The 144,179-nt window shown below is 36.9% G+C and overlaps 4 protein-coding genes and 3 pseudogenes across 4 annotated transcripts; 4 read left to right on the top strand and 3 right to left on the bottom strand.

Annotated features, from left to right (window-relative positions):
* The first annotated feature begins 8,937 nt into the window (after positions 1 to 8,937).
* LOC116129539 lies at positions 8,938 to 10,772 on the top strand (annotated as a pseudogene).
* A 2,136-nt stretch (positions 10,773 to 12,908) lies between these two features.
* Positions 12,909 to 13,388, bottom strand: LOC116129540 (probable glutathione S-transferase). Its single transcript, XM_031415261.1, has 2 exons — positions 13,353 to 13,388; positions 12,909 to 13,241 (listed from the first exon to the last, which is right to left on the bottom strand). The coding sequence occupies exons 1-2, from the start codon at positions 13,386 to 13,388 to the stop codon at positions 12,909 to 12,911; spliced, it is 369 nt and encodes a 122-aa protein (XP_031271121.1).
* Positions 13,389 to 23,327: 9,939 nt separating this feature from the next.
* LOC116129542 (legumin B-like) lies at positions 23,328 to 38,449 on the top strand. Its single transcript, XM_031415262.1, has 3 exons — positions 23,328 to 23,531; positions 37,527 to 37,901; positions 38,015 to 38,449. Exons 1-3 carry the CDS (start codon positions 23,328 to 23,330, stop codon positions 38,447 to 38,449), a joined length of 1,014 nt encoding a protein of 337 aa, XP_031271122.1.
* Positions 38,450 to 39,613: 1,164 nt separating this feature from the next.
* Positions 39,614 to 88,292, bottom strand: LOC116129543 (annotated as a pseudogene).
* Positions 88,293 to 90,957: 2,665 nt separating this feature from the next.
* On the bottom strand, positions 90,958 to 92,511 carry LOC116129568 (probable glutathione S-transferase). Its single transcript, XM_031415284.1, has 2 exons — positions 92,150 to 92,511; positions 90,958 to 91,472 (listed from the first exon to the last, which is right to left on the bottom strand). Exons 1-2 carry the CDS (start codon positions 92,459 to 92,461, stop codon positions 91,098 to 91,100), a joined length of 687 nt encoding a protein of 228 aa, XP_031271144.1. The 5' UTR covers positions 92,462 to 92,511; the 3' UTR covers positions 90,958 to 91,097.
* A 13,497-nt stretch (positions 92,512 to 106,008) lies between these two features.
* Positions 106,009 to 106,946, top strand: LOC116129544 (uncharacterized mitochondrial protein AtMg00810-like). The gene is made up of 3 exons (XM_031415263.1): positions 106,009 to 106,471; positions 106,690 to 106,748; positions 106,917 to 106,946. The coding sequence occupies exons 1-3, from the start codon at positions 106,009 to 106,011 to the stop codon at positions 106,944 to 106,946; spliced, it is 552 nt and encodes a 183-aa protein (XP_031271123.1).
* A 2,080-nt stretch (positions 106,947 to 109,026) lies between these two features.
* LOC116129545 lies at positions 109,027 to 117,186 on the top strand (annotated as a pseudogene).
* The last annotated feature ends 26,993 nt before the right edge of the window (positions 117,187 to 144,179 follow it).

The following is a 144,179-nucleotide window of genomic DNA, read 5'->3' on the forward strand; positions in this document are numbered from 1 at the left end:
ACGTTGCATTGAGACAAACCTTGTTTATAATTTTGAGAAGTGTCATATGGTAGAGCAAGGCATTGTCTTAGGTCATGTAATTTCATGTAGGGGTATTGAGGTAGACAAAGTTAAGATTGATTTAGTTGTAAACTTACCATATCCCACGAGTGTGCGAGAAGTGCGTTCTTTCCTTAGACATGTAGGTTTTTATCACATATTCATTAAGGATTTCTTGAAGATTACTTTGCCGTTGTCTAGGCTTTTGCACAAAGAGGTGTCCTTTGAGTTCAGCTCAGAGTGCAAGGATGCATTTGACAAGCTGAAATTTGCCTTGACCACAACCCCCATAATCCAACCCCCTGATTGGACTTTGCCATTTGAAATAATGTATGATGACAGTAATTATGCACTGGGAGCAGTTTTAGGGCAATGTCATGGCAAGCAAGCTCATGTGATTCATTATGCATCCAAAACATTGAATCTAGCTTGATGCAATTATTCTACGATCGAAAAAGAGCTTTTAGCCATAGTATTTGCATTAGACAAATTTTGGTTGTATGTGCTTGGCTCTAAGGTGATTGTATTCTCAGATCATGTAGCTTTGAAACATCTTTTAGCAAAGAAGGAGTCAAAGCCGAGATTGATTAGATGGATTTTACTCTTATAAGAATTCGATCTTGCGATCAAAGACAAGAAAGGAGCTGAGAATTTTGTTGCAAATCATTTGAGCCGATTGGTAAGAGAAGAAAAGCCTGAACTGTAGTAGTTGTTTGCTTTAAAAGGTATGGTTCCTTGGTATGTTGATTTATTAAATTATTTAGTTGGTAGGATCTTACCTGATGATTTGCTTAGGGCTAAAAAGGACAAACTTAAAAGTGAGGCTAAATACTATGTGTGGGATGATTCGTATTTATGGAGATATTGTTCAGGTCAGATTATTAAGAGATGTGTGCCTAATTCTGAAATTCAGTATGTTCTTATGTTTTGTCATACTTATGTTTGTGGAGGCCAATTTGGACCTAAGAGAATAGCTAGGAAAGTGTTAGATAGTTGATTTTATTGGCCTACATTATTTCATGATGCTTATGTATTTTGCAAAACTTGTGAACAATGTCAAAGGACTGGTAGTTTGACCTGTAGGAATGAGGTGGTACAAACCCCTATATTTGTCTGTGAAATCTTTGATGTGTGGGGTATTGATTTTATAGGTCCGTTTCCTTCATCTTTTGGTTTTGTTTATATATTGCTTGTAGTTGATTATGTTTCAAAATGGGTGGAAGCTAAAGCCACCAAAACTGACAATTCCAAAGCTGTTGTAGGTTTTATCAGGTCTAACATTTTTAGTAGTCTTGGAATTCCACGAGCAATGATTAGTGATCAAGGGACTCATTTTTGCAATTGAATAGTAGATGCTTTGATGAAAAAGTATGATGTTTTCCATAAAACTTCTACTTCTTATCACCCCCAGACAAATGGACAAGCTAAAGTATCTAATAGGGAAGTCAAATCCATCTTGGAGAAGACTGTGAAGCCGAACAGAAAAGATTGGAGCCTTAGACTTGATGATGCATTATGGGCTTACAGGATAGTATACAAAACACTTATTGGGATGTCCCCCTATCGATTGGTTTTTGGTTAGTCATGTCACCTTCCTATAGAGTTGGAGACAAGGCTTATTGGGCAGTGAAGAGTTGCAACATGGACCTTGGAAAAGTTGGTGAGCAAAGAAAATTGCAGTTGCAAGAGTTGGAGGAGATATGACTTGAAGCCTATGAGAACTCAAGAATTTACAAGGACAAGACCAAGGCAATTCATGACAAGATGATTGTTAGAAAGCACTTTGTGGTTGGAAGGAAAATCTTACTTTATAATTTAAGACTTAAATTAATGCCTAGTAAGTTACATTCTCGTTGGATTGGACCCTTTGAAGTTACTAATGTTTTTCCTTATGGTGCAGTTGAAGTGCGAAGTTTAGGAACTAATAAGGTGTTCAAGGTCAATCGGCATAGGCTTAAGCCATTTTATGAAGGCTTTCAAGAACATACGACAGAAGAAGTGCGACTGGGTGTTCCCGTTTATGCAGATTAAGGTGAGCTTCAGAGTTGGGCTAACGACGTTAAACACAGGCGCTGTTTGGGAGCAACCCAAGGGGAGTATTTACTTAATTTTTTTATTTTATTTTTACATTGAATAATAACTCTTCTTTACAATTGGATTTTACATTGGGGACAATGTAAGCTTTAAGTGTGGGGGAGAGGCTTAGGGAGGATTATTTTTTTTTTTTCAATAAATAGTGTGTCTTGTGTATGCTTTGAAGTTAATTGAAAAAAAAAATTAAATTTTTTTTTTTAGGCTTTAAGTCAGGTCCTTGAATACCCGATGATGCATGAGATCTTAACTTGACTTATGTAAATAAGTATACTCCTTAGTTTGGGATGTTAGCAATATTCTATAAACTAGAGTTAAGCACATTTGAATCTTGGTAGTCAATTGAAATGATACATGTCTTGAAAAGTTGGGTGAACCTGGTGACAAGGCATGATTGAGGAGTGTAAGCAACTCTCAAAATCGTTTTTTCTTAAGCTAGTCCTAAATTCGGGTTTAAGTAAATAGGATTAAAAAAAGAAAAAAAGGAAAAAAAAAATCAAATTGTTCTACTCCGCTGTCTAAGTTGTTAAATAACTAGGGTCTTGAGTAAAAATGTTAACCCTTATTTCAATCTGTGACTTAAGACATGAGTATGCAAAGCACCTTTCGTTTATTTCCTGTTGATTAAGTTATGGGCTACGACTGAAGGAAGAGTTATATTTATAAATAAATAAATAAACCCCTAGTTTGCTACCTAGTTTGTAGTAGTAAAGAGAAATGGTTGAAGGATTAGTTGTGCATGAGTTAGTTGTGTTAAGCTGCCTAGTTCACCTTGACTGATTGAGAGTAATTATGTACAGATGAAAAGAGAGATAAATGTATTTAGCTATGGTTTATTCTATGATTGCTACATTCTAAACTAGGTATGAGTATGCTTAATTTGCATACTTAATGATTAAACATAATTGCTGGTGCATCATGATGGTGTTCCTGGTGTGGTTTGAGTTAGTATAGTGTGTTCTTAGCGTTGAGTTATTTTGCCCGAGGACATGCAAAAGGAAACCAAGTGTGGGTTTATATTTTTATTATCCTTGCATTTAGTTTATTTGGCATGTTTAATATCTTATGGTGCCTATTTGAGATGATTTGTATGTATAAGGCATTTGTGGTTAAGAGTTAGTAAAATATACTTAAAATCAGAAGTTTCCAGCATTTTTACTTTTGGATGTTTTGGGCTGTTTGCAGATTTTTGATGGACTTGGAGTTACAGTTTGGTTTCTGGACCATCTATGAAGTTAAATTAGACATCTTAAGCTTTCCAAGTTGGGATGGCACGTCCAGAGATGACTTTGTTTGGGCCTTCAATTGTTGGTGTAAATTCAAAGCTAAAAACTGAAGTCGAATCCTAATTGGAGTAGGATTTCTGTCCGACCACTGGAGCTTTAAAAGGGCATAACTTGAGTTTTCGAACTCGAATGAGATGATTCAAAAGCCCAAATTGAGATGTGTACTACAATTCTTATGAAGGGGCCGAAGTCCAAAAAGCTCGTTGTCCTATCCAAAACTAGCCTAGAAGTTATGGCTTTAGCCCAAAAGCTTTAATCCTTAGCTGATTTGGATTTTTTTGTATGGTTCGTATAAAGACTTGGTCCAACTTCAAAAGGGAGTTCAATACAAGTCTGAAGGGCTGGAAATTCGTGTGTATGATCTGGAATTCACTTACACAAATTAACTACACTGCCATTGTCAACCATTACCCTGAGTACTCTGGCATTACCGATCCTTGCTGCGATTATGATCACATCATGGTGGTGGTGAGGAGATTGTTCACACTCTTCCTTGGTGAATCCTATCACCTCGCTTTCTTGCCTAGGCCACTTTGGTGGCTTTTGGTCACAGCTCATCACTCGAGGGACCAAGTATGTCCTGGCCTCCCACGTATATTGCTCGCGAGAGCGCCTAGTGCTCCCTACAATATCGGGTCCCTCGTAGATCATACCCACCAATACATCGTTGTTTGGCTGGGTCTGATGGATCTGATTACTTTGTTCGATTGGATTTTCACGAGCTTGCTCTCCTTGACAAATTCTTTCAAGTGGCTTTTTCTGATTAGATCCTCGATGGCGTCTTTCAATGCTTGACACTCATTAGTGTTGTGCCCGATGTCTCGGTGGTACTGGTAGTATTTTTGGTGATCTCTTATGCCTGGTGCCCCCTTATTCTTTCTGGTGCAGGCAGTCTCTTAGCCTTGCGAGAGACTTCATAAATGTGAGCTGCATCTTGAGACAAGGGGGTGTATTCTACATGACGCGGAAAAGCCTGCCTTTCTCCATGGTTATTTGTTTTTTGCCTTTTTTGAAACCTATTTTAGTCTCTATCACTGTGACCTTGGCCCCTCCATTTTTCTGTTGGGTGATCTTGTTGATTGTCAGAGGCTTTTCTGGGTGAGAACCTGGCTAAGCCCGCCAACAAACTTTCTAGTCGCTGATGCTTGGTGGCCATTTGATTGAACTTGACCAGGCTTACATGGTCTTCGCTTTGAAGCTCTTTCCACAGCTCCGTCTACAACCTTATTCCTGCTATTAGCAAAGTCTGGATTGATTCTTCAGGTGCATTATCGACCTTTGCTTGTTTGTTCTAGAACCTTGTTAAGTATGAGATCAGAGTTTCGTCTCTTTCTTGACGAATGTTGCTCAGATAGTTGAACGGTATTGCGAATTGTCTCCTCGCTTGGAATTGTTGCAAATATAGCGAGGAGAATTGTTGCCATGAATGTATTGTGTTCGCCTTAAGCCTTATGTACCACCTCTTGGCATCCCCTACTAAAGTGACCGCGGAACAATGACACTTTGCCAAGTTGGAGACCTAATGCAACTCCATCAGTTCGTTGAAAAAGTCTAGGTGATCTCTAAGATCCTATTTTCCATCGAACTTATTCTTTAGTGCCCTGAATCCTTAGGGAAGCGGGGCTTGGCAAACTTGCTCCGCTAATGGAGAACTCACTATCTCTTCTGTCAAATTATTTTGACAGGCTCTTAGATCGTTGAGCATTCTCTGCACTTGATCTAAGTCCTTATTATGAGGAGTGTTCTGGCTATGAGCTCTCTTCAGCCTTACCTCGAGCAGGTGAGTCCAAAGATCAATTGCTTGTGAGCCTGCTCTATCGTGCGCACTAGTGCGCAAGGTGGAGTCATGATGGCTTGGTTGATAAGTAGTATCATTCTCGTCCATGCACTGCTCGCGATGTTGGTTAAAATCGAAATGTCGGTCATTGCTAGATTGACACGTGACTCATGTTAGAGTAGGTGCCCTAGAGCCAATCAATTATTGTAAAATTGACTATTTGTAATAATGTTTATTTATCAATTATAGGTATATTCTTCTATATCATGTAAATCATAATTGTGTGCATTGATATATGTTCCTAGGATGATGGAACAATGACAAAGGTATCAAGTGTTTCAAATCTTGATAGTGAGAACCCTATGATCATATATAGTGGACATTCTAGAAATATCCGTAGCCCCAGTATTATTCTGACCAAGGACACAAATAATACGGTAAGACTATCATAGTGTTGAACGACTCTATCGAAAGACAGTCACTGATCTCACTTGTCAAGATTGTTTGCCAACAACCTGATGCAACACATAGGTGCTTGCTGTAGGAAAGTTCACTGGATAGACCCACAAGAGGATTCCATGTGGATAGTAACCCTAGTGTCTATGGAATAAATCCTCTAACGAATGGTGGTGCATGTGAACCTTAGACTTGAGATCATCAGAGCGCCTTGTGCACCAATTGGTGTAGTTTGACACTAGCCCAATATAGTTTTATTCAAAGCTATCAATGTAATAGTGATTGGCTGCATCAAGGAGTGTATTGAGACTATCGTAGATCGACAAAAGATTCATCACTCCCAAGTACGAGAGAAGTTATCTCATTGCGTAATTCAGTAAATGGCAATGACACCAAATCTGTGGCCACAGTGAGATTGAGTTATTGCTCAATCCAATTTATTATTCCGATCATTGGTCTCGTAACCAAATACAAAGATATCGAGGATATATGAGGTTGACACTATTTCTGTAACTCAGCCTCGATGAGATAACATATGACGAAAGAATTTGATTGCACGATAACCATATTTGTTGATAGGTAGCTATTTTGATGAATCCGAATCTATCAGGTGGCCATGATGCCTTTCTTGGGGCCAATCTTGGTTTGTGTGTAGTGAGACAATTACTTGGTATTAATCATAATACTATTCATTGCCGATAAGATAAGGAACCTACGGGTCACACACTTAGAAGATAATTTAAGAATCAATCTGTGAAAGGGGTATTTTCGTCTTTTAGGACAAAAGAATATTTTGGTAATCTCACAGTGCAATTAAATTTGCTGAGGTTGTTGCTTGTATTTAATTTTAATATTAAAATTAAAATTAGTGAGATTATATTTAAATATGTGTTTGCATATATTTAAATGAATTATTATTAATTAAATGTTAATATATATTTTAATATATATTAATTGATTTCAATTATAATAATAATTATATAAAATTAAAATACCATAAAAGGGTGTTTGGTTACAAGGGTGGATTAATATGTGAATCCATGGCTATTCCCAATGGGATTAGGGTTTTAATTAAGTGACACTATATAAGTAAAACTTAATTAAAACAAATAGAGAGATTTCATTCATTCAATTGAATTAAAAGAAAAACCCTAGCCACCATCACTCTCCCTCTCATGGTTTTGGTAGATTGAATCAAAGAATCATTCTTTGATTTTTACTTGATTCTTGAAGCCTACAAATTGTTCTAGCAAAACAATTGTCAATTCTTCGGATTGTCTTCATGTGGATCAACATTCGTGTGATTCTTAATTGAATCGGAAGCGAAATCAAATCAGAGACATTTGAAGGAGCCTACAAACGTACGTAAGTTTTCTAATCCTTCAATGGATTAATATTCTTTTATACAGATTTGTTTTTAACATGAAAAATATTGTAATCAATACTCGGATCTTGGCACAAAAGTAATTGATTTTTCTAATTTATTATTGTTTTTCTACTTTGTGCGGGAGATCAATTACTTACAGCTCATCTCGGGAGCTTGTGAGATTTGAGCTTGCCTTTGGCATGGGTTAAAATTGGCATGCTGGCGTTGGTTGTGTCACCGAGTTCGGTGAGCATCCTTTTGTCGACCATGGTTTTCATTCTCCCTTATAGGCTCTTTGCCTGGTCGCCTCCCAAGGTTTTCATTCTCCCTTATAGGCTCTTTGCCTGGTCGCCTCCCAAGGTTAATTTGCTCGTGGGATTCACGCTCATGAGCGGAATGCACCCTGTGGTGTCGAGGATTACGGTCGCTCTTTGGTGCCGAAGAGCCAGATTGATTGCCGGCCGAGCCATTGTGACCCGTTGGAGTAACCTCCGTGAAGCATGGCTAATTAAGGTCCTGGTGGGCCGGTTGTTGGTTCCTAAGCTCAGCCACGTTCTGTTGCACTGCTTGTGCAACCATCGTCCTTATCATCTCTATCAACTGGCCATTCTTGGGAGTCGAAGTCCTTACCCCTTACTGATTTCTGGCATGTTGCCCTGGCGGCATTGGCGATCGACCTAGAAGAGCAGTCTGCTACACCTCATGATTGGCGATTTCCACGTTGTTGTGGTTTTTGGTAGTGGTTTTTGATCTAATATGGGCCATTTGACACTTCAGGTGATCGGGTCACTGAAATTGCTTGCCGGAAAGTTTGAAAGTAGGCAGAGGCCTTCCTTTTAGCGCCAAAATGTTGATACAAAAATTACACCAACTAGAGTGATCCGATTGAACTTGGTGGAATTGGAACCGATGTGTGCGTGATTATGGATAATCAGCAATGTAATGAATGTTATGGAAATAATGTAAAGACAAAAAAGGATTTTTAAAGTAGTTTGACAAGTTGGAACATGAGCCTACGTCCACAATTCTTCTTATTTGCTTCGAGAGCTTAGCAAAAAATATTATAATGCCTATATCAATTTGCTAACCCCTTTTCCATTGTTGGAAGAGGTTTGTATACAAGTTTTTTACAAACGAAAGAGCGAAATTAAAGGAATTACAATTAACATTGAAATGTAACTCCAATATTCTCGTGATTGAGTGCTAAAATCATGCTATCATTGATGTTGATCTGATCTCTTTCAAAATTTTTGGGATCTAAGCTTATCTGAGATTTGCTTGAACAACTGTTGAGGTTGGTCTCGACTAGCTTATACTGGGTCGAGTTATGTCTCGACGAGTTTTTGTTGGGTCAAACAAGTGTTTGAGTCGAACTGATTTTGGGTCGATCTATAACCTTGTAAAACTCTGACTTCTCCAAGCTTGATGAAAAAAACACACACAAAACTTTATGTTACTAATTAAAATTTTATATTTTATACATAACATTATTAGTTTAAAAATTACCTTAAAGACTAATTTTCAAGTTGCCGCAACATGGAAATAGAGGCAAGATCAGGAAGAACTTACACAAATATCGAGGAAATGTAACACGTCATATCGAGCGATGCCTAATCTCTATTATTCGAAGATGTTCCGTTGCCCCCAGAGGCTCGAAATCCATCTACATTCATTCGAAAGAACATTCCCTATTGCATGAAATATTCTGAGCTCAACACCACCACGTACCCCTGAAGCATCTATTATGTGTTGACAAGCTAGGACTTAATGACACTTCTGCATGCATAAAAACCAAAAATACTTCAACATAACCATTCGCCACTACCTGAAACATCTACTAATTTTTTCACCTATAAATACCACTCTCTGTAGTCATCTTCTTCACAACAATCTCTAGTTCTATTCTCTCTACCTAGCTAATCATGGGTTACTCTTCTTTGCTCTCTCTTAGTCTTGGCTTTCTTCTTCTATTTCATTGCAGTTTCGCTCAGATAGAACAGGTTGTAAATTCACAGCAACGACAACAGCAGCAACGCTTCCAGACTCAATGCCAAATCCAGAATCTCAATGCTCTTGAGCCCAAGAGGAGGATTGAATCTGAGGCTGGTGTTACCGAGTTCTGGGACCAGAATGAGTAACAACTACAATGCGCTAATGTCGCTGTGTTTCGCCACACTATCCAGAGCAGAGGCCTCTTAGTCCCTTCATACAACAATGCTCCTGAGCTAGTCTACGTTGTTCAAGGCAAATTCAATGCTTATTTTTTCTAACATTAAGATGTGATATACATCTGTAATTACATTTTGATATTATCCTAACATATGAAAATAACATTTTTGCAATGGTCAATTCAGGTAGTGGCATTCATGGAGCTGTATTCCCAGGTTGTCCTGAGACATTCCAAGAAGAATCACAGTCACAGTCACGGTCACAGCGCTCAAGATCAGAAAGGAGTCAGCAATAAGGAGAACAGCACCAAAAGGTCAGGCCTATCCAGGAGGGTGATGTCATTGCATTGCCTGCAGGAGTAGCTCACTGGATTTATAACAATGGCCAGTCCAAGCTTGTTTTGGTCGCACTTGCGGACGTTGGCAATTCCGAGAACCAGCTCGACCAGTACCTTAGGGTAACAAAAGCAACATTAATTCTATCAATTTACTTAGTATATATAGCAATATTGTCTATAATTCTGTAAATTATTCATTTTGAAGAAATTCGTCCTGGGTGGAAGCCCACAACAAGAAATTCAAGGTGGTGGTCAGAGCTGGAGCCGAAGCCGAAGCCAAAGCCAAAGCAGCAGAAGAGGGAAAAAGGGACAGCAAAGCAACAATATCTTGAGCGCCTTCGACGAGGAGATACTTGCACAATCTTTCAACATAGACACTCAGCTAGCCAGAAGACTGCAGAAAGAGAAGAGGCAGAGGGGCATTATTGTCAGAGTTCAGGAGGACCTTGAGGTACTATCACCACACAGACAAGAACAAGAACAAGAATACGAAGAAGAAAGAGAGCGAAGACAGAGAAATGGTTTAGAGGAAACCTTCTGCACAATGACGCTGAAGTACAACATCAATGACCCAACACGCCCTGATGTCTATAACCCACGTGGTGGACGCGTCTCTAGCGTCAATGCCTTAAACCTTCCCATCCTTAGATTCCTGCAACTTAGTGCTAAGAAAGGAGTACATCACAGGGTAAGAAAATAATTTAATACATATTAGACTGTCACAGTGTGCATAATTATTTTAAAATTGAATTTTCTAACTAATAAAAACGCTTATTTACTTATATACTTGCATGTTTTCAGAATGCTATCCTGGCACCTCACTGGAACGTGAATGCTCATAGCATAGTGTACATCACAAGGGGCAATGGCAGGATTCAAATTGTCTCAGAGAATGGAGAATCTGTATTCGATGAGGAAATTCGTGAGGGTCAGCTTGTGGTTGTTCCACAGAACTTTGCAGTGGTGAAGAGGGCAAGCAGCGATAGATTCGAGTGGGTATCATTCAAGACCAATGGACTCAGCCAGACCAGCCAGCTAGCTGGACGTGTCTCAGTGTTTAGAGCGCTACCATTGGATGTAATCAGGAACTCGTTTGGTATATCCAGGGAAGATGCGTGGAGATTGAAAGAGAGTAGGTCTGAGACGACAATTTTCGCTCCAGGGTCGAGCTCACAGCGAGAGAGTCAAAGCGAGAGGGAGAGACAGAGGGAGAGGGAACAGAGGGAGAGGGAGGAGAGGCAGAGACACTGAGCTAAGCCCTAAGTGTATGATTGTAAACAAAATACGTCCGTATGGACGACTATGTATGTAGAGGTTAAGAAATAAAGCCCTTAGTACGAATGGGGTTGTTGTAGGACTAGACTGCCGGAGCGCGTTCCTAAGTTTTATTGCAACAATCAAAATAAATGTTTCATCTATGATGGTTTATCTAGTCTTGCCACCAGTTTGTTTTATAATTTTTACTTTTCATTTTAGAAAATATTCTCTTCATATAAAAAATCTTTCTTAACATGATACAATGCAACAAATTTATAAGAGAGCAAAAGTTTTCCGTACAATATGCTCATTACAAGTCAATGAGACAACAAGAGGCCCCAAGTAAACAGGCTGAGAATCAAGGCGCAACATTGCAACAATAAAACGTGGCCCAAAGAAAAAGCCACACCGCTAGAAGCCCTGTCATGAAGACATAAATTGGTTGTTAATAAGCTTTACCTTCGAAAAATGTTCTATCTAATCATCCTATAACTGTAATTTTAAAAATAAATATATATGGTATAACAAATTAGATTGATATACTAAATATTGAAGCTAAAGTTGATGCTAGATTACTTATGGGACATGAACCACAGGATACGATGAAAACAGTAGATATATAGCATCCATTTATTTCAATACCAATTCAATACTTTTAGCGTAAAAATAACACTTTAAAGAAAAAATTTATTTCATTCCAAGCTTGATTTGAACATTAATTATCCTCTGGCTTTGGTAGTTTGGTTTAGAGATCTTGGCTAATTTTTCTTCTAATCTAAAGAAAATTTCAACTGCAAGACCTAGTTAGTAAATTCGCGTTTTATACGCGAATTATACGGCTAGCCGTATAATTCCCGTATAAAACGCGAACTCACGTATTTTATTAGGGCTGCCGTATAATTCGCGAATTATATACCCTATCCGTATAATTCGCGAATTATACGCGAATTTTTGCCGAATTTTTGCCGAATTTTTGCAGACAAAAAAATAATTAAATGTTAAGGCAAAACGACGTCGTTTTGGTTGGGTTTGACTAAAATTAAAGAAAATCTCCTTCCTCTTCCTCGGTTCTCTCTTCCACAGTCTTCATCTCTTCTTCAAATCTTCAACAATTCAACTCTTTTTTCTTCATCTCTTGACTCTTTGAGTCTTGATCTCTTGTTCTCTTCTCTTTTTAACTCTCTTCTCCAAGCTTTAAGTCCAAGACTTCAACTCTTCAAGCCTCAAGCTACACACTTCTTCTCTTCTCTTTTTAACTCTCTTTGAATCTTGTATGTTGGTGATTTGTTTGTGTTTGTGCTGGTGTGTGAGTAGTAGTAATAGGGACTGGTGGATTGATGGATTTGTTATGTTGGTGGATTGATAGATTTGTTTAAAAAATGTTTGATAAAATGATTATGAGAGTTATATTTGGTATCTGTTTTAACATAATATTTCATTTAGTTCTGTTGTTTTGTGTTGTATGGGTCAAAATGAAAAGACTAAAGATCATCTATGAAAGCAAAAGGTAAAGGCAAAACTGCAAAAGAAAAGCATGAATTCATAAAAATAATATTGTCGGGCTTGGATTTGGAATTGGCAGATACTTAAAGAAGAAGAAAAAAAACAACAAACCATCAGCTTGCAACCAACGCCAACTGCAAATTGTAAACCCATGTGCACTCTATCATGTTTTTAGATTTCATAAAACTATTATTATTTGACCTTTGAATGCACTATCCAATTAAATTCAGAACATAAAATTCAGAAAATAAAACAACTATACTAATTGGAATCCAAATTTTGTATGCGTAGCTATAAAATTACGGATAAAAATACTAGTCTTAGTTATTGTTCAAATATACTTTAAATAAAAAGAAAAATAAATTGTAGGGTCGACCACAATGGATTATTTAAATTGGGATGTTTTGAAAAGTGCTAAAACCAAGATTATTATTGCCGTATTTTTCAAAACGTATTATTGACAATGTGTTGTATTAAACCCGTATATATCCGAATCGTATTTTTTCCGTATCCGAATTTTATGACCGAATTTTTACAAACGTATTTTTCACCATTTGCCGTATTATACCCGTAAAATTCCCGTACCGTTTTTTTGCCGTACCCGTATTTACTAACTAGGGTTGCCATTTATAATTTTGCTGCTTCTGTTAGTGAGTTGCCTAGTCCTATTTCCACACACTCGTCTTTCGGTGGTAACTTGTCTTTAATCGCTGGGTGGCTGAGAAACTTGCTGATCCAAGATGTAATGGCTGGAAATTTCTCTTCCTCCATGAGTTGCATAGACCCAACTTTTTCCCAAACGGGTAGCCAGTAAGCGATCCACCCAAATGCAAGATCCAAATACCCAATCCCCTCTCCTTCAAAGTACTTCTTTTCTTTGAGCTCTCCCTCGATCTTTTCCAAGGCTTCTATTGATTCTTCAATTGCCTTCGCTTTTTCCTCTCCTTTCGACCACATTGCCTTCCATGAAGCTTTCAATTCTCAAAAGCTACACCAACGCATGAAGTACAACAAAATAGTGAGCAAAAAGGCAATAAAACAGAGTGAAAACAGAGGAACAGGAATATTTACCTTTTCATCTCCATATTTGGCCCAGAAACGTGCCATGGCTTTTTGATGAGGATCTCTACGCAGCAGTGGATTTTGTTCCCAAGTCTCATCGATATACTTGAGAATAACATATGACTCCGGGGTTCCTTTTTGTCATGAACAAGCACAGTGTTGATACCAAAAAAGGCACCATCAAAGAGATCCAATTGACCATGATGGAATCGGAACGAATGTATGCCTGATTAATTAAAATTAGCAAAGAGTGTAATGTAAATGACAAAATAATGAAAATAACACAAAAAAGTTTTTAAAGTGGTTTGGAGAGTTGCTTCTCAAACCTACATCCACTGTGTTTATTGCTTTGCCTTTTACTGAATAATAATTGTTAACCCCTTCTACATCATTCTTTGGGGGTATTTATACATGAATTTCAAAATGGAAAATGAGTTAAATCTGGGATAGCAATCACACTTGATGTATATCCCATGATTTCTGCGATTGTGCGTCAAAGTCGAGCTAAAAGGATATTGGCAATATCCTCTTTGAAATATCAAGAGATATGGACTTATCCTTTGAGCCGTCGGATAGCTGTTAAGTAGGTTGCAACGAACTTTGCTTTGGTCGAGCTTTATCTTCTTGCGACCTTAAGATCGCAGCGAGCTCTATATGTCAGTGAGCTTCATGTTTCACGAGCTATTGACATTTCCGAGCTTACAGCAAAATTCACACACAACATATGCGCCCCAGTGTCGGAGGTCGTGTCGAGCTTCGAAAACTGAATCCTTGAGGTTTGTTGTTTGCACTCGAATCCTTTACTGACCTAACTCATGCAAACATGATTTGTTAGAATTTTGACGAGTTGTAATATGCAACCTCGGCTCACGGTGACGTGCTTAAAACTCTGAAGCTTTTCATTCAACGGTTCCAAAGTTGCAAAATAATAGGGCATTAAGGTAATCTTTCAAGCTGGCTTGTTATGCATAAAATGCTGTCGTACATGGTAGTTAATTTTTGTTGCACGTTTTACAACGATAGTTGGCCATGTGCGTAATTGAAGCGACGTGCAGCTACGATTATGATTACTGGGAATGGCGATTATGCGCCCTTCACGGATCGTTACCACATGTCCCGATTGAGTGGATCAGATTGCTCGACGATGGAGGGCTGAGATTCATCATCAAGTGAACGGCCAGATCACTTCCAGCCTAATTTTTGACACTATCAAACGGGCTCTGCAACCTAATTTTTCAAAAAATTTAACTCTTGACTTTTCAGCTTCTCTATTGCTTTCTCTCTCTCTCTCTCTCTCTCTCTCTCTCTCTCGACCAACATTCTCTTTAGTTCTTCTACTGCAATTTTCCAACGAAAATCATCATTTTCCATTTGCAAGTAAGTACTCTAACCTTGCTTTTCCGATTTCCTTTGTTTTAAGTGTTTCATTTTGTTGCTAGGAGGGTATCTGTGGTTACCTTGATCTAAACTCATTGAGTTAGGTTTTAGAAACACTAGATGAGTGACGGCTAGAATCCTCCGCTAGGATTCTGGGTTGGTTTCTAGAAGTCGTCGTAGGGTGTTCGCTTGCGAGCTTTCCAGATACCTGAACTAAATGTAAGTGTGGATATGTCGCTTATTGTCGACATAGGTAGTAACACTTGTTTCTTTTTGTTTCAGGTATCTGGAGTTAAGCTACTAGAAATGTCATCCAGTGACCAAAGTATAGAGAAATGTTTCGCAGAAGGCTACTTGGCAATTTTAACAGAGTCCGAGGAAAGAGTTATGTAAGAACTCATAATTGAGGTCTCATGGAGTACAAGTGAGGAACCTATTGAATTGAAACCCCTACGAACATTTAGGCCTAGGAAATGCAGGTTTACGGATCAGATTTACGCAGTGGAATACAAAAATATTTTGATCCATAAACCTTTGAACCCTAGGATCCTTATACTCGTTTTACGTTGTTTGCATATGAAATAAGCATTAAACAATAATTTCATATTTCATACCAGTGTTTGGAGGCTCCTTCAATGAATTTGGATTGCGCACTATTTAAAGTGCAATTAAAATCAAAACTAAATAATTCACTCACATCCTTGATCCATTTACGTCAATGCCATGAATTTGTTTGAAACCATTGGCAACTAGTCGTGCCTTGTAGGTATGCACGTTGCCATCCATGTCAGTCTTCTTCTTGAAGACCCATTTACACTCTATGGGTTTTATCCCTTCAAGTGGATCCACTAGAGGCCATATTTGGTTTTGGTACATGGAGTCCATTTTAAATTTTATGGCTTCAAGCCATTTAACGGAATTTGGATCCAATATAGCGTCATTATAGGTTCTGGGTTCCTTGTTTTGGTAGACTAGTTGTTGCCATGTTGAGTCACGAGAAGCCATATCTCTCGGGCTCATGACGTACTCTTCTAGACCTATGTAGCTCCTATGCTACTTGAGATGGTTCACTTTGATCCACAGATTGTGGAGTAACCTCCTCATGATGTTCAACCATTTCTTGTGGCACATCATCCCATCCTTTGTTTAATGTATCTTGTGGTACTAGAACTTCATCGAGTTTTACTTTTCTCCCGCTAGTACCTCTTAGAAGAAATTCCTACTCTAAGAAGACACCAGTATGAGCAACAAAAATTTTGTGCTCTTTTGGGTGGTAAAAATTGTATCATTTGGTCTCCTTAACCCCACAAATATACATTTATTAGATTTCGGGCCCATCTTGTTCGAAGTCAATTTTTCAACATAAGCTTCACAACCCCAAATCTTCATATAAGACAAGTTGGGCTTTCTCCCACTCCATAGTTCGTATGAAGTCTTATCCACAGACTTTGACAGCACACGGTTCAGTATGTGAGTCGGTGTCTCTAAGCGTAACCTGTAATACCCACATTCAAAAATATGGTAGGGATTATTTTATAGTCATAGTGAATATAGTTAACTATTTTTATAGAGGAATTCCATAAAAGTTTCAATAGGGGCAAAATGGTCATTTCACACAGAATCACGTGTTCAAGTGAAAAGTGAGTATGATAAATATAATGTATTAAGTATGCTAGCCATGAGAATAGAGTGGTAGAAAGATTATAGAAAATACACGTGGTGTGATGCCGAGATAAATACGTGTTTGTAAAGTAATAGAAAGAAATTAAAGAACAAGGGTAAAATGGTCTTTTTACTCACAACTAGATGAAAGAGTGGGGAGTAAAAATGACCAAGAACATGTGTTAAATCATTTGAAAGTGAGGGTATATCGGTAAATACACGTAGGGCATAATTGGAATCATAAAAGTACAAGGGCAAAATGGGAATATACATATATATATATATATAAGGTTTCAATAAACTAAACACTAGCATTCCCATCCCTGGTACACGCCACCCCTCATCCAATTTCTCTCAAACTTCTTCACCGAATTTCAAAGAGAATTCATAGGATTTGGCTTAAATTTTTGTAGATTTTCAATCCTAAAGCATCCAAAGGTAAGATTCTAGTACAAAGGTGTGTGATTAAACTTTAAAGTTTTAAATTCTTATGGTTTTATATGATTTAGGTCAAGAGGAAGAGAATTTTAGCAAAGCGAGGTTATATAATTAGTGTTGCACAAATTCAAGGTAAGTAAATCCAATTTTAGTTTTGATTTAAGCAATAATTGTGTAGATTGATTCTTGTATGTTTGTAAGTGATTGTATGGTGAGAATTATTGGCTGTTTTAATGTTGAATGATGTGTAAAATTCCAGCCATGAGAAGTAGTTCATATGTATGTGGTGATTTGGTAGAATTATGGATGAAATATGGAAGAATTGTTGATGAAATTTTGAAGTGTTGAATCCGGCCAGATTTGAAGTTAAATTTAGTGAGTTTTTGCTCCAATTTTGGTGGACTTGGAGAGACGTGGAAGTGTGGCCAACTAAGTATTTGCATGTGCATGTGAATTGTTTGATGAAAATTCAAAGAGAAATGCATGCATGAGTTTGTTAAATCTTATTGAAGAAATTGTTAGAGAAAGAAAAGAATTGGAGTTGAAAGGTTATGTTAGGCTTAACCAAGTGTAAATTTTAGTATTCAAGAGTGCATTTTGTTATGCCAAAAATTTAGAATATCACTTGGTCATGTTAGTTCAATGAGATAAATGGCTTTTAGTGCATGGTTCAAGTTACTTGAACCCTTAGTATTTCTTCAATAGCATATTTTATTTAGTTATTGAATTAGAAATTGTGAAACTTATGACTTTGGGAAAGTGTTAGAAGGGATTTACATGTTAAATTGTTACTTTGATATGACATTGTTGATAGTAGAGAATGGTAGATTATGTCATGACATATCAATATGCCATAATAAATTCTCAAGTTTGTGTACTTGAATTTAGAAAGATCATCCAAATAATGGCTTGGCCAAATAAGTATATTGTTGTTTCTTGTTTTGAGATTAATTACAAACAATATGTAATAAGTGATTTTATTGTATAAAGAATAGAAAAGCTTTCCCAAGTATAAATATCAAAGAAACGTCAAAGAAATAGAAGTTTAGTTTATGTATTAAATACATGACCATTTTAGAAATTGATTGGTATGAGTATAGTTTTCATGTCTTATTATATATTACAAGCCATAGAATTTGCTAGAAGATCTTGAGAATATTTTTGTATTGGCCAAAAGTTTAGTTAAGAATGTTAGAAAGAAATTAGAATTTAGCCAAAGTATATATGTTGTGCCATATGTTAGACTGACTTTTCAATGATTAATATGGCAACAAAGATTAATGTATAGAATGTAGCCAAAAGAAAAGAAGAAAGAAGGGCAGGTATAACAATTGAAGTTGATGATCATGTAAGAAAATGCAAATTTATGGCATTAAGATTTGTATTTAGAAAGTTGTACAAGACATGTTTGTTACATTAGAAAAATATTAGAGAGTTGTTTAATGACATGGTTAGGTGATATATAAGTTTGGGAAAATCTAGTTGCATAATTGGGCAAGTTAGTAGACTTAATACCTAAGTTGTGGCATAACTTTTTATAGAAGAAATTAGATTGCCCAAAATGTAGAATTCATTCCCTAGTTGAATTGTGCCATTTTAATATCTCACTAATAGAATTATAGAAGAGTAGAATTTGTGAGAGATAATGTACTTGTGTACGTGTACATTTTACATAGTGTTATAGAATTAAAGAATTATGTAGAAATTATAGAATCGCGTACGTACACACGATGTATAGAATTCAAAAATAAAGAATAAAATAAAAAATATTTAAGTTAAGCGTGTTACTAGAATAAAACTTTGGGCTTTCCAGAAAAGTATAGAAAAAAAAGCCTTAGAATTAATAGAATACATGCCAAAGTTAGACACGTATTTTGGGATCATGCATAGACAGCATATAAATGCATGACATAGCATAGCATATATTTCAGAAATTTTAAAATTATTGGAAAATGTCTAGCTAGTTATTTTGTAGATTTATAGAGCATGTTTTCAGAGGGCTGTTACGATGGGGAACCTGTGAGCATTCGCTGCGTTAGCTAGTGGCGACAGAGATGCAGAAGTTTCTCACATGCACGCTACCATCAATGAGCGGCCTCAGAATAGAAAACAGAATTGTACAGTCCGCTAAAAGTGCATATGGATGAGGACTATACCCAGAAAGAATTTTAGAATATGCTCACACGGCCAAGGTTCCAAATCCATGCCTCAGCCTAGTTCGATCGGCAAATTAGAACAGAATACAGAAAAAAATTCAGAAAAAGAAATAGAAAATAGAAATAATTTCAAAAAAGAAAAAAAGAAAATAGAATAAGAAATAGAAAACTAAAAGAATTCGAGAAAGAAAGAGAAATAATTTCAGAAAGAATTAGAAAAGAATTTTCAGAAAGAATACAAACATGATCATTTGCATATGCATTAGACATTTTATGTGCATTGCATCTCATGCATTTATGCATGATTAAACAATTTATTTTATTATTGCGTGTCTGACAAGAATAGAAAATAGAAGCCCACGAGAATAGAGAAGAAAAGAAAATAGAAGCCCATAAGAATATAGAAGAAAAGGAAATAGAAACCCATGAGAATAGAGAAGAAAAGAAAATAGAAGTGTACGAGAATAGAAAAGAAATTAGAGATATACAAGAAAAGAACAGAAATTAGATACATACTAGAAAAGAACAGAAATTAGAAACATGACAAATAGCAAGGAAACTTAGCGATTTGTTGAGTAGAGAAAGAAACAGAAAGTTATAATCTAGCAGAGAAGAGAAATAAAATAATAAAGAATAGCACAACACTAGAAGGATTTAGAAAGATTTGAGAAAAATATAAGATTGCTAAGTAGTACGCCTGAGAATAAGGAGAGAAAGCAAGTAGAAATTTAGAAGCAGTACAACAAAAATGGGGATAGCGGATTAAAAGCATAGTTAGATTTGGTTTACTTACTGAGGATTTATAGCTCACCCCGTTGCTTTCCTTATTTTTGCAGGTATTAGATTGTAGTGGTCGGGAGACGTCAAGCTGGCGAGAGGATTGCACACACTGTCTCAGTGAAGAAATTTAATGTGGATTTATATATGCGAGAAATAATCTTTGTGTAATAGTATTTATAACTGGATTAAGGATACAAATTTTAGACGAACACCCTTTTTAAACTAGCAATTCTCTGGATTCTCTCTATAGGATACTCAGTGAATACTTGCCTAGTGAGACATTTCATAACCCTAGAATGATGCGAGTAGATCACTTAAACTCATCATAGACCTAACCATATCAAGTAATTTAGGTCCCATTCCTCCTTTTTAACACACCATTGTATTGGGGTGTATAAAGAGGAGTGAGTTGTGATACTATCCCACACTCATTTAGGTATTCATAAAACCCAGAGCTCAAGTATTCACCTTCTCTATCTAACCGAAGAGCTTTAACACTCTTGCCCAACATATTCTGTACTTCATTCTTGAATTCTTTGAATTTATCAAAGGCTTCAGATTTTTGTCTCATAAGATAGACATAACCATATCTACTGAAGTCATCAGTAAATGTGATGAAGTATGAATATCCATCTCTGGCTTCAATTGTTAGTGGACCACATACATCACTATAGATGATGCTTAACAATTCAGTAGCCCTTTCACTTTGTCCTATGAAAGGAGATTTGGTCATCTTTCCTAAAAGGTATGACTCACATACCTTAAATGACAAGAAATCAAAAGGGTCCAAAACTCCATCTTTGTGAAGTTTTGCGATGTGGGTCTGATTAATATGACCCAGTCTACAATGCCAAAGGTATGTTTGGGTTTGTTCGTTATGCTTAGCTTTCTTTGTTTTAACATTGAGAATATCCTTATTGTTTAAATCAAGAACATATAATCCATTATATAACCTTACAGTTCCAAATAGGATACCATTCAAACTAAAGGAAAGCAATCTATTAGAAATTTTAAAATGATATCCCATATCATCCAAAGCATATACTAAAATAATATTTCTGGGAATTGAAGGTACGATATAATAGTTATTTAGTTCCAATAATAAGCTCGTAGGAAAAGTCAAACAATAAGATCCTACAGCTAATGCAGCCACATGTGCTCTATTTTCAACTCGTAGTTCCACCTCTCCCTTGGCGAGCAATCTACTCTGCCTTAGTTCCTACACATCAGTACAAATGTGAGTACCACATCAAGATGTTAAAGGGGAGAATTTAATCTCAATCATGTACATACTTGAATTTGAAGCGTTTGACTTTTTCTGGCTTGCGAGGAAAGCCTTGTAGTGTTTCCTCTAGTGGCCAAGCTTGCCACAATAGAAGCATACTATCTTCCCACTTTTCCAATTGCACCCTCAGGCTTAAGAGCATCCTATCCTTGGGTTTGGACTTGGGATAGACCTTGGCCTTTCCCTTACCCTTACCTTTGCCTTTACCAGTAGCAACCAGTAAAACATGTTTGGACTTTTTCAAGTCCCGCTCCACAATCCCCAGCATATTTAGGAGCTCTGATGGGGACTTTCTCATCATGTTAATATTGAAGTTCATTATGAATGGTAAATAAGAATTAGGTAGTGACTGCAGAATTAAGTCACATTGTAATTTTGCATCAACACCAAAACCCAAAGTCTCAAGCCTCTCCATGTGCCCAATCATCTTGAGCACATGAGGACCAAGTTGGGCTCCCTCAGCCATTCAGCTCTTAAACTATGCCTTTGACACCTTATACCTCTCATGTCGAGTATTCTTTTGATATAGCTCATTGAGGTGCAAAATTATGGCATGTGCATCCATATTCTCATGCTGTTTTTGTAGTTTAGATGTCATTGATGCTAGCATAATGCATTGAACATTATTAGCATCATCAAGGTACTTTTGATAAGTATCCTTAACTTCCTGAGTGGCATCGAGTGCAGGCTCAGTTGGATAAGATTCATCAAGGACATACAATTTCTTTTCGGACTTAAGTACAATCCAAAGATTTCAATACCAGTCCAAGAAATTGGATCCATCTAGCCTGTTGTCTTTCTTGATTATCGGTCGTAGTGATAGGTTAGTATTACTCATTTTAATGAATCTACAAGTGCAGAAAAACAAATGTTGTTATAATTTTTATTATTATTTAATAAGATCTTTTATTAAATAATTGCTCCCACTATTTTCCTCAAGGTAATAGCTTTCACTATTAACCCAACAAAGCCTATTAGCTTTCCTAGTGGATCGAGATCCTATCTAGCTTATTTCAAACCTTTGCATTAGTGAACAAGCCAAAATGGGTTGATTAGGTAGGTCAACAAACTTCATACACACCAGTGATAGCTCTTATTACCAACCTCAAATGCAAATTAAGCCGACAAACCAATCACACAATTCAATGGTCAAAACCATTGTCCTCAAGTGTGATTCTCAATATCAATAGAGAGGATACTACACGTCACCACGTACACATAACAAGTGTACTTCTCTACTATGCCTATGATGTGTTTATGAACCTTCGCTTTGGCGAACAAGCAAAACACATCATTTAAGTTAACCCATCACCATTAAGGAAAACTCCAATGATGTTTGACCTCCTACTGGTAGAAGTGTATCCTTCGCTTTAACAAACAAGGTTCTAACGAATAATGGTTTGATCAAACCCATGGTGATGGAAGGCGTTTAAATTAATTGACTTAATATACTTTTGTTGAGGGGTTTTTATTTTATATCTCACCAATTTTATCTTTATTAGCATCTTATAGTGATAACATACACCCTTAGCATGCATACTAAGCATTAAGGAAATGTGATGGTGCATAGCCTTAACTAAAACCAATTCCCTCGAGCCTAGAGGAATCGGTTGGTCAACCTAGGTTTAAATAAATAAATGGATTCTTCAAGTAATTTGCTTTCTTCTTTTAATTGCTTTTTCTTGAACATTACACAACTTTCAAAACAGAATTACATTTTACATAATTGAAAAGAAACCTCGAGTTACATTCGAGGGGAGTGAGATGAGAGAGAGAAGTTACATTAGAGAGTATACAGAGAAAGGCAGGGCACACAAACCCTATTTTAAAATTACATAATCCAAAAATTCTTAAACTAGGTTCATAGGCTTATGCACCAAACACCATGGATATTCATAAACAAGAAGATGCATAAACAATCAAAATTAAATTTTGATTAAGTTGGTAAATTACAAGTTACCCCCTTGATTTCGACAGTGTTACGTTTTAGTCCAACGAATTTTAAAATTTTCATTTTAGTTCCTTGTTATTGGGCCTCACTCAATTGGGCCTCCAGAATGTTTCTAACATGCAACATCATACAATAGAAAATTATGGATTTAAAACTATCGCATAACGATGTGATCATGGCCCAAAATTCAGCCCATTGCATCAATACGTGTGCTGTCCAAAAATTCCAGATTTGGTGTGCGTTTTAACGTGCACCATATCAAGTCCTTTGTTGAAAAACCAGGTGCTGGTCAAGGCCAAGTGTGGGGAGCACTTGGACACCATGAGGCACCTCACATGGCACAAATTAGGGAGGATAGCTGCAATGCACTCGCATGTACTGCTGCTCACGGCAACAACCTTTGTGTAGTCGCACAAGGCTATTGTTGTGCCGTTTGCAGAGGAAAAACCCAAGGCAACATGCCTGAGCATGCGGCCAACACTCCCCATGCACGACAGCGTGCAACAGCAATGCTGCTGCTCACATTCTGTCCACCAGTGGTGTGTGTTTGCACGTTGCTACTACTACTGTGCGCGACAGCACACAACAGCAACACATTGCCCTTCACAGTAGCGTACTCCAATGATTGAAATCAAGTGTTATTTAATTTCGATCAAACACGAACAAATGCAATATCACAAAAACAACACACATAAACCACTACAAATTTTTAATCAATTTTTCAGATTTTAAACATGTTAAAACCCTAATTGATACACATCCAAACGTTATATTAAAAAACATAATAAGGTATAAGAGGCTTTGATACCACAGTAGGTTTATGGATCAGATTTACGCAGCGGAATACAAAAATATTTTGATCCATAAACCTTTGAACCCTAAGATCCTTATACCCGTTTTACGTTGTTTGCATATGAAATAAGCAGTAAACAATAATTTCATATTTCATACCAGCGTTTAGAGGCTCCTTCAATGAATTTGGATTTGCTTCCACTCTAAGATAAGAGTAAACTCCTAGTATCCACACAAAGACATGATGTCAATCTCCAAAGGGCTTTATGTGCTAGCCAAACCTCAATGGATCAAGGATATGAGTGCAGAATTTTTCCTTTGGAAAAAAAAACTTCTCCTTCAACAATGGAGTCCATGGTTTTGGGAGAGTGAGAGAGAAAGAGAGAGAGAGAGAGAGAGAGAGGGCAGCTAGGGTTTTTTTTTTTTTTTTTTTTGAGTGAATTATTTAGTTTTGATTTTAATTGCACTTTAAATAGTGAACAAGCAAAAACCCTAATCTAATATGGAATTGTATTCAACTACTTCCATATTTATATTAGACATATTCCATTACCAAATGAAGGTAATTCCCACATGGTATTTAAATTTCAAATTTAAATTTGATTTTGTACTATCTTTATTAATATTAATATTAATTAATAATATAACATTTATATAAATACACACACACACACACACACACACACACACAATCTCACTTATTTTAATTTCCATATGAAATTAAATAAAGGCAACAACCTCCGTAAATTTAATTATACTATGAGATTACCAAATACCTTATTCATCTTAAAAGATGAAAATACCCTTCTCACTTATTTATTCTTAATCTGTCTTCTATGTCTGCAACACGAAGGCTCCTCATCATATTGACAGTGAGTAGTATTGCGATTGACACCGAATCAATCGTCTCACTAAGTATAGACCAAGATTGGCCTCTATCAAGGCATCATGGCCACCTGATAGATTCAGATTTAGCGAAACAACTTTCTAATCAACGATATTGTTATCGTGCAATCAAATCATTTCATCATACATGATCTCATCAAGGCTAAGGTACAAAAGTAGTATCAACCTCAGATATCCTTGACATCTCGGTATTCGGTTATTAGACCAACAACCGGAATAGATTGGATTGAGCTACAACTTAATCCCATTGTGGCCACAGATTTAGTCTTGTTGCCATTTACTGAATTGCTCAGTGAGATAATTTCTCTCATACCTGGGAGTGATGAATCCTTTGTTAATCCACCATAGTCTTGATACACTTTTTGATGTAACCAATCACTGCTATTCTAATAGCTCTAAATAGAACTACGTTGGATTAGAGTCAAACTAAACCAATTGGTGTATAAGGCGCTCCAGTGATCTGAAGTCTAAGGATCACATGCACCACCATCCATTAGAGGATTTATTCCACAAACACTGGGGTTACCATCTTTGTGAAATCCTTTGGCGGGTCTGCCTAGTGAACTTGCCTATGACAAGCATCCATGTGTTGCACTAGGTTGTTAGCAAACAACCTTAACAAGTGAGATCAATCACTACCTTTCGACATGGTCGTTCAACACTTTGATAGCATTATCGTATTATTTGTGTCTTTAGTCAGAATAATATAGGTCTACAGACATTTCTAGAATAGCCACCTTATGTGATCATAGGGTCCTCATTATCGAGATTTGAAATACTCGATACCCTTGGCACGGTTCTACCATTCTAAGGACATACATCACAACATATAATAAATATGAATTACATAATGTAGAAACAACCTTTTTATTGATCATAAACCATAATAGATTGACTCTAGGGCACCTATTATAACAGGAAAGAACAGATGTTGTCGATCACTATCAAGGATATTGAACGCATAAAAAAGGAGTATGTGATCGAGAGCCCCCTCTATCCACTTAAGGATTACTCAAGAAAGGATCCCCCCAATGGCTGGGTGGCGATCTTTGAGACCTTTTTGAGGTGTGGAGTGTCAATCCCATCTCACTCCTTTATTGCCAACATTTTAGCGTTGCCCTCCTTCAATTGTCGAGGAATTCATACATTATAATAGTAGGAATGTACATAGCTTTTATGTTAGTTGGTCTAGACGAGTTATCTGTCGAAGAGCTCGTTCAGCTATATAACCTAAAGAAAAGTCAGGATGATACATATTACTTCTTTAAGGCAAAGAGAAAATGCCTCAAAGGATTGGTCAGGGTCCCAAAGAAGACTGAGAACTGGGACTCCGAATATTTTTTCTTTCAGTACGGAGATATTGGTTTCTTCAGGAATGAATCATGTATGTGTTCTTTTATTTTCTTCGCAGTTAAGTGTCCAGTAGTCGGGCTATAGATAACGTATTGTTTTTTCTTTGCAGAGAACTGTGAGCGAAACTTTGCACTAGAAAGCTCGTTATGGCGATTGGAAGCTTTTAGTGCTCTACCTAAAGGATATCGCAATGTGATTGCACTAATCACTCTCTTGTGCTTGATTTCATTTACGTTTTGCTTTCCTTCTATGAGGTTCAACATTATCTTTGAGAAAGGTTAGTACCAATTTGCTCGCTTTTGGAGTTGTAATGCTTTTTAGTAGAAATCTGATGTGTCATCGTTTTCATAGACATGAAGGTTGCTAAGAGGCCTAAGAGCTTAAAAAAAAAGCCCACGATTGCTACTAAGATGAAGAAACAGGTCACATCTTCCTACCACCCGAGCAAAGTTGACCCTAAACCAAGGTTCTGAGCCAGTACTAAGAGATTCGGAGTCGAGCTTGTAGGAGCCTCGAGCTCAGAGAAGCCTGCAATTAAGCCTAAGAGCTAGAGACGAGTTAAAACAGAGGAACAGGAATATTTACCTTTTCATCTCCATATTTGGCCCGAAACGTGCCATGGCTTTTTGATGAGGATCTCTAGGCAGCAGGGGATTTTGTTCCCAAGTCTCATCATGTACTTGAGAATAACATATGACTCCGGGGTTCTTTTTTGTCATGAACAAGCAGAGTGTTGATAACAAAAAAGGCACCATCAAAGATCCAACTAACCGTGATGAACGAATATATGCCTGATTAATTAAAATAGCAAAGAGTGTAATGTAAATGACAAAATAAAAAGACAACAAAAAGTTTTTAAAGTGGTTTGGAGAGGCTGCTTCTCAAACCTACATCCACTGTGTTTATTGCTTTGCCTTTTCTGAATAATAATTGTAAACCCCTTCTACATCGTTCTTTGTGGGTATTTATACATGGATTTCAAAATGGAAATGAGCTAAATCCGGGATAGCATCACACTTGATGTATATCCCGTGATTTCTGCGATTGTGCGTCAAAGCGAGCTAAAAGGATTTGGCAATATCCTCTTTGAAATATCAAGAGATCTGGACTTATCCTTTGAGTCGTCGGATACCCGTTAAGTAGGTCACGACGAACTTTGCTTTGGTCAAGCTTATCTCTTGAGACCTTAAAATCGCAGCGAGCTCTATAGGTCAGTGACTTCATGTTCACGAGCTATTGACATTTCGAGCTTACAGCAAATTCACCACCACATATGCCCCCAGTGCTCGGAGGTCGGGTCGAGCTTCGAAAACTGAATCCTTGAGGTTTGTTTGTTATGCTCGATCCTTCACTGACCTAACTCATGCAAACATGATTTGTTAGAATTTTGACGGCTGTAATATGCAACCTCGCTCACGGTGACGTGCTTAAAACTCTGAAGCTTTTCATTCAACGGTTCTAAAGTTGCAAATAATAGGCATTAAGGTAATCTTTCGAGCTGCTGTTATGCATAAAATGCTGTCGTACATGGAGTTAATTTTTGTTGCACGTTTTACAACGATAGTTGGCCATCGTGTAATCGAAGCGACGTGTAGCTACCGTTTTGATACTGGGAATGGCGGTTGTCGCCCTTCACGGATCGTCGCCACGTGTCCTGATTGAGTGGATCAGATTGCTCGATGATGGAGGGCTGAGATTCATCATCAATGAACGGCCAGATCACTTCCAGCCCAATTTTGACACTATCAAACGGGCTTTGCAACCTAATTTTTTAGAAAATTTAACTTGGACTTTTCAGCTTCTCTCTCTCTCTCTCTCAACCACATTTCTCTAAGTTTCTCCACTGCAATTTTCCATGAAAACTCATTTTCCTTTGCATGTAAGTACTCTAACCTTGCTTTTCGATTTCCTTTGTTTTAAGTGTTTCATTTTGTTGCTAGGAGGGTATTTGTGGTTACCTTGATCTAAACTCATGAGTTAGGTTTTAGAACACTAAGATGAACGGCCAAATCTCTGCTAGGATTTTGGGTTGGTTGCTAGAAGTCATCGTAGGGTGTTCGCTTGCGAGCTTTCCATACCTGAACTAAATGTAAGTTGGATATGTCGCTTATTGTCGACATAGGTAGTAACACGTGTGTTCTTCGTGTTTCAGGTATCTGGAGTTAAGCTACTAGAAATGTCGTCCAGTGACCAAAGTATAGAGAAACGTTTCGTAGAAGGCTACTTGGCATTTTAACTGGTCCGAGGAAAGAGTTCTGTAAGAACTCACAATTGAGGTCTCATGGAGTACAAGTGAGGAACCACCATTGAAGGTGAACCCCTGCGAACATTTAGGCTTGGAAATGCCGTTTACGGATCAGATTTACGCAGCGGAATACAAAAATATTTTGATCCATAAACCTTTGAACCCTAGGATCCTTATACCCGTTTTACGTTGTTTGCATATGAAATAAGCATTAACAATAATTTCATATTCATACCAGCGTTTGGAGGCTCCTTCAATGAATTTGGATTCGCTTCTTCTAAGATAAGAGTGAGCTCTCGGTATCCACACGAAGATAGACCTCAATCTCTAAAAGGCTCGATGTCTAGCTGAACCCCGAATGGATCAAGGATGTGAGTGCATAATTTTTCCTTGGAAAAAAAACTTCTCCTTCAACAACGAAGTCCATGGTTTTGGGAGAGTGAGAGAAAGAGAGAGTGGGCGGCTAGGGTTTTATTTTGAGTGAATTATTTAGTTTTGATTTTAATTGCACTTTAAAGTGCGCAATCAAAAACCTAATCAATATGGAATCGTAATCAATTAATTCCATGTTTAGATTAGACATATTCCATTGCCAAATCTAGGAAATTCCCACATGGTATTTTAATTTTAATTTTAAATTTGATTTTATATTATCTTTATTAATATTAATATTATTTCAATATTAATATTAATTAATAATAACAACACACACACACAACACACACACACACACACACACACATATATATATATATATCAGGAAAGTTGTTTTGATATCCATTTATGTCATGCCATGAATTTGTTTGAAACCATTGGCAACTAGTCATGCCTTGTAGGTATGCCCGTTGCCATTCATGTCAGTCTTCTTCTTGAAGACCCATTTACGCTCTATGGGTTTTACCCTTCAAGTGGATCCACTAGAGGCCATACTTGGTTTGGTACATGGAGTCCATCTTAGATTTCATGGCTTCAGCCTTTAACAATCTGGATCCAATATAGCGTCATCGTATTTTCTGGTTCTGTTTTGGTAGACAAGTTGTTGCCATGTTGATCACGAGAAAGCCATATCTCTCAGGCTCATGACATACTCTTCCAGACCTATGTAGCCCTATGCTACTTGAGTGGTTCACTTTGATCCACAGATTGTGGAGTAACCTCCTCATGATGTTCACCATTTCTTGTGGCACATCATCCCATCTTTCATTTAATGTATCTTTGGTACTAAACTTCATCGAGTTTTACTTTTCTCCCACTAGTACCTCTTAGAAGAATTCCTGCTCTAAGAAGAAACCAGTACGAGCAACAAAATTTTGTGCTCTTTTGGGTGGTAAAAATTGTATCATTTGGCTCCTTAACCCCACAAATATACATTATTAGATTTCGGGCCCATCTTGTTCGAATTCAATTTTTTGACATAAGTTTTACAACCCCAAATCTTCATATAAGACAAGTTGGGGTTTCTCCTCACTCCATGTTCGTAGGGTCTTATCCACAGACTTTGACAGCACACGGTTCGTATGTGAGTCGTTGTCTCTAAGTCAACCTGTAATACCCACATTCAGAAATATAGTAGGGATTATTTTATAGTCTAGTTGAATATATTTAACTAGTTTTATAGAGGAATTTCATAAAAGTTTCAATAGGGGCAAAATGGTCATTTCACACAGAATCACGTGTTCAATTGAAAAGTGAGTATGATAATATAATGTATTAAGTGTGCTAGCCATGAGAATAAGTGGTAGAAAGTTACAGAAAATACCGTGGTGTGATGCCGAGATAAATACGTGTTTGTAAAGTAATAGAAAGAAATTAAAGAACAAGGGTAAATGGTCTTTTTACTCACAACTAGATGAAAGATGGGGAGTAAAAATGACCAAGAACATGTGTTAAATCATTTGAAAGTGAGGGTATATTAGTAAATGCACGTAGGGCATAATTGGAATTCATAAAAGTATAGGGCAAAATGGGAATATATATATATATATATATATATATATATATATATATATATATATATATTATATTATATATATATATATATATATATATATATATAATATATATATATATATATATAAAATAGGTTTCAATAAACTAAACCCTAGCATTCCCATCCCTGGTACACCCACCTCTCATCCAATTTCTCTCAAACTTCTTCACCAAATTTCAAAGAGATTTCATAGGATTTGGCTTAAATTTTTATAGATTTTCAATCCTAAAACATCCGAAGGTAAGATTCTAGCACAAAGGTGTGTGATAAACTAAAGTTTTAAATTATTTGGTTCATATGATTTAGGTCAAGAGGAAGAGAATTTTAGGAAAGGGAGGTTATATATTAGTGTTGCACAAATTCAAGGTAAGTAAATCCAATTTAGTTTTGATTTGAGCAATAATTGTGTAGATTGATTCTTGTATGTTTGTAAGTGATTGTATGGTGAGAATATTACTGTTTTAATGTTGAATGATGTGTAAATTCCAGCCATGAGAAGTAGTTCATATGTATGTGGTGATTTGGTAGAATTAGGGATGAAATATGGAAGAATTGTTGATGAATTTTGAAGTGTTGAATCCGGCCAGATTTGAAGTTAAATTTAGTGAGTTTTTGCTCCATTTTGGTGGACTTGGAGAGACTGGGAAGCGTGGCCAATAAGTATTTGCATGTGCATGTGAATTGTTTGATGAAAATTCAAAGAGAAATGCATGCTGAGTTTTTAAATCTTATTGAAAAATTGTTAGAGAAAGAAAGATTGGAGTTGAAAGGTTATGTTAGGCTTAACCAAGTGTAAATTTTAGTATTCGAGTGCATTTGTTATGCCAAAATTTAGAATTCACTTGTCATGTTAGTTAATGAGAATAATGGCTTTTAGTGCATGGTTCAAGTTACTTGAACCCTTAGTATTCTTCAATAGCATTTTATTTATTATTGAATTAGAAATTGTGAAACTTATGACTTTGGGAAAGTGTTAGAAGGGATTTACATGTTAATGTACTTTGATATGGCATTGTTGATAGTAGAGAATGGTAGATTATGTCAGACATATAATATGCCATAATAAATTCTCAAGTTTGTGTACTTGAATTTAGAAAGATCATCCAAATAATGGCTTGGCCAAATGAGTATTTGTTGTTTCTTGTTTTGAGATTAATTACAAACAATATGTAATAAGTGATTTTATGTATAAAGAATAGAAAATCTTTCCCAAGTATAATATCAAATAACCATCAAAGAAATAGAGTTTAGTTTATGTATTAAATACATGACCATTTTAGAAATTGATTGGTATGAGTATAGTTTTCATGTCTTATTATATATTACAAGCCATAGAATTTGCTAGAAGATCTTGAGAATATTTTTGTATTGGCCAAAAGTTAGTTAAGAATGTTAGAAGAAATTATAATTTAGCCAAAGTATATATGTTGTGCCATATGTTAGACTGAATTTTCAATGATTAATATGGCAACAAGATAATGTATAGAATGTAGCCAAAAGAAAAGAAGAAAGAAGGCATGTATACAATTGAAGTTGATGGTCATGTAAGAAAATGCAAATTTATGGCATGAAGATTGTATTTAGAAAGTTGTACAGGCAGTTTTTACATTAGAAAATATTAGGAGTTGTTTAATGACATGGTAGGTGATTATAAGTTTGAGAAATCTAGTTGCATAATTGGGCAAGTTAGTAGACTTAATACCTAAGTTGTGGCATAACGTTTTTAGAGAAATTAGATTGCCCAAATGAGAATTCATTCCCTATTGAATTGTGCCATTTTAATATCTCCTAATAGAATTATAGAGAGTAGAATTTGTGAGAGATAATGTACTTGTGTACGTGTACATTTTACATAGCATGATAGAATTAAAGAATTAGGTAAATTATAGAATCGCATACGTACACACGATGTATAGAATTCAGAATAAAGAATAAAAAAAAATATTTAAGTTAAGCGTGTTACTAGAATAAACTTTGGGCTTTCAACAAAGTATAGAAAAAAAAGCCTTAGAATTAATAGAATACATGCCAAAGTTAGACACGTATTTTTGGATCATGCATACAGCATATAAATGCATGACATAGCATAGCATATATTCAGAAATTTTAAAATTATTAAAAATGTCTAGCTAGTTATTTTGAGATTTACAGAGCATGTTTTAGAAGGCTGTTCGATGGGGAACCTGTGAGCATTCACTGCGTTAGCTAGTGGCACAGAGATGCAGAAGTTCCCACATGCACGCTACCATCAGTGCGGCTTCAGAATAGAAAACAGAATTGACAGTCCGCTAAAGTGCATATGGATGAGGACTATACCCAAAGAATTTAGATATCTTCACACGGCTAGGTTCCAAATCCATGCCTCAGCCAGTTCGATCGGCAAATTAGAACAGAATACAGAAAAAAAAATCAGAAAAAGAAATAGAAAACAAGAAAAATTTCAAAAAAGAAAAAAAAGAAAAAATAATAGAAATAGAAAACTGAAAGATTGGAGAAAGGAAAGAATTTCAGAAAGAATTAAAAAGAATTTTCAGAAAGAATACAAACATGATCATTTGCATATGCATCATACATTTTATTGCTTGCATCTCATGCATTTATGCATGATTAAATATTTATTTTATTATTGCGTGTCGACTAGCCAAGAAAAGAAATAGAAGCCCACGAGAATAGAGAAAAGAAAATAGAAGCCCATAAGAATAGAGAAGAAAGGAATAGAAACCATGAAAATAGAGAAGAAAAGAAAATGAGGCGTCGAGAATAGAAAAGAAATTAGAGTTATACAAGAAAAGAACAAAAATTAGAACATGACAAATAGCAAGAAACTTACGATTTGTTGAGTAGAGAAAGAAACAGAAAGTTATAATCTAGCGAGCAGAGAAATAAAATATAAGAATAGCACAACACTAGAAGGATTTAGAAAGATTTGAGAAAATAGAAGAGCTAAGTAGTACGCCTGAAAAAAGAGAAAGCAAGAGAAATTTAGAAGCAGTACAACAAAAATGGGAAGCGATTAAAAGTAGAGTTGATTTGGTTTACTTACTGAGGATTATAGCTCACCCCTTGCTTTCCTTATTTTTGAGGTATTAGATGGTAGTGGTCGAGACGCAAGCTGGCGAGAGGATTCATCAACCGTCTCAGTGAAGATTTATGTGGATTTATATATGTGAGAAATAATCTTTGTATAATAGTATTTATAACTGGATAAAGATACAATTTTAGACGAACACCCTTTTAAACTAGCAATTCTCTGGATTCTCTCTATAGGATACTCAGGTGAATACTTGCCTAGTGAACATTTCATAACCCTAGAATGATGCGATAGATCACTTAACTCATCATAGACCTAACCATCAAGTAATTTAGGTCCCATTCCTCCTTTTTACAACACCATTGTATTGGGTGTATAAAAAGATGTAGTTGTGATACTATCCCACACTCATTAGGTATTCATAAAACCAGAGCTCATATTCACCTTCTCTATCTAACCGAAGAGCTTTAACACTCTTGCCCAACATATTCTGTACTTCATTCTTGAATTCTTTGAATTTATCAAAGGCTCAGATTTTTGTCTCATAAGATAGATATAACCATATCTACTAAGTCTAGTAAATGTGATGAGTAGAATATCCACCTCTGCTTCAATTGTTATTGGACCACATACATCACTATGGATGATGCTAACAATTCAGCCCTTTCACTTTGTCCTATGAAAGGGATTTGGTCATCTTTCCTAAAAGGTATGACTCACATACCTTAAATGACAGAAATCAAAAGGGTCCAAAACTCCATCTTTGTAAAGTTTTGCGATGTGGGTCTGATTATATGACCCAGTCTACAATGCCAAAGGTATTTGTTGGGTTTGTTCGTATGCTTAGCTTTCTTTGTTTTAACATTGAGAATATCCTTATTGTTTAAATCAAGACATATAATCCTTATATACCTTCAGTTCAAATAGGATACCATTCAAACTAAAGGAAAGCATATCTATTAAATTTAAAATGATATCCCATATCATCCACAGCATATACAAATAATATTTTGGGATTGAAGGTACGATTAATAGTTATTTAGTTCCAATAATAAGCTCGTAGGAAAAGTCAAACAATAAGATCCTACACTAATGCAGCCACATGTGCTCATTTCAACTGTAGTCCACCTCTCCCTTGCGACAATCTACGCCTTAGTTCCTACACATCAGTACAAAGTTGAGTACCACATCAATGTTAAGGGGAGAATTAATCTCAATCATGTACATACTTGATTTGAAGCGTTTGACTTTTTCTGGCTTCGAGAAAGCCTTGTAGTGTTTCCTCTAGTGGAAGCTTGCCACAATAGAAGCATACTACTTCCCCACTTTTCCAATTGCACCCCTCAGGCTTAGAGCATCTATCCTTTGGGTTTGGACTGGGATAGACCTTGGCCTTTCCCTTACCCTTACCTTTGCCTTTACCAGTAGCAACCGTAAAACATGTTTGGACTTTTTCAAGTCCCGCTCCACAATCCCAGCATATTAGGAGCTCTGATGACTTCTCATCATGTAATATTGAAGTTCATTAGAATGGTAATAAAATTGGTAGTGACTGCAGAATTAAGTCACATTGTAATTTGCATCAACACCAAAACCCAAAGTCCAAGCCTCCATGCCCAATCATCTTGAGCACATGAGGACCAAGTTGGGCTCCCTCACCATTAAGCTCTTAAACTATGCCTTTGACACCTTATACCTCTCATGTCGAGTATTCTTTTGATATAGCCCTTGAGGTGCAAAATTATGGCATGTGCATCCATATCTCATGCTGTTTTTGTAGTTAGAGTTATTGATGCTAGCATAATGCATTGAACATTATTAGCATCATCAAGTACTTTTGATAAGTATCCTTAACTTGCTGAGTGGCATCGGTGCAGGCTAGTGGATAAGTTTATCAAGGACATACATTTCTTTTCGGACTTAAGTACAATCCAAAGATTTCAATACCAGTCCAAGAAATTGGATCCATCTAGCCTGTTGTCTTTCTTGATTATCGGTCGTAGTGATAGGTTAGTATTCCATTTTAATGAATCTACAAGTGCAGAAAAACAAATTTGTTGTATAATTTTTATTATTATTTAATAAGTCTTTATTAAATAATTGCTCCCTATTTCCTCAAGTAAAACTTCACTATTACCCAAAAGCTTTTAGCTTCCCTAGTGGATCGAGATCCATCTAGCTATTTCAAACCTTTGCATTAGTGAACAGCCAAAATGGGTTGATTAGGTAGGTCAACAAACTTCATACACACCAGTGATGCTCTTACTACCAACCTCAATGCAAATTACCCGCACAAACCAATCACACATTCAATGGCAAAACCATTGTCCTCAAGTGTGATTCTCAATATCATAGAAGAGACACACATGTCACCACTACACAAACAATTGTACTTCTCTACATGCCTATGATGTTTATGAACCTTCGCTTTGGCGAACAGCAAACACATCATTTAAGTTACCCATCACCATTAGGAAAACTCCAATGATGTTGACCTCCACTGGTAAAAGTGTACCTTCGCTTTACAAACAAGGTTCTAACGAACAATGGTTTGATCAAACCCATGGTGATGGAAGCTTTAAATTATTGACTTAATATACTTTTTGAGGGGTTTTTATTTTATATCTCACCAATTTTATCTTTATTAGCATCTTATAGTTAACATACACCCTTAGCATGCATCTAGCCATTAAGGAAATGTGATGGTGCATAGCCTTAACTAAAACCAATTCCCTCGAGCCTAGAGGAATGGTTGGTCAACCTAGGTTTAAATAAATAAATGGATTCTTCAAGTATTGCTTTCTTCTTTTAATTGCTTTCTTCTAAACATTACACAACTTTCAAAACAGAATTACATTTTACATAATTGAAAGAAACCTCGAGTTACTTCAAGGGGAGTGAGATGAGAGAGAGAAGTTACATTAGAGAGTATACAGAAAAGGCAGGGCCACAAACCCTATTTTAAAATTACATATCCAAAAATTCTTAAACTAGGTTCATCTTATGCCCCAAACACCATGATATTCATAAACAAGAAGATGCATAAACAATCAAAATTAAATTTTGATTAAGTTGGTATACAAGTTACCCCTTGATTTCGACAGTGTTCGTTTTAGTCCAACAATTTTAAAATTTTCATTTAGTTCCTTGTTATTGGCCCTCACTCAATTGGCCTCCAGAATGTTTCTACATGCAACATCATATAATAGAAAATTATGGATTTAAAACTATGCATAACGATGTGATCAGGCCCAAAATTCAGCCCATTGCATCATACGTGTGCTTCCAAAAATTCCAGATTTGGTGTGCTTTTAACGCGCACCAATAAGTCCTTTGTTGAAAAACCATTGCTGGTCAAGGCCAGTGTGGGGAGCACTTGGACACCATGAGGCACCTCACATGGCACAAATGGGGAGATAGCTGCATGCACTCCATGACTGTGCTCACGGCAACAACCTTTGTGTAGTCGCCAAGTTATTGTTGTGCCGTTTGCGGCGGAACACCAAGGCACATGCCTGAGCATGCGGCCAACACTCCCATGCACGACAGCGTGCAAGCATGCTGCTGCTCACATTCTTCCACCAGTGCGTGTGTGTTTGCACGCTTGCTAACCTGGTGCGCGACAGCACACAACACAACACATTCCCTTCACAGAGCACTCCAATGATTGAAATCAAGTTTTATTTAATTCGATCAAACACGAACAAATGCAATATCACAAAAACAACACACATAAACCACTACAATTTTTAATCAATTTTTCGATTTAAACATGTTAAAACCCTAATTGATACACATCCAAACGTTATATTAAAAACATATAGGTATAAGAGGCTTTGATACCACATTAGGTTTAGGATGATATTACGCAGCGGAATAACAAAAATTTTGATCCATAAACCTTTGAACCCTAAGATCCTTATACCCGTTTTACTTGTTTGCATATGAAATAGCAGTAAACAATAATTTAGATTTCATACCAGCTTTAGAGGCTCCTTCAATGAATTTGGATTTGCTTCCACTCTAGATAAGAGTAAACTCCTAGTATCCACACAAGACATGATGTCAATCTCCAAAGGGCTTATATGCTAGCCAAACCTCAATGGATCAAGGATATGAGTGCAGAATTTTTCCTTGGAAAAAAAAACTTCTCTTTCAACAATGGAGTCCTTGTTTTGGGAGAGTGAGAGAGAGAGAGAGATGGGCAACTAGGGTAGCAAAGCAACAATATCTTGAGCGCCTTCGACGAGGAGATACTTGCACAATCTTTCAACATAGACACTCAGCTAGCCAGAAGACTGCAGAAAGAGAAGAGGCAGAGGGGCATTATTGTCAGAGTTCAGGAGGACCTTGAGGTACTATCACCACACAGACAAGAACAAGAACAACAATACGAAGAAGAAAGAGAGCGAAGACAGAGAAATGGTTTAGAGGAAACCTTCTGCACAATGACGCTGAAGTACAACATCAATGACCCATCACGCGCTGATGTCTATAACCCACTTGGTGGACGCGTCTCTAGCGTCAATGCCTTAAACCTTCCCATCCTTAGATTCCTGCAACTTAGTGCTAAGAAAGGAGTACTTCACAGGGTAAGAAAATAATTTAATACATATTAGACTGTCACAGTGTGCACAATTATTTTAAAATTGAATTTTCTAACTAATAAAAATGCTTATTTACTTATATACTTGCATGTTTTCAGAATGCTATCCTGGCACTTCACTGGAACGTGAATGCTCACAGCATAGTGTCCATCACAAGGGGCAATGGCAGGATTCAAATTGTCTCAGAGAATGGAGAATCTGTATTCCATGAGGAAATTCGTGAGGGTCAGCTTGTGGTTGTTCCACAGAACTTTGCAGTGGTGAAGAGAGCAAGCAGCGATAGATTCGAGTGGGTATCATTCAAGACCAATGGACTCAGCCAGACCAGCCAGCTGGCTGGACGTGTCTCAGTGTTTAGAGCGCTACCATTGGATGCAATCAGGAACTCGTCTGGTATATCCAGGGAAGATGCGTGGAGATTGAAAGAGAGTAGGTCTGAGATGACAATTTTCGCTCCAGGGTCAAGCTCACAGCGAGAGAGTCAAAGCGAGAGGGAGAGACAGAGGGAGAGGGAGGAGAGGCAGAGACACTGAGCTAAGCCCTAAGTGTATGATTGTAAACAAAGTACGTCCGTATGGACGACTATGTATGTAGAGGTTCAGAAATAAAGCCCTGAGTACGAATGGGGTTGTTGTAGGACTAGACTGCCGGAGCGCGTTCCTAAGTTTTATGGCAACAATCAAAATAAATGTTTCATCCATGATGGTTTATCTAGTCTTGCCACCAGTTTGTTCTATAATTTTTACTTTTCATTTTAGAAAATATTCTCTTCATATAAAAAATCTTCCTTAACATGATACAATTGAGCAAAAGTTTTCCGTACAATATGCTCATTACAAGTCAATGAGACAAAAAGAGGCCCCAAGTAAACAGGCTGAGAATCAAGGCGCAACATTGCAACAATAAAACATGGCCCAAAGAAAAAGCCACGCCGCTAGAAGCCCTGTCATGAAGACATAAATTGGTTGTTAATAAGCTCTGCCTTCGAAAAATGTTCTATCTAATCATCCTATAACTGTAATTTTAAAAATAAATATATATGGTATAACAAATTTAGATTGATATACTAAATATTGAAGCTAAAGTTGATGCTAGATTACTTATGGGACATGAACCACAGATACGATGAAAACAGTAGATATATAGCATTAATTTACAAGTACAGCATCCATTTATTTCAATACCAATTCAATACTTTTAGCATAAAAATAACACTTTAAAGAAAAAAATTATTTCATTCCAAGCTTGATTTGAACATTAATTATCCTCTGGCTTTGGTAGTTTGGTTTAAAGATCTTGGCTAATTTTTCTTCTAATCCAAAGAAAATTTCAACTGCAAAAGAGTTGTAAAATTAACAACAATACGAATGAATAGAATAGTTACCTTCTCTTCAGCAAATTTAGCCCAGAAACGTGCTGTGGCTCTTTCATAAGGATCTTTTGGGCAGCAATGGATTTTGTTCCCAAGTCTCATCGACATAATCAAGAATAACAAAAAACTCAGAGATGCCTTTGTTATCATGAACAAGCACAGGAACCTTCTTATGAACTGGATTCAGTTCCAATAGCATGGAGCTATTGTTAAAGATATCTTCTTCAAAGTAGTCGTAATCAACACCTTTCAGCTTTAAGGCCCATTCTACTCGAAACGAAAAGGGGCTGCACCAGAATCCCAAGAGCTTCAATTGTGTTGCCATTTATAATTTTGCTGCTTCTGTTAGCGTGTTGCCTAGTCCTATTTCCACACACTCGTCTTTCGGTAGTAACTTGTCTTTAATCGCTGGGTGGCTGAGAAACTTGCTGATCCAAGATGTAATGGCTGGAAATTTCTCTTCCTCCATGAGTTGCATAGACCCAATTTTTTCCCAAACGGGTAGCCAGTAAGCGATCCACCCAAATGCAAGGTCCAAATACCCAATCCCCTCTCCTTCAAAGTACTTCTTTTCTTTGAGCTCTCCCTCGATCTTTTCCAAGGCTTCTATTGATTCTTCAATTGCCTTCGCTTTTTCCTCTCCTTTCGACCACATTGCCTTCCATGAAGCTCTCAATTCTCAAAAGCTACACCAACGCATGAAGTACAACAAAATAGTGAGCAAAAATGCAATAAAACAGAGTGAAAACAGAGGAACAGGAATATTTACCTTTTCATCTCCATATTTGGCCCAGAAACGTGCCATGGCTTTTTGATGAGGATCTCTAGGCAGCAGGGGATTTTGTTCCCAAGTCTCATCGATGTACTTGAGAATAACATATGACTCCGGGGTTCCTTTTTTGTCATGAACAAGCAGAGTGTTGATAACAAAAAAGGCACCATCAAAGAGATCCAACTAACCGTGATGAACGAATATATGCCTGATTAATTAAAATTAGCAAAGAGTGTAATGTAAATGACAAAATAATGAAAATGACACAAAAAAGTTTTTAAAGTGGTTTGGAGAGCTGCTTCTCAAACCTACATCCACTGTGTTTATTGCTTTGCCTTTTACTGAATAATAATTGTTAACCCCTTCTACATCGTTCTTTGTGGGTATTTATACATGGATTTCAAAATGGAAAATGAGCTAAATCCGGGATAGCAATCACACTTGATGTATATCCCGTGATTTCTGCGATTGTGCGTCAAAGTCGAGCTAAAAGGATATTGGCAATATCCTCTTTGAAATATCAAGAGATCTGGACTTATCCTTTGAGTCGTCGGATAGCCGTTAAGTAGGTCACGACGAACTTTGCTTTGGTCAAGCTTTATCTTCTTGAGACCTTAAAATCGCAGCGAGCTCTATATGTCAGTGAGCTTCATGTTTCACGAGCTATTGACATTTTCGAGCTTACAGCAAAATTCACACACAACATATGCCCCCCAGTGCTCGGAGGTCGTGTCGAGCTTCGAAAACTGAATCCTTGAGGTTTGTTGTTTATGCTCGAATCCTTCACTGACCTAACTCATGCAAACATGATTTGTTAGAATTTTGACGAGCTGTAATATGCAACCTCGGCTCACGGTGACGTGCTTAAAACTCTGAAGCTTTTCATTCAACGGTTCTAAAGTTGCAAAATAATAGGGCATTAAGGTAATCTTTCGAGCTGGCCTGTTATGCATAAAATGCTGTCGTACATGGTAGTTAATTTTTGTTGCACGTTTTACAACGATAGTTGGCCATGCGTGTAATCGAAGCGACGTGTAGCTACGGTTATGATTACTGGGAATGGCGGTTGTGCGCCCTTCACGGATCGTCGCCACGTGTCCTGATTGAGTGGATCAGATTGCTCGATGATGGAGGGCTGAGATTCATCATCAAGTGAACGGCCAGATCACTTCCAGCCCAATTTTTGACACTATCAAACGGGCTTTGCAACCTAATTTTTTAGAAAATTTAACTTGTGACTTTTCAGCTTCTCTCTCTCTCTCTCTCTCAACCAACATTCTCTTAAGTTCTTCCACTGCAATTTTCCAATGAAAATCATCATTTTCCATTTGCATGTAAGTACTCTAACCTTGCTTTTCCGATTTCCTTTGTTTTAAGTGTTTCATTTTGTTGCTAGGAGGGTATTTGTGGTTACCTTGATCTAAACTCATTGAGTTAGGTTTTAGAAACACTAGATGAGTGACGGCCAGAATCCTCTGCTAGGATTTTGGGTTGGTTGCTAGAAGTCATCGTAGGGTGTTCGCTTGCGAGCTTTCCAGATACCTGAACTAAATGTAAGTGTGGATATGTCGCTTATTGTCGACATAGGTAGTAACACGTGTTTCTTCGTGTTTCAGGTATCTGGAGTTAAGCTACTAGAAATGTCGTCCAGTGACCAAAGTATAGAGAAACGTTTCGTAGAAGGCTACTTGGCAATTTTAACTGAGTCCGAGGAAAGAGTTCTGTAAGAACTCACAATTGAGGTCTCATGGAGTACAAGTGAGGAACCCATTGAAGTGAAACCCCTGCGAACATTTAGGCTTAGGAAATGCCGGTTTACGGATCAGATTTACGCAGCGGAATACAAAAATATTTTGATCCATAAACCTTTGAACCCTAGGATCCTTATACCCGTTTTACGTTGTTTGCATATGAAATAAGCATTAAACAATAATTTCATATTTCATACCAGCGTTTGGAGGCTCCTTCAATGAATTTGGATTCGCTTCTAGTCTAAGATAAGAGTGAGCTCTCGGTATCCACACGAAGATAGGACCTCAATCTCTAAAAGGCTCGATGTGCTAGCTGAACCCGAATGGATCAAGGATGTGAGTGCATAATTTTTCCTTGGAAAAAAAACTTCTCCTTCAACAACGAAGTCCATGGTTTTGGGAGAGTGAGAGAAAGAGAGAGTGGGCGGCTAGGGTTTTATTTTGAGTGAATTATTTAGTTTTGATTTTAATTGCACTTTAAATAGTGCGCAATCAAAAACCTAATCTAATATGGAATCGTAATCAATTAATTCCATGTTTAGATTAGACATATTCCATTGCCAAATCTAGGAAATTCCCACATGGTATTTTAATTTTAATTTTAAATTTGATTTTATATTATCTTTATTAATATTAATATTATTTCAATATTAATATTAATTAATAATAACACACACACACACACACACACACACACACACACACACACATATATATATATATATACAGGAAAGTTGTTTTGATATCCATTTATGTCAATGCCATGAATTTGTTTGAAACCATTGGCAACTAGTCATGCCTTGTAGGTATGCACGTTGCCATTCATGTCAGTCTTCTTCTTGAAGACCCATTTACGCTCTATGGGTTTTACCCCTTCAAGTGGATCCACTAGAGGCCATACTTGGTTTTGGTACATGGAGTCCATCTTAGATTTCATGGCTTCAAGCCATTTAACGGAATCTGGATCCAATATAGCGTCATCGTAGGTTCTGGGTTCATTGTTTTGGTAGACAAGTTGTTGCCATGTTGAGTCACGAGAAAGCCATATCTCTCAGGCTCATGACATACTCTTCCAGACCTATGTAGCTCCTATGCTACTTGAGATGGTTCACTTTGATCCACAGATTGTGGAGTAACCTCCTCATGATGTTCAACCATTTCTTGTGGCACATCATCCCATCTTTCATTTAATGTATCTTGTGGTACTAGAACTTCATCGAGTTTTACTTTTCTCCCACTAGTACCTCTTAGAAGAAATTCCTGCTCTAAGAAGAAACCAGTACGAGCAACAAAAATTTTGTGCTCTTTTGGGTGGTAAAAATTGTATCATTTGGTCTCCTTAACCCCACAAATATACATTTATTAGATTTCGGGCCCATCTTGTTCGAAGTCAATTTTTTGACATAAGTTTTACAACCCCAAATCTTCATATAAGACAAGTTGGGGTTTCTCTCACTCCATAGTTCGTATGGAGTCTTATCCACAGACTTTGACAGCACACGGTTCAGTATGTGAGTCGGTGTCTCTAAGGCATAACCTGTAATACCCACATTCAGAAATATAGTAGGGATTATTTTATAGTCATAGTGAATATATTTAACTAGTTTTATAGAGGAATTTCATAAAAGTTTCAATAGGGGCAAAATGGTCATTTCACACAGAATCACGTGTTCAAGTGAAAAGTGAGTATGATAAATATAATGTATTAAGTGTGCTAGCCATGAGAATAGAGTGGTAGAAAGATTATGGAAAATACACGTGATGTGATGCCGAGATAAATACGTGTTTGTAAAGTAATAGGAAGAAATTAAAGAATAAGGGTAAAATGGTCTTTTCACTCACAACTAGATGAAAAAGTGGTGAGTGTAAGGAAGCAAAATAATGTGAAGAAGATGATACAAATGAGGGTAATTAGGTAAATGACTAAAGGACATAGATGAAATTTCTTAGAAAGTGCAAGGGCATATATATATATATATTATTAGTTATAAGGCTTCAATTGACAAAACCCTAGCCATTCTCACCCTTGGGCACGCCACCTCTCATCCATTTTCTCTCAAGCTTCTTCATCAAATTTCAAAGAGAATTCATAGGGTTTAGCTTAAATTTTTGTAGATTTTCAATCCTAAAGCATCCAAAGGTAAGATTCTAGCACAAAGGTGTGTGATTAAACTTTAAAGTTTTAAATTCTTATGGTTTTATATGATTTAGGTCCAAGAGGAAGAGAATTTTAGCAAAGGGAGGTTATATCATTAGTGTTGCACAAATTCAAGGTAAGTAAATCCAATTTTAGTTTTGATTTGAGCAATAATTGTGTAGATTGATTCTTGTATGTTTGTATGTGATTGTATGGTGAGAATTATTGGCTGTTTTAATGTTGAATGATGTGTAAAATTCCAGCCATGAGAAGTAGTTCATGTGTATGTGGTGATTTGGTGGAATTATGGATGAAATATGGAAGAATTGTTGATGAAATTTTGAAGTGTTGAATCCGGCCAGATTTGAAGTTAAATTTAGTGAGTTTTTGCTCCAATTTTGGTGGATTTGGAGAGATGTGGAAGTGTGGCCAACTAAGTATTTGCATGTGCATGTGAATTGTTTGATGAAAATTCAAAGAGAAATGCATACATGAGTTTGTTAAATCTTATTGAAGAAATTGTTAGAGAAAGGAAAGAATTGGAGTTGAAAGGTTATGTTAGGCTTAACCAAGTGTAAATTTTAGTATTCAAGAGTGCATTTTGTTATGCCAAAATTTAGAATATCACTTGGTCATGTTAGTTCAATGAGATAAATGGCTTTTAGTGCATGGTTCAAGTTACTTGAACCTTTAGTATTTCTTCAATAGCACATTTTATTTAGTTATTGAATTAGAAATTGTGAAACTTATGACTTTGGGAAAGTGTTAGAAGGGATTTACATGTTAAATTTTTACTTTGATATGGCATTGTTGATAGTAGAGAATGGTAGATTATGTCATGACATATCAATATGCCATAATAAATTCTCAAGTTTGTGTACTTGAATTTAGAAAGATCATCCAAATAATGGCTTGGCCAAATGAGTATATTGTTGTTTCTTGTTTTGAGATTAATTACAAACAATATGTAATAAGTGATTTTATTGTATAAAGAATAGAAAATCTTTCCCAAGTATAAATATCAAATAAACATCAAAGAAATAGAAGTTTAGTTTATGTATTAAATACATGACCATTTTAGAAATTGATTGGTATGAGTATAGTTTTCATGTCTTATTATATATTACAAGCCATAGAATTTGCTAGAAGATCTTGAGAATATTTTTGTATTGGCCAAAAGTTTAGTTAAGAATGTTAGAAAGAAATTATAATTTAGCCAAAGTATATATGTTGTGCCATATGTTAGACTGAATTTTCAATGATTAATATGGCAACAAAGATTAATGTATAGAATGTAGCCAAAAGAAAAGAAGAAAGAAGGGCATGTATAACAATTGAAGTTGATGGTCATGTAAGAAAATGCAAATTTATGGCATGAAGATTTGTATTTAGAAAGTTGTACAAGGCATGTTTGTTACATTAGAAAAATATTAGAGAGTTGTTTAATGACATGGTTAGGTGATATATAAGTTTGAGAAAATCTAGTTGCATAATTGGGCAAGTTAGTAGACTTAATACCTAAGTTGTGGCATAACGTTTTATAGAAGAAATTAGATTGCCCAAAATGTAGAATTCATTCCCTAGTTGAATTGTGCCATTTTAATATCTCGCTAATAGAATTATAGAAGAGTAGAATTTGTGAGAGATAATGTACTTGTGTACGTGTACATTTTACATAGCATGATAGAATTAAAGAATTATGTAGAAATTATAGAATCGCATACGTACACACGATGTATAGAATTCAGAAATAAAGAATAAAAAAAAATATTTAAGTTAAGCGTGTTACTAGAATAAGACTTTGGGCTTTCCACAAAAGTATAGAAAAAAAAGCCTTAGAATTAATAGAATACATGCCAAAGTTAGACACGTATTTTGGGATCATGCATAGACAGCATATAAATGCATGACATAGCATAGCATATATTTCAGAAATTTTAAAATTATTAAAAAATGTCTAGCTAGTTATTTTGCAGATTTACAGAGCATGTTTTCAGAAGGCTGTTGCGATGGGGAACCTGTGAGCATTCACTGCGTTAGCTAGTGGCGACAGAGATGCAGAAGTTTCCCACATGCACGCTACCATCAGTGAGCGGCTTCAGAATAGAAAACAGAATTGTACAGTCCGCTAGAAGTGCATATGGATGAGGACTATACCCATAAAGAATTTCAGAATATGCTTACACGGCTAGGGTTCCAAATCCATGCCTCAGCCTAGTTCGATCGGCAAATTAGAACAGAATACAGAAAAAAAAATCAGAAAAAGAAATAGAAAACAGAAAGAATTTCAAAAAAGAAAAAAAGAAAAAAGAATAAGAAATAGAAAACTGAAAGAATTTGAGAAAGAAAGAGAAAGAATTTCAGAAAGAATTAGAAAAGAATTTTCAGAAAGAATACAAACATGATCATTTGCATATGCATCATACATTTTATATGCATTGCATCTCATGCATTTATGCATAGATTAAATAGTTTATTTTATTATTGCGTGTCTGACTAGCCAAGAAAAGAAAATAGAAGCCCACGAGAATAGAGAAGAAAAGAAAATAGAAGCCCATAAGAATAGAGAAGAAAAGGAAATAGAAACCCATGAGAATAGAGAAGAAAAGAAAATGGAAGCGTACGAGAATAGAAAAGAAATTAGAGATATACAAGAAAAGAACAAAAATTAGAAACATGACAAATAGCAAGGAAACTTAGCGATTTGTTGAGTAGAGAAAGAAACAGAAAGTTATAATCTAGCAGAGAAGAGAAATAAAATAATAAAGAATAGCACAACACTAGAAGGATTTAGAAAGATTTGAGAAAAATAGAAGACAGCTAAGTAGTACGCCTGAGAATAAAGAGAGAAAGCAAGCAGAAATTTAGAAGCAGTACAACAAAAATGGGGACAGCGGATTAAAAGTATAGTTAGATTTGGTTTACTTACTGAGGATTTATAGCTCACCCCATTGCTTTCCTTATTTTTGTAGGTATTAGATTGTAGTGGTCGGGAGACGTCAAGCTGGCGAGAGGATTTCATACACTATCTCAGTGAAGAAATTTAGTGTGGATTTATATATGTGAGAAATAATCTTTGTATAATAGTATTTATAACTGGATTAAGGATACAAATTTTAGACGAACACCCTTTTTAAACTAGCAATTCTCTGGATTCTCTCTATAGGATACTCAGTGAATACTTGCCTAGTGAGAAATTTCATAACCCTAGAATGATGCGAATAGATCACTTAAACTCATCATAGACCTAACCATATCAAGTAATTTAGGTCCCATTCCTCCTTTTTGACACACCATTGTATTGGGGTGTATAAAAAGGAGTGAGTTGTGATACTATCCCACACTCATTTAGGTATTCATAAAACCTAGAGCTCGAGTATTCACCTTCTCTATCTAACCGAAGAGCTTTAACACTCTTGCCCAACATATTCTGTACTTCATTCTTGAATTCTTTGAATTTATCAAAGGCTTCAGATTTTTGTCTCATAAGATAGATATAACCATATCTACTGAAGTCATTAGTAAATGTGATGAAGTACGAATATCCACCTCTGGCTTCAATTGTTAGTGGACCACATACATCACTATGGATGATGCCTAACAATTCAGCCCTTTCACTTTGTCCTGTGAAAGGCGATTTGGTCATCTTTCCTAAAAGGTATGACTCACATACCTTAAATGACAAGAAATCAAAAGGGTCCAAAACTCCATCTTTGTAAAGTTTTGCGATGTGGGTCTGATTAATATGACCCAGTCTACAATGCCAAAGGTATGTTTGGGTTTGTTCGCTATGCTTAGCTTTCTTTGTTTTAACATTGAGAATATCCTTATTGTTTAAATCAAGAACATATAATCCGTTATATAACCTTGCAGTTCTAAATAGGATACCATTCAAACTAAAGGAAAGCAATCTATTAGAAATTTCAAAATGATATCCCATATCATCCACAGCATATACTAAAATAATATTTATGGGAATTGAAGGTACGATGTAATAGTTATTTAGTTCCAATAATAAGCTCGTAGGAAAAGTCAAACAATAAGATCCTACAGCTAATGCAGCCACATGTGCTCCATTTTCAACTTGTAGGTCCACCTCTCCCTTGGCAAGCAATCTACTCTGTCTTAGTTCCTACACATCAGTACAAATGTGAGTACCACATCAAGATGTTAAAGGGGAGAAGTTAATCTCAATCATGTACATACTTGAATTTGAAGCGTTTGACTTTTTCTTGCTTGCGAGGAAAGCCTTGTAGTGTTTCCTCTAGTGGTTAAGCTTGCCACAATAGAAGCATACTATCTTCCCACTTTTCCAATGCCCCCTTCAGGCTTAAGAGCATTCTATCCTTTGGGTTTGGACTTGGGATAGACCTTGGCCTTTCCCTTACCCTTACCTTTGCCTTTACCAGTAGCAACCAGTAAAACATGTTTGGACTTTTTCAAGTCCCGCTCCACAATCCTCAGCATATTTAGGAGCTCTGATAGGGACTTCCTCATCATGTTAATATTGAAGTTCATTATGAATGGTAAATAAGAATTAGGTAGTGACTGCAGAATTAAGTCACATTGTAATTCTGCATCAACACCAAAACCCAAATTCTCAAGCCTTTCCATGTAGCCAATCATCTTGAGCACATGAGGACCAAGTTGGGCTCCCTCAGCCATTTAGCTCTTAAACAGTGCCTTTGACACCTTATACCTCTCATGTCGAGTATTCTTTTGATATAGCTCCTTGAGGTGCAAAATTATGGCATGTGCATCCATATTCTCATGCTGTTTTTGTAGTTCAGATGTTATTGATGCTAGCATAATGCATTGAACATTATTAGCATCATCAAGTTACTTTTGATAAGTATCCTTAACTTGCTGAGTGGCATCGGGTGCAGGCTTAGTCGGATAAGATTTATCAAGGACATACAATTTCTTTTCGGACTTAAGTACAATCCAAAGATTTCAATACCAGTCCAAGAAATTGGATCCATCTAGCCTGTTGTCTTTCTTGATTATCGGTCGTAGTGATAGGTTAGTATTGCTCATTTTAATGAATCTACAAGTGCAGAAAAACAAATATTGTTATAATTTTTATTATTATTTAATAAGGTCTTTTATTAAATAATTGCTCCCACTATTTTCCTCAAGCTAATAACTCTCACTATTAACCCAAGAAAGCTTGTTAGCTTCCCTAGTGGATCGAGATCCCATCTAGCCTATTTCAAACCTTTGCATTAGTGAACAAGCCAAAATGGGTTGATTAGGTAGGTCAACAAACTTCATACACACCAGTGATAGCTCTTACTACCAACCTCAAATGCAAATTAAGCCGACAAACCAATCACACAATTCAATGGGCAAAACCATTGTCCTCAAGTGTGATTCTCAATATCAGTAGAGAAGACACTACATGTCACCACGTACACATAACAATTGTACTTCTCTACTATGCCTATGATGTGTTTATGAACCTTCGCTTTGGCGAACATGCAAAACACATCATTTAAGTTGACCCATCACCATTAAGGAAAACTCCAATGATGTTTGACCTCCCACTGGTAAAAGTGTACCCTTCGCTTTAGCAAACAAGGTTCTAACGAACAATGGTTTGATCAAACCCATGGTGATGGAAGACATTTAAATTAATTGACTTAATATACTTTTATTGAGGGGTTTTTATTTTATATCTCACCAATTTTATCTTTATTAGCATCTTATAGTCATAACATACACCCTTAGCATGCATACTAAGCATTAAGGAAATGTGATGGTGCATAGCCTTAACTAAAACCAATTCCCTCGAGCCTAGAGGAATTGGTAGGTCAACCTAGGTTTAAATAAATAAATGGATTCTTCAAGTAATTTGCTTTCTTCTTTCAATTGCTTCTTCTTCTCAAACATTACACAACTTTCAAAACAGAATTACATTTTACATAATTGAAAAGAAACCTCGAGTTACATTCAAGGGGAGTGAGATGAGAGAGAGAAGTTACATTAGAGAGTACAGAGAAAGGCAGGGCACACAAACCCTATTTTAAAATTACATAATCCAAAAATTCTTAAACTAGGTTCATAGGCTTATGCACCAAACACCATGCATATTCATAAACAAGAAGATGCATAAACAATCAAAATTAAATTTTGATTAAGTTGGTAAATTACAAGTTACCCCTTGATTTCGACAGTGTTACGTTTTAGTCCAACAAATTTTAAAATTTTCATTTTAGTTCCTTGTTATTGGGCCTCACTCAATTGGGCCTCCAGAATGTTTCTTACATGCAACATCATATAATAGAAAATTATGGATTTAAAACTATTGCATAACAACGTGATCACGGCCCAAAATTCAGCCCATTGCATCATTACGTGTGCTATCCAAAAATTCCAGATTTGGTGTGCATTTTAACGCGCACCATATAAAGTCCTTTGTTGAAAAACCAATTGCTGGTCAAGGCCAAGTGTGGGGAGCACTTGGACACCATGAGGCACCTCACATGGCACAAATCGGGGAGGATAGCTGCAATGCACTCGCATGTACTGCTGCTCACGGCAACAACCTTTGTGTAGTCGCACAAGGTTATTGTTGTGCCGTTTGCGGCGGCACAACCCAAGGCTACATGCCTGAGCATGCGGCCAACACTCCCCATGCACGACAGCGTGCAACAGCAATGCTGCTGCTCACATTCTGTCCACCAGTGGTGTGTGTTTGCACGTTGCTACTACTACTGTGCGCGACAGCACACAACAGCAACACATTGCCCTTCACAGTAGCGTACTCCAATGATTGAAATCAAGTTTTATTTAATTTCGATCAAACACGAACAAATGCAATATCACAAAAACAACACACATAAACCACTACAGATTTTTAATCAATTTTTCAGATTTTAAACATGTTAAAACCCTAATTGATACACATCCAAACGTTATATTAAACAACATAATAAGGTATAAGAGGGTTTGATACCACAGTAGGTTTACGGATGAGATTTACGCAGCGGAATACAAAAATATTTTGATCCATAAACCTTTGAACCCTAAGATCCTTATACCCGTTTTACATTGTTTGCATATGAAATAAGCAGTAAACAATAATTTCAGATTTCATACCAGCGTTTAGAGGCTCCTTCAATGAATTTGGATTTGCTTCCACTCTAAGATAAGAGTAAACTCCTAGTATCCACACGAAGACATGATGTCAATCTCCAAAGGGCTCTATATGCTAGCCAAACCTCAATGGATCAAGGATATGAGTGCAGAATTTTTCCTCTGGAAAAAAAAACTTCTCTTTCAACAATGGAGTCCATTGTTTTGGGAGAGTGAGAGAGAGAGAGAGTGGGCAACTAGGGTTTTTTTTTTTTTTTTTTTGGTGAATTATTTAGTTTTGATTTTAATTGCACTTTAAATAGTGCACAAGCAAAAACCCTAATCTAATATGGAATTGTAATCAACTACTTCCATATTTAGATTAGACATATTCCATTCCCAAATCAAGGTAATTCCCACATGGTATTTTAATTTCAAATTTAAATTTGATTTTATACTATCTTTATTAATATTAATATTAATTAATAATATAACATTTATATAAATACACACACACACACACACACACACAATCTCACCTATTTTAATTTCCATATGAAATTAAATAAAGGCAATAATCTCAGCAAATTTAATTATACTATGAGATTACCAAATACCCTTTCATCTTAAAAGATGAAAATACCCTTCTCACTTATTTATCCTTAATCTGTCTTCTATGTCTGCAACACGAAGGCTCCTCATCATATTGGCAGTGAGTAGTATCGCGATTGACACCCAATCAATCGTCTCACTAAGTATAAACCAAGATTGGCCTCTATCAAGGCATCATGACCACCTAATAGATTCAGATTTATCGAAACAACTTTCTAATCAACGATATGGTTATTGTGCAATCAAATCATTTCATCATACATTATCTCATCAAGGCTAAGGTACAAAAGTAGTATCAACCTCAGATATCATTGACATCTCGATATTTGGTTATTGGACCAACAACCGGAATAGATTGTTGGATTGAGCTACAACTCAATCCCATTGTGGCCACAGATTTAGTGTTGTTGCCATTTACTGAATTGTTGAGTGAGATAATTTCTCTCATACCTGGGAGTGATGAATCTTCTATTAATCCACCATAGCCTTGATACACTTTTTGATGTAACCAATCTCTGCTATTCTGATAGCTCTAAATAGAACTACGTTGGATTAGAGTCAAACTACACCAATTGGTGTATAAGGCGCTCCAGTGATCTGAAGTCTAAGGATCACATGCACCACCATCCATTAGAGGATTTATTCCACAAACACTGGGGTTACCATCTCTATGAAATCCTTTGGCAGGTCTGCCCAGTGAACTTGCCTATGACAAGCGTCCATGTGTTGCACTAGGTTGTTAGCAAACAACCTTAACAAGTGAGATCAGTCACTACCTTTCGACAAGGTCGTTCAACACTTTGATAGCATTACCTTATTATTTGTGTCTTTAGTCAGAATAATATAGGTCTACAGACATTTCTAGAATAGCCACCTTATGTGATCATAGGGTCCTCACTATCGAGATTTGAAATACTCGATACCCTTGTCACGGTTCTACCATTCTAAGGACATACATCACAACATATAATAAATATGAATTACATAATGTAGAAACAACCTTTTTATTGATCATAAACCATAATAGATTGACTCTAGGGCACCTACTATAACAGGAAAGAACGGATGTTGTCAATCACTATCAAGGATATTGAACGCATAAAAAAGGAGTATGTGATCGAGAGCCCCCTCTATCCACTGAAGGATTGCTCACGGAAGGATCCCCCCAATGGCTGGGTGGCAATCTTTGAGACCTTTTTGAGGTGTAGAGTGTCAATCCCACCTCACCCTTTCATTGCCAACATTTTAATGTCGCCTTCCTTCAATTGTCGAGGAATTCGTACATTATAATAGCAGGAATGTACATAGCTTTTATGTTAGTTGGTCTGGACGAGTTATCTGTCGAAGAGCTCATTCAACTATATAACCTAAAGAAAAGTCAGGATGATACATATTACTTCTTTAAGGCAAAGAGAAAATGCCTCAAAGGATTGGTCAAGGTCCCAAAGAAGACTGAGAACTGGGACTCTGAATATTTTTTCTTTCAGTACAGAGATATTGGTTTCTTCAGGAATGAATCACGTAGGTGCTCTTTTATTTTCTTCCCAGTTAAGTGTCCAATAGTCAGGCTATAGATAACGTATTGTTTTTTCTTTGCAGAGAACCGTGAGCGAAACTTCACACCAGGAAGCTCGTTATGGCGATTGGAAGCTTTTAGTGCTCTACCTAAAGGAGATCGCGATGTGATTGCGCTAATCACTCTCTTGTGCTTGATTTCATTTAGGTTTTGATTTCCTTCTACGAGGTTCAACATTATCTGTGAGAAAGGTTAGTACCAATTTGCTCGCTTTTAGAGTTGTAATGCTTTTTAGTAGAAATCTGATGTGTCATCATTTTCATAGACATGAAGGTTGCTAAGAGGCCCAAGAGCTTAAAATAACAGCCCAAGATTGCTACTGTGATGAAGAAACAGGTCACATCTTCCTACCACCCGAGCAAAGTTGACCCTAAACCAAGGTTATGAGCCAGTACTAAGAGATTCGGAGTCGAGCTTGTAGGAGCCTCGAGCTCAGAGAAGCCTGCAATTAAGCCTAAGAGCTAGAGGAGAGCTCAAAGGAAATTTCTACCGAGCCTAAGGAAGGCTCACGAAAATTGGTGGTAGAGTCCTAGTATATAGCGAGGGACTTTGCCAAAAAGAAAGCTCTAATGGACGCAAAGACCACCGGCTCGATGGCCGATCAAAGTGCCTCGTCAAAAATCAGGATGTAGGGAAAAAACTAACGAGCTAGAGGTTTGATAGTGTGCTTTGAACGCATTGCTTAGGGCCCTATAGTGAAGGATGCTCACAGACTATTTAAGTTGTATAAAGCAATGCCTCCCAAAAAAGGTTGTGTCGTGCCTAAGCAGATAAATAAGGTAACTTTAAGCTCGATTTTTCTTTTTTCGTACTGTCCTCCACACTTTCCTTACTCTCACCCTCTTTCCCTTTGTTTCAGGTTGCCACTTTGGTCTAGAGCTTTACCATGACAACTAGAGATGCTTGAGATTGCGATAAAGTCCTCGTAGAGGTGAGCAATGAAGGAAGAAGCTTGGAAAAATTTTGAAAGCTAAGTGGGAGGTCAAAGTGTAAAGGCGAGTGTCAAACAAAAAAAGAATAGGCAAGAGCCTAGCTCTAAAGATAAGATTTGTCGCAACTTTATTAGGTGGAAAAATCAAAAGACCCATTGGTCTCGAAGTGAGACCACCTGCCGCGGCATTTACAACAAACTAACATCAACTCTCAATTGTGTAGGCCAACCTCGAAGATTTGACGAGCAAATTATCATTTGTGAGGTTGGGTGTATTGCATGCTTGCAAGGACTATAAAGAGGCCTTAGCAACATCATCAATCTGATGGAGGAGCTTGAAAAAGAGAAGTTCCACCATGAGAACATGAGCTGGGAGCTGTCGTGAACCTAGTAAGCTCATGTGGGAAAGCGACCCTCACATGACTTCCTTTCCTCGTTGGGAGTATCAAACCAAGGTTGAAAGGATGAAGGCTGAGGCAGTGGGACTAGAGTTCATTACCTAGACTTTTCTAAGTAACAAAGATTCAGATGATGCCTAAGGGGAAAAAGACCAGGCAAGGGGATGTTAGCTCGCCTACTCTTGATGTGTTTCCTAATGAGAAAAGGGAAGTAAAGAACCTGAGATGGTTAAGAGGGTTACCTAAAAAAATCTGTTTAAATTCTAAGGTCCACCAGGATGGCACCGCCTTAGATAATCCACTTAGGACCTACCTTCAGCTTGGATCTTGAAGTGTATTTTTTCTTTTTTGTACTAAACTTTATAATTAATGACATGAACTTAGTTATCCTTTTAACTTATCTTATGATCTTTATATTACTTTTCGTGAAGTCACTGTAGCTTGTTTTAACGAACTAACAGATAGTGAGCTCGAATTTGCTCTTGAGTTATGCTTTTGTTAGCTTTCTCAAGATCCTTTCGAGCGAATAAGAGGATCTTTTCTTGTGATGAGTGATTTGGTTTAACTGCCTTCTCGAGTCTCACACCGAGTTTAATTAATTCCTCCTTGACATGCTTCCCTTGGTTATTTCTAGTTGCTTTTCATTGGATCGCAGGATATACCTCTTTTGAGCCCGAATTTGCTAGTTACTTCTCAAAATATATGAGTTACAACTAGACCATCTTTTCGAGCTTCGAACTTTGAGTTTTTTTATAGTATCTTACATTATGATTTAATAAACTTGCAAAAATACCTTGAACTGAAAGTACATGCGATATTTATTATGATGGTAATGACCAAAACGGCCTTACACTTCATAACAAAAAAGAAAAAGACTCTATGTCATAAAACTAATCCAAGCTAATCACTGACAATAACTTGAAGATGCTGGCGTTCCATGCTCGCAAAACCATTTGCATTTAAATATTCTAGTGGAACGTTCCTAGGGTGAGCTTTTTCAAATCTTGAAGGGTCCTTTCCATTTGGGCCCAAATCCCCCCAAGCTCACATCTTTTCCTCCGCACAACTTTTCTTAGGAGAGGTCTCCCACCTTGATGCAGTTTCTTACTTTAAGTTGAAATATTTCCTCCTCTTTGTTGGTAGGAGGCGATTCTTATTGAGATTTAACTCATGTCATCGAACAAATCTCTTAAACCATCATGCTTCATTATATTTCTGAGTTCCACCAACCATTACCTCACATCCGTGGGCGAGTGAGAATGGGTCTCTCGTATCGAACTTCTGGTTGTAGTTCTATACGATCACAATACTTTGGAAAGCTCATCTGCCCATCTCCTTTAAGAGATCAAGCTTTTTTTCATAGTATGCTTGATCACTTTGTTCACTGCTTGACCTGACCATTAGCTTGAGGTTGATAACCGTTGAGAAGATTTCTTTATGCCGAGCCTTTCATAATAGATTTGAAATCGCTACTGTCAACATTTTTCCATTGTCAGTAATGATAATTGAGATTCCAATCTGTAAACTATGTTCTTGTAAACAAAATCTTTCAGTTTACTTGATTTATTGTTGCCAGAGGCTTGACTTCTCCCACTTGGTAAAGTGTCGACTCAACCCGGCAAACTCACTCCCATTTTCCTTGAGGTAGTAGGCCTATCAGTCAATTCCTTAAATTACAAATGCCATGGCTAGTAAGAGTTGGAGCTCTTGGGGTGAGCTCAGAATATTCACGAACCTTTAACATTTGCGCATTTTAGACAAAATTGGTATATCTTCATAAAACGTCAGCCATAATTCCCTGTCAGAGTACTTTTACACCATGATTCGCCACCCCCCCCCCCCCCCCCCCCGGCATGATTTCGACATATTCCTTCATGATTTCTTGAGAATGTAGTTGTTTCTTCATGATCTACACATTTAGAGCGGGGTGTTATATCCTCGCTGTAGAGTTTCTCCTTTATAATGAAGGAGGGACTTTGCTCGAGAGTTCTAGCTTTGTTTCTACTTTCTGCATATCTCCGTCTCTGAGTAAGAAGTTATTAAGTCCTCCAACTTAATGTTGGCTTGTTGCCATTATGCCTACTCTAATGTGAGGATGCTAGGCTTTGCAAGAATTTGACTAGAATTGAGCTCGTAGCCTCCTACTCATTGTTGAGGTCGAGCAAGCTAAACATCAATTACGAGTTCTACTCTTTGGGAATCTGTTGCATTGTTTAGCTTTTAAAAAAAATTTGAGCTAAATTTTCCTTTCGAGATAAGATGCTATTCTTTCTTCCTTGGCGGATATTCCCTAGAAATTTGGTGCACGATGAGCTAAAGTCGCTATAGATCTTGATGACTCTACCCATGTCTTAGCCAAATGGATCCTTATGAGCATAGCCTCATACTCCACTTCATTATTGGAAGCAGCAAAACCAAATCTGACTATAGCCGATGGATCTCCCTCGAGGCTTTGACCGGGCCTAGCCTTGCTCCTTTTTTATTAAACATCCATTACATGCAATCCACTGCCATAAGCCTTCAAGCTCTTTTCTACCAAGGTGGTCTTATCTGAACTGCTTGCTTCAGGTGAGCTCAATTCACCTTTAGGTTGATAAGAAAACTCTAAAAAATGAAATTTTCCAGTGCTTGACCTTGATCGTCGTCCTGGTAATTACTTGATTCATGCTGGCTTAGTTCCATTCCCACTGAATATCTACTAATCTTCAGGCTTCTGCATCACCTTTTAAGTGGAATTCTAACATGTGGATGGTATGTGCTTGGAAATATGGCGCAATTTTCTAGCTCCACGAGGGAGCTAAAACTAGCTTTTCCACTTCGGGTACCTCGTCTCACATCTAGTCGTTTACTCACATAATAATGGGCCACTAAATCCCCTTCTCTCACGTATCAAAGTTGTCTGATCGCGAACAAAGAACGACAAATATAGGAGAGAGGTTGTCTGGAATAGGCTTTGATAACAATAGTGGCTGCCCGAGGTGTTTTTTTTTTTTTTTTTTTTCTAGAAAGCTTCCTCGCACTTTTGGTCCGTTTAAACCCTTGTTAGCTTTTTGGGTCTCAAAGAACTGCAAACATCTGTGGTTGCTTGGGAAACAAATTTGTTGAGTGCAACATCGCCCTATCAGGCTATGAACTTCTTTGTTTTTGTTAGGCTTTGCATGTCCAATAGGCCTGAATTTTTTTGGGTTAGCCTTTACACCTCGTTGGTTCATCAATAATCCCAAGACTTTTCCCAAGCTACCCGGGCACACTTCAAGAGATTGTGCATTCGAATTTTTTAGGATGTTGAACATCTCGCTCAAGATCGATGTGGCTTTCTACGACCTTTGACTTTGAGCATGTAATCATATACACTCGACAATCTGGCTATCTGTTCAACAAACATTTTTTAACTAAACGTGGTAGTCACCCCAACGTTCTTTAATCTAAAAGGCATAACCTTGTAACATAAAGACCTCGATCAGTAATAAATGAGGGTTTTCTTCGTCAGTTTGTACAGGGTTTGGTTGTATCCCGAATAAGCATCCATGAAGCAAGTAGTGCACTCCCGTTTGTTGCATCTACTAGTGATTTATTTAGGGTAGTGAAAAGCTGTCTTTAGGACAGTTTATTGAGGTCATAAAATCGACGCAAGTTATCACTTGCCATTTGATTTTTTTCACCAAGACTGGGTTGGCGAGCCAATCCGGATATTTTACTTCTCTTATGAAGTTGATGTTGAGAAGCTTATAACCTCATCCTTGAGCACTTAAGATCCTCAATCCATTCACCTTCTTTTTGCTTGATTGGTGGCTTCAGATCGATATTACCTGTGGCACATCACTTCCAAACTAATTTCCACCATATCTGCATGGACCTAGGAACACATGAGGTTTTCTTCAAAAAAGTGATCAATTTCCTGACAGCTGTTGCTCAAACTACTCCCAATTTTTAGGGCACGAGTTGGAACTTTTAAGTTGACAGGAATCTCCCCAATTCTTCTTTGCCCACTGATGGTTCCTCTTTATGATGGGGATCATTGTGTCCTCAAGTGGTTGAGCTGTGGCCCAGCTTCTGTTATCACCATAGTTCTTAGCCTTGCCATTTCTCGATAGTGGATATTGATGAGTCTTGGAATTGCACTCATATTAGTGATTTTAAGGGTATTTTGTGAGGGAATTAGGTTTAATTGGTTAATTTTACTTATTTTTGTTTCTCTTTTGTTTTGTAGAATCACGGGTATGTTTTGAGTTTTTAGGTATTTAGGTGCTGAAAATGAGGATTTCAAGAATGGACATTAAAGAAGAAAGAATTAGAATCATGTAGAACATACAGTTTGAGAATCAGCACAAACGAAGAAGTTATAGTTTTTTGAAGATTGTTTCACAGCAGAGGATTTTTGTGCCTGGCGTGAGTGAACACGCTACACTAAAATAGTGTAACTTTAGCTACACAACTCTGATTGACATGATTTCAGTGGCGTTTGAAATATAAGATATCTATATAACATTTCTGTTTTTATCGTGATCCATTTCAATCTAAAAGATGGTTAAATTATCTGAAAGTTACATCAGTGCATAGAAGACAAGCAGAGCGGTTCTGGAACATGCCTAGATTCTACACGATAACTTGCTAAAGACCTCAGATTTGGATTATTCTTGGACCATTGCAAATATGATTCAAATATATACAGTTAATTGTTATGGATTGTCAGATTCAAAATTTTTCATGCTAAAAAGTGAAGTCTTTCGTGTACAATTTTTTAGCAGCAGCTTTAGGAGATGGACAGAACACAAAAACTTCGCCAAGCTACCATAAATACCTCAGAACTAATGGACTGTTCCACATATTTTGTAAGCTTTGGAAGTCTAGTTTACCTAGAATTTTACAGTTTTTATTCTGAGATTTCTAGAGGAAGATATTCTTGTTTTAGACCAAAGAGTCGCATAGGAATCCTATTCTACAAGGACTCAAGTTAAGATTAATCCGAATTTTATTCTCCTATGATTTTTCCCATTACTTTCCCACAACCCTGACACTTATAAGGATGTCTTTAGGTATTTTTTGGACAGGAAAAAAATTGGAGAGAATTGGAAGCAAGGAGAGGAGATCTTACCTAGGGTTTTAACCTTTTCTCTGTACTTCATGTTTTTGAAGGTTTTGAAGTTTGATTCTCTATTTTTAAGTGTAACTATTTTCTTTTCTAGGGATCCATGTACCTAACACGAAGGTTTTATGCTTTGATTATTTTATTGTTCTATTAATTCAATATATTTCTAGTTTCATTCATTGCACTTAATTCGATCTTGATGTTTTTCAGAAATAAGTATGGTAAACATCATATGCGAACTTTAAAATACAAAAAATTGATTGTTTGAGACAGGGTAAGGTAAACATCATATGCAAACCTTGAATAGCTCTTTTGAATGATTGGATTCTATTGAGGCAAACATCAGGCTAGATACAGTTTGGTTCATATTTTTGAGTACTTTGTTTTTAATGGTTTCTTGATTGTTGCTTTACTAAACATCCTAGTGATTTAATGGTTAAGAATACTTGGTTAACCCAAACATCAAACGGTAATATCATAATGATGGAGATTGAACCCTAGGAATTGGATTGAGATGACAATAAATTAGTTATAAGCGAGAAATCAGATTGTTATGGTGAAATCGGATACCTAGGTTTTTCTTGCATTGATTTTCAGTTTTATTAATTATGTTATTTAATTCAGTGGTTAAGAATTTATTTTGCTTCCTTAGTAATTAGTTTAATTTCTTTGTATAGAATTTTGTTTATTTATTTGTTTAATTAAGGCATGTACATTAGGATTAATTGATGCTTACAAATCTCTATGGGATCGACCCTCACTTTTGCACACTAGACTACAATAGAGATTCGTGCACTTGCGAGTATAGCTGTCATGGACCAATCCCAAGCCCTGGGCCTGGGCTCGTTTGCGATTGGTCCTTTTGGGACTAGCAGGCCCGGGACTGGCCCTTTGGGATTGGTCCTTTTGGGACTGGTCCCAAATGGGACCAATCGCTCATATTTTTGAGTACTTGTCTTTAATGGGTTCTTGATTGTTAGGCTTTACTAAACATCCTAGTGATTTTAATGGTTAAGAATACTTGTTAAACCCAACATCAAACGGTAATATCATATGATGGAAGATTGAACCCTAGGAATTGGATTGAAGTGATATAAATTAGTTATACGCGAGAATCAGATGTTATGTGAAATCGGATACCTAGGTTTTTCTTGCATTGATTTTCAGTTTATTTTAATTATGTTATTTAATTCAGTTGGTTAAGAATTTTATTTGCTTCCTTAGTAATTAGTTTAATTTCTTTGTAGAAATTTTGTTTATTTTTTTGTTTAATTAAGGCATAGTACATTAGGATTAATTGAGTGCTTACAAATCTCTATGGATCGACCCTCACTTTTGCACACTAGACTACAATAGAGATTCGTGCACTTGCGAGATAGCTGGTCATGGACCAATCCCAAGCAGGCCCGGCCTGGGCTCGTTCGATTGGTCCTTTTGGGACTAGGAGCCCGGACTGGGCCCATTTGGGATTGGTCCTTTGGACTGGTCCCAAATGGGACCAATGCTCATATTTTTGAGTACTTGTTTTTAATGGTCTTGATTGTTAGGCTTTACTAAACATCCTAGTGATTTTAATGGTTAAGAATACTTTGTTAAACCAAACTCAAACGGTAATATCATAATGATGGAAGATTGAACCCAGGAATTGGATTGAGATGACAATAAATTAGTTAAAGCGGAGAATCAGATTGTTATGGTGAAATCGGATACCTAGGTTTTTCTTGCATTGATTTCAGTTTTTTTAATTATGTTATTTAATTCAGTTGGTTAAGAATTTTTTTGCTTCCTTAGTATTAGTTTAATTTCTTTGTATAGAATTTTGTTTATTTTATTTGTTTAATTAAGGCATAGTACATTAGGATTAATTGAGTGCTTACAAATCTCTATGGGATCGACCCTCACTTTTGCACACTAGACTACAATAGAGATTCGTGCACTTGCGAGTATAGCTGGTCATGGACCAATCCCAAGCAGCCCGGGCTTGGGCCCGTTTGCGATTGGTCTTTTGGGACTAGCAGCCCGGGACTGGGCCCATTTGGGATTGGTCCTTTGGGACTGGTCCCAAATGGGACCAATCGCTCATGGGCCTAGGACCGGTCCTAGGCCCTAGCAATATTAGGATCCGGACCGGTCCCTAGGACTAGTCTTATGGCCCAGGACAGGTCCTATGGGCCTGAAAAATTTATTCCCCCCCCCCCCCCCCCCCCCCCCAATCTTTTTTTATATTTTAGGGGCGAAATAAAATTTGTAGGGGTTTTTTAGTATTTTTCATAGGTAGATTAGTAAGTTTCTAAAAATTTAATTAATTTTAAAAAACAATAAATTAATAGTTAATTTTAATTTTTAACATAAATGTAATATTCACATTTCACACATTCACGCTTCATAAATAAACAATTAAATAATTTTTTTAATTAAATTATTCATCTTCATTGTCAACAATATTTACATCATTCAAATCTATATTCCTAAAGAGTTTGAGTAGTTCGGGATCTTCAGGGTGCTATTGTAGTCTTCTTTCTGCATGAGTCCAATCCTGTAAACACATTATCACTTCAATCATCTCATCGGTTAAAGAACATCTTCTATCTTCAACAATCCGACCACTCGTTGAAAATGTTGACTTGGATGCAATTGTAGAAACCGGCACAGATAAAATGTCACGTGACATTTGGGCTACAATGGGGAATCCACTTTCATGTTGGTTCCACCATTGAAGAACATTGGGTATTCAATTACAAGCCTTCTGATGTCACTAAGTTGACGATATAATTACTTGTGACTTAATATGCACGATATAATACATAAAATCTGCAACTAACGTTTGGAAAACCAAACCAACTAGTTTAATAAGGAAACTGGAGCAGAACCTTGTGATTTATAGAGCAAAATTTGGGGCATGAGTTCATTATAAAAGCACACTAAAAACATAGTTATACAGTTGTTGAATTGAATTTGCCCAACTAAGCCACCTCTGAATCACTTATTGAATAATGAATACCCATGAAATCTATCAGATTTCATAAATGGGTATAAATGTACAAGTGTCGTGTTGTCACCATGATGACATTTTCATTCTCAGAGCCCTACCGTGTATAAGAAAGTCTGATATAAAGACCTATAAGTAATTAACTCTAGAAAACCAAAAACGACAGAGATAATCATTACATGATAAAATATCTCTTATATAGTCAATGTCAAACACTAATTATATTATTATACGAGAAATCCTAAGACGATAATTCCCTATTAGTAGAAAAAAAGGTACTTAGATTGGCTCGTTCTGGAAGGAAGATATTCAGATTGACTTGAATCTCATCTAAGGTAACCGAAGATCATGCAACTTCCTAATTCTATTAATTTGAATCTTACCTCAACTCTATCATATAAATGGGTGTTATATAAACCTTATCATAACCTGTCTCTGTGGGAGAAGATACAAAAAAATTAGTTCAATGTAATCATAAATACCTTAATAAAATTCTTCTTTCATTATTATTCTTAATTATTTCTTGTTGATTATTTATAATCACGCAGCCATGAATTTAGATTTTATCGAAGTCAATCGGATTACATTAATTGTTTGAGATTTCGTAACAATACAAACTAATCTTCACCAACAATTAATTTTAAAAAATCAAACCCATTAAATAAATTGAATTGAATTTTAATAACACCAAAAGAAAAAAAAGAACAAAGAGATAAATGCTTTGTTGATCACTTGATCATGTGTGAAAGTGTGCGTGTGCATACAAGTTGTTTGACCGATAATTTTTTTTTTTTTTTTTAATAAATTTTGTAAAATTTATTTTAAACCCTACAATTTATGTTTATTTTAAAATTTATAGAGGGTTTTAGTAATTATACAAAGGACTAAAAAGAAAAAGTGCAAAAAAATTTGGGCCCAGGCCCAGGCCTTGGAGGAGGGCCTAGTGGAGGGACCGAGCCCTCCTCCTTAGGCCTAGTCCCGTTTTGGTACCAGGCCTCCAAGGACCGGGTTTTGGGGCTGGGTTTTTCGACCAAGTCGCAAAGGCCCATCTCTACTTGCGAGGTTGTAAAATTGTTCATCAAGTTTTTGGCGCCGTTGCCTGGGATTTGATTTAAGTTACTTAGTTTTCTCTGATAACATGCGCTTTAATTTTTTAATTTTTGCTTTATTTTTGTCTAGGTTTCCTTTTTCTTTTTGTTGTCTTTTTTGTTTTTAGTTAGTGAATGCAAGGTCGTCGGTCATTGGAAGAAGAATTATTTCCACATGTCAATAGAGTTGATTTAATTGGCAGAAAGAGGAAGGATCTAGATACTTTTGAAGAATAATCATAATCAAGTTCAAAGATTGAAGAAAAGATGACTGAGTTACCTCAACCCATGAAGGACTACACACGTCCTACCACTGGAACATCGCCATCATGCATAGTTCTTAATGATGCAGCAAGAAATTATTAGCTTAAAAATATTCACTTTCAAATGCTTCCATCTTTTCATGGAATACCTTCAAAGGATCATTTGACTTTCTGGTGTGCTGTCGTAGGCAACCAAGATTAAAACCTAAAAACACATGTAGTAGTGTGAGTAAGGATCGTTCCTACGGAGAGTGTCTAGCCGAGTCTTATGTTATGTGAACAAGGCGGGGGGGGGGGGGGGGGGGGGGGGGGGGAAGGGGCTGAGTTAAAACGGAAACACTTTAGGAAAAACAATTCAAGTTAAATTACCGAAATCAATCAAAATAACAAACCTTGGTCTAAGTCAACATCCAACATCGGAATCTTTCAATTGATCATCGATGCAAGCATATATCAATTGTTACTTTGAGTATTCACCGTTGGAACTATTTTCATATCTTCCTTAGTTGTAGTTAATTAGGAAACAAGCGATCTAATTAATCTTACTACTAAACAACCCTAGACAAGTGCTAAAGGTTTAATCTAGTGGCAGCCTTAAGGGCTAAAGAGATCGATGAAGCTGAACAACACAAACACAAGCGGTTATATTTAATTCAGTCGAGTGTTCTTAAGAATTAATAATTCCTAACGCAGCAAATTCTTAACTCTTATTTACTCACAATTACGGATTTGATATCTAATTAAGCAATAGATTGCAACAAATAATAATCTAGTAGGCCTCCTAGTAACTAAATGAAACAATCATGAAAATAGCATGGAAGAACATCCAATACTCAAAACATATATTGAACACTAAAACAAACAGATTAGATCTCACAGTTTATTAATTTCGAGGCCTCCGTTTCCTTCAACCAAGTTATGAAAATTAGCCGCTCATGGCTATCACGGAAATCAGAAGAGAAAATTCCAAAAGAGAGGAAGAGAGGCATGTGTGTTCTCTCCCAATCTAATTTCTCTCTCTCTCTCTTAAAGATATCCAAATCAAGTATTTGAATTCTACTAAATCTCCTAAAAATATTCTAATATCCTAAAATAACATTTATCCTAATCTGATTCTGATTAATTGAAAATAAAATAAAGTCCTAAAATAAAATAGGAAAGTGGTGTGTCAACTGTAACTTTCGTGCAATAGGTCTTCAAATCTTCCAATAATAATCTGCCTATTTGAATTGCATGACAAGAGAAGATGACATTCACATGTCTGTTCGAAACTTTTGCATATAGGAGGATACGATTTGGATTATGCAATGCCCTAACCACAATTCAAAGGTGTATGATGTCCATTTTTCTATATGATTGAAAAAATTATTGAGGTATTTATGGATGATTTTTCTGTGTTTGGATCTTCATTTGATAACTACCTTAGTAATTTAACCTTAGTCTTGAAAAGATACGTAGAAACAAACTTAACTTTGAGTTGGGAGAAAAGCCATTTCATGGTAAAGCAAGGAACTGTTTTAGGACATGTAGTTTCTAATAAAGGTATTGAAGTAGATAAGGCTAAATTGATTTGATTGCTAAATTGCCGCCACCCACTTTTGTGAAAGGTGTACGTAGTTTTCTTGGTCATGCGGGTTTCTATAAGGGTTTATAAAGGATTTTTCAAAAAGTAGTAGGCCTTTGTGTAACCTCTTAGCTAAGGAAGCAACATTTGATTTCAATGATGAGAGGCTTAATGCTTTTAATACTTTGAAAGAAGAATTAACATCTGCTCTTATTATTATGTCACCCGATTGGTCGCTTCTGTTTAAGTTGATGTGTGATGCTTCAGACTATGCTTTAGGTGCAGTTTTGGGACAACGTGTAGGTAAGATACATCATGTTATTCATTATGCTATTTGGACTTTGAATGATGCACAAATAAATTACTCCACCACTGAGAAAGAATTTTTGGCTGTAGTGTTTGCTTTAGAGAAATTTCGTTCTTATTTGATAGGCTCTAAAGTAATTATTTATTTTGATCATGCTGCTTTGAAATATTTGTTGACTAAAAAGGATGCTAAGCCTCGGTTGATTAGATGGATATTATTATTGCAACAATTTGATTTGATAATCAGGGATAAGAAGGGAAGCAAAAATGTGGTGGCTGATCACTTGTCTCGTCTTGTGGAGACTATAGACCGTGAAGAGTGTAATCAATAAGGAGAAACAAAGCTTTTCCTGATGAACAACTCTTTTCCATCCACGAAAAAGAGCCTTGGTATGCTGTTATTGTTAATTATCTTGGTAGTGGTGTTATTAGACTTGATTTGACTTTTCAGGAAAATAAGAGATTCTTATCCATAGTGAAGCATTATTTTTGGGATGACCCATATTTGTTCAAGCATTGTCTGGATCAGATAATAAGGCTTTGTGTTCCAGAAATTGAGCAGCAGTCATGAGCTACATTGTGCAAGGCACTTTGGTAGAAAAGAAACAGCACTTAAGGTATTGCAATCCAGTTTTTATTGGCCAACATTGTTTAAAGATGCTTTTGCTTTTTGTGCTAGGTGTGGTAAATGCCAAAGATCAGGTAATATAAGCAAGAGGAATGAGATGCCGCACACCACTAATTTGGTGGTGGAATTGTTCAATGTATGGGGTATAGATTTCATGGGTTCCTTCCTGAACTTTTGGTTATACTTACATACTTGTTGCTGTAGATTATGTTTCTAAATGGATTAAGGCAATTGCCACAAAAACTAACGATAGTAAGGTTGTGCTTAGCTTTTTGAAGGATATGATTTTCACAAGGTATGGTTCCCCTAGAGCTACTAGAAGTGAGTAATAAATAGATAAAGGCAATTCTGGAAAGGATGGTGAGCATGTCTAGGAAGGATTGGGCATTGAAATTGAATGATGCTTTGTGGGCTTACAAAACTGCGTTTAAAACTCCAATTGGAATGAGTCCATATAGGCTAGTTTTTGGAAAGGCATGTCACTTACCGATGGAATTGGAGCAGAGAGCATATTGGGAAATTAAGTGGTTAAATTTTGACATGGATAAAGTTGGAGAAATGAGGAAGATGCAATTAAATGAGTTGGAGGAGCTTAGGAATGAAGCGTACGAGAATGCAAGAATCTACAAAGAAAGAACTAAGCTCTACCACGACAAGGAAATACAATGCAAAGAATTCCAACCAGGTATGAATGTATTGCTTCATGAGTCACGTTTGCATCTTTTTCCAAGAAAATTGAAGTCTCGGTGGCTAGGAGAATTCAAAGTGCATCAAGTGTTTCCTCATGGGGCAGTGGAGATAGAGAATTTAAAGAATTAAGGAAGATTCAAAGTGAATGGGCATCGCTTAAAGCCATACTTAGAAAGCCTTCCTCCAGTTGAACTGGTGGACTACATGAATATGAGGGATCCATAGACTGCGCATTCTGTCTAGCCTAGACGTTAAATAAAGTGATTCTTGGGAGGCAACCCAACTTTTTACTTTGAACTTTATGTTAATTTAATTTATGTTATATTTTCTTTTGTTTTTCAAATGTCTTTAGTGTTTTCATTGTCAAATTTGTAGATGTATTTTTTTTTTTTTTTAAGTATGGTTGGATGAGTTAGAGTAATGTAGTTCTTTTTTGTATTTTATGGTTTATTCATTTCGTAGGAAAAGAGCTTCGCACCTCTGCTCAAAATATTTATGTCGTGGCATAGCAATGAAGAGTAAAAACAAAATTTGGGTAGCAACTTGATGTCATGGCGTGATGGAAATTGTGTCGCGGCGCCACACGGATTTTTACGATGTCTCTAAGGGGGGTAACTTCTCTTTCCTTCTCTGCTTTTTCTTTCTAATTGTTACATTGAGGACAATGTAGGTTTTAGGTTGGGGGTGGGGAAGTTCCCTTTTCCTAAATTTCTTAATTTTCGTGAATTTTCTTACTTTTTGTGAATTTTTTTATTTTTTTGGCAATTTTCATGAGATTTGGTGTGTTTTTATTTTATTTTTAATTGAGTCAAGTCAAATTTTACTTTAGTTTAGGAAAAATTCTAGATGTTGGTTTTGCTTAAGTTTGAGACTCTCATGAATGTGGCTTGTAAGGTGGGTTAGTTCTAGCATTTAGGGATGTTTTGTGTGTGACTATCCTATGACATTTTTGAGATCCCCAAACTCTAGAACCTATTTGATGACCACTTGAGGCAAAATCCTAGATGACACATGACTGAAGAAATGACTTAGGCCATCTTTGGGCCATTTGTGCCTTTCAAGCCAACCCTATATTTTATTATCTCTTGTCACCCTTTTATGCCAATATTGAATTTATATTAGCCTTGATTTTCTTACAATAACATACCCTTTTAACCCTTAAATACACTACTCTACCCATGATTTTTAAGAGGATTTAATCTTAATCTATGCAAAGTGAGAATGTTTGTGTGTGGCTTAGATTTTTTTAATCAAAATTTTGAAGAGTACTCAAAAGAATGGGCTAGGGGTCATGGTGTATTGTGAATATCAAGGTAATAAGGGGAATGATTGTAATATCCATGCTTCCTAACTATTGTTCAAAAAAAAAAAGAAAAAAAAAATTAATGAATCAAGTATGGAAAGTGGGTAAATGCAAATGTGGTTAGGAAGAGAGACGCAACAAAGGTTTGGGAAGTCCAGTGAGAATGTGATATGTTTTGAGCAATTATGTTGCAATAAATAAGTAAGATTAATCCTCTTATTTTGTTTGATTCCTTTCTGTTCTTTCATAAGCCAATACCCTAGCCTAAACGTTACAAGCTCAATAAAGTCCTAATGATCTAAAGTTGTGTGATTGTTCTACATTAGTGGAGAGTGGTTAGAAAAGTAGGCCTATGGAGTTTGTAGTTATAGAATTTTATTCATATTTCATAATTATTGGGAGCAATTTTTTTCTATGGATGTTGCATATGAAATTATTTCTGGTGTTAGGATTTACAGATTGTGGATTGATGGATATTAGAGAGTTGAGAACATAGATGAGATTGATGTTTAGTATGTTCCTAGATTTGACGTGATGTTTGATTGTTCTCTATGTTGTGTGTGTATGCTATTTCTCAAATGCTTCTATGAATTATTTTGGAAAATTTTTGTTTTATTTTTATTTTATGTGTGAATGTTTGTGTGTTAGTTAGGTATGTTTGTGAATTTTCAGGTATTTAGGTGCTGAAATGAGGATTTCAAGCATGTACATTAAAGAAGAAAGAATCAGAATAGTGTAGGAACAAACGGTTTGAGAATCGGAGCTCAAACGAAGAAGTTATGAATTTTTGAAGATTGTTCGCGGCAGAGGATTTTTGTGTCGTGGCGTGAGTGAACACGCTGCACTAAAATGGGTGTAACTTTCCACACAACTCTGATTGACATGATTTCAGTGGCGTTTGAAAGCTAAGAGATAACTCTATAACATTTAAGTTTTGGTCATGATCCAGTTAAATATGGAAGATGGTTAAACGTTGATCCAAAAGTTACTTTAGTGCATAGAAGACAAGCAAATGCGGGTTTTGGAACATGCCTTAGTATTGCTACGATAACTTGAACTAAACACCTCATATTTGGATCTTTCTTCGACCATTGGAAATATGATTCAAATAGCTACAATTAATATGTTTATGGCTTTGTCAGATTCAGAGTTTTTCATGCTAAAAAGTGGAAGTCTTTCGGTGCACAATTTTCCAACAGCAGCTGTTAAGAAGAAACAGATAGAAAACAGAAACTTTGCCAAGCTACCATAAATTCCTCAGAACGAACTGGAATCTGTTCCACATATTTTGTAAAGCTTTGGAAGCCTAGTTTACTTAGAATTTTACAATTTGTTATTCCGAGATTTCTAGAGAAAGATATTCTTGTTTTAGTACCAAAGGGTTAGCATAGGAATCCTAATTCTACAAGGACTCAAGTTAAGAATAATCCGAATTTTATTCTCCTATTTTGTATAGGATTTTTCCCATTACTTTCCCACAATACTAGCACTATAGAAGGATGTCTTTAGGTATTTTTTGGAGAGCAAAAAAAACTTGGAGAGAATTGGAAGCAAGGAGAGCAGATCTTACCTAGGGTTGTTGAAGGTTTTAAGGTTTGATTTCTCTATGTTTATGTGTAACTAATTTCTTTTCTAGGGATCCGATGTAACCTAACATTAAGGTTTTATGCTTTGATTAATTTTATTGTTCTATTGATTCAATATATTTCTAGTTACATTCATTGCACTTAATTCTATCTTGATGTTTTGTATGAAATAAGTATGGTAAACATCATATGCTAACATTAAAATACAAAACAATTGATTGTTTGAGACAAGGTAAGGTAAACATCATATGCAAACCTTGAATGATTGGATTGTGTTGAGACAAACATCAGGCTAGATACAATATGGTTCATATTTTTTAGTACTTCTTGTTCTTAATGGGTTCTTGATTGTTAGGCTTTACTAAACACCCTAGTGAGTTTAATGGATAAGAATACTTGGTTAAAACCGAACATCAAACGGTAATATTATAATGATGGAAAAATGAATCCTAGGAATTGGATTGAGAGGGCAATAAATTAGTTATTAGTAGATAATCGGATTGTTATGGTGAAATTGGATACCTAGGTTTTTCTTGCATTGGTTTTCAGTTAATTTTTAATTGTGTTATTTAATTTAGCTGGTTAAGAATTTATTTTGCTCCTTTAGTAATTAGTTTAATTTCTTTGTTTAGAATTTTGTTTATTTTATTTGTTTAATTAAGGCATAGTGTATTAGGATTAATTGAGTGCTTACAAATCTATGTGGGATCGACCCTTGCTTTTGCACACTAGACTACAATAGCGATTCATGCACTTGCGAGGTTGTAAAATTGTTCATCAGACATCGCCTTGTTGTAACATTCCATGGAGTCTTTTTACAAGCTTCTGACGATTCCAATTCCATTTGGAGTGGCGGTGTAATATACTCTCTAGCTAGTAATTCTTTAAGAAATATATGATAAAATCCACTAAATAACTTTGTAAACATATATATACATAGAGGTATATAATGTAAAATCTGAAAATTTTAATTTTAAATCTTATAAACATATGTACAAAATAAATGATAGTACAAGGTAGTCTTGAATAGTGTTGCCAAGCTCCTCTGCTTCTTGATGTCCCATCTGACCGTAAATCATCTAGTACCTACAAAACAGTAGAAATAATGGAGTGAGAACTAATTGCTCAGTAAGTAAACCAAACTACATTACTGTTCTTCCTCCGTTACTCATGTTTTGATTTTCCTTTTCTCACTTAAATCCTTGCTAATATTCTTCATTCTTTTATGATATTCTGCATTCTTTTCTGATACTCTGATTTGCTACTTATCAACGTGCAAAGCCAATGAATAAAACTGTATATCGTCGAGCACATAAGAAGTACTGAATCATGTTAGTAGCATAATACATATGTAGAATAATAACTTTCTTTTCTTTTCTATTATCTGTCTCTTATGTTGTATCTCTTTCTTTTCTTTTCTTTCTTCTATTCTGGTTTGTCGATCGGACTAGGTTAATGCATGGATTTGGAACCCTGATCATGTGAGTGGGTACAGTCCTCATCTACATGCATTGCTGACGGACTGTACAAATGTTGTATTTCTCTGTTGTGGCCGCTCACTGATGGCGGCGTGCATGTAGGTATGCTCTGCTGGGTATAGTCCTCATCCATATACACTACTAACGACCTGTACAAATACTGTATCTCTCTGCTGATGCCGCTCACTAATGACGGTGTGCATGTGGGCATCTCTGACACTTATGGGTTCTCCATCACAACAACCTTAAACATAGCATGCTGTAGAAAGAGATACTATACACATTTCAACATGAATTTCCAAACTATGGAAATTCTCCACTTGTATTCTTTAGTAAATGAGAAAATATATATAATTGCATGTTAGCTTAAAAAGAATCTATAAGCCATTTTCTTTTCTTTCTTTTTCTCATTCTTTGCTAACATATTCTTTCATATTCTCATTTACTAAATCAAGGCTATATATATAATCATGTGCACAAGATATGCATGATCAAGCCCATTCTTTAATATCCTTTCCAAGTTCACAAATACAACTTGGAAATTCATTATGGCATAATAGTATGTCATGACATATTCTACCATTCTCTACTATCACAATTGCCATATCAAAATAACACTTTAACTTGCAATTCTTCTCTAACATTTCCATGTGCATTTCAAGAAGTAGTAAAGGTTCAAGTAACTAGAACCAAGCACTGAAGGCCATTTCTCTCTCATGGAACTAACATGACCAAGTGATATATTAAATTTTGGCATAACAATATGCTCTCTTGAATACTAACATTTACACTTGGTTAAACCCAACCATAATCTTCCTACTTCATGTAACGCCCCACATGAGGTACGTAGTTATTGTTGCTTCTTTCGCTCTTATTTGAGTTGGTTTTGGTAATATTGTTTGATTGAGTGTTGTGTTGAATGCTTGCCCTGAAATTGGTTGAAAATAGAAGAAGTTTAGTGTGCCAAGCTTCGCCGGGGCGAAGGAGAATCTTCGCCGCGGCGAAGATGGGTTGAAACCACGGAGAAACTCTCTGGACAGTTTCGCCGCGGCGACAGAAGTGCTTCGCCGCGGCGACAGACCGTTTAAAATGTGTTGTTGAGTTTAGATATTTTCTCCCTAAGGGCAATTTGACCATTCTACCCCTAATTAGCAGGAAAGTGGGGAGTATTGTAAGGATTTTTCATGGAGAATATGTTGATATGGGGTGAGTTTGTAATGAATCAAAGGATACAGATGGAATTCCCAAAGAGAGTAAGCAAAATGGGAATGCTTTGGTATATTTCATTAAAAGGAATTAAGGGTTTAGCAAACCCTCATTCTTCTTCTCAAAACGCAACTCTCCATCTTTTGTTCCTCTCAACTTCTCTTTTCTTTGATCAAGGATTCCAAGGGGTTTTGAATGATTTGGGGTAGAAAAGCAACCTAAAGCTTCCTAAGTAAGGATTCCTACTTAAGTTGTGTGATTTGTGAGTTTTAGTTCGTTGAAGTTGAAGGTTTTGTTATTTTGGTTAAGAGTAGAGAAAAATCAAGCAAAACTAGTGAAAGGAAGAGTTGGTGAAGTCTCTCCATAACAAGGTAAGTAAACCCCAACCCAAGTTGAGATTTAAGAATTTTCTGTGATTAGGGTTTTTGATAGAAATGATGTTGTATGTGATATACATTGATATGCCATGTATGAAGGCTTAAATAGAGATTTCTATGCCTTGTATTGTTTATTCTTTGCAAATATGAGAAATGATGTTGGGTTGGGGAAAGGTAGTTTGAGATGAAATTGAAGGGTGTTATGGATCCCTTTTTGGAAGTGTTTTATTTGACAGGTTTTATGTTTTGTGAAGGGGGTTTTTCCATTTTGGATGGTTAGAAAAAGTTTTAGAATCATTGCTATAATAGAGTTTTATAGTGCACATGAGTTTTTGATGAAATGCCTATAGAGGTTTGAGTATGAGTAGTGAACCTTAATTCTTGCAACATTGCATGTTGGCATTTCATATCATTAGTGGAGATGAACCATCCATAGGCACTAATTGTGCATTGAAAAGTGACCTAAGAAAGGTAGGAAACTTGTGTATGCAATTACCCTATGAGTAGAGAGCTTGGTGATGCAACTACTCTAAGAGTAAGAGAATGAAAAATGCTAGAATAGAGTGAATTAGAAGAGTAGAATAGATGGGTTATGCTTTGTGATCGTCACCACGATGAGTAGTAGAAATGGGTAGATGCTTTGTGACCACTATCCGGTTAGTTGTTGAAAAGTGGGTTGATGCTTTGTGATCATCATCCAACATTTAGTAGAAGCGGGTTGATGCTTTGTGATCATCACCCGACAATGACTAGAGACGGGTTAATGCTTGGTGATCGTTACCCAAAGGTCATGAGAAACGAGTATGCTAAGTGGTCTCCACCCGATAGTTAGGAAAACCGAGTAGGTGCTTTGTGATCCCCACTCGGTAGTCACTAAGAACGGGTTGGTATTGTGTGAATTCCACCCGTAGTCATGGAGAGTGTGATGGTGCTGTGTGAACGCCATTCGGCAGTACCTCCGTAAGATGAGGCCATGGTATTTAGTAGAAACAGAAACAGAAACAGAATTAGAAAAAGAAAGAATTAAGAGTTATACACGGGGACAGACAGTTAGAGGTTTTACTTACTGAGCATTATTTTGTGCTCACCCCGTTATTTTCCTTTGGGATGCAGGATCTAGGTGATGATGCAGTCAGAGGGGCGTCGACAAGCGAAGAGGAATAGCTACACTGTTTCCCCTGTTTTGCTTTTAAACACAAATTTTTGTAAACAGTACTCTTTGTGTATAAAAGACATATGAATTATATAAAAGAAATTTTTGGGGCCCAATTTTACATGTTATTATGCATGCATTGTACTAGTTTTCAGCAGATGCTACATTTTTGGTATCAGAGCAAAGATTTTGGGATTGAACAGTGTACTATCTCATCGCCACGACGTCCTAAACCGACTGTGTGAGTAATTCTTTCCTTACAGTAATTGTTTCTGAGTTCATTAGTGTGATCATTTTGTAGATGAGGCGTAGTTATCGAAAATCGCGGTAAGGGTGTGGTGAAATGAAGGAGAACTTCTAACCCACCAGAGTCTACGTCCCCTCCCTTGGATGAAGCTAGAATCCGGGAATTGTACAACAAGTTATGGCAGAAACTCAGGGGAGAGTTGTACCCCCCGTACAGGTACCGCCAGTTACAAATGCGAAGGAGGCAACGTACCTCCCCCAGTACAGAACAGAGTTAACCGATTTACGGTCTTCTAGTCACATCAACCCTCAGAGTTTAAGGTACTACAGATCCAGTAATAGCAGAAGAGTGCTTGGGTCAGTAGAACGAGCCACGGTTTATTTCCCATGTCAGACGGGAGAAGATCCTGTATGCGAGTTTTGTTTCGGGTGATGCCCGAATTTGGTGGGAATTAATGGAAGAAACTCATACGGACGACAGTAATGACGAATCAGTGGCCGGACAGGAAGCAAGATAGGAAATTAGCACCCCCGAACTGAGATACTACAAAAAAGAACCAATATACAAAGTCACACAATGTTCAGCCTTTACCAAAGATGAGGGTAGCGAGGAGATGAGGAAGTCAGTCTGAGATAATCAAGGTTTGCACCAGTATATAGTACTACCACTCGGGAGATGTATATTGTGCATTGGCCCTAAGAGATACCCGGATATATGACAAGCCCACCCTCCTGCATGATAGTCGAGGCAGACATGAAGACGGAGATTTTTGAAAATACCCCATAGGATCCTCCGAGGACGAAGGAGCTCCCTCACGCTCCAGGAAGAACATGAGGGTTAAGGTAAAGACATGAAGAATCAGAAGAAGAAGTTTCAGTATAGATAGAATAGAAAGATGGAAGAATAGCACCTGGACGGAAGGGTTTCCTCTTTGCCCTATGTGGGAGGAATCACCGAGAATGTCTGAGGGATCAGAGAGTGTGTTATAGGTGCCGACAGCCAGGGCACATGATGAGAGATTGTAAAGCTCCTCTTCCACCAACCACTCAGGTTCAGGAGGTACTGCAAATGCCAGAGTTTTTACTGTGGCACAGGGGGAAGCAGAGGCCTCCATCAGCGTTACTGGTCAGTTATTATTTCATCAGCCCTTATATGCTTTAATTGATCAGCCTATCAGTCGCATATCTTATGGGATGCTTGAGAGATTAGGTTTGAAACCTACTAGAACGATTCAACCCATGTAAGATAGAACTACCGATGGGGTTAGTGTTGTGACTCAAGAGATCTTGTTAAGAGAGTCCTAGTGATCCAGGGTAGAGAGTAACCGGGAAATAGTTTCTATATGCCCGATTTGAGTGATGGGTCTGTATGGACTTCCGGAGAAGATGGAGTAGAGATTGACTGTCGGAAAAAAAAGGCGAGGTTTAACCTCGATAGTGGAGATGTTTGGAGAAGGCCATCAGTTGAGCATGCTGATTAGTAGCGTGAAAGCCAGGAAGATGTGAAGGGGTGTTCGGGATATATGCCCATGTAGTGCAGATGGTGGTTCCACAGTTAGAGATGAGCAGAGGTGCCAGTAGTTCAAGACTTTCTAGATGTGTTTCCGGAAGAGTTACCGGGTTTGCCTTCAGAGAGGGAGGTAGAATTTGTATCGAACTAGCACTAGAGACAGCACCAATATCTAAAGCCCCTTATCGAATGGCCCCAGTTGAGCTCCAAGAATTAAAGAAGCAACTCCAAGAGCTTTTAGATAAAGGTTATCCGACCAAGTCATTCTCCTGGGGAGCTCCAATCCGTTTTGAAGAAGAAGGATGGATCACTAAGGAGTGTATTGATTATAAAGAGTTGAATAAAGTTACAGTGAAGAATAAGTACCCGCTACCCAGATAGATGACCTTTTTGATCAGTTGAAAGGAAGCGGCAGTGTTCTCCAAAATGATTTGAGGTCCGGTATCACAGGTAAGAGTGGTTGAGCAAGATGTGCTAAGACTGCCTTTCGTACAAGATATGGGCATTATGAATTTGTAGTGATGCCTTTGGCTTGACTAATGCCCCAGCAGTTTTTATGGACTTGATGAACAGGGTATTCCATGAGTATTTGGACCAGTACATTGTTGTCTTTATCGACGACATTCGATTACTCAAAGTCAGAGAAGACGATGAGAAACACTTGAGATTAGATTGCAACGGCTGAGAGAAAAGAAGTTGTGTTAAATTTTCCAAGTGTGAGTTTGGCTAATCAAGTGATATTCCTGGTCATACGTGTCGAAGGAAGGGATTTCGTAGATCCGAGTGAAAGTGCAGGCAATCCTGGAATGGCAAGAAGCCGAGAACAGTGAAAGAAATCAGGAGTTTCTTAGGCTTAGCAGGTTACTACCGATGATTTGTCGGAGTCGCCCAGTTGGCTAAACCGTTGACAGCTCTTACCAAACAGAAGACTCCTTTGTCTGGTCAGCAGCATGTGAAGAAAGCTTTCAAGAGTTAAGAAAGGTTAACATCAACTCCTGTACTAGTGTTACCGCAGGATGTAGATTATGACATTTATACAGACGCTCTCTTGCAGGGACTTGGCGCCGTGCTGATGCAGTTAGGTAGGGTTATAGCTATGCTTCTCGTCAATTGAAAGAGTACGAGACCAGATACCCTACCATGACTTAGAATTAGCAGCCGTGGTCTTTGCCTTAAAGATTTGGAGGCACTACCTTATGGTGTAAAAAGTAATATCTACACCGATCACACAAGAGTCTAAGTACTTCTTCACTCTAAAAGAGTTAAATATGAGGCAGAGAAGGTGGTTAGAGCTGGTCAAGGATTATGATTGTGAATCAAGTACCAACCGGGAAAGCCAATGTAGTAGCCGATGCCTTGAGTAGAAAAGCCCATGTTTTCCGGCTTACCAGGCAGAAAAGTTAATAGAAGAATTGTCTAAGGAGCAGATTGAAGTGGTTCCGGGAAGAATTGCCACCAGAGGTACAGTCCCTTTTACTAGAGGAAATTAGAGAAAAGCAAGTGGCAGATGAGTGGTGTCAGAAAACAGTTCAGCAAGTGCGTGAGGGCAAGACAGCAGAGTTCTTTGTGAGAGATGTGTCCTCTATTTCAGAAATCGGTTGTGCATTCCTCCAAATGAGGAGTTGAATCAGAAAATTCTATGGAGGCTCATGACACACCGTACACCCCTCATCCGGGAGCAACCAAGATGTATCAGGATATAAGAAAGGCTATTGGTGGTCAGGTAGAAGAAAGACATTGCAGAGTTTGTGGCTAAATGTCTAACTTGTCAGCAGGTGAAAGCAAACATCAACGGCCGTCAGGGTTGCTTCAGCCATTGAGTATCCAGAGTGGAAATGGGAGAGCGTTTCAATGGATTTTATCACGGGACTTCCCAGAGGTGCAGAAAGGGTGTAATGCCATATGGGTGATTGTGGATAGGTAACCAAGTCAGCCCATTTTCTTCCAGTAAAGGAAAGTACCACTACAGATCAGTTGGCTCAGATTTCCTCAGGAGATAGTCAGATTGCATGGTGTGCCCAAGACTAAGTATCAGATAAAGATTCCAGATTTGTTTCAGCCTTCTGGACAAGTTTACAGAGGAGTTGGGTACCCGTTTAGCATTCAGTACTGCCTATCATCCTCAGACAGATGGCCAAACCGAGAGAACGAATCAGGTGCTCGAGGATATGTTGAGGGCCTGTTGCATGGATTATAGAGTATCCTGGCATGAGATGTTACCATTAGTGGAATTTGCCTACAACAACAGTTATCAGTCTACAATTAGAATGCGCCTTACGAGGCTTTGTATGGTAGACGGTGTAGGTCCCCTTCATTGGGATGAAGTAGGCGAAAGGATCAGTTGAGTACCGCTCTTGGGCCAGAGATGACTCAGAAACTAGTAGAAGATGTGAAGTTAATCGAAATAGAATGAAACAAGCCCAAGATCGACAGAAGAGTTATGCCGACTTGAAAGGAAAGAGGTAGAATTCCAAGTGGGCGACAAAGTGTTTCTGAAAGTTTCCCCCTACAAGCGAGTAATGCGCTTCGGAAGCAAAGAAGTTAGCACCGAGGTATGTAGGTCCTTTGAGGTCTTGCAACGAGTAGGAAGGTGGCCTACAGATTGCTCTACCACCTAGCATGGCAGGGTGCATGATGTCTTCCATGTCTCGATGCTACGGAAATATGTAAGTGATCCCCTCCACATCCTGAGCGTAGAGGACGTGAAGTAACAGAGAATCTAGTATATGAAGAACGTCCAGTTCAGATTTTAGACCGAAGTGTTAAAGAACTTCGGAACAAGAGTGTTCCGCTAGTGAAAGTCCTTTGGAGGAATCACAAAGTGGAAGAGGCCACTTGGCAAGTAGAGCGAGACATGCAGAACTCGTTTCCCAGAGTTATTTGCATGAATTTCGGGGACGAAATTCTTTTAAGGGGGAAGAATGTAACGCCCCACATGAGGTACGTAGTTATTGTTGCTTCTTTCTCTTATTGAGTTGGTTTTGGTAATATTGTTTGATTGGTGTTGTGTTGAATGCTTGCTCTAAATTGGTTGAAAATAGAAGAGTTTAGTGTGCCAAGCTTCGCCGGGGCGAAGGAGAATCTTCGCCGCGGCGAAGATGGGTTGAAACCACGGGGAAACTCTCTGGACAGTTTCGCCGCAGCAACAGAAGTGTCTTCACCGCGGCGACAGACCGTTTAAAATGTTTGTTGAGTTTTAGATATTTTCTTCCCTAAGGGTAATTTGACCATTCTACCCCTAATTAGCAGGAAAAGTGGGAGTTAATTGTAAGGATTTTTCATGGAGAATATGTTGATATGGGGGTGAGTTTGTAATGAACCAAAGGATATAGATGGAATTCCCAAAGAAGAGTAAGGGCAAAATGGGAATGCTTTGGTATAAATTTCATTAAAAGGAATTAAGGTTAGCAAACCCCTCATTCTTCTTCTCAAAAACGCACTCTCCATCTTTCTCCTCTCACTTCTCTTTCTTTTGATCAAGGAATTCCAAGGGGTTTTGAAGTGATTTGGGGGTAAAAGCACCTAAAGCTTCCTAAGGTAAGGATTCCTACTTAAGTTGTGTGATTTGTGAGTTTTAGTTCATATTGAAGTTTGAAGGTTTTTGTTATTTGGTTAAGAGTAGAGAAAAGTCAAGCAAAACTAGTGAAAGGAAGAGTTGGTGAAGTCTCTCCATAACAAGGTAAGTAAACCCCAACCAAGTTGAGATTTAAGATTTTCTTGATTAGGGTTTTGATAGAAATGATGTATGTATGTGATATACATGTGATATGCCATGTATGAGGCTTAATAGAGATTTCTATGCCTTGTGATTGTTTATTCTTTGCAAATAGAGAAATGAGTTGTTGGGTTGGAAGGTAGTTTGAGATGAAATTGAAGGGGTGTTTATGGATCCCTTTTGGAAGTGTTTATTTGACAGGTTTTATGGTTTTGTGAAGGGGGTTTTTCCCATTTTGGATGTTAGAAAAGTTTTAGAATCATTGCTATAATAAGTTTTATAGTGCACATGAGTTGTTTGATGAAATGCTAATAGAGGTTTGAGTATGAGTAGTGAACCTTAATTCTTGCAACATTGCATGTTGGCATTTCATAGTGCATTAGTGGAGATGAACCATCCATAGGCACTAATTGTGTATTGAAAAGTGACCTAAGAAAGTTTAGGAAACTTGTATATGCAAATCCCTATGAGTAGAGAGCTTGGTGGATGCAACTACTCTAAGAGTAGAGAAGAAAATGCTAGAATAGAGTGAATTAGAAGAGTAGAATAGATGGGTTGATGCTTTGTGATCATCACCTGACAGTTATGGGAATCGGGATGATGCTTTGTGATCACCACACCGAATAGCCCTTAGAGATGGGTCGATGCTTTGTGATCGTCACCCGATGAGTAGTAGAAATGGGTAGATGCTTTGTGACCACTATCCGGTTAGTTGTTAGAAAAGTGGGTTGATGCTTTGTGATCATCATCCAACTTTAGTAGAAGCGGGTTGATGCTTTGTGATCATCACCGACAGTGACTAGAGACGGTTAATGCTTGTGATTGTTACCCAAAGGCATGAAACGGGTAGGTGCTAAGTGGTCTCCACCCGATAGTTAGGAAAACCGTAGGGGCTTTGTGATCCCCACTCGATAGTCACTAAGAACGGGTTGGTACTGTGTGAATTCCACCCGGTAGTCATGGAGAGTGGATGGTGCTGTGTGAACGCCATCCGGACGTACCTCCGGTAAGATGAGGCCATGGTATTTATGAAACAGAAACAGAAATAGAATTAGAAAAAGGAAAGAATTAAGAGTTATACACGGGACAGACAGTTAGAGGGTTTTACTTACTGAGCATTATTTTGTGCTCACCCCGTTATTTTCCTTTGTGATGCAGGATCTAGGTGATGATGCAGGCGGAGGGCTCGGCAAGCGAAGAGGAATCACACTGTTTCCCCTGTTTTGTCTTTTAAAACAAATTTTTGTAAACAGTACTCTTTGTGTATAAAAGACATATGAATTATAATAAAAGAAATTTTTGGGCCCAATTTTACTGTTATTATGCATGCATTGTACTAGTTTTCAGCAGATGTTACACTTCAATTCTTGCCTTTCTCTAACCTTTCTTCATTAGGGTTTAGCCAACTCATGCATGCATTTTCTCTTTGGATTTTCATCAAACAATTCTTATGCACATACAACACTAAGTTGCTACACTTCCATATCTCTCTAAATCCACCAAAATTTGAGCAAAACTCACTTTATTAGCATCAACCATGCCAATTTTCAACAATTCTCAACACTTCAAAAATTTCAACACTAATTCTTCCACAACTTCACCAAATCATCACATAACCATACACTACTTCTCATGGCTGTAAATTACACATCATTCAACATCAAAAACAGCCAACAATTCTCACATACAATCACATAAGAACATGCAAGAATCATACTACACAAGGCTTGCTCAAATTAAGGCTAAAATTAGGTTTACTTACCTTAAATATGTGATATCACCTCCTTTTGCTAAAAGTCTCTTCCTCTTGGACCTAGATCATATAAAAACCATAAGAATTTGAAACTTTAAAGTTTAATTGCACTCCTTTTGCTAGAATCTTACCTTTGGATGCTTTAGGATTGAAAATCTATGAAAATCCAAGCCAAATCCTATTATTTTTCTTTGAAATTTAGTGAAGAAAATTGAGAGAAAATGGGGGTGAAGGGTGGCGTGAAGAAGGGTTAGAATGGCTAGAGTTTAGGCTATTGCAACCTTATAACTAAATAAATAAATATATATATATATATATTTATTTATTTATTTATATTCCCATTTTGCCCTTGCACTTTCTATGAAATTCCATCTATATCCTTTAGTCAATTACCAAAATACCTTCATTTTTATTATCTTCTTTACATTATTTTGTGTCCTTTCACTTCCCACTTTTTCATCTAATTAGGAGTGAAAAGACTATTTTACCCCCAATAAAGTTTTAAGGAATTTCCTTCACATTTGTTTAAGGTAACTTCAAAGAAATCCAACTAAATGTATTAGGGCATAAATAAAATTACGTACCTTGATGTGGGTGTTACAATTCTCTGCCCCTTAAAACAATTTCGTCCGCAAAATTCAACTGAACAACTTAGGATAGTGGTTACGTACATCTTGTTCTACTTCCCATGTAGCTTCTTCCACTGTATGATTCCTCCATAGAACTTTTACTAGTGGAATACTCTTATTTCGGAGCTCTTTAACTTTTCTGTCCAGTATCTGAACTGGGCGCTCCTCATAAACAAGATTCTCCTCTAATTCCGCTTCGTCTGCTTTCAATATATGGGAGGGATCGCTGACATACCTTCGAAGCATTGATACATGGAAAACATTGTGCACTCTATCCATATTTGGTGGTAGCGCTAACTGGTACGCTACTTTTCCTACCCGTTGCAATACTTCAAAAGGGCCAATGTATCTAGGGGCAAGTTTTCCTTTACCACCAAACCGCATTACCCGTTTGTAAGGGGAAATCTTAATAAACCTATCACCCACTTCAAATTCTACATCTTTTCTTTTTAAATCTGCATATCTCTTTTATCTGTCTTGAGCTTGCTTCATTCTATTTCTGATCAACTTAATGTCTTCCATCATTTTCTGAGTTATCTCTAGTCCAAGAGCTACATTCAAAACATCTTTCTCTCCTACTTCATCCCAGTGCAGTGGGGATCTATATCGTCTACCATATAAAGCTTCATAAGGAACCATCTTAATTGTAGACTGATAACTGTTATTATAAGCAAACTCTATCAATGGTAGCATCTCATGCCAGGTCATTTTATAATCCATACAACGCACTCTCAGCATGTCCTCAAGCCCCTACCTAATTGCATCAACACAGCACCAAGTCCCTGAAGTGAGGCATCTATATAAATATTATAGTCTACACCCTCATGTGGTAACACCAAAATAGGAGCTGTGGTGAGTCTTCCTTTTAACTCTTGTAAACTCTCTTCACACGCATCTATCCATATGAAAGGAGTTTCCTGTTTGGTAAGAGTTGTAAGCGTCTTAGCCAATTGGGCAAATCCTACTACAAACCGCCTATAATAACTTGCAAGCCCCAAGAAACTTCCAACCTCTTTCATTGTCTTTGGCCTTTGCCACTCTAAGATTGCCTTTACCTTACCGGAATCTATTGACACACCTTCTTTTGAGACAGTGTGGCCCAAAAATATAAATTGATCCAACCAGAACTCGTATTTAGAAAATTTGGCATACAACTTCTTATCTCTCAATTGCTGTAGCACAAATCTCAGATGCTCTTCATGCTCTTCTTTTGTCTTAGAATAAACCAGGATGTCATCAATAAACACCACTATAAATCGATCAAGACAATCATGGAACACCCGGTTCATTAAATCCATAAAGACTACTGGAGCATTGGTTAACCCGAAAGGTATCACTACAAACTCATAATGCCTATATCTTGTTTGAAATGCAGTCTTAGCTATATCTTGCTCTGAAACTCTTACTTGATGATAACCCGACCTCATATCAATCTTTGAAAACATTGCTGCTCCTTTAAGCTAATCAAATAAATCATCTATGCGAGGTAATGGGTACTTATTCTTCACTATCATTTTATTCAATTCTCTGTAATCTATGCACATCCGTAGCGACCCATCTTTCTTCTTTACAAATATAATCGGAGCACCCCAGGGAGAATGGCTGGGTCGAATAAAACCCTTGTCTAAGAGTTCTTGGAGCTGCTTCTTCAATTCTTGGAGCTCGATTGGGGCCATACGATAAGGGGCTTTAGAAATCGGTGTTGTCCTTGGTGCCAACTCAATGCTAAATTCCATTTCTCTTTCTGGAGGTAAACTTGACAAATCATCTAGAAATATATCTAGAAACTCTTGGACTAGTGGCACATCTTGGATCTTTGATCGAGGGACATCACTGCTTTGCACCACATGGGCAATATACTCGGTTTAGGCGAGGAAATTGATTTCCCTCTTCTCTCGTAAAGCCTATCACTTCACTTTTTGCTTTAGACTGCTTTGGCGGCCTTTCCTCACAACTCATAACTCGAGGAACTGAGTCTGTTCTGTCTTCCTGTGCATATTACGCATGAGCATGTCTATAGTTTCCTGTGGCATTAGGCCCACCATATATCATTTTCACCATGTGGTCATCAGGTAACGGGAATTGTGATCGATCATCTCGGTCATCTCGCTTGTCACGAGCTTTGCTCTTATCCACAAACTTTTTCTAATGACCTCTCTTTATCAAGTCTTTGATTACATCTTTAAAAGCTCAACAGTCATTTGTATTGTGCCCAACGTCTTATGGTTCTGCAATATTTCTTCGAATTTCTTCTGTTTGGGGGCCCCCTCATTTTTTCTGTATAAGGTAGTCTTTGAGCCTCATGGAAGACTTCATATATTCACTGTATCAAGTCCACCAAAGCAGTGTATTCAGTAAAACGGGGAAAATGGTCTTTTTCTTGCCAAAAATCTGTTTTCTGTCTCTTCTAAAACCGATTCTTGTCCTTGTCACCTCGGTCTTGGTCTCGCTTTCAGTCTGTTAAGCGATCTTGCCGCTGGAGGGAAGCGTTGTTTGAGGTGCCCCTAGTTAATGCTGCCAACAAGCTCTCAACTCGCTGATGTTTGACCACCATTTGATAAAATTGGGCTAGACTTACATGATCCTCTTTCTATAGCTCCTTTCATAATTCAGTTTATGGCCTAATTCTGATGATTAGTAGGGTCCAGATTGATTCTTTTGGAGCATCCGCAACTTCAGCTTGCTTGTTCTGGAACCTCATTAAGTACAAGGTCAAGGATTCGCATTCTCTTGGCGAATATTAATCAAATGGTTGAGTGGCATGGCAAACTGTCTCCTCGCTTGGAATTGCTAGAGATACATTGGGGAAAATTGTTGCCAAGAATGAACTAAATCTGCTTTAAGCTTCTTGTACCACCTTTTGGCATCTCCTACTAATGTTACAACGAAGCAGAGGCACTTCTGCAAATCAGAGACCTAATGCAACTCCATCAGATCATTGAAAGCATCTAGGTGGTCTCCAGGGTCTTCTTTCCAGTCAAACTTGTTCTCGGGTGCCTTGAGTCCATAGGGAAGTGGTGTCTGATGAACCTCCTATGTAAATGGGGAGCTGACTATCCCATCCGCCTGGTTATCTTGGTGAGCTCTCAAGTCATCAAGCATTTTTAATACTTGATCAAGTTTGACATTTCCTTGAAGGTTCTATTCTCGGGCCTTGTTTACTCTCAATTCAAGGAATTGAGTTCTGAGGTTAGTTGATTGTGGCCCTAGTCTGTCCTACGCACTTGTGCGCAATGTGGAGTCATGATAACTGGGGTAGTATGTATTATTGTACTCCCCAGTTTCCTATCCACGACATCAATTAAAACCAAAACGTCGATTGTTGCTGCCAGATTGGCGCGTATGACTTCCCTTGTGTGCCTACGAGGAACGAGCTTGCCTTTGGCATGGGTTAAGATCGACATACTGATGTTGGGTGTTTCTCCGTTTAGGATGAACATTTTCATGGTGACCATTATCTTCGTTTTCACCCATGGGCTATTTCCTCAGTCGCCTTCCGAGATTAGTCTATTCCAAAGCTTCATGCTCGCAAGCAGAATGCGTCCTTCCTCGCCGAGGATGATGGTTACCTCTGCTCGTTGATAAACCATGTTAGTCACCCACCAACACATTCTCTCCGCTAGGAGTAGGCTTGGTAAAGACTGGTTGATCGAGATCTGGGTTGACTTGCTATATTTTCTTCAACCCCATCAAATCTTGTTGCATTGCCTGCACAACATTAGTCAGTGACCTTACCATATCCATCAACTGACCACCTTCTGGGTTGGAAGTTCCTGCCCCAGGCTGATTGGTGACCTGCTGCGGCGGCACAAGTGATAGGTGGCTCTGATTGGCAGCCTGGTTCACTTCTTGGTGAACGGCATCCACGTTGTTGTGGCTTCTGGTGACTGCTCTGGATTGTCTTGTATGGGCCATAGTGAATTTCCAGTAATCGAATTTTCTATTGAGATTGCTTTTGCTAGGAATAGGAAAGCTTGTCAAGGGCCCTCCTTCTAGGGCCAAAATGTTGGTACCAAAAAAGGCACCAACTAGAGATATTTGATTGACTATGATGGAATTAGAACGGATGTGTGTGTGATTAATTAAAATTAGCAAAGAGTACAATGTAAATGACACAAAAGAGTTTTTAAAGTGGTTTGGCAAGTTTCTTTTCAAACCTACATCCATTGTGTTTATTGCTTCTCCTTTTACTGAATAATAATTGATAACCACTTCTACATCGTTTTTTGGGTGTATTTATACATGAATATCAAAATGGTAAATGAGTCAAATTCGGGATAGCAATCACACTTGATGTATATCCCGTGATTTTCGTGATTGTGCGTGAAAGTTGAGCTAAAAGGATATTGGCAATATCCTCTCCGAGATATCAAGAGATCTAGACTTATCCTTTGAGCTATCTAACAACTGTTAAGTAGGTCACAGCGAACTTGGCTTTAGTCAAGCTTTGTCTTCTTACGACCTTAAGATTGCAGCGAGCTCTAGATGGCAACAAGCTTCATGTTTCACGAGTGATAAGAGCTTGAAAGTTTATATTTTTTTAGTGATGTAACTGGATTATTTATGGAAAAATGTGTTTAAATTATGGAATTTCAATTAATTCTTTCATAAATGCCTTTTACGGGATCACGGGTGTATTTTGAGTGTTTTCAGGCTCAAACAGATATTTGAAAGGAAAAGAATGATGTCAATGGAATTCATGACGCGTAGGAACAAACGGTACAAGAATCAGAGTTGAAACAAGAAAGTTATGATGCGTCAAAGATATAACGTAAAATCTGGAAATCCTTTAAGATGAGCATGCTTCGATGTTTCTGTCATAACTTGAGCTGTAGAAATCAAATTTGACGATTCTGGTGGCGTTGGAAAGCTTATTCAGAGAGCCATAAAGTTTAAAGTTTGTGTTGATGACTTTACCATATTCTGAAGATCACGGACGCCTTGGACAGAAAGAACGATCGCTGCAGCGACTATTCTTACCGCCGCGGCGATGGGTCACGGGCTTGTTAGGTTAATGCATTATCCTAATCCGAATCTGAATGGGCTAAGTCATTTACTCTTTTCCTAAGTAAGATCAAAACCCTGGGACTATAAATAAGGGTCTTTAAGAAGTTTTAAAGGAGTTTTGGAGAGAAAGAAGAGGATGGCTACTAGTTTGGAGATCGGGATTCTTGAAGCTCTTGTTCACCAATTAGAGAAGTTTTTATATTTTTCTTTCTTGAACTCATGTTGTTGAATAGAATGATGGTTTTTATTATTGTAACTATGAACTAAATCTCTTTTCTAGGGCTAAAGATGTAGCCCAATTTATGAATATGTGTTGACGCTATCTTTATTGATTTCTTATTGAGCATTAATTCTAAGTTTTATTATTGTGTGTAATGCTTTCAATTCTTAAGGATCCAAGGGTTGAATGATATCATGGGTTGAGTTGAGATCGAGAGATGAAACCTGATTTATCTAAGGTAATAAAACCATAGATTGAGCGAACGCTAAAGATATGTTATCGCGATCTATGAGGCTCTAGTAAATTCCATAGAACTTAATGATCTCTTAGCTTCTAAATCCAACTTAGAGATATTTTGGGTTGTTGTTTAAAGGTTAATTCACTAATTGTTCAAGAGAAAATTAGGGGAATATTAGGGAGTTTGGCCTTTAGAATAAGCTTAATTAGGTTAGTAATGATCGTCAATACATAGGATTAAATTGGTGTGAAATCTGTGCTCTAGGGTTTAGCCATATTGATTTTTATACCAAAGTATTTATAAAATTCTGGTTTTGTTTAGTTTTTAATTGGTTTTCTTTTTCATTAAATTCATTCATAAAATTCTGTTTCATCAAATAGCAATAAAATAGACTAGTTTGGTACTTGGTAGGTAGTTCTCTTGGGATTCGTTACTCATTTACTCGAGCTTTATTACTTGCACGATTTCATACACTTGCGAATAGCCTATCAAGTTTTTTCGAGCTATTGACATTTTCGAGCTTACAGCAAAATTCACACACAACACACAAGAACTTCTTGTAGATTGGGTTCAGCTTCAGGAGCCTCGTGCTCTTGTTAAAGATATCTTCTTCTAAGTACTCATAATCAACACCCTTTAGCTATAGTTCCCATTTTACTCTATACACATATGGGCGAGCCCAAAACCCCAAGAGCTTCACTTCTTTTGCCATACTTTTTTTGCTTCTATTGGTGAGGTGCCAGAGCTATTGTTGTACATTTATGCACATAAATCATCCGTCTTTAAAAATTATATAAAACAAAAGCCAAAAGAAAATTTTGACTGGGAAAGTAATGAATGATCTAGGCTTCATTTGGTTCATTATTAGATGATTTTTAGAATAGTATTTTGAAAAAAAGTAAAATCAGGTTATCTTTGCGAGAAAGGTAATTATTAATGTTTTGTGAAATGAATAAAGTAGAATAGGATTTTGAGAATCTTGAAACAAATGCATTTTTGGGTTTAATTTTATTGGGAAAACCAAAATAGTATTTTAAAGAGTGTACCAAACGGAGCCCTAGTACTTGGAGCACAATTCATTTCTATACTTTTAAAATTCTTAAAGAAGATGGTGTAGGTTTGTATAAAGAATGTTAATAAGATTTTCAAAGGGCATTGGAGAATCTATATTCGATGAGGAAATTCGTGAGGGTCAACTTGTGGTTGTTCCACAGAACTTTGTAGTGGTGAAGAAAGCAAGCAGCGATAGATTAGAGTGGGAATCATTCAAGATCAATGGACTCACCTAGACTAGCCAGCTAGCTGGACGTGTCTCAGTGTTTAGAGTGCTACCATTGGATGTTATGAGGAACTCGTTTGATATATCCACAGAAGATACATGGAGATTGAAAGAGAGTAGGTCTGAGATGACAATTTTCACTCCAGGGTCAAGTTCATAGCGAGAGAGAGAGAGAGAGAGAGAGAGAGAGAGAGAGAGAGAGAGGTGAAGGGAGGAGAGGTGAAGGGAGGAGAGGCAGAGACACTAAGCTAAGCCCTAAGGTGTGTTTGGTTCAAGGAATGTTGTAGGGAATGTTATATTAATGGAAAAATAGATTACCTTGAAGATTATTGGGAATGTTTAAGGAAATGTGTTTGGTGGGTATGTTACATTAATATGTTTGGTTGGAAGGAATAAATTGGTGGGTATGTTTTATAATTTACTAAATTACATTCCTTTTTAAATATTAATAAAATATTATTTTTTGAATAATTCTTTTAACCTCCTACATTTCAGATTTAGCTAAAACACCCTAATAACCAAAAAAGTTTAAAACTTAAAAAAAAAAAAAAAAAAAAAATGCCATCCACCCCAAGCCTCTACCGATCGCCTGTCACCACTGTCGACAACGACGATGGCAGTGGTTGGAATGGCACACAACTAGCCGGATTTGGTCTGTCGTGCACCAATGGCCATTTCCGGCAAGATCCATCATGGATTTGACAGGAAATGGCCAAATCTATGACCAGATCTATTTGGTCATTAATAGCCAAAAGCTATAGATCTGGTCGAAAATGGTTATAATAGATCTAACAGTTTTCAGCCAGATTGACGCACGGTCGGCCATATCTAGTCAGTTGTACGCTATTCTAACGCCGGCTGCGGGCGGTGGTCTGGGTAATTTTTTTTAAGTCCAGGGGTATTTATGTCTTAAAAAGTTTATATCTAAGGATAAAATAGTTCATTAGTAGTTTGTAAATTGTTTTTAAAACAAGGGCAATATTGTTCTAAAATTTTATTAATAAAGGATAAAATTATAACAAAATAAAGATTACCAAGTAATCATAAAATACCAAAAAAAATAGAGGTAATCAGATTACCTTCTATATTACCAATAGTAATTACTATTAGTTTTGGAAGATTACCGGAATCTTATAGTACTTGACAACCAAACGTGATAATCAAGTAATATAAGATGACATTACCTCAATAATAAAAGATTACCCCTAACCAAACACACCCTAAGTGTATGATTGTAAACAAAATGCATCTGTATGGATGACTATATATGTAGAGGTTAAGAAATAAAGCCCTTAATACAAATGGGGTTGAAGGACTAGACTGGCGGAGAGCATTCCTAAGTTTTATGGCTGAGTTCAATAAAGAAATAATATTTTCTTAAACAATCAAAATAAATGTTTCATCTATGATGATTTATCTAGTCTTGCCACCAGTTTGTTCTATAATTTTTACTTTTCATTTTAGAAAATATTCTCTTCATAGAAAAAATCTTCCTTAACATGATGCAATACAACAAATTTATAAGAGAGCAAAAGTTTTACATACAACCCCAAGGGGTTGGCCTAGGAGTCAAGGAGGTTTGCTCCCTTCCTTGAATTCCTAGGTTCAAACCTTGGGATCATCTGTCACAATAACATTATAACTTCCCTAGCCCTTTGAACTTGTAAGGTGTTCAATAGACTTCAAAAATTAGTTGAGGTGCGCACAAGCTAGTCTAGACACTCCAATAACCAAAAAAAAAAAAAGTTTTCCATACAATATGATCAACACAAGTCAATGAGACAAGCTGTCACAGAATGCAAAGCCCAAAAGGCTAATTAGAGCAAGAGGCCCCAAGTAAACAGGCTGAGAACGAAGGAGCAACATTGCAACAATAAAACATGGCCCAAAGAAAAAGCCACACCGCTAGAAGCCCTGTCATGAAGACATAAATTGGTTGTTAATAAGCTCTACCGTCGAAAAATGATCTATAACTGTAATTTTAAAAATAAATATATATGATAACACAAATTTAGATTGATATATTTGATATTGAAGCTAAAGTTGATGCTAGATTACTTATTGATGCTAGATTACTTATGGCACATGAACCACAGGATACGATGAAAACAGTAGATATATAGCATTAAGTTATAAGTACAGCCTCCATTTCTTTCATTACCAATTCAAGACTTTTAGCATAAAAATAACACTTTCTCTAAATAAAATTTTTATTACATTCCAAGCTTGATTTGAGCATTAATTATCCTCTGGCTTTGGATTGAAGTAGTTATATAAGGGATCCCTGCGCCCCTCAAAGTAACCATGCATCTTGTCTTTGGGTGGTAGGTTGTCTTTGATGACTGGGTGGCTGAGAAACTTAGCCATCCAACCGGTAATGGCTGGAAATTTCTCCCGGTTAAAAATCTGCACAGAACCAACTTCTTCCCAGACGGGTAGCCAGTAAGCAATCCATCCAACTGCCAAATCCAAATACCCAATGCTCTCTCCTTCAAAATGCTTCTTTTCTTTGAACTCTCCCTCTATCTTTTCCAATGCTTCTATTGACTCTTTCACTGCCTTCTCTTTTGCCTCTCCTTTGGACCACATTGCAGTCCATGCAGCATACAAAAGCTAAACCAACCATAACAGAACGGTCATAAAGTTATATACGGATGATGGATCATTTCTTAAAATTATTTATTCAATTTTGATGAGAAGTATTCCTTAGCGTGTTAGAAATTAACAGAAACATGGGCAAAATCAAATAGGCGATGAAAAACTAGGTGAATAAAAATTCATTAAAATTAATCTATTCAGGAATAATGCTTCGCCACCAACTCTTCTCCAATTCTACAGTATCTCGAAGAGATAAATTATGCAGAGAAAGTAAAACAGCAACTTACAAACTGGATTATCTAAAATCTGAATTAATAGAAACTAGATTCAATATATAAAATACATGTGATTCTATAATAACAATAGCGAGCTCCATACATTTTTTACAATTCACAGGTGTTGTTGGTGAATGAGCAAGCAAAGACACAACAAACAAAAGAAGACAGTGGGCCAAAGGGCAGTGTAACAGAGGAAACCAGATAAGGTTGCAGTAGCTTCTTCTAAAGATAATGGGGTAAATTTTCTGGTTAACTGCAACGTTTGCTCTGAAGATACTCTAATCTCATAAAATTTTCAAGTTATAAAACGAATTCGTTTAGAGATCTTGGCTAATTTTTCTTCTAATCTAAAGAAAATTTCAACTGCAAAAGAGTTGTAAAATTAACAACAAGACGAATGAATAGAATAGTTACCTTCTCTTCAGCAAATTTTGCCCAGAAACGTGCTGTGGCTCTTTCATAAGGATCTTTAGGCAGCAATGGATTTTGTTCCCAAGTCTCATCGACATACTCAAGAATAACAAAAGACTCAGAGATGCCTTTGTTATCATGAACAAGCACAGGAACCTTCTTATGAACTGGATTCAGTTCCAGTAGCGTGGAGCTCTTGTTAAAGATATCTTCTTCAATGTAGTCGTAATCAACACCCTTCAGCTTCAAAGCCCATTCTACTCGAAACGAAAAGGGGCTGCACCAGAATCCCAAGAGCTTCACTTGTGTTGCCATTTATAATTTTGCTGCTTCTGTTAGTGAGTTTCCTACTTGCCTAGTCCTATTTCCAGATACTTATATACAAAAGTCACTGGACGGCAATTTTGACTAATTGAATATTAAGGTTTAATTTTGGCGGCCGGCGGCGTGTGGAAACTATTACACCTTTAGATGGATAAGTTTCTTTGTTTTACTACCCTTAACACTGTCTTATTCAAAATATATATTTGTTTTCTATTACGAAAATTTAATTTAATTTCATTCAACTATTTTCAAACTCTCTAAGTTTATAAATTTAACTAAACATTCCTAGTAAAAAAAATTTAAAAATTAAAAAAAACACTCCTACCTATTTATATTTATCAGATTCTAACCACCATCATTGGAAGGTGATCAGAATATGACATAATGATACATTATTGATTTAATCTAATCAATAGTATGTTGATCTAACATTTTTTAACCAAATTTATTATAAATCTAGTCGTAAAGGATCATATCAATTAACGGTGAGTAAAATTTTAGGATAGAGTTAGAACGGATGAGAAATATACAAAAGCCACTGGACGGCAATTTTGACTAATTGAATACTAAGGTTAATTTGAGGCGGCGTGTGGACAATATTACACCTTACATAGATAATGTCTTAACTCTTACGCGACGGACCAATTAGATTTTGTAACGTAACGAGACCCTCCAATGAGATAATGACGCGTGTGGTTATATATGTATTATAAAATTCTTTCGTTTTATTTATTATTATTATTTAAAACCCTGGGCCCGAACCTGGTCAATCATACTTCTTTGGAAGATTAAACAAGAAAGGATTTAAATAGCAACCTGTTCATCTAGACCTTAATCAATGCTCCTTTTCAAATACTACGTAGTTGTTGGGTAATTATCTATGCTATTATTTAATTAGAATAATTTTACTCATCTTAAAATATATTAAAAAAATCACATTGTAAATGATGTTAAATTAATAATATGTTAAATGATATGACAATGTCATAAATGATAATGCATCATTTGAGATGCAATTTTTGGAATGTATTTTAGAACAAGTACAAGAAATTAATTTACGCACTTGATTTTGTATTTATATGCAAATGGCAATATTTATAATATTAAGGTTAGTCAATCTCAATCCATTACCAAATATTAAAATGTTTACCTTTAAGCAAGATACCCATTAGAACTTTTAGCCAATACCCATTGCCGTCATTTGTTGATAAATAGGAATTCGGCTGGACAACTCCAATGATGGGCACTGTTTGGTTTTAAATTTAAGTAATTGGCAATATCAAGCAAGTTGAGCAATATACTGAACAATGATGCAAATCGGAAATTTAAACAGGGGCCTTGGAGGAGGGACCGAACCTGGGATCCGGCCCTCCTCCATGGGTCTGGTCTAGTTTTGGGACAACCCAGTTTTTTGAGAGGGTTTTTTCAGTCCGGACCCAAATTCCCACCTCTAAATACAACACATTCTTTCTTGAAATTCATATAATTATACAACATCCCTTTCTTCCAATAATAATACAAGTTCACATTCCCAAACGGAAATTTTATTGCATTTCAAGCTTTATATAATCCATTTCATTGACTGAAAACATTAATTAATTCTCCTTTTGCTTTGGATAATAGCGGTTATAAATGACTTCCCTGCGCTCTTCAAAGTAAACGACCATCTCGTCCCTCGGTGGTAACTTGTCTTTAATTACTGGGTGGCTGAGAAATTTGCTGATCCAAGATGTAATGGCTGGAAATTTCTCTTCCTTCATAAGCTGCATAGACCCAACTTTTTCCCNAAGAGTAAAGAGAAAGAGAGAATGAGCACTAGAGAACGAAGAGAAAAGAGAATAGAGTAGGTTGTGCGATGGGGAACCCGTGAGTAATGGGTAGAGTATTCCCGCATGTACGCCGCATTGAGAAAGCGGCATGAGTATGAGAGAGAAAAGTGGTGTAGCCCGTGAGAGTGCATGTGGATGAGGGCTATACCCGAGTACCCGAGAGAGAGAGATTATACACTTACATGGCCAAGGGTTCCGAATCCATGCATAACCGAGTCCGATCGGCTAGAATGAGTAGAAGTCACGTAGAGTGGGAGCGAGTCCCAACCGTGCCTCCGGTAAGATGAGGCTGTGACTACTAAAGAGAGTTAGTAGAAAAGAGTTATGAGAAAGAGAAAGTAGAGAGAAGTATAAAAGAGAGAGTAAATGAGAATTGTAAGGAAAGAATTAGAGAGAGAGAGTTACAGGGATAGATGAGTAGAGGATTTACTTACTGAGCACTAGTTGTGCTCACCCCGCTGTTTTTTATGTTTTGCAAGACCTAGGTGAGGATACAGTCGGAAGGGTGTCGGCAAGCGAAGAGATATGGCTACACTGTACACCTTGTTTTTGATGTTTTTGTACATGATACAACCTTTTGTATAAAGAATGTATATGTTTAATAAAAGAAAAATTTGGGCCCAACTTTTTATACTACTTTATATGTATTTTATTATGTACATGTTTTATGAGTATTTGAGTAGAAAGCGGCTATTACAATCTTGAATAGAATTTAGATAGAAAGATGTACCTGCATAGGAAGTCGAGGGCATTTGTGAAATTTGATTCATCATCTGAAGCAGTTGATTTTACTATTCCATGCTAATCAGTGGTGCGGTCATTTGGTTTCCAGCATAGACATTGTTAACTTGATAAACTAATGGATTTCCACTTTTGTCTTGGGTGGTAGTACTAGGAGCCCCACGTAATTTCCAGCAATTTTCTCGGGCATGATTTCGTCTCTTGCAATAGTCACAATACATCTTGCCTTTTCAAGTTTTAAAGGATCTAGACCTAGATGATCTGTTGCCCATGTGACCAATTGAGCCCATTGGACCCATTAGGCTTGTTTGACCTGGTTAAACCTATGTGTGAGGTGGCAGCATGTGGACCATTAGATCTTTGCAAGAGAGATTATAATTACTGGCTGTTGGATGGAGGGATTTGATCTTGACCCTTCATGTTGTCATATAAAAAAGAGTGTTTAGCTAAATTGGATAACCCTAGCCGTTCACCCAAAAATTTCTCTCAGCGGTTGACGGCACGATGGACACCATTCGTTCATCGATAAAAGCCACAACATTCCCAGAATGAGCACCATCGATGGCGACCTTTCGTTGGCTCTCCTCTTGGACGGCCAACTGGAAAATGTGACAAAGACTAGGTGGAGGTGAGATGCCAAAGATTTGGATTCTCGTTAAGGCCAAGAAGAAAACAACTCAGCTGTTGTTAGTCACGAATTCGCTGATATTTAACGAGAGTCGCCAATGGCCTATCAAGTTTCTTTAGCCGCATCTAGTTCATTCCACACGGCACACAATTAGCTGAAATAAGTTGTAACCATGAAGTTGCCTTGGCTAATTTTGACGAGTTACCGAATGGTGAAAATCTTAACCAAGTATAGCTTCTCGTACATCTCTTGTATGTTCTTCCACATTTCAACTGCGATCTCTATGGGTGGCAATCCAGACGCAACTTTCGAGGAAGAGCAATTGCCTATCCAAGAGTGAACAAGCATGCTGCATCTCTTCCAGTGACGATGGAGATGTATCTCAGTTGGTGGTTGAACAATGCCATATAAAAAGCCTTTTTTTATTATGATCATGAGGGCTCATCAGAAATCGCAAGCCCAAGTGCTATAACTATCAGATCCAGTTAATTGTTGCTTGATGAGAACAATTTCTAACCCATCTATGGTTGCCAAAAACAATACATCTCCTTGTTTAGAGTAATGAGCAATGGCCGAAAGCATATGGAAGGTGAATGGTCTCAGATTATAACTCGAAATTGTAAATGGGTTTTGGGCCAGTTGTGATGTTTGGGCTAAAGGTGGGATTTGAGATAATTGTGATGTTTGGGCAAGTCATGGTGTTTGGGCCAATTGTTTGGTTTGGATCAGTTGTGTGGTTTGGGCCATTTGTGGAAATGAGGCCAGATGTGGGATTTGAGGAAAACACTGGAGTAATAGTGGGTTCATTTTGGGCTTGTAAGGGAGAGCTTTGATTTGTGAGTTGTGGGGTTTGTGTTTTGGTTGGTTGTCATTTGGATTATGAAAGGATTGATAAATTTTAACCAAGTATTTGTGCGTCTTTGTTGGGACAAAAAAGAGTGGTTAGATAAGAAATCTAATTGAGTATCTATTTGATTTTGCAGGGACATAAAAAAATTTAGAAGAGCTAAAGCTGGATTAGGATGAGATGCTTTGATACCATGTCAGAGATGGAAAAGAGTGGCAAGAGAAGAGACAAAGGTTGTCAGAGTATGCCTAAAAGAAAGAAGAAAATGTAAAAAAGTCTTCTGTATATTATTTTATGTAATGGGCTTTGTCCTATTTATACAAAGATACAAATGTAAGTATGGTAATACAATGCATACATAATTACATGAAATCAGGAAAACAGATAATCTTTAATTGCACAAATCAAGTCATAATCATAGTAATTCAGAAATCATACCATGATCACAGTACTCTAAAATCAAGGCGTAATTACTATAATCCATCAGAAGCCACTAAACTATTGCCTTTAGTCTAAGATCTCCTCCAAAAGCACCACATCCCCAATTGCCGTTCACAATCCGTGGACAATCCTTATAGCTTAGAAACTGACTTCTCCTCTGGTCAGAGTTTCCAAGCATTAGATCTACCTTTGAAAAATGTTCTATCTAATCATTCTATAACTGTATTTTTTTAAATAAATATATATGATAAAACAAATTTAGATTGATATACTTAATATTGACTGAAGTTGATGCTAGATTACTTACGGGACATGAACCACGTGATACGATGAAAACAGTAGATATATAACATTAAGTTACCAGTACAACCTCCATTTCTTTCATTACCAATTCAAGACTTTTAGCATAAAATAACACTTACTCTAATAACAATTTTATTACATTCCAAGCTTGATTTGAGCATTAATTATCCTCTGGCTTTGGGTTGAAATAGTTATATATGGCCTCCCTACGCCCTCCAAGTAAACATGCATCTTGTCTTTGGGTGGTAGTTTGTCTTTGATAACTAGGTGGTTGAGAAACTTGGCCATCTAAGCTGTAATGGCTGGAAATTTCTCCTAGTTGAAAATCTGCACAGACCAAACTTCTTCTTAGACAGGTAGCCAGTAAGCAATTGATTCAACTACCAAATCCAAATACCCAATGCTCTCTCCTTCAAAATGCTTCTTTTCTTTGAACGCTCCCTCTATCTTTTCCAATGCTTCTATTAACTCTTTCACTGCCTTCTCTTTTGTCTCTCCGTGTAGCATTCAAAAGCTAAACTAACGATAACAAAACGGTCATAAAATTATATACGGATGATGGATCATTTCTTAAAACTATTTATTCAATTTTGATGATATGTATTCCTTATTGTGTTAGATATTAACTGAAAGATGGGCAAAATCAATTAGGCGATGAAAAACTAGGTGAATAAAAATTCATTAAAATTAATGTATTCAGGAATAATGCTTCACCACCAACTCTTCCCCAATCCGACAATATTTGCTAACCCTTTTCTCATCGTTTGAAGGGTTATTTATACAAGATTTTAGTAAGGAAAGAGAGATAAATCCGGGATTGCGATTAGACTTGGTATGCAATCCTGTGATTTCAGTGATTATAAAGATCGTGCTATCATTGATGTTGGTCTTATCTCTTCCGAAGTATCAGAGATTGATGCTTATCCTCTGATCTGTCGAACAATTATTAAGATTGGTTGCCGCAACAAGGTTTAGCTGAGTCGAGCTTATTCTAGATCGAATTGATTCTAGGTCGAACTTGTTGAGCGTCGCGCTGATTCTAAGTTGAACTACAACTCTGCGAATTTCTGAGATCTCCAAACTTCCGACAAAATCACACACAACATATATCAACTAAATAAAAGGAAGCAAAACCAAAATGCACGATCTCTATTAGCTTAAGCAGAAGAAACTACAATATCTAATACAATTAATGTAAATCAACTAAATTAGTCATTTGGGAATACCGATGATGGAAATACAGATAATCTCTTAAGAAAGAGAATCCCACCAATTATAAGGAGACCACTGAAGACCCATATTAACTAACTTATATTAGCTAACTTGTTGCTGCTTAGAATAATACTCTTCACACCCAATTTTTGTTTTGTTTTGTTTTTTTAAATATGTTAATATAGTTTAATTTGAAAACAATTATTGTCACAACTCGATAGTTTTTGTTTCCAAATGTTATGCAGGAAATCTGGAGCAGATAAATCCCCAATTGATATATAAATATCGTGATATGGATCTTATATTCAAGGCTGAAGGTGACGCTCTTCCCTGTTTTATTGAATTGGAGTTTATTTCCAACTCAACCTTATAACGAGTGTGATATAAAGCCAACCCTAATTTACTTCTAGAGGACAAAGAAAATAGAGATTGAGAGATAGAGACTGAGAAATAGAGAACTCATTAGGATAACTCTTTGTAACTCAGATCATTGATATAAAATATACTCAATAATATAACACTAGACGTACGTTTTGCATTAGAAGCAGTTGAACCATTTTACCGTGTTGGTAAGAGGCTGAAAAGAGCAATATTCAAAGATTGAGGGACCAATTTGTAATTTCTCATATTTCTCTCACAAAGAACAATGTCGTTTTGTGTACTCAATAATTGTGTCTTCCAGCTCTTAGCTCACTCAGTCTCTCCAACTCTGTATATAAATTCCCAATCGTGTAAACTCATTCAGTTAAGTTCAATAATAAAAATTCTCTCCAAAGTATTCTAGAATTTCATCTTTTCTTTCAATTTCTTTTCATGGTATCAGAGCCAAAGACTAATGTCAATGGCAAAGATTTCTAGAAACAACAACTTCAATATAAGCTCAGAGAAGATGTTTGGTATCTCAACAAGTGGTTACTCTTCAATCTTTTCGTCTAGCCTTCAAGTAATTAGTCCAAAGCTAACAAGAGATAATTATAGAGACAATTATTGCTTCTGGAGATCACAAGTCTTGTCGCCGTCAGAGCTCATGACCTTAAAGAACACTTAACAGGTCAAGTTCGATGTCCTGAACCTCTTATTTCTTCAGATAGTAATCTTGAGAATGAATTAGGTGAAGATGGAACTAAAGAAACCTTAGGAAAAGAAAGAATTAATTCGGGTTATGTAGCCTGGAAAAAGATAGATAAGTTTCTTGTCACATGGCTTTTAGCATCAATTTCTGAGTGTATGTTTAGTAATGTGTCCAAGTGTAGATTTGCTACCAATATTTGGTTTGCCCTTGAAAATGAATTTTTAAGTGACTCTAAAGCCAAAGCCTTACATTTGAAGAACCTTCTACAAAATACTCAAAAAGGTAATATGAATGTGAATGCGTATGTTAAAAAGATGAAGGGAATTGCTAAGAGTTTGTCAGCAAGTGGTCAAGTCATTTCAGATGAAGATTTGCTCCAATACATTTTAGATGGATTGGGACCAGAATTTGATGTAGTACTTGTAAACCTGACTTCCAGAATTGAATCAAAGTTTGATTCCATTTCACTACAGGAGGCACAACTCTTATTGCAAAAATATGAATAGAGGCTTGAGAAGTTCAACTCTATTGACTTTCCTCAAAACTCAGTCAACGTTGCTACTCTTAATTGTGTTAATAATAGATCTGTGTTCCCCAATTCTATATTGTTGCCATATGGTCCTACTGGTACATCTAAGGAAGCTCCTGGTCCTTCTAATCAATTGTCTTCCCTACAGAACTCATTACTAGTATCACCATAGATTTACCACTAATCAGCTTCCCAAAATGTTCTATATTGTCCCTTTGATTATGGAAATCAACCTGGTGCATTCAACTCTACCTTTTCTCCCTATCGACCTCCTAGTTTGTTGGAAATGTTAGAGGTTGAGGCAGAAATAATGGTAGAGGCAAACCGATTTGTCAATTATGTTGCAAGATTGGACACACGACACCTCAATGCTACCATTGGTACAATGCTAACTATAATGGAGCACCGCCTCAGTTCTCTGGATCTCCTTCTGCTATTGGTACTAGTCCTGGTATGTTCAATTCTGGTTTTGCTAACACCAGTCACCAAAATATGGTTGGTACTGGTCAACAAAGCATGATTGGTACGGGTCATGGTAGTAACAACTCTAATGGATAGAATCCTAGCTTCTTCATTGTTGGCCATCAAAACATTGGAGTATCCAGTGGTAGTTAGTAGCAACTTTATCCATCTACTAGCTATTTTGGCCCATGTCCTCACTGAGATGGGAATACTATCATACAGCAACCAATTCAGCAGCTTCCTGCTCAGCAACATCATTCAATCTTTCCTCCTCAACAACAAGGATTCAGAGTTCCTAGTCAACAATTGCACTCTCCTAATCAGGTTTATCTTGCCTCTCATTCAATACCTGCATCTCTTCCTCATATGCAGGTATCACACATCACTTCAACCACACCTCCTGATCCAGCTTGGTACATGGATTCAGAAGCCACTGATCATGTCACATTTGATCCACACAATTAACAGCCAACATGAGTTATGAAGGTAATGAACAATTGCAAGTGGGCAATGCTGAGTCTCTTTCCATATCTCATATTGGTCTTACCTTGTTACCTAGTTCTTTACAATCAAAATGTATTCACTTGAAAAATGTTCTTTGTGTGCCTAAAATTACAAAAAACTTACTCAGCATTTCCAAACTAACTATATATAATAAGGTTGTTGTTGAGTTTGACTCTGATTCTTGCACTGTTAAGGACAAAGCTACCAGAACAGTGTTGCTCAAGGAAGGACTTAAAGATGGTTTATATCAATTGCACATCCCTCCTACTCTACCATCATGTTCAGTTGATGTGCACAATCAATCTAGTTCGTCTCAATCCTTTGCTACCACTTTAGATCACAAGCCTTTAGAGTCGTTTGAAACTGATTCTAGTCAGTTCAATTGTACTAATAAACAGGTTGTTCAACCTGAGCAGATTAATCCTTTGGGTCAACTTAGTTGCTCTAACAAACAGGTTATTCAATCTAATCAAAATAATTGCTCTTCAGGCTCATCTGACCTGAACCTATGTACTTCCTTTCAACCTAATAAAACTACTTCATTACTATCTCATAAACATGTTCATAATATTGTCTAATACTTCTTGCTGTGAATCACATGTCATCACCAACAAAACATGGTTGCATCATTATCAATGATTGTACAAACTGTCATCATCATGAAAACAATCCATCATTTGCACTTCATATTAGCAATAACAAAGAGAACAAGATATCTGTTTGGCACAATAGATTAGGCCATCCTCATATTGATGCCTTTCAGAGAGTTCTGACTCATCTGCATAAAAATACTACTTAATCAGTTTCAACAGAATCCCTATCCTCTTTACCTTTTTGTGATGCCTGTAAGTTAGGCAAACTTCACAAGAATCACTTTCCTATATCACAATCTAGAGCAACCAAACGATTAGAACTTGTTCACAGTGATATTTGGGGACCAGGCCCAACTATCTCTCTAGAAGCTTATATATATTATATTCACTTTATAGATGATTATAGCCGATACACTTAGATGTTTCCCTTGCGAACCAAGGCAGAGGTTCAATATGTGTTCATTAAGTTTCACCATCTTGTCGAACGACAATTCAATTATAAACTCCTATGTTTACAATCTGACCAAGGGGCAGAATATAAGGGATTGATTTCCTATCTTGCAACTGCAAGGATACAATTTAGGCACCCATGTGCATATGTCCACCTACAAAATAGGAGGGGCGAAAGAGAACATAGACACATTATAGAAACTAGTCTTACACTATTAGCTCATGCATCCATGCTCTTGCATTTTTGGTGGCTTGAATTTGACACAGCTATCTTCCTTATAAACAGAATGTCTACCTCTGTCCTGAACTTTGTCTCACCTTACCAAGTCTTATTTAATAGAATGCCAGTCTACTCTTCTCTCAAAGTCTGTGGGTGCACATGTTTCCCTTATTTAAGGGATTACAACAAACATAAGTTTAGTTTTCACTCTTCCAAACGCGTCTTTGTTGGATATAGCCTGATTCATAAAGGTTATAAATGTTTCAATTTTGAAGGAAAAATATTTGTCACTCCTAATGTTCAATTTAATAAGTTAGAGTTTCCTTTCTCTAAAGAGTCTTGTCTTTATCCTAATTCTGCAAATCAGTCATCGGTACCTTCTAATATGTTCACCTCTACAGATCATAACTCTTTAGTGTCTAGTTTTCCTTATAATGTTATGCCACCAGCAACTAATTTTGCCAGTAAGGAAATCTATTCGAGCAAAACTTGTTCTGCAGGTGATTCTCCTTCAATTTCTACAGTGCAGTATCAAACTCATCCTACCAATAATCACCTGTCCAACCTTGACCTACACATTACTAATCCTTCCCATCAAAATTCTGAAACCAATTCCCACGACACCTCTGACACTTTTGAAAATCCTCCTACTATTTCACATACCAGTTCACAAACACAGCCCTTTCCAACAACCATTCATACTTCTTTCCCTTCCTTACAACCAGCTCCAAATACATCATTGTGTCCCCTTGAAATAGATCTCACTTGCTACCACCCAATTTCCTCATCCACAACTTCCTTCAAGCCATCAGAACTGCCATCTCACTATCACATAAAAGAGCAATTGCCTACTTGCCCACTTGTTGTTGATTTAACATCTTCACAGTTCTCCAAACCACCAATTTTAGTTTACTTTCCACATCAGCCACCAACACAAATAATCAGCTACATTCAACCATAACCACAACCACCAACATTCACCCAATGACAACCAAATCTAAAGCTGTTGCTTCTATGACCACAACTACTTTAACTATTTCCAAACCTATCTATCATGAACCTAATTTAGTCTCTAAAGCTGTTGCAAATGTTGAATGGAAGAGTGCAATGCAAGACAAATTCAATGCCCTCATAAAGAATGGTACTTGGACTCTTGTTCCAAAGGAAGCTGATATGAATGTGGTGGGTAACAAATGGGTTTTTAGAATAAAATTTCATGTTGATGGAACTCTCCAAAAATATAAGGCCAGGCTAGTTGCAAAGGGTTTTCAACAAACCCCGTTTGTTAAGCCTTGTACAATCAGAATTATTTTCACCCAAGGTGTCTGTAACGCCCCACTTGAGGTACGTAGTAAATTCTGTTGTATGTTTGAATGTTTTTTGCTTTGTTCTTATTTGAGCTTGTATGTCATTATTTTCAGTTGGTTGGCCCTTAGTTGGTTTGGTTGAGTGTTTGCCATGATTTTGGTTGAGTTTTGGCGAAGTGTGAATTTCGGTCTTCGCCGCGGCGATGTTGGCTTTGTACTTGCGGTGTCGGCTCTATAATTTTTCACTGGGGCGACGGAATTTTCTTTATTGCGGCAACGGGAAGGTAGAAAAGTTTCTTGAGGTTTCTAGAGAACTCTCCATAAGGGTCAAATGACCTTTCTACCCTTAATTAGCAGGAAAAGTGGGGAGTAAAATGTAAGAGAATTTTATGGAGACTATGTTAGAGTAGGGGTGAGATTGTAATGATTTAAAGGACAAGGATAAAATTTCCAAGGAAAAGCAAAGGCAATATGGGAATGAATGAAGATAATTTGAGCTAAAAAAGGGTTAAGCTTAGTAAACCCTTCATTCTTCATCTTCCACCGCCTCTTTCATTCTCCATTTCCTCTCAACTTTTCCTTCAAGCTTTCAAGGATTTTTGAGGGTTTTTAGTTGGATCTTGGTAGAGAATCAATCTAAGGCATCCTAAGGTAAGGATTCTTGCTTTAGATGTGAAGTTTTGCATATATTTGTACATTGAAGGCTTATGGTTTTATTGTGTAAAGTTGTAGAGAAGAGACAAGCATTTTAAAGGAAGGGAAAGTGCAAGTGTGATCTCTCCATTGCAAGGTAAGTAAATCCATCCCAAGTTGAAATTTGATAAAACTTTTGAGTAGAGATTAAGTAGAGATTTACTTATGCATGTGTATGATATATTGAGAAATTGGGTTGAGATGAGTATTTGTTGTATGGTTGTTGAATACACTTTATTGATGAGAAGTGTTAATATGTGATGAATATGCAGTGATTAGAGGATGTAGTTTGAAATGAAGTTGGAGGAGATTGAGTATTTTCTTTGGGAGTGTTCTTTTATGACTAGAATTATAGTTATGTGAGGGAGTTTCCTCCCATTTTGGATGGTTCAAGAGAGGGATGGAACCATAGATAAAGTAGAGTTTATGTATGCACACTAGTTGTTTGATGAAATGCCTAAGAGAATCATGAGTAGTAAACCTTAATTCTTGCAACATTGCATGTTGGTATTTCATGAGAGCATTAGTGGAGAAGATTAATTGTGCATTGAGAAGTGGCTTGAAAAAGAGTAGAGAACTATGTGTATGAACTACTCTAACAATAGAGAGAATGAGAAAATATGAAAAACAGGTTGGTGCTTTGTGATCTCCACCCGATAGTGATGAAAATGGGTTGGTGCTTTGTGATCTCCACCCAATAGTTACGAAAAGCGGGTTGGTGCTTTGTGATCTCCACCCGAAAGTCATGAAGAGTGGGTTAGTGCTATGTGAACTCCACCTGGCCGTGCCTCTGGTAAGATGAGGCCGTGACATATAACAGAAGTTAAGTAACGAAAGCTGTGTGAAAGAGAAAATAAATGAAATGAGAAAAAGTGTAAGGAAAGAATTAAGAAAAAGAATTACGGGGACAGTCAAGTAGAGGATTTACTTACTGAGCATTATTTTGTGCTCATCCCATTGTTTTCTTTGTGGTTGCAGGATCTAGGTGAGAACGCGGTCGGATGGGCGTCGACACGCGAGGAGAAATGGTTACACTGTCCATCATGTTTTTGATAACTTTTGTACATAATCCAAACTTTGTATAAAGAATGTATATGTTTAATAAAAGGAAAATTTGGGCCCAACTCTTTTACTATCTTATATGTAATTTCATTATGTATATTTTTTGAGTACTTGATTAGAAGGCAGATATTACACTGTCACCTATGGATGGGATATACAGCAAATAGATGTTAATAATGCCTTCTTGAATGACACTTTAAGTGAAACAGTTTATCTGAGGCAACATAAAGGATTTGAAAGTTTTGAATATCCTTCTCATGTTTGTAAACTCAATAAGGCACTCTATGGACTCAAGCAAGCACCACGAGCTTGGTTTGATAAACTCAAGCAAGCATTACTTGATAAAGGATTATGTAATTCAGTTTCGGATTCAAGTCTCTTTATTCTAAAAGATTCTTATCAAGTGCTTTATGTACTCATCTATGTAGATGACATATTACTCCCTGGTTCAAGCAATTCTGCTATACTTCAGTTGGTTCAAGACCTAAACAACCAATTTGCCTTGAAAACTTTGGGGTCTGTCATATATTTTCTTGGTTTAGAAGCCACCCAAACTGATGAAGGTATTCATCTAAAGTAGACAAAGTACATATCAGATTCCTTATTAAAACCAAATTACAGGATGCACATTCTTGTCATACCCCTATGACTGCTGGCGCTAAACTCTTTAACTCAAATAGTGAGTTGTTTCAAGATCCTAGCCTTTATCGAAGCACCATTGGGGCTCTCCAATATTTGACATTAACAAGGCCAGACATCAGCTTTACTATAAACAAATTGAGCCAATTTCTTCAAGCTCCAACTGAGCATCAGTGGCAAGCATGTAAGTGGGTGTTACGATACATCAAAGGGACTCAATTTCATGTTCTCCTCTTCAAGCCAGTAGCCTCTTTATGTGTTGAAAGCTATGCTGATGCTGATTGGGGTAGTAATCTGGATGATAGGAGATCCACAAGTGGTTATTGCATCTATCCAGGTCCCAACTTAATTCAGTGGAGTTTTAGAAAACAAAAGGTGGTTGCCCTTTCATTGACAGAGGCTGAATGTAGAATATTAGCTCAAACAGCCACTAAATTGGTCTGGCTGGAAAGTTTGTTATCTGAATTGGGTATGGAATTAAGCTCTTCTCCTATTATTTGGTGCGATAATATTAGTGCTAGAGCATTAACAGCTAATCTAGTTTTTCATGCGTGCACCAAACATATTGAGATTGACACACACTACATAACGGATCAGGTGTGATGTAGATCACTATTAAAATGAAGATTTAGTTTGCTATATTTAGGTATTCAAGTGCATTTAGTTGGCTGTGTTATTCATATGCAGATTTAGTTTCAGTTGGCTGTGTTCAGTTGTTATGCAGGGGAGTGTTATATAGAGTAGTGGTATGCAGAGTGATGCAATTCACTATTCAGATGCAGATTCAATTTCAGTTGGCTGTGTTCAGTTGTCATGCAAAGGAGTGTTATACAGAGTAGTGTTATGCAAAGTGATGTGGTTCACTATTCAAATGTTGATTCAATTTCAATTGACTGAGTTCTGTTGTTATGCAGAGGAGCGTTATGCAGAGTAGTGTTATGTAGAGTGATGTAGTTCACTATTCAGATGAAGATTCAATTTCAGTTGGCTGAGTTCAATTGTTGTGCAAAGGAGTTCTATACAGAGTAGTGTTATGCAGAGTGAGGCAGTTCACTATTCAGATGCAGATCAGTTTTAGTTTGCTGAATTCAGTTGTTTGGTTTAGCTTGCAGTTCAAATTCAGTTGGTTCAGTTGGTTTAGGAGTGAAGCTCATAATCGTAATTTAGTTATTTGCTTTAGTATTGCAATTGCAGTTCAGTTTTAGTTGTCTTTCCATTGATTTAGCTAGTACTGAATTCCAGCTCAGATCAAGTTATATTTCATTAATACAGCTTGGTTTACTCAGCTAAGTCTTCAACAATCTTGATAAAAGCTTAGTTGATTCAATGTTTTGATTCAATATAGACAAGTTGGCTTAGAGTAGTCCAGTCTATAAGAGCATATTGGCCACAGATATAAGGAAGAACTTTGTAGCTAAACAACTGCAGTTTAGTTTAAGGGGAGTGTTGGTAAGAGGCTGAAAAGAGCAATAATCAAAGATTGAGGGACCAATCGGAATTTCTCCTATTTCTCTCACAAAGAACGATGTCGTTTTTGTGTACTCAATAATTGTGTCTTCCAGCTCTTAGCTCACTCAGTCTCTCCAGCTCTGTATATAAATTTCCAATCGTGTAAACTCATTCAGTTAAGTTCAATAATAAAAATTCTCTCCAAAGTATTCTAGAATTTCGTCTTTTCTTTCAATTCCTTTTCACCCTTTTGTTCTTCAGTATTTTATGTTAATTATTGCACATTCACTGTCATTGTTGACACATTCGTGTTATGCACACATTCTACGAGATTCTAACAGTGTCAATCAAATATCTCTGGTTGATGTAAATACTTGCATCAACATCAAATATGGACAAAAAATGTTGAACAGAAGAAAATAGGCGAAATACAAAGCCCACTTTAATTTCATAAACATTTTCTCATTGATTCTATTAATTCGATAACAATCATAAACAAGGTATTACATTAGATATTTCGAACCTCTAATATTTCTGCAAGTTGCAAAGCACTCATCCCGTAACTTTAGTTAAATCGAAAAGAGACTGCCATACATGAGATTTTTATGTGAAGGCACTCAATATATGTATAAAAACTTTTTTTCTCTCATCAAACCGATTCTCCTATTATCAAGGGGATAAATAATTTATAAATAATTGCCAACATAGAAAAATTTTATTAGCTTCGTGCATTGTATGATCTCTATCTAAAATGAATAATATTAAAAGATATAAAAGTTTGTATAATACAAAATAAGTGGATGATTACATATGTATAAAAACAGTGTATTATTATTGAATAAGTAAAAAGAAATAATATAAGAATAATTTCTTAATCAATTTATTTTTAATTAAAGTCATTTAATTATTTTAATATTAATTTATACAAGAAACTTTATATTACTATTTAAAATTTTATATTTTATACATAACATTACTAGTTTAAAAGTTACCTTAAAAACTAATTTTCAAGTTACTGCAACATGTAAATAGAGGCAAGATAACCCCAAGGGTTTGGCATGGGGTCAAAGAGGTTTGCTTCTTTCTCTTGAGTTCTTGGATTCTTATTACAATAACATTCTGGTTTATCTAGTCTTTTGAGCTTATAAAGTATTCAATAGACTTCAAAGATTAGGTAAGATACGTACAAACTAACCCTACACTCCATTAAAAAAAAAAAAAATAGAGACAAGATCAGGAAAAAATGTAACACGTCATATGGAGCAATCTCTATTATTCGAAGATGTTCCATTGCCCCCAGAGGCTCGAAGTCCATCTAAATTCATTCGAAAGAACATTCCCTATTGCATGAAATATTCTGAGTTCAACACCACCACGTACACCTGAAGCATCTATTATGTCTTAACGAGCTAGGACTTAATGATACTTTTGCATGCATAAAAACCAAAAATACTTCAACATAACCATTCGCCAATTCCTGAACCATCTACTAATTTTTTCACCAATAAATACCACTCTCTGTAATCATCTTCTTCACAACAATCTCTAGTTCTATTCTCTCTACCCAGCTAATCATGGGGTTACTCTTCTTTGCTCTCTTTTAGTCTTGGCTTTCTTCTTCTATTTCATTGCAGTTTCGCTCAGATAGAACAGGTTGTAAATTCACAGCAACGGCAACAGCAGCAACGCTTCCAGACTCAATGCCAAATCCAAAACCTCAATGCTCTTGAGCCCAAGAGGAGGATTGAATCTGAGGCTGGTGTTACCGAGTTCTGGGACCAGAATGAGGAACAACTACAATGCGCTAATGTCGCTGTGTTTCGCCACACTATCCAGAGCAGAGGACTCTTAGTCCCTTCATACAACAATGCTCCTGAGCTAGTCTACGTTGTTCAAGGCAAATTCAATGCTTATTTTTTCTAACATTAAGATGTGATATACATCTGTAATTACATTTTGATATTATCCTAACATATGANTGTTGATGCTCCGTTTAAGCACCAACGAATTCTCACGTGTATGACGTTGGTTGGCTGTTCAACACACGTGAAAAAGGAATATATAAAAGCGAAATAAATGTAAAGGGAGTTTTTTAAGTGGTTCGGATGCTAAGGTAGCAAATCCTACATCCACTGATTTGTATTGATATTAGTGGGTGTCAGGTCGCGGTCGCGAGTTGACTTACATAAGACGAGAAAGTCAAAAATGATTACAGGAGAGAGATCTCTTTTGTCGTATGAAAAATGGCCGAATCCCCTTAATGAAGGGGTGGTCTTCTTTTTATATCAGACTAAAGTGTATAATCATCACTAAATCCATGGTTTGGTGTGATTGTCAGGATGTAATCCGGCTTTACGTCCCATTTCCCTTTTCCCAAGCTGACATCGCACGACTTGTTGCAGAGAAAGGGACGCGTGTGGGCTCCATATCACTTGGCAGGCCTGACGTGTGCGACCTGCTCTGACGGGAGCAGGTCACCCTTCACGTGACTTTCCCACGTCAGCCCTTCATTTTCCTGGGCATAACAAACAACAACAGCAACAACGCTTCCAAACTCAATGCCAAATCCAGAACCTCAATGCCCTTGAGCCCCGGAGGAGGGTTCAATCAGAGGCTGGTGTCACCGAGTTCTGGGACCAGAATGAAGAACAACTACAATGCGCTAATGTTGCTGTGCGTCGCCACACTATCCAGAACAGAGGCCTCTTAGTGCCTTCATACAACAATGCTTCTCAGCTTGTCTACGTTGTTCAAGGCAAATTGATAACTGGTTTTTATATTTCTGTAATATGTGTTTACATGTTAATATGTTACTAACATATTGAAATATATATTTGTTACGGTCAATTCAGGTAGGGGTATCCATGGAGCTGTATTCCCGGGTTGTCCTGAGACATTCCAAGATGAATCACAGTCATAGTCCCGGTCAAGGTTCTTAAGATCAGAAAGGAGTCAAACAGGAGAGCAACACCAAAAGGTCAGGCATATCCGGGAGGGTGATGTCATTGCATTGCCTGCAGGAGTAGCTCACTGGATTTATAACAATGGCCACTCTCGGCTTGTTTTGGTCTCACTCGTCGACGTTGGCAATTCCGAGAACCAGCTCGACCAGCAATTGAGGGTACAAATTAATTCTACTTTAGCATTATCAGAATTTTGTTCATGGATAATTTATTCTTTCATTTCGATGTGTTTGCAGAAATTCTTCCTGGGAGGAAGCCCACAACAAGAAATTTAAGGTGGTGGTCAGAGCAGGAGACAAAGCCAAAGCAGCAGAAGAGGCCAGCAAGGACAGCAAAGCAACAATATCTTAAGCGCCTTCGACGAGGAGATCCTCGCACAATCTTTCAACATAGACACTCAGCTAGCCAGGAAACTCCAAAGAGAGAAGAGGTAGAGGGGCATTATTGTCAGATTTCAGGAGGATCTTGAGGCACTAACACCACACAGACAAGAACAAGAACTAGAATTCGAAGAAAGAGAGCGAAGACAGAGAAACGATAATAGGTTAGAGGAAACCTTCTGCACAATGACACTGAAGCACAACATCAATGACCCATCACGTGCTGACGTCTATAACCCACATGGTGGACGCATCACCAGCATCAATGCCTTCAACCTTCCCATCCTAAGATACCTCCAGCTTAGCGCAGAGAAAGGCGTGCTTTCCAGGGTAAGAAGATAATTTAAGTCATATAGCATATCACAGTGCGCGTGTCCAAATTATTTTGAAATTGAATTTGCTAACTTTTACTTGCAGCTTTCAGAATGCTATCTTGGCACCTCACTGGAACTTGAATGCCTACAGCGTAGTCTATGTCATAAGGGGCAATGGCAGGAAGCAAATCGTCTCGGAGAACGGAGAGTCGGTATTCGACGAGGAAATTCGTGAGGGTCAGCTGGTGGTTGTTCCACAGAACTACGCAGTGTTGAAGAAAGCAAGCAGCGACGAATTCGAGTGGGTATCATTCAAGACCAATGGACAGGCAAAGACCAGCCAGCAGGCGGGACGTGGCTCAGTGTTTAGAGGGATGCCATTGGATGTGTTGTAAACTAAGCCTAATCTGTCAAAACTAAACACCAATACTCAGATCAAATCAAACAGCAAAAGAATCAAGCAATACACAACGATATATCGTGGTTCGCTTGTTCAATATAGAACAAGTTACATCCATGTTGAGCTCCAAAATATGGAGCTCGCTGCACTATGATTAATCACTTCGAATGATACAGATTACAATCGAACCCCACTCTCTGCCAACAACACAATCAATCACTCACCCCTCTCCCCTTTATACCCGCAAACCTGTACAACCACTAGAGTGCTTACTACCCTTGAAGTAACTCCCAGCCCTCAATCAAGACTCTATACAGATTCACACAAAGAAGAACCAATTGAGTGACAAACCCTAACCCCAAGTTTCTATCGTGTTTTATAGAGAAAATAAACGAAAACAGACTATAGCAAAATTGAGAAAAACAGCCTCTTTTATATCATTGACCACTGAGTGAACTGAAGCCATCAGATCTTGCTTCATCGAAGGGTTGAGATCAACTTGAGTTTAATGAGCAAAATGGTAGCGTTTTACTTGGCTTTAAACGACGTCGCAGACTTCACCATTTAATAATCTCCACCTTGAAGTCTGTGGTTGTTTCTCTAGCAATATCTTCTTCTGTGCAACAAGCATTATCCATATTCCTTTTCGGCTCTAATTGGTTATTCCACATGCAATAAGTTCAAGCAGTGCTTGAACTTTGCAAGTGTTACAACCTTGGTTCCCATGTCAGCAGGATTATTTTCAGTTGGGATCTTCATCAGGTTCACCTCTCTTTTTGAGATCATATCCCTTACAAAATGGTACCTCACATCTACGTGTTTGGTCCTCTCATGGTATACAGGATTCTTTCCCAAGTGAATAGCACTCTGACTGTCTGAATAGATAGTCACTGTTCCATCCAGCAGCTTGGCCTCTTTCAGGAATCCTTGAAGCTATATGGCTTCTTTGAATGCATCAGTTACAACCCCATATTCCGCTTCAGTTGTGGACAGTGCTACCAATGGCTGTAATTGAGACTTCTAACTAATACAATTACCTCTCAGGGTAAAATGATAGGCTATTGTGGACTTCCGTGAGTCTCTATCACCTGCAAAATCAGAGTCTACATACCCAACCAGATCAAGTGAGGAGTTTTTTTTACAGAAATTTAAACCAACATGCACAATATTTCTAATGTATCTAAGAAGCCATTTTAAAGCACTCAAGTGTTCACATCCAGGGTTTGACATGAACCTACTTAGTAGTGGTATTGAATAGGATAAGTCAGGTCTTGTACTAATGATGACATACATGACAGAGCCTATTGCATTTGCATAGGGTATGGATTCCATCTTTAACCTTTCAGATTCAGTTTTTGGGCTTTGAGCCTTACTAAGGATGAAGTGACTAGCTAGAGGCATTGTAGCACATTTAGAGTCATTCATTCCAAATTTTAGCACTAGTTTCTGCAGGTAGGGCATTTGATAGAGTTTTAAACTACAATTTTTTCTATTTCTCTCTATTACCATTCCTAATATCTTCTTTGTACAGCCTAAATCCTTCATGTCAAATTCAGCATGCAATTTTCCCTTCAACTCATCAATATGGGCCTTGGATTTACTGTTTAATAGCATGTCATCAACGTATAGTAATAGATATACAAGATTTGTATCCACATATGCAAAGTAAAAACAAATATCATGATCACTTCTAGTGAAGCCTATACCTACTATGAAAGAGTCAAACCTCTTGTACCACTACCTAGTTGACTGTTTAAGACCATACAAAGATTTATGCAGCAAACATACATGGTTAGGAAAGTGTTTATCCCTAAACCCCATGGGTTGACTCATATAAATATGTTCTTCTAATTCCCCATGCAAAAATGCAGTTTTTACATCTAACTGCTCTAACTCTAGATCATGATGTGCTACTATAGATAACATCAGCCTTATAGTTTTGAATTTAAGAACAGGAGAAAAAATTTCAGTAAAATCGATACCTGCCCTTTGTGTGTAGCCTTTGGCCACCAACCTGGCCTTATATCTTGGTGGGCCAGTCTTGTTAATGCCATTCTTCAGCTTATATAGCCACTTGCATTCCATTAGCTTTTTTCCTTTGGGTTTTGGAACCAAAGTCCAGGTTTTGTTCTGCCTTAGAGAATCCATCTCCTTATTCATGGCAGTGAGCCATTTCTTGCTGTCTTTTGAGTTTATGGCATCTTCATAAGAATCAGGTTCTGTCCTCTGAACCTCTACACCAGCAAGCAGTGCTGTGTAGATAAGATCAGCATAGTTGAACCTTACAGGTGGTCTTATCTCCCTCTTTGCTCTGTCTCTAGCTAGTTGGTATTGGGCCAAGTCCTCTTGTTGGACCTCCTTTGTATTTTCCTCATTTTCACCTTCACCATCAGGATCAGTGTCAATGGGTGGGAGCTCAAGTTCAGGTTCTGGTCCATCAGTGGTAGTTCCAGGTTCCTGTTGGTTGATTGACTCCACCTCAAATTAAGTACTCTCGGTTTGCTGTGAGTTCTCCACTTGGTGGCTTGAGGTACCTGCATTAGTGTTAGTAACCCTATAAGGAAACACACACTCGTTAAATACTACATCTCTACTGATGATGACCTTAATCCCTAGAGCCTCTCTCTCCCACAGCCTATATCCCTTGGTCCCTTCTTGATACCCTAAGAACACACATCTAAGGGACCTAGGTTCTAATTCCCATCTGTGGTGTGTGCATAAGCTGCACATCCGAACATTCTTAGGTGATTAAGTGATGGTTTTCTTCCTAACCATCTTTCTTTAGGGCATATAAAGCCTGTTGCACTGGAAGGTGTCCTATTTACTAAATAGGCAGCAATGGTTAAAGCCTCCCCCCAAAAAGACTTAGGTAGCCAACTGTGAATAAAAGACACCTGACCTTCTCTAACAGTGTCCTATTCATCCTCTCGGCAACTCCATTTTGCTGGGGAGTTCTCCCAACTATCCTATGTCTTAAAATTCCTTAGTCTCTGCAGTATGTATAAAACTCAGTATTATAGAACTCCAAACCATAATCAGTTCTGAGGGCTTTCACTGGGCTTTCACTTTTTTCCTACACTTGGTTTTCTACTAAAGTTTTCCAACCTTTGAACTTACTTAGGGCCTCATCCTTGGATCTAAGGAGGTATACCCACATCTTCCTACTGTAATCATCTACTATAGCTAGAAAATAACTATTGCCCCCATGTGTTTTGACTCTCTCAGGACCCCATAGGTCAACATGTAAGTATTCTAGACAATTCACAGACAGGTGAGTTCTTTTTGGGAAACTCAGCCTGTGCTGTTTACCCATGACACATGTTTCACAGAAACCCAGGTCTGACACATTGTTGTTTCCAAAATAACCCTGCTGTTTAAGGGGGTTCATACCAGTTTGGCCTTATGGCCTATCCTTAGGTGCCACTTTTCTGCAATTGAAATTTTCGTAGATATGAAAGCAGAATTAACAGTCATTTTATAGTACTGACCACATAGAATATACAAACCATGCCTCTTAACACCTTCAAGTGGAATTTGATAATTCTTGTAAACAGAAATGCAGCCATTTTTAGCCCTATAGCTACAGCCAGCTTCATCTAGTGTGCCTAGTGAGATCAGGTCACGCTTAAGCTCTGGTATATATCTTACTCTGGTTAACATTATGAGTTTGCCACTGTTAAGCCTAATAGTGATATTACCAACACCTTAGACCCTACAGGAGTGGTTATTGCCCATAAACACAGTTTCAGGTTCACCATTTATCAGATTTTGAAACCAGGTTTTGTTAGGACTCATATGGAATGAACACCCTAAATCTAACACCCATTCATTTGCAATTTCAGAATTAGATACAGTGAGGGCTTCAGTAATTTCAATGCTATTACTAGAGGATGCTATGTTGCTTTTAGTACTAAACTATTTTTGCTTCTTAATCCACTCATAACAGTTCTTTTTAATGTATCCAGGCTTGTTGCAGTGGAAACGTTTGCTTGTCTCTGATTTAGGTTTATTGTTATAGGCTTTCCCTTTCTTCCTATTCCTTGAACCTAAATTCTGTTGGATAGTTTTTCCACTATCTTTGCCTAAGTATCCAGTTTCTTGTCTGCCTTTTACAAAAAGATTATTCCCATTTCTTTTTTGTATTTTCAACTCAAGTTCTCTGGATTTTAACCTAGCTATTATCAGATCAACACTAGGGACAGTTCCAGTGTATTGCAATGCATTTTTTACCACTAAGTATTCATCAGGTAACGATTTTAATAAAATCATTGCAAGACTCGAATCCCCTAATTCCTGATTAGTTCCTTTTAGTACTAGTGTCATTTTTAGAAATTCATCTAAGTTTTCTTCTAATAACTTAGAGACATCCGTTTTGTAAGAAAACATAGCACCTTTCAAGAATGCTAAATTAGGAGCAGACTGTAATGCATATAAAGTTTCGAGTTTACCCCAAAGCTCGATCGGTGTGTCCAGACCATCCACTTTTCGCAGAACATTATCTGATAAGTTCATAATGATCAGATTGTATGCTTCTTCGTCTATCTCTGCTTTCTTTTTCACATTTTCTTTGGACCACTTGGTTGCATCCTTCTCCAGTGCTATTCCCACCTTATTGTGAGATAGAAGAGCCTTCATCTTCCTCTTCCAAGTATTGAAATCCATCTTCCCATCGTACTAGGATATCTCTACACGTGTGGTAGTGCTCATCATTTTGTTCAGCAACAAACCCTAAGATTCTGTTCCTTGATCTTGGCTGACTTTCTTTGATTTGACCTTTTGAGAGAAAAAAAACCTCTGATGTTCAAGAATTAAACCAAAGACTGAAGATTCAGGACCCTAGAGGTCAAGAACTTCCCTAAATAAAAAACCTCCAATTTTGACAAAAAACCCTAATTTCGCGACTCTGCCAATTTGGATCAATTTCAAGAATATCTAAACCCAAGAGTGTTGGCTCTGATACCACTATTGTAAACTAAGCCTAATATGTCAAAACTAAACACCAATACTCAGATCAAATCAAACAGCAAAAGAATCAAGCAACACACAATGATATATCGTGGTTCGCTTGTTCAATATAGAACTAGTTACATCCACGTTGAGCTCTAGAATATGGAGCTCCTTGCACTATGATTAATCACTTTGAATGATACAGATTACAATCGAACCCCACTCTCTGCCAACAACACAATCAATCACTCACCCCTCTCCCCTTTATACCTGCAAACCTGTACAACCACTAGAGTGCTTACTACCCTTGAAGGAACTCCCAGCTCTCAATCAAGATTCTATACAGATTCACACAAAGAAGAACCAATTGAGTGACAAACCCTAACCCAGGTTTCTATCGTGTTTTATAGAGAAAATAAACGAAAACAGACTATAGCAAAACTGAGAAAAATAACCTCTTTTATATCGTTGACCACTGAGTGAACTGAAGCCATCAGATCTTGCTTCATTGAAGGGCTGAGATCAACTTGAGTTTAATGAGCAAAACAGCAGCGTTTTACTTGGCTTTAAACGACGTCGCAGACTTCACCATTTAACAGGATGTTATCGCGAACTCGTTTGATATTTCTAGGGAAGATGCCTGGAGGTTGAAGGAGAACAGGTGTGAGACGACAATTTTTGGTCTTGGGTCAAGGTCAGAGAGAGAGAGAGAGAGAGAGAGAGAGAGATAAGTCCTGGTAGTGGTGGGCATGCATGAAGACCTAGACCGCAGGAGAGTGTTAATTTCTAAGTTTTATGGTCGAGTTTTATTGAAAAAAAAAAGGTTCTCCTTAACAATCAAAATAAATGTTTTCATCTTTGATTTATCTCTTGGCTTGCTATACCATTAAGTTCTAATTTTTTTTTTTTTTGGGGGGTGAAATGAAGACATAGTTAGATACCATCAATTAACATGGATGATCTGAATTCTGAAGTAGTTTAAAAAAAAAATGATAAGAATTTTCATATTTTTTAACAAAAATTGTTTCTTAATTTTTGTCTTTTACTTTGGCCTGTTACCATCCAAAAAAGAAAAAGAGAAATGCTAATTTTACACAGCCTTCTACTCACTTCCTCTTACTCACTTACCTGGCAGATCACATGGCAGAAGACTTATCATTCCCACTCACTCAGCAGTCACATTTCTCCCCTTCAAATTTAAAAAGAAAAAAAGTGTATTTTAAGCCCTAAACTGAAATTTGGAGGGAACCCAAACAGAGAGTAAACACCCTGTTTTTCGCAAGTTTCAGAAGCGGAAAATCCCCTATTGTTCTTGTTGCTTGGGTCTCTCTTGGTTTGCTAGAATAGATAGGGCATCACCGCTCTTTGCTAGGATAGGAGAAGGACACACATTAAAGCCGGGAACAAATTCTTAAAGGCTGTACCTCTTCGTCCGATCGGCCATTACCAGTAGCAGAAGATTACCCAACTACAGGACCCCAGTCATCTTCTTCCATCCCATAGTTTCTGTCCCTTCATCCCCGCCCAGTCGCTAGGCACCTGCGAAGGAATGGAGCTTTTTTATTCACCAGAGCATTTCGTTAACTCTCTTTACACACTTATATTCAATATGTATGCATGTTTCTATTTGTTTCATCTCCATTTATAGGGAAGCTATTAAACCAAGCTACTCTAGACTGTTGTTGGTGAAGTTAGAGCCTCTAGACTGTTGTTGTTCTTGGATGAGCCCTAAAAGGCTTTCAGTTTACTAGGACTGCCAATGAAGTCTTAGTTCTCAAGTGACATTTTTTTCAGGAGGTAAAAGGAATATATAAGAGGAATCGGTACTAGGGAATAGCTGTAGTTGTTGGAAAAATTCCACTGTAAGGCAAAATGGTATCGTGAAGGATGATAAAGTGAACTTTCCAAGTGTAGCTTATGTTTGGTATGTGAATTATGAATAATAGATGTTTTGGTATTATCTGAATTTAGTCTTAATTGAATGAATGGAGAGAAGAGATCTCAACAACTTGCTGTTGACGGGAGATATGATGGAAGCTATAGCAGATTTCTGATGTCACTATATCTATAAGCTCATAGATTTTGCAATAGGAAATTTTGGGATTGTACTTCTGCTTTCCAATTATTGTTATTCTTAATGTTCAATTGTTGGTAAAATTGTGTGCAGTCCTAAATGCCATGACACCATGGTTATGATACTATATGATATCATAAATCAAGCCTATAGACCATGTGTCTATCTGTTTTTGAGTTCTATATTCCTCTGGGTACTACTACTGTATCTTAACAATATATAATTTTTTTTTCACTTTCTTGCAGGGAGTGATCATTGGCCCGTGCTAAATAAAGTTTTCACTGAATTATTGACATTGTTGCTATCAGGACTACAGGGAACGTGTTCTATTATGACGTATGTGTTGTTGGATTGTCATCACTTTTAGTGATATTACTTCAATCATGATATAGTATGTAGAATAAATTCTTCATTTGTGTACTCTTGTCTGATAGGCAATCAAAGAATTAAACATCAAGACGAAGAATTGGAAAGAGCTTCTAATGATGAACCTTTCACTAAGGAAGACCTATAACAGTTCAGGTAATTAGTTGTCTGAACATATGATGTTTAGCTTTGTTGATTGCATGGTGGTGGTTTTAAGTGCATGAATTTTATGATGTAGCTAATGTCATAAATTCATCAAGGTTTTGTTTGTATTTTAGTATGGGTTTTGATTAAAACTAACTGTTGTGGAATGTCCCGACATCTGCAACGACAACCACTGTCGAGTCAACCACCTTTTAGTCAACCACTCCCTTTCATTGAAGATTAATCCATATGAAACTAGTGTTCGGAATTTTAATCACCACCTTCCAATAATTCAACATTGAACTTAGTTAGAAATCACAAATATAATTTTCAAGAGATGAGAATTAGATTAGAGTTGAATGGTAAATTTATTGATGTATCTATATCTAATACACAAATATTAATAAGGAACTGGTATGAATGTGATGCACAGGACCAATGTCCAGATGTTAACTTCAGTGAATTGAAACGAAGAATTATGGAAAAAAAAAAAAAAAATAGGAGCTTTATTAGTGTTGATGAGTGGGTGGTTCTGTTTAACATTACATGGCAGATTTTTGGTCATTGACAACCATACTTAAACCATTTCATGGGATGGACATGGACATAGATTATGGTGCTTTTATTAACCTGTTTATGTTTGAAACTTGCTTAATATTACAAGTTTGACATTGTTTTATTAGTTGTCTTTAATTAGTTTCAAAGTTTCTAGATTGTAGAACTATATAACTTAAAATATTATGAAATTACCCTTGTTAATGATATTAATCATAAACATAAAAACTACTTACCCAAAAAAAAAAGCATTATAAAAACTATTTATTTACGGGTCATTTGTTATTTGAAGATGTGTATTTCTTTATGGTTTTGATAGCCTTTATATATACGTAGACCATTTAGTGTTGGACATTCAAAGAACATAGAATTTTGAGGTGCAACTATGGACTTTGTACCTACTTGTACTAATGATTAATATTACTATTGAGTTCCCAATGTTGGATGCATTGTTTAATCAACATTAGTATTTTTTTAATGAATCTATTTCTGAAGCCAATATTGTTTGCAACCGTAAACAAAAAATGGAAGAGTACAATGAAAAAAAACTAGGGAACTCTATTTTTGAGCCAATGTTGTTGAGGTAAATTTTTCTTCATAATCTCTTCTTCTTCATTAATATGATTTTAATCTTTGTATGATATCATGTCTACCTCTTATAAGTGTTATTAATTCTAATTTTATCTATTATAATATCAACAAATCAGGATAATGATTGTCAAGAAATAGAAGATACAAGACTGGAGAAGCGGAATGGGAGCCTAAGCTGGAATGGTTTGATTTTTTGATGAGGTTTTCCAATACTACAAAAACTATGGGAAAAATGGGTTTTGAATTTATGATAAGCTCTCACAGAAAGGAGATGATGGGAGTTGAATACGTGAAAATGGCTTGTAGTTGTAGTGGGAAGTCGAGCAATGAATCTAGAAAAGATTAACATGCATTAGTGACAAAAACTGATTGTAAGGCGTATTACTCATCTCTACGTTATGATGGAAAATGGAAAATATGTTCAACTATCGTAGATCATACCATGAAATCACTACTCTGGCAAAAGTAGATATTTCAAGAAGAATCGAATAATACAACCGTTTGTGAAAGGAAGCTGAAGTGACGATAGAGTCGGGATTAGAGCAAGCAAAAATTTCAATTCCTTAGCAGTTGAAGTTGGCGGAGCTGAGAATTTGTCTTTCCTACAGAAAGATTGTAGGAACTAATTGATAAAGTTAGGAGGCTACGACTTGGTGTTGGAGATGCTTCTGCAATTCAAGATTATTTTTGAAGATGCAAAAGGAGAATTCGAATTTCTTCTACATAATGGATTAGATGAAGAGTGTCGATGCAGAATGTTCTATGGGTGGATGCAAGGTAGTGGCTCATTTAAAGAATTTGGTGACGTCGTGACATTTTCACTACATAGTTGACCAACAAGTATGACTGCTGTTGCTGCTTTTGTTGGTGTTGATCATTATGGCCATTCAACATTGAGGTTGTGGGTTAATCTCTCATGAGGACACAGATACATTTGTTGGCTTTTCGGTCTTGGCTTACATGTATGTGGAATTGTGCTCCTAAGGCAATAATCAGATCAAGATAGAGCAATGCAAAAGCAATCGAGATTGTGTTCCCCGATACAGACATAGATGGTGTTTATGGCATATAATGAAGAATGCCTGAGAAGTTGAAAGGTTATGTGAATATGAAAATATTAGTTTAGTTTACAAAATGCCGTCTATGATTCGTTGACACGAGAGGAGTTTGAGGAACGATGGAATAGGTTCATTGATAGACACAACCTTCACGCTAATGAGTGGTTACTTGGATTGTATAATGAAAGACAATGTTGGGTGCCGACATTTAAAGATACCTTCTGGGCAGGTATGTCTACTACTCAACGTAGTGAAAGATGCAGCATTCTTTGATGGGTATGTAAATTCAAAAACCACTCTAAAACAGTTTTGTGAACATATGAGAATGCCTGCGTGATAAAGTGGAAAAAGAAAAGGAAGCTGATTTCAGATCTTTCAAATCATGGATCCCTTGCATAAGCGCTTATCTAGGAGAAACAATATTAAGATGCATACACCACTGCTAAATTCAAAGAGTTTCAACAAGAGCTTGCTGCTAAACTTATTGTGATATCTTCTTGCAAGATGTTGATTCATGTAGGGAATTTATGTGAAGGAAGTGTTGTTTTGGAGAGACGTGTCGTCGTGATTCTTCTAGTGTGCTTGATGAAAGTAGTTGTGACATTTGTTGTAATTGTCGATTGTTTGAGTTTAGAGGATTTTATGTCGACATGCAATTGTTGTATTGCTTCCTAAGGATATTATCAAGTTCCTGAAAAGTACATTTTAAGGCGGGTGGTGGGGAAAAATATATACAGATGTCACATCAAAGTTCGCAAAAGTTATAACAGTTGGAGCACGGATGCTGAAGGACAACGTTTTGATCAATTGTGTAATGCATTTTCTGTGGTAGCAGATTTGCATCAAGCAATGAAAATGCCTATAATAAGGTGATGCAATGATCAGTGACATGAAGAAGGATTTGGAGTTGATTGAAAAGGCCGCAAATTGTTAACAAACTGGAAAGGTCAAGTATCAAAAGGGGGAGTAGTATTATTTTGACTCCACGGTCTATTCGTAGCAAAGGTCGACCTCCAATAAAAAGAAAGCAATCAAAGGTTGAACAAATTGTTCGTAAAGCTAAAAAGAGAAATTGCGAAACCAAGTGAGTGTGTAGCAACCTTTTTAGCAGTCAAAATGTGTTTAAATAATTTTATGTATCATTTTGTCAATAAGGTGGTTAGCCTCGATGTGTGGTTCATATTATAGTACTCATTATCAGATTTTTAGTTTAGTATCAATTAGTCTTTTTAAATTACCAACTATAATTGGCCTCATGTTTATAAATTAATTTGATTGAAGCCGGGAGTTCCCAACAATCAACAGAAGCAATTGACGTTGGTGCATTAGTGATTAACGTCCAAGGAGGTGAAGCTAGAGGTCATGTATAGTCAGGTTATAAGTGTGCTTGAATTGTCTCTTTTTTGGAATAAAGTGAGATGATGGAGTTGTGTAATACCTTGGTTGTGGTTTGGACTGTTTAAATTTTTTAAACAGTTTCATGTTCCTTGTAGCTAGAAAATTAATGCTTCATTCTAGCTTGTTTGATAGTGTGTGGTAAACTTCACTAAACATGTCGTGACATTTCCAGGGTACACGGAGGTGTCAGTTAGTTCCAGGCCAGCTCCCGCAGATGCAGATAATGATTGACGCTGGGTTAGATAGTGCAGGTAATGAAGTATACTGAAAAATGGTTGTCTATTTTCTGTGTAAGGGTTGTATATTCTTTGTTGATTTGGATCTATGTGTTGCTTTGTCCTTGGGCACGTCCAACGGTCTTGGTTCTGCTTTTGTTACATTGTTTTGGGTGGACATTGTACCTGACTTGGGTATACCTTATACATTTCTTTTGCATGTGAAAGAGCATTTTGTTAGCATTTTAGTCAAAGAGTTGGTGTGACGGTGTTTGAAGATTCTGAATGCTTTTTATAGTTTCTGCAGTGTTTTGTTCGTTGGGGTGATGTCGGGGCTTGTTGGAGTTTCAGCACTGAATCCTGCATTTTTGTGTGCTTGTACAAAGTCTGGTATTGGACATTGTTAGGGAATGCAAATTTGCATGGAGCAATATTTTGCTTGTTACTTGTAAATCTTTGTGTATAACATATAGAAGAATTGTATATCTTGACTATCTTCCTATTTTAATGTATGTTGGTCGATGATTTTGTAATGCAACCCGTACAAGAACAAGTTTAGAGTTTGTTCTGTAAAAGTTTTATATAATTACTTCATATATTTTTTTTTAATTTAATGCAACATTGAGCATGGCATCCATTTCATAAAACAAAGCAACTGTGATTAAACAGACACAAATAAATCATATTTCCTATTGAATGCATCACATTAAATCATAAATTATGTCGTCTATATAACATCAAACTTTGTCAACAATAACAAATAACAATAGTCTCCTTGCAATGAAATGATTTGTTGCTGCTGGGGCCTTTTGGTGCTGTTGGTATCTTTTGCTGCTGCTGGGCTGCGTTTGGGGCTGTTTGTTGCCGCTGGTTTTTCTTTGCTGTTGTCGGGGTGATTTTGCTGCTGCTGTTGGGGTTGTGCCCTGGGGCTGTTTTGTTGCTGCTAGGGGTAATTTCGCGCTGCTGCTGATGTCGCATGGCCACAGATCAAAAGATCACGTAAAGCTACGATAAAGTTAAGCTGCAACATGGAAGCAACACAGGGCTGCACTCAGAACACAAACAGAAAGTAAACAAATAATCGCATGTGATGTGTGAACACTCCAGAAGCACAAAGGCTCCAAGAAAAATACAATAATTAACAGACCACAAGAGGAATAAACATATTGAAACGAAATAGTAAAAAGTTCTGTTGGAAAATTGAGAATGAAATTGAACCATGTGAGGATTCAAACCCTCCGCAACTAAAGAGAAAGAATAAGTATACCTCCTATCTATCTCTGCTTTGACATTCACATAGAATGTGTGTGGTGTGTGTGTATAAACACATAATTGACAATAAAAGCAACCTTCAGCTGTTCCCAAATACAAAGCATCAAAGTGCGTTTTCATGTTCTTGCCTAAGTTCAAATTCCCATGGGAAAAATATACAATTATTGACTTAGACAATATGGTCTAATATGTCTAGTAAAACCATATATAAGATGAAAGAGAAACAATAAGTCAACTAGAACTGGATTTTAGTCTTATAAAAAAGTTCCAAGAGACCCGCCATCTTGCAAATAGACCTGTGCTTCATTTTTGCAAGCGCAGTTTCAATTCACTGTTCTTGCAGTCAGGCCATTTGTATCTCTTTGCTCACAAGATGACATTTACATCAATTAATTTCATTGCTGGCGAAATACATTCAACATAAACTTAAAACGGAGAAAGCTATAACAAAAAAGATAAGTCATGACATCCATACCACAGAAAAACCAATATTAATTGATTTCATTGTGGCCATTAATGGTCTGCATTAACACAGATTAACTGCACCAAAATTCAAGCTCTAATTTATTCACATAGAATATTAAAAAAGAAAAATTACAAACCTGAAGACAAAAATTGAAGATTTCACACAACAACCAGTCCAATATTCTTTGACAGCTCTACAACCCAGAAGCACAATCAAAATCAACATCATCATTTCCTCTTCACCGAATATCAATTAATACCATAACTACAATACAAAAACCAGATATGTCTACTCCTCACATAAGCATTAGCACAAACAATTAGCATGTAATCAAAATCCACTACTAAAATACACAAAAACTTGACATCATCTACCCTTCATTCAAACATTAACACAAACATTTAACATCCAACCATTAACACAAACATTTAAAGTGTCATTCATGACAGCTTCTACAACCAAAGCCGCGGACACGGCCATTGAAACCAACAAGAAAGGAAGAAAAGAACAAGAAAGTAAACTGAACAAGAGGGGAGAAACGTGACTGCTGAGTGAGTTATTCTAGCAAACCAAGAGAGACCCAAGCAGCAAGAACAATAGGGGATGTTGCCGATTCTGAAACTTGCGAAAAACAGGGTGTTTACTCTCTGTTTGGATTCCCTCCAAATTTCAGTCTAGGGCTTAAAATACACTTTTTTTCTTTTTAAATTTGAAGGGGAGAAACGTGACTGCTGAGTGAGTGGGAATGATCTGTCATCTGCCAGGTAAGTGAGTAAGAGAAAATAATAAAAAAGGTGAGTAAAAGTAGCATTTCTCAAAGAAAAAATAATAAATGAAAAATTATGAACATTCACGATAGATAAAATTTTTCCTCCTTAAACAAAGTGTATAATTTTTCATTTTCCTCAGATAACTTCCTCCCACATAAGGGTTTGCTTACAACATTTCATATTTACTACTCTTAATAAACACTTGGACAAAAAGTAAATTAATTAGTTTACTCTTAATAAACACTTGGACAAAAAGTAAATTAATTAGTTTATCATTGGCATAGGCATAGGCATTTACTACCTTTCTTTTTTTTTACATTAACCTCAGTAGAAAGAGGGAAAAGAGATTTAAAAGAAAAGGAGAAAATATGACATCTAGTTATGGGATATGGTGAGTGTTACCCCGAATTTTCAAAGGACTCTCAATTACAAGATTAATTTAGAGCAAACGACATGTTCCCACCTAAGGTTTACCAAAACGCAAGGTTAATACCATTGGTTTTATTTATTCCAGATACCCACCCTTAATCTAACACTGTTTGTTTTATTTTAAAAGGTTAAGGGTAAAAGTGTCAAAACCCATTTCTCTCAACACACCACCGTTGACTGCTTTCCTTCTTCTTCTCCTCTTTTCCTTTTTGCCTTTTCCTTTTCTTTTTCTTTTTCTTCTTCTCCTCTCTTCCAGATTCTTTCTCTTTTTCTTCTTCTCCTTTTTTCTTCTCTTCTCTCCACCAGATTCTTCCTCTTCTTCTTTTTCTTCTCCTCTTTTTCTTNTTTCTCCCCTTCAAATTTAAAAAGAAAAAAAGTGTATTTTAAGCCCTAAACTGAAATTTGGAGGGAACCCAAACAGAGAGTAAACACCCTGTTTTTCGCAAGTTTCAGAATCGGCAACATCCCCTCTTGTTCTTGTTGCTTGGGTCTCTCTTGGTTTGCTAGAATAGATAGGGCATCACCGCTCTTTGCTAGGATAGGAGAAGGACACACATTAAAGCCCGGGAACAAATTCTTAAAGGCTGTACCTCCTTCGTCCCGATCGGCCATTACCAGTAGCAGAAGATTACCCAACTACAGGACCCCAGTCATCTTCTTCCCATCCCATAGTTTCTGTCCCTTCATCCCCGCCCAGTCGCTAGGCACCTGCGAAGGAATGGAGCTTTTTTATTCACCAGAGCATGTTTCGTTAACTCTCTTTACACACTTATATTCAATATGTATGCATGTTTCTATTTGTTTTCATCTCCATTTATAGGGAAGACTATTAAACCAAGCTACTCTAGACTGTTGTTGGTGAAGTTAGAGCCTCTAGACTGTTGTTGTTCTTGGATGAGCCCTAAAAGGCTTTCAGTTTACTAGGACTGCCAATGAAGTATTAGTTCTCAAGTGACATTTTTTTTTTTTCAGGAGGTAAAAGGAATATATAAGAGGAATCGGTACTAGGGAATAGCTGTAGTTGTTGGAAAAATTCCACTGTAAGGCAAAATGGTTATCGTGAAGGATGATAAAGTGAACTTTCCAAGTGTAGCTTATGTTTGGTATGTGAATTTATGAATAATAGATGTATTGGTATTATCTGAATTTAGTCTTAATTGAATGAATGGAGAGAAGAGATCTTCAACAACTTGCTTGTTGACGGGAATATGATGGAAGCTATAGCAGATTTCTGATGTCACTATATCTATAAGCTCATAGATTTTGCAATGGAAATTTTGGGATTGCTACTTCTGCTTTCCAATTATTGTTATTCTTAATGTTCAATTTGTTGGTAAAATTGTGTGCAGTCCTAAATAGCCATGACACACATGGTTATGATACTTATATGATATCATAAATTCAAGCCTATAGACCATGTGTCTTTATCTTGTTTTTGAGTTCTATATTCCTCTGGTTTACTACTACTGTATCTTAACAATATAAATTTTTTTTTTCACTTTCTTTGCAGGAGAGTATCATTGGCCCGTGCTAAATAAAGTTTTCACTGAATTTATTGACATTGTTGCTATCAGGACTACAGGGAACGTGTTCTATTATGACGTATGTGTTGTTGGATTGTCATCACTTTTAGTGATATTACTTCAAGTTCATGTATATAGTATGTAGATAAATTCTTCATTTGTGTACTCTTGTCTGATAGGCAATCAAAGAATTAAACATCAAGACGAAGAATTGGAAAGAGCTTCTAACTGATGAACCTTTCACTAAGGAAGACCTTATAACAGTTCAGGTAATTAGTTGTTCTGAACATATGATGTTTAGCTTTGTTGATTGCATGGTGGTGGTTTTAAGTGCATGAATTTTATGATGTAGCTAATGTCATAAAATTCATCAAAGGTTTTGTTTGTGTATTTTAGTAATGGGTTTTGATTACAAACTAACTGTTTGTGGAATGTCCAGACATCTGCAACGACAACCACTGTCGAGCTCAACCACCTTTTAGTCAACCACTCCCTTTCATTGAAGATTAATCCATATGAAACTAGTGTTCGGAATTATTAATCACCACTTCCAATAATTCAACATTGAACTTAGTTAGAAATCACAAATATAATTTACAAGAGATGAGGAATAGAGTTAGAGTTGAATGGTAAAATTTATTGATGTATCTATATCTAATACACAAATATTAATAAGGAACTGGTATGAATGTGGATGCACAGGACCAATGTCCAGATGTTAACTTCAGTGAATTGAAACGAAGAAAATTATGGAAAAAAAAAAAAAAAATAGGAGCTTTATTAGTGTTGATGAGTGGGTGGTTCTGTTTAACATTACATGGCAGATTTTTGGTCATTGACAACCATACTTAAACCATTTCATGGGATGGACATGGACATAGATTATGGTGCTTTTATTAAACTGTTTATGTTTGAAACTTGCTTAATATTACAAGTTTGACATTGTTTTATTAGTTGTCTTTAATTAGTTTCAAAGTTTCTAGATTGTAGAACTATATAACTTAAAATATTATGAAATTACCCTTGTTAATAGATATTATCATAAAACATAAAAACTACTTACCCAAAAAAAAAAGCATTATAAAAACTATTTATTTCACGGTCATTTGTATATTTGAAGATGTGTATTTCTTTATGGTTTTGATAGCCTTTATATATACGTAGAACCATTTAGTGTTGGACATTCAAAGAACATAGAATTTTGAGGGTGCAACTATGGACTTTGTACCTACTTGTACTAATGATTAATATTACTATTGAGTTCCCAATGTTGGATGCATTGTTTAATCAACATTAGTATTTTTTTTAATGAATCTATTTCTGAAGCCAATATTGTTTGCAACCGTAAACAAAAAATGGAAGAGTACAATGAAAAAAAACTAGGGAACTCTATTTTTGAAGCCAATGTTGTTGAGGTAAATTTTTCTTCATAATCTCTTCTTCTTCATTAATATGATTTTAATCTTTGTATGATATCATGTCTACCTCTTATAAGTGTTATTAATTCTAATTTTATCTATTATAATATCAACAAATCAGGATAATGATTGTCAAGAAATAGAAGATACAAGACTGCGAAGAAGCGGAATGGGAGCCTAAGCTTGGAATGGTTTTGATTTTTTGATGAGGTTTCCAATACTACAAAAACTATGGGAAAAATGGGTTTTGAATTTATGATAAGATCTCTCACAGAAAGGAGATGATGGGAGTTGAAATACGTGAAAATGGCTTGTAGTTGTAGTGGGAAGTCGAGCAATGAATCTAGAAAAGCATTAACATGCATTAGTGACAAAAACTGATTGTAAGGGCGTATTACTCATCTCTACGTTATGATGGAAAATGGAAAATATGTTCAACTATCGTAGATCATACCATGAAATCACTACTCTGGCAAAAGTAGATATTTCAAGAAGAATCGAATAATACAACCGTTTGTGAAAGGAAGTCTGAAGTGACGATAGAGTCGGGATTAGAGCAAGCAAAAATTTCAATTCCTTAGCAGTTGAAGTTGGCGGAGCTGAGAATTTGTCTTTCCTACAGAAAGATTGTAGGAACTAATTGATAAAGTTAGGAGGCTACGACTTGGTGTTGGAGATGCTTCTGCAATTCAAGATTATTTTTGAAGATGCAAAAGGAGAATTCGAATTTCTTCTACATAATGGATTAGATGAAGAGTGTCGATGCAGAATGTTCTATGGGTGGATGCAAGGTAGTGGCCATTTAAAGAATTTGGTGACGTCGTGACATTTTCACTACATAGTTGACCAACAAGTATGACCTGCTGTTGCTGCTTTTGTTGGTGTTGATCATTATGGCCATTCAACATTGAGGTTGTGGGTTAATCTCTCATGAGGACACAGATACATTTGTTGGCTTTTCGGTCTTGGCTTACATGTATGTGGAATTGTGCTCCTAAGGCAATAATCAAGATCAAGATAGAGCAATGCAAAAGCAATCGAGATTGTGTTCCCCGATACAGACATAGATGGTGTTTATGGCATATAATGAAGAATGCCTGAGAAGTTGAAAGGTTATGTGAATATGAAAATATTAGTTTAGTTACAAAATGCCGTCTATGATTCGTTGACACGAGAGGAGTTTGAGGAACGATGGAATAGGTTCATTGATAGACACAACCTTCACGCTAATGAGTGGTTACTTGGATTGTATAATGAAAGACAATGTTGGGTGCCGACATTTGAAAGATACCTTCTGGGCAGGTATGTCTACTACTCAACGTAGTGAAAGGATGCAGGCATTCTTTGATGGGTATGTAAATTCAAAAACCACTCTAAAACAGTTTTGTGAACATATGAGAATGCTGCGTGATAAAGTGGAAAAAGAAAAGGAAGCTGATTTCAGATCTTTCAAATCATGGATCCTTGCATAAGCGCTTATCTAGGAGAAACAATATTAAGATGCATACACCACTGCTAAATTCAAAGAGTTTCAACAAGAGCTTGCTGCTAAACTTATGTGATATCTTCTTGCAAAGATGTTGATTCATGTAGGGAATTTATAGTGAAGGAAGTGTTGTTTTGGGAGAGACGTGTCGTCGTGATTCTTCTAGTGTGCTTGATGAAAGTAGTTGTGACATTTGTTGTAATTGTCGATTGTTTGAGTTTAGAGGATTTTATGTCGACATGCAATTGTTGTATTGCTTCCTAAGGATATTATCAAGTTCCTGAAAAGTACATTTTAAGGCGGGTGGTGGGGAAAAATATATACAGATGTCACATCAAAGTTCGCAAAGTATAACAGTTGGAGCACGGATGCTGAAGGACAACGTTTTGATCAATTGTGTAATGCATTTTCTGTGGTAGCAGATTTGCATCAAGCAATGAAAATGCCTATAATAAGGTGATGCAAATGATCAGTGACATGAAGAAGGATTTGAGTTGATTGAAAAGGCCGCAAATTGTTAACAAACTGAAAGGTCAAGTATTCAAAAGAGGGGAGTAGTATTATTTGACTCCACGGTCTATTCGTAGCAAAGGTCGACCTCCAATAAAAAGAAAGCAATCAAAGGTTGAACAAATTGTTCGTAAAGCTAAAGAAAGAGAAATGCGAAACCAAGTGAGTGTGTAGCAACCTTTTTAGCAGTCAAAATGTGTTTAAATAATTTATGTATCATTTTGTCAATAAGTGTGGTTAGCCTCGATGTGTGGTTCATATTATAGTACTCATTATCAGATTTTTAGTTTAGTATCAATTAGTCTTTTTAAATTACCAACTATAATTGGCCTCATGTTTATAAATTAATTTGATTGAAGCCGGGAGTTCCCAACAATCAACAGAAGCAATTGACGTTGGTGCATTAGTGATTAACGTCCAGGAGGTGAAGCTAGAGGTCATGTATAGTCAGGTTATAAGTGTGCTTGAATTGTCTCTTTTTTGGAATAAAGTGAGATGATGGAGTTGTGTAATACCTTGGTTGTGGTTTGGACTGTTAAATTTTTTAAACAGTTTCATGTTCCTTGTAGCTAGAAAATTAATGCTTCATTCTAGCTTGTTTGATAGTGGTGGTAAACTTCACTAAACATGTCGTGACATTTCCAGGGGTACACGGAGGTGTCAGTTAGTTCCAGGCCAGCTCCCGCAGATGCAGATAATGATTGACGGCTGGGTTAGATTAGTGCAGGTAATGAAGTATACTGAAAAATGGTTGTCTATTTTCTGTGTAAGGGTTGTATATTCTTTGTTGATTTGGATCTTCATGTGTTGCTTTGTCCTTGGGCACGTCCAACGGTCTTGGTTCTGCTTTTGTTACATTGTTTTGGGTGGACATTGTACCCTGACTTGGGTATACCTTATACATTTCTTTTGCATGTGAAAGAGCATTTTGTTAGCATTTTAGTCAAAGAGTTGGTTGTACGGTGTTTGAAGATTCTGAATGCTTTTTTAGTTTCTGCAGGTTTTGTTCGTTGGGGTGATGTCGGGGCTTGTTGGAGTTTCAGCACTGAATCCTGCATTTTTGTGTGCTTGTACAAAGTCTGGTATTGGACATTGTTAGGGAATGCAAATTTGCATGGAGCAATATTTTGCTTGTTACTTGTAAATCTTTGTGTATAACATATAGAAGAATTGTATATCTTGACTATTCTTCCTATTTTAATGTATGTTGGTCTGATTTTTGTAATGCAACCCGTACAAGAACAAAGTTTAGAGTTTTGTTCTGTAAAAGTTTTATATAATTACTTCATATATTTTTTTTTAATTTAATGCAACATTGAGCATGGCCTCCATTTCATAAAACAAAGCAACTGTGATTAACAGACACAAATAAATCATATTTCTATTGATGCATCACATTAAATCATAATTATGTCGTCTATATAACATCAAACTTTGTCAACAATAACAAATAACAATAGTCTCCTTGCAATGAAATGATTTGTTGCTGTGGGGCCTTTTGGTGCTGTTGGTATCTTTTTGCTGCTGCTGGGCTGCGTTTGGGGCTGTTTGTTGCCGCTGGATGTTTTCTTTGCTGTTGTCGGGGTGATTTTGCTGCTGCTTGTTGGGGTTGGTGCCCTGGGGCTGTTTGTTGCTGCTAGGGGTAATTTCGCGCTGCTGCTGATGTCGCATGGCCACAGATCAAAATAGATCACGTAAAGCTACGATAAAGTTAAGCTGCAACATGGAAGCAACACAGGGCTGCACCTCAGAACACAAACAGAAATTGTAAACAAATAATCGCATGTGATGTGTGAACACTCCAGAAGCACAAAGGCTCCAAGAAAAATACAATAATTAACAGACACAAGAGGTAATAAACATATTGAAACGAAATAGTAAAAAGTTCTGTTGGAAAATTGAGAATGAAATTGAACCATGTGAGGATTCAAACCCTCCGCAACTAAAGAGAAAGAATAAGTATACCTCTCTATCTATCTCTGCTTTGACATTCACATAGAATGTGTGTGTGTGTGTGTATAAACAACATAAGACAATAAAAGCAACCTTCAGCTGTTCCCAAATACAAAGCATCAAAGTGCGTTTTCATGTCTTGCCTAAGTTCAAATTCCCATGGGAAAATATACAATTATTGACTTAGACAATATGGTCTAATATGTCTAGTAAAACCATATATAAGATGAAAGAGAAACAATAAGTCAACTAGAACTGGATTTTAGTCTTTATAAAAAAGTTCCAAGAGACCCGCCATCTTGCAAATAGACTGTTGCTTCATTTTTGCAAGCGCAGTTTCAATTCACTGTTCTCTGCAGTCAGGCCATTTGTATCTCTTTGCTCACAAGATGACATTTACATCAATTAATTTCATTGCTGGCGAAATACATTCAACATAAACTTAAAACGGAGAAAGCTATAACAAAAAAGATAAGTCATGACATCCATACCACAGAAAACCAATATTAATTGATTTCATTGCTGGCCATTAATGTGTCTGGATTAACACAGATTAACTGCACAAAATTCAAGCTCTTAATTTATTCAACTAGAATATTAAAAAAGAAAAATTACAAACCTGAAGACAAATAATTGAAGATCTTCACACAACAACCAGTCCAATATTCTTTGACAGCTTCTACAACCCAAGCACAATCAAAATCAAACATCATCATTTCCTCTTCAACGAATATCAATTAATACCATAACTACAATACAAAAACCAGATAGTCTACTCCTCACATAAGCATTAGCACAAACAATTAGCATGTAATCAAAATCCACTACTAAAAACACAAAAACTTGACATCATCTACCCTTCATTCAACATTAACACAAACATTTAACATCCAACCATTAACACAAACATTAAAGTGTCATTCATGACAGCTTCTACAACCAAGCCGCGGACACGGCCATTGAACCAACAAGAAAGGAAGAAAAGAACAAGAAAGTAAACTGAACAGAGGGGAGAAACGTGACTGCTGAGTGAGTTTTCTAGCAAACCAAGAGAGACCCAAGCGCAAGAACAATAGGGAGTTGCGATTCTGAAACTTGCGAAAAACAGGGTGTTTACTCTTGTTTGGATTCCCTCCAAATTTCAGTCTAGGGCTTAAAATACACTTTTTTTCTTTAAATTGAAGGGGAGAAACGTGACTGCTGAGTGAGTGGGAATGATCTGTCATCTGCCAGGTAAGTGAGTAAGAGAAAATAATAAAAAGGTGAGTAAAAGTAGCATTTCTCAAAGAAAAATAATAAATGAAAATTATGAACATTCACGATAGATAAAATTTTCCTCCTTAAACAAAGTGTATAATTTTTCATTTTCCTCAGTAAACTTCCTCCCACATAAGGGTTTGCTTACAACATTCATATTTACTATCTTAATAAAACACTTGGACAAAAAGTAAATTAATAGTTTACTCTTAATAAAACCTTGGACAAAAAGTAAATTAATTAGTTTATCATTGGCATAGGCATAGGCATTTACTACCTTTCTTTTTTTACATTAACCTCAGTAGAAAGAGGAAAATATGACATCTAGTTATGGGATAGGTGGGTGTTACCCGAATTTTCAAAGGACTCTCAATTACAAGATTAAATTAGAGCAACGACCTGTTCCCACCTAAGGTTTACCAAAACGCAAGGTTAATACCATTGGTTTATTATTCCAGATACCCACCCTTAATCTAACACGTGTTGTTTATTAAAAGGTTAAGGGTAAAAGTGTCAAACCCATTTCTCTCAACACACCACCGTTGACTGCTTTCCTTCTTCTTCTCCTCTTTTCCTTTTTGCCTTTTCCTTTTCTTTTTCTTTTTCTTCTTCCCTCTCTTCCAGATTCTTTCTCTTTTTCTTCTTCTCCTTTTTCTTCTCTTCTCTCCACCAGATTCTTCCTCTTCTTCTTTTCTTCTCCTCTTTTTCTTCTCTCTTTCTTCTTCTCTTCTCTCCACCAACTGCTTCCCCTCTAACACTGCGGGGAAAATGGAGTTGGTTTGGAGTGGAAGGGTGGTGGTGTTTGTGGTGATGATGAGGACGGCCACAAAGCCGAGATCGAGCCAAATGGGACCGAAATCGGGTGGTGGTAAGGGATTGCAAGTCGGTAGAGGGTGGAATGGTGGTGGTGGTGGTGGGTGGTACTTTGGGGTTTCGGGAGGCAGAGAGGAGGTGGTTATGGCTAGGCTGTGGCTGTGGAGGGAGAGAGAAGCGGCAGAAGAGAAGAAGGGGGAGAAGAAGAAGAAGCAGATCGGGTGGTGGTGAGGGATTGCAATGGCGGGTAGTGGGTGGAATGGCGGTGGGTGGTGGTGTGGTGGACTTGGGGTTTGGAGGAGAGAGAGGGCGTGGTTGTGGTTGTGTTGTGGGTGTGGGAGGAGGAGAAGCGGCAGAAGAGAAGAGGAGGAGGGGAATGAAGAAGAAGAACGAAGATGGGAGGGTAGTTTGGTAATTGCCTTCTTCTGAATCCAACAGTGGACTAACACTGTTATTAATGGTGGCAATCTGGAATAATAAAAAACCAGTGGTATTACTGCTGGATTTCGTTAAACCTCGGGTGGGACATGGTGTACTATGAATTTATAATTAATAAAAGGACGCTAAACCAAACTGCATGATATTTATTTACTCATGCAGAAAAAATTAAAATATTGAATATAAGTTAATGTACATCAACTAAATAAAAGGAAGCTAAACCAAAATGCATGATAATCTCTATTAGCTTAAGCAGAAGAAATTAAAATATTAAATACAAGTTAATGTAAATCAACTAAATTACTTATTTAGGAATACCGGTGATGGAAAATACAGATAATCTCGTAAGAAGGAGAATCCCACCAATCTTAAGCGGACCGCTGAAGACTTATATTAGCTGACTTGTTGCTACTTAGAATATTACTCTTCACACCAATTTTTCTTTTTAAATATGTTAATATGGTTTAATTTGAAAACAATTTTTCTCATAACTCAATAGTTTTTTTTTTTCCCAAATATGAACGAAATACAGTTGAACAGAGGAAAACAGGCGAAATACAATCAGGGGCGGATCTAGAGTATACATGGCCCACCCTCAAATTTAAAAAAAAAATATTTATATGTAATTTTTTTTTTCCTTTTATGTTAGTTTCAACTAAAAACATAGAATATGAATATTATATGTTATTACATTTTATTTTGGTCCACCCTAACAAGAATTTCTGGATCCGTTACTGAATACAATTGCCACTTTAATTTTATAAACATTTTCTCATTCATTCCATTAATTCGATAACAATTATAAATTAAACAAGGTTTTTACATTAGATATTTCTAACCTATAGCATTTCCACTCAATATTATTTTCTTTCATCAAACCTATTCTCTAATTATGCAAGGAGATAAATAATTTATAAATAATTGCCAACATAGCAAAATTTTATTAATTTCGTGAATTGTATGATCACTATTTAAAATGAATAATATTAAAAGGTATAAAAGTTCTGTATAATACAAAATAAGTGGATGATTACATAGATAAAAATTATGTATTATTTAATAAATAAAAATAAAAAATATAAAAATAATTTTATTATCAATTTATTTAGCTCATCTAATTATTTTTAATATTAATTTATACAAGAAACTTTATGTTGATGCAAGAATTACATAAACTAGAGCGATCTGATTCACCTTGGTGGAATCAGAACCGATGTGTGCATGATTACGGATAATCAGCAATGTAATGAATGTAATGGAAATAATGTAAAGACAAAAAAAGATTTTAAAGTGGTTCGGCAAGTTAGAACTTGAGCCTATGTCCACAGTTCTTCTTATTTGCTTCGAGAGCTTACAAGAAAATATTATAATGCCTATATCAATTTGCTAACCCTTTTTCCATTGTTGGAAGGGTTTATATACAAGTTTTTTTACAAAGGAAAGAACGAAATTAAATGAATTACAATTAAGATTGAAATGCAACTTCGATATTCTTGCGATTGAGTGCTAAGATCGCGCTATCATTGCTGTTGATTTGATTTCTTCTAAAATATCTGGGATCTGAGCTTACTTGAGATTTGCTTGAATAACTATCGAGGTTGGTTGTGACTAGCTTATGCTGGGTCGAGCTATGTCTCGTCTCGACGAGCTTATGTTGGGTTAGATAAGTGCTTGAGCCGAATTGATTTTGGGTTGAAATATAACCTTGTAGAACTCTGACTCCTCCAAGCTTAATGGCAAAAACACACACAACATCTACCCCCTAGTGTTTGGTGCTCGTTTCGAGCTTCGAAGACTAGTTGCTCGATTTGATATTAAGCTCGGACTTCACAGGTTGTATGTTGAATGCAAGTTTGGCTGAGCTTTATGAATCGAACTTAATTTCAAACAATGTGAACCAAACTTAGGCTTTTTTCTGCTGTGACATTCGCGATAAACTCGGAATTTGAAATGAGGGGCAGGCGAGTAATTTCCATGCGGTCGTGTAGCATTAAATGCAGCCGGCTTTTGTAGTTACTTTTCATCGCGCATGGGCAACTATAGCTGTCCACGCATGAAGTTAAGGCAACGTGCAGCAACGGTTTTGATTGTAGAAGTCTGACGGTTGGTCGCCCTTATGGATGATCGACACGTGGCCACTTTGAGCAGTCAAGATTGCTTGATGAATAGAGGGCTGAGATTTGTCGAAGATCGACGGTCAAGGTCGAGTCCCGTCTCTTCGTCTCCCATGCTCACCACTATAAAAGTGGGCATCCTACATCAGAAATTCACACTTGCAAAAATATTCAAACTTTCTTTGCTTTTGCTCTGTCGTTGCTCTCTCAACTTCGCGGTGATTTTATGGCGAACTCCCACCACTTTTACACTCCAGTAAGGCTTCTTTCTTCTCTCTCACTCATTTTAAACATTCTTTGCTGTTGAGGGTGGCCATTACCGTGGCCACATTAGCCTTTTTAGGGTTTTGTGTGTGTGTGTATATACCCATTGGTTTGGGTTTTAGAAGTGTTTTAGGAGGTGGCTGTTGAAATATTGGTAGCTTGCTTGTATTTGTTGATCAATGCGAGCTATCCTAAGGGCCTGAACTAAAAGCAAAGTATGGATAGGTCACCAAATTTTTGAGCTTTGACACTTACTCGCTTATGTTTCAGGTACTTAGAGGCAATCTTCCATCATGTCTTCCTCCGGAACCCACAACATAGATTGACTCTTTGATTCCCCTACAACCTCGGCTGTTTGTGGGGAAGTAACCCTAAAGGTTTCTGAGGACTTCATAGTGAAGAGCTCGGACAGCGATGTTGTGGGTTCTTCAGATCACACTTCTATAGAGACCCCTCCACCAAAGAAGTCTCTGGTACAAAAGCCTCGGAAGGAACCAAGTTCCTCAATTGGGGCCGAGGATATTGAGCGCATAACAAACATTTATGCGACTCAACTTCTATCAAGGGCTCCGGGAGATTTCTCCTGAAAAAATCCCCCCACAGGTTGGACGACGATTTTAGATACCCTCTTGAGGTGTTGGATGTCTGTTCTCCCTCTTTTTTTCATTGCCAACATCCTAAATAGGTTTGGTATTGCTCCCCTCCAATTGACATGGAACTCGTATATAATAATAATAGGCATGTACATAGCATATATGATAGCTGATTTGGGCAAGCTATTTGTAGAGGAGCTCGTCCACTTGTATAGATTGAAGAAGAGTAAGGACCAAACGTACTACCTCTCAAAGGTGAGGAAAGTACATTTTAATGGTTTGGTCAAAGTCCCAAAAGAGATTCTGAACTAGGACTCACAATATTTTTTCTAAAAGTTTGAGGAGACCGGTACTTTTGCTTCAGAAGCTAGTAAGACTCTGATCTTTGTGCGACTAAAGAATATTTCCTAGTCCGGCAAGTGAACTAACTTTATATTCTCTTTGTTTTGCAATAAACGTCGAGCATATTCTTCCTGAAGCGAGATTAGAGCAGCTTCGGCGTTTTAGCGATCTTCCCAATAGTGAGTGTGACGTTATCGAGCTCATTACGCTTTCTCGATTGAAAGCGTACTGCTTCTGTGTCGACTTAGCAAAGTTTTGTACCATTTTCGAGAAAGGTAAGTGCTCGGTGGCTCGCTGCTTACAATCTTGTCTTGTTAGGCTACTAACAACTTGTTTTTTCTTTGTAGACATGTAGGTTGAAAAACCAAAGGGCTTGAAAAAGAAACCCCAGCTCAAGGGGCTGCCAAGAAGCCGCTGATTGATGAGTGATGAAATGATATATATATTCCATGATTTTATGAGTAGATTGTAGGGAACTCGTGACTTTCATGGATTATTTTTAAGCAATTCTTTGTATATTTCTATTTTCCAGAATCACGAGTATGTGTATGAGTTTCAGGTTTTTAGGTGGAAAAAGTGATGAATTTATGCTCACATGGTGGTTGGAGGCTTTGTACGTGCTAAAGAGAGAAGTCGGATCGTCAAGCAAAAGAAAGAATGTGAAATTGCTAGATGGCACTGCGACATGGTTTTTATGTGTCGCGGTATGGTTTTTTTGTGTCGCGGCGCGATAAGTTGAATTTGGACAAAAAGTTCATGCTGCGGCGTGTGACAAAGTTTTATGATTGCAGAAGAATTTGGTGTCACGGCACTGAAAATCATGCCGCAGCACAAGAAAATCATGTCGCGGCACTAGAAAATCATGTCGCGGCATGGATATCGAGAAAAATAAAAACCTCACCTTTTTCAATTCCTACTTGAACTTGTATTTTCTCAAAAACTCTCCTAGCAAAGGAAAAGTATAAATAGGACTTTGTAATTTATTTTAGGGATACTTTTTGACCTAAATTGAGAGTTACTTTTTATCAAGAGANAGTTGGTTTGTACGGTGTTTGAAGATTCTGAATGCTTTTTATAGTTTCTGCAGTGTTTTGTTCGTTGGGAGTGATGTCGGGGCTTGTTGGAGTTTCAGCACTTGAATCCTGCATTTTTTGTGTGCTTGTACAAAAGTCTGGTATTGGACATTGTTAGGGGAATGCAAATTTGCATGGAGCAATATTTTGCTTGTTACTTGTAAATCTTTTGTGTATAACATATAGAAGAATTGTATATCCTTGACTATTCTTCCTATTTTAATGTATGTTGTGTACTCTGATTTTTTGTAATGCAACCCGTACAAGAACAAAGTTTAGAGTTTTGTTCTGTACAAGTTTTATATAATTTACTTCAATATATTTTCTTTTAATTTAATGCAACATTGAGCATGGCATCCATTTCATAAAACAAAGCAACTGTGATTAAACAGACACCAAATAAATCATATTTCCTATTGAATGCATCACATTAAATCATAAATTATGTCGTCTATATAACATCAAACTTTGTCAACAATAACAAATAACAATAGTCTCCTCTGCAATGAAATGATTTGTTGCTGCTGCTGGGGCCTTTTGGTGCTGTTGGTATCTTTTTGCTGCTGCTGGGGCTGCTGTCCTTGGGGCTGTTTTGTTGCCGCTGGGATTTTTCTTTGCTGTTGCTCGGGGTGATTTTGCTGCTGCTGTTGGGGTTGCTGCCCCCTGGGGCTGTTTTGTTGCTGCTAGGGGTAATTTCGCTGCTGCTGCTGATGTCGCATGGCCACAGATCAAACATGCATCACGTAAAGCTACGATAAAGTTAAGCTGCTAACATGGAAGCAACACAGGGCTGCACATCAGAACACAAACAGAAAATGTTAAACAAATAATCGCATGCTGATGTGTGAACACTCCAGAAGCACAAAGGCTCCAAGAAAAATACAATAATTAACAGACAACAAGAGGTAATAAACATATTGAAACGAAATAGTAAAAAGTTCTGTTGGAAAATTGAGAATGAAATTGAACCATGTGAGGATTCAAACCCTCCGCAACTAAAGAGAAAGAATAAGTATATCCTCTCTATCTATCTCTTGCTTTGACATTCACATAGAATGTGTGTGTGTGTGTGTGTATAAACACATAATTGACAATAAAAGCAACCTTCAGCTGTTCCCAAATACAAAGCATCAAAGTGCGTTTTTCATGTTCTTGCCTAAGTTCAAATTCCCATGGGAAATAATACAAATTATTGACTTAGACAATATGGTCTCAATATGTCTAGTAAACCCCTATAATTACGATTGAAAGAGAAACAATAAGTCAACTAGAACTGGATTTTAGTCTTTATAAAAAAGTTCCCAGAGACCCGCACCATCTGCAAATAGACCTGTTGCTTCATTGTTTGCAAGCGCAGTTTCATTCACTGTTCTCTGCAGTCAGGCCTTTGTATCTCTTTGCTCACAAGATGAACATTACAATCATATTCATTGCTGGCGAAATACATTCAACATAAACTTAAAACGGAGAAAGCTTGATAACAAAAAAGATAAGTCATGACTCCATACCACAGAAAACCAATATTAATTGATTCATTGCTGGCCATTAATGTGTCTGCATTAACACAGATTAACTGCACAAAATTCAAGCTCTAATTTATTCAACTAGAATATTAAAAAAAGAAAATTCAAACTGAAGACAAATAATTGAAGATCTTCACAAACAACCAGTCCAATATTCTTTGACAGCTTCTACAACCCAAGCACAATCAAAATCAACACATCATTTCCTCTTACCGAATATCAATTAATACCATAACTACATACAAAAACAGATAGTCTTACTCCTCACATAAGCAGTAGCACAAACAATTAGCATGTAATCAAACCACTACTAAAAATCACAAAAACCTTGACATCATCTACCCTTCATTCAAACATTAACACAAACATTTAACATCCAACCATAACACAAACATTAAAGTGTCATTCATGACAGCTTCTACAACCAAAGCCGCGGACACGGCCATTGAAACCAACAAGAAAGGAAGAAAAGAACAAGAAAGTAAACTGAACAAGAGGGGAGAAACGTGACTGCTGAGTGAGGTTATTCTAGCAAACCAAGAGAGACCCAAGCAGCAAGAAACAATAGGGGATGTTGCCGATTCTGAAACTTGCGAAAAACAGGGTGTTTACTCTCTGTTTGGATTCCCTCCAATTTCAGTCTAGGGCTTAAATACACTTTTTTCTTTTTAAATTGAAGGGAGAAACGTGACTGCTGAGTGAGTGGGAATGATCTGTCATCTGCAGGTAATGTGTAAGAGAAAATAATAAAAAAGGTGAGTAAAAGTAGGCATTTCTTAAAGAAAAAATAATAAATGAAAATTATGAACTTCACGATAGATAAAATTTTTCTCCTTAAACAAAGTGTATAATTTCATTTTCCTCAGATAAATTCTCCCACATAGGGTTTGCTTACAACATTTTCATATTACTACTTTAATAAACACTTGGACAAAAAGTAATAATAGTTTACTCTTAATAAACATTGGACAAAAAGTAAATTAATTAGTTTATCATTGGCATAGGCATAGGCATTTACTACCTTTCTTTTTTTTTACATTAACCTCAGTAGAAAGAGAAAATATGACATCTAGTTATGGGATATGGTGAGTGTTACCCCGAAATTTCAAAGGACTCTCAATTACAAGTTAATTTAGAGCAAACGACATGTTCCCACCTAAGGTTTACCAAAACGCAAGGTTAATACCATTGGTTTTATTATTCCAGAACCACCCTTAATTAACACGTTTTGTATTTTAAAAGGTTAAGGGTAAAAGTGTCAAAACCCATTTCTCTCAACACACCACCGTTGACTGCTTTCCTCTTCTTCTCCTCTTTCCTTTTTGCCTTTTCCTTTTCTTTTTTTTTTCTTCTTCTCCTCTCTTCCAGATTCTTTTCTTTTTCTTCTTCTCCTTTTTCTTCCTTCTTCCACCAGATTCTCTCTTCTTCTTTTTCTTCCTCTTTTCTTCTCTCTTTCTCTTCTCTTCTCTCCACCAACTGCTTCCCCTCACCACTGTCGGGGAAAATGGAGGGTTTGGAGGTGGAAGGGTGGTGGTGTTTGTGGTGATGATGAGGACGGCCAAAAAAGCCGAGATCGAGCCAAATGGGACCGAAATGGTGGTGGTAAGGATTGCAATGGGGTAGAGGTGGAATGGTGGTGGTGGTGGTGGTGGTGACTTTGGGGTTTCGGGAGGCAGAGAGGAGCGTGGTTATGGCTACGGCTGTGGCTGTGGGAGGGAAGAGAGCGGGCAGAGAAGAGAGAAGGGGGAGAAGAAGAAGAAGAAAAGATGGGTGGTGGTGAGGGATTGCAATGGCGGTAGATGGGTGGATGGCGGTGGGTGGTGGTGGTGGTGACTTTGGGGTTTCGGGAGGAGGGAGGAGCGTGGTTGTGGTTGTGTTGTGGGCTGTGGGAGGGAGAGAGAAGCGGCAGAAGAGAAGAAGGGGAGATGAAGAAGAAGACGAAGATGGGAGGGTAGTTTGGTAATTGCCTTCTTCTGAATCAACAGTGACTAACACTGTTAGTTTAATGGTGGCAATCTGGAATAAATAAAACAGTGGTATTACTGCTGGATTTCGTTAAACCTCGGGTGGGAACATGTTGTTTACTCATTAATTATAATTAATAAAAGGACGCTAACGGCTAAACAAACTGCATGATATTTAAACTCATGTAGAAAAAATTAAAATTGAATTAAGTTAATGTACATCAACTAAATAAAAGGAAGCTAAACCAAAATGCATGATAATCTCTTTAGCTTAGCAGAAGAAATTAAAATATTAAATACAAGTTAATGAAATCAACTAAATTAACTTATTTAGGAATACCGGTGATGGAAAATACAGATAATCTCGTAAGAAGGAGAATCCACCAATCTTAGCGGACCGCTGAAGACCTATATTAGCTGATTGTTGCTACTTAGAATATTACTCTTCACACCAATTTTCTTTTAAATATGTTTATATGGTTTAATTGAAAACAATTTTTCTCATAACTCAATAGTTTTTTTTCCAAATATGAACGAAATACAGTTGAACAGAGGAAAACAGGCGAAATACAATCAGGGCGGATCTAGAGTATACATGGCCCACCCTCAAATTTAAAAAAAAATATTTATATGTAATTTTTTTTTCTTTTATGTAGTTTCAACTAAAAACATAGAATATGAATTATATGTTATTACATTTATTTGGTCCACCCTAACAAGAATTTCTGGATCCGTTATGAATACAATGGCACTTTAATTTATAAACATTCTCATTTCATTTCCATTAATTCGATAACAATTATAAATTAAACAAGGTTTTACATTAGATATTTCTAACCTATAGCATTTCCACTCAATATTATTTTCTTCATCAACCTATTCTCTAATTATGCAAGGAGATAAATAATTATAAATAATTGCCAACATAGCAAAATTTTATTAATTTCGGGAATTGTATGATCACTATTAAAATGAATAATATTAAAAGGTATAAAAGTTCTGTATAATACAAATAAAGTGGATGTTACATAGATAAAAATTATGTATATTAATAAAATAAAATAAAAAATATAAAAATTTTATTATCAATTTATTTAGTCATCTAATTATTAATA

The sequence above is a fragment of the Pistacia vera genome, unplaced genomic scaffold (genome assembly GCF_008641045.1).
Source record: "Pistacia vera cultivar Batoury unplaced genomic scaffold, PisVer_v2 Contig212, whole genome shotgun sequence".
NCBI classification, from domain to species: Eukaryota; Viridiplantae; Streptophyta; class Magnoliopsida; order Sapindales; family Anacardiaceae; genus Pistacia; species Pistacia vera.

Coding starts and splice junctions, on each gene's coding strand:
- LOC116129544 (XM_031415263.1), top strand. CDS start 106,009: ATGACTGCTGGCGCTAAACTCTTTAACTCAAATAGTGAGTTGTTTCAA. Junction 106,472..106,689: donor AAGTTTGTTATCTGAATTGG/GTATGGAATTAA, acceptor ATTCATATGCAG/ATTTAGTTTCAGTTGGCTGT. Junction 106,749..106,916: donor GAGTGTTATATAGAGTAGTG/GTATGCAGAGTG, acceptor GTTGTTATGCAG/AGGAGCGTTATGCAGAGTAG.
- LOC116129540 (XM_031415261.1), bottom strand. CDS start 13,388: ATGGCACGTTTCTGGGCCAAATATGGAGATGAAAAG. Junction 13,242..13,352: donor CCAAATATGGAGATGAAAAG/GTAAATATTCCT, acceptor GCTTCATGGAAG/GCAATGTGGTCGAAAGGAGA.
- LOC116129568 (XM_031415284.1), bottom strand. CDS start 92,461: ATGGCAACACAAGTGAAGCTCTTGGGATTCTGGTGCAGCCCCTTTTCG. Junction 91,473..92,149: donor CAAAATTTGCTGAAGAGAAG/GTAACTATTCTA, acceptor TGGTTGGTTTAG/CTTTTGTATGCTGCATGGAC.
- LOC116129542 (XM_031415262.1), top strand. CDS start 23,328: ATGGCACAAATTAGGGAGGATAGCTGCAATGCACTCGCATGTACTGCT. Junction 23,532..37,526: donor TCACATTCTGTCCACCAGTG/GTGTGTGTTTGC, acceptor CAACTAGGGTAG/CAAAGCAACAATATCTTGAG. Junction 37,902..38,014: donor AGAAAGGAGTACTTCACAGG/GTAAGAAAATAA, acceptor GCATGTTTTCAG/AATGCTATCCTGGCACTTCA.